General features: G+C 39.7%; 2 protein-coding genes across 2 annotated transcripts; both read right to left on the bottom strand.

Annotated features, from left to right (window-relative positions):
• Nucleotides 1–26,265: 26,265 nt before the first annotated feature.
• On the bottom strand, nucleotides 26,266–35,709 carry ankef1a (ankyrin repeat and EF-hand domain containing 1a). The gene is made up of 10 exons (XM_033990639.2): nucleotides 35,520–35,709; nucleotides 34,389–34,550; nucleotides 32,429–32,628; nucleotides 31,869–32,018; nucleotides 31,458–31,581; nucleotides 30,132–30,948; nucleotides 29,338–29,564; nucleotides 28,837–28,979; nucleotides 27,104–27,250; nucleotides 26,266–26,427 (listed from the first exon to the last, which is right to left on the bottom strand). Exons 1-10 carry the CDS (start codon nucleotides 35,707–35,709, stop codon nucleotides 26,275–26,277), a joined length of 2,313 nt encoding a protein of 770 aa, XP_033846530.2. The 3' UTR covers nucleotides 26,266–26,274.
• Nucleotides 35,710–37,376: 1,667 nt separating this feature from the next.
• emilin1a (elastin microfibril interfacer 1a) lies at nucleotides 37,377–86,253 on the bottom strand. Its single transcript, XM_055232277.1, has 12 exons — nucleotides 85,943–86,253; nucleotides 54,370–54,486; nucleotides 48,574–48,791; nucleotides 47,496–47,595; nucleotides 45,728–45,836; nucleotides 45,124–45,294; nucleotides 43,182–44,465; nucleotides 41,697–42,111; nucleotides 41,155–41,280; nucleotides 41,034–41,051; nucleotides 40,818–40,952; nucleotides 37,377–39,773 (listed from the first exon to the last, which is right to left on the bottom strand). Exons 1-12 carry the CDS (start codon nucleotides 86,059–86,061, stop codon nucleotides 39,454–39,456), a joined length of 3,132 nt encoding a protein of 1,043 aa, XP_055088252.1. The 5' UTR covers nucleotides 86,062–86,253; the 3' UTR covers nucleotides 37,377–39,453.
• Between the last annotated feature and the right edge of the window lie 27,644 nt (nucleotides 86,254–113,897).

The raw sequence follows: 113,897 nt of genomic DNA, 5'->3' as shown, positions 1-113,897 counted from the left end.
TTCCCTAAACACCTCATGTCCCCCGTGTCTCCAGACTAAGCTGTTCATTATCCCGCTGCCAAAGACTGGAAGAGACTCCAGTTAGTTATTTCCACTCCTGATGAGAATAAGGATTCATTTAGATGAATTAATAAGAATATGTTTAAGTCTGTCTATGTTTGATACATGTCGCGTTTTCTCATCTTTTCCTCGATCCAAGACTTTCTCCCTGGCACCATTACAAACATGTCTGAAGGGAATGTGTCTGCTAAATTAATGATCATAACTCTGCATGAAAAATCCATTTGAGAGAGGAGAGCCAGAGGAGAAGAGCGGAGACTGGAGGTGGGGAGGGTCTCTGCGGCTCGGATGCATGTGTGTCTGTGGGGCTGCTGTGGAGAAATGGGTATAATGAACATTCAGGTCCTCAGGTCATTCACTCAACTCTAAAACAAAATTACAGAGAGCACAACGAACTGCATTAGAAATGGAGGAAAACGGGCTGATTGTTTGAGAGTGTAAGAAAAAGCCTGCTCTACTCAGGATTGGATTTCCTACGGTGGCCCACAGGGATCACAACACCATGATTATTCATTCATTTGGGGTAATGTTTTAAATCAAAGTCGGCGCTGGATTGCTACTTCAAAACTAAATGGAAGTGAAGCAACAAACAAAACAAAAAAAAGCAGTAAAAATATACAAAAGAGTTGGAAAATGGGAGCTTGAAATATTTTGCACATTAGGGCAGGGCTATACGGCCTGAAGTCATACAATATAATGATATACAAGAGATCGTTTGTGATAACAATATAATTGATTGGTTCCTTATAACTGCGTTTTTTAAATACATTTTTGCTTACTTGTTTCAGGCTACAAGTTATGCTTTCACTCCTCCATTGCTGTTGGATTTGTGAAACTGTTTAGCACTAAAAAAGATGTGAAGAAACAATGATAAATGCAAGTGCTAATAAAAGGCTCAATTGACCTTAAAAATAGATTAGATAAAAAATATTGCATAAAAACTCCAGTGGAATGTGGTACATTCTACATTCTGGCAAAGAGGTGATAGATATTGGTATATAGGTATTCTGTGCATTTGACCCATCCTTCAACCTGTGCCACTGAGGAATCTCCTCAAGAACTGTGAGCTACAGTGCTAAGGGACCCATCTTATGATCTTGAGCTAGGCTTGGTCAGAACTTGGGTTTTCTTTTTTCCTATGATGCATGTTTTGGGTTGAGACCGAGGTGCCTGGAGTAAATCCACCCAGATACAGGGAGAAGCATCCTCACAGACAGGCCTGAGTGACCCGGGAATCAAATTCAAAACCTTCTTTCTGTGACGCATGAGGACTAACAACTGAGCCACCGCGCCACCTTAAGTATGGGAGGAGCACTAGAGAACACGGAGCTGAAGATGTTGAGGTTTGATTGTATGATTATGATTATAAATGTTAAAAATACTAACCGTTTACACTATCTATAAATACGAGTGAATCAGCGTGACTCAGAGCCTCCTCTGTGTGAGCTGGAGACATTGCTACAAAATGATCCTTTAAACAATTATCTCTGCACAGTGACAATAATGATTTCAAATGGTTGTTTTATTCACTCTTATGAACTGTCTTGTCCTTGCAGTTTCTTTCTTCTCTCTTTTCTATTGTTTAGTTCACACTTCATCCTCCACAGCTCTGATTCTCTTCTCTGACTGGCTTAAAATGTCTCTGATTCAAGCTGCATTACCAAATTTTCAAACTTGTCCCTGTAGCTCTCTAATTTCTGGACAAGTGTATGTGTTTAGAACTGATTTTTCATATGGCGAAGTGAAGCAGGTGCAGACCAAAGCGCAGTCAGTCCTTGTGTTGCTTACAGCTGTTCTGTGTTAGCCGTAGATAAAATGTATAACTTTGGTGAAAACACAAAATGCATGCATCATTTAAGAGAATAAAGTCTCCCTCAATTTAAAGCTAGTAGAATTTATTTGATTAATGAAATGAATTATCTGTACTCAAGCTGCATTACTTTACACAAAACCAAAATTTTTATGAAATCTTTTGCCAGTATACTGATATTTATTTATTAAAAAGTACCTATTCTCTCAGCATGTGGGATCATATGGGCATTCTAGACAGGTATTGTAATTCCTCCAGGTACTACAGACACAAGTAGTTTCCTCTACTGACGAATTTATTGACATCCATCTTGCACATGAATCCAAATAAATACACTCGTGAAAACTAAAGAAACACATAGTCAAAACAATAATTAACTTAATGAACAATAAAGACATTCGACAATTACCCTTTGAAAATAAAATACGGTAGACAAACTAACCTCGTTGGCTGTATACCGAGAGGGATTAACTGAGATATCTTCTTTCTTCTTAACTGTATCGTTAAACTGCAACCCAATCATCTGCTTTTAATCATGCCACTTTTCTCATTTAGCTGAGATCGCTTCTTCTACGCGACTAGCATTGCTTCACGTGTACACAGACTTTAAACTGCGCCCTCTAGTGACACTCCACAAAATTACACCTAAATAATATAAAACATATGAAAACTAAAAAGTGGCAGTTACAGGTATACTAATTCAAATTCTGCATAAGATAAATAAAACATGTTTAAATTGTAAGAAGACTCCATGACTATTTTGTTCCTTGCGAATATGGTTATACTGCATTGCATACTACATGATATACATCAGTGCAAAATAAGCTTGCTGCTAACTTTCCAGGCCAGTTGCTGTTTGAGGTCAGATGTGTGTGCTGTGATGTTGAGCTTTAGCATTAACGGTGCATCAAAGAGGAGCATAGAGGGAGAGGAGCAGATTAGCCCGACGCTCTGATCTCCCGTCCACTCCTCAGAACCAAAAACGATGTGTGTTTTAATTAAACTTCAGACAGACGGGAGGCCGATGGCGCAGAGGAGCAGAGGAGCTCAAGGCTGTGAACAAGTGACAAAGCACAAACACAAAAGAGGAGGGAAGGTGTGAGATCTGAGAGGAAATGATCCGGCAGAAAGCGTTGCCAGATTTTCAGAAACAAGCAACAAAAAGCAACCAGTAGAGCGTGGTTATTGTGGACCAAGCGCTTATGAGATGAGATTTTTGCGAAGTGAAACAAAACTTAAAATTGATTTTGACGTGAAATTGTCCAAAATTTGCAACCAGGTCCAAAATAAAGAAGCCTCAAATCTCTGAATAAATAACGTAACCTGGCAACTATGAAGGACAGAGGTAGAAGTGGATTAAGACATGATGTGCTGATAAGGGGAGGGAGAATCTGAAAATTATTACTCTTCTTAGTGGCAAATATGGATAGATATGCCGGATTCATCTGGTGGTACTCCAGTTCTACTCGTTGTAAATTACAGTTTTGCCTTAACTACTCTTGAATTAGGCTTTTCTTGTTTGAACCTTGATGCTGGTATTCTGAAAAAAGAAACCTGTAAAGCACAAGATATCGATTTGTCAAGAACGATTACCATATGCTATATTAGTGCCACCAATACTTCAGACTGCCAAAACGTCAGCGTCGGTAAGGAGACGGGTTTTACATTTCAACAACGCAGTTTGAAATTCATTAAGAGGCCATTATTTTCTTCTACGACCAGCAGCATATTACCAGAAAACAATGAGGAGAGAGAGAGAGGGGGAGTTACTGAGCCAGGTTTGGGATGCGGGTGCTGAGAGCCGAGCTGGATGAGAGATGAAGGCAGTGAAGCTGTGGACAGGAGGAAAGGGGGAGGGGAGAGAGGGAGAGAGGAAGAGAGGGAGAGAGGGAGGAGGTGATGGGGGTTGCGAGAGAGAGGTGGGGGTGGGGGGGTTCTGCAGCAGAGGCGATGTACAGTGACTCAGCACAAAACTCAAAATCACACTCTCTGCCTCCAAATCATAAGCTCTGCCAAACACAGCCTTTGTATACAATGGAATACTTATAACAGAGTAGACTATACCGACTTATATGTTTTGCCTTTTAAGTGGAGAGATAGATTTAGTCTCAAACTGTGCGATTCTTCAAAAGGAGGAGAATGCAGCTGTATTATTTTGCATGTTTACCTACTGGCATTTTCAGTAGCTTAAAAATTCAATCACAAAATATATATGAACCTCTAGTGTGCACTTTCTCTCCTCTTTCATAATGCCGTTTGAACAAAGAATCAACAAAAATCTCCTTTGTGCCCTCTCAACCGCAGCAGCAGAACCATCAACCTCCTCAGCTTCTTTTACACAAACTACGCAGAAAGGCCATATCTTGTCCGGGAATTGAACTTGGGATCTTCTTGCTGCTGGCGACAAGTGATCTAGTAATTATACAGTATCTTTCATTCCCTTCTGGTATAAGTGAGTGAAAACAGTGTTGATTCACAGTCTGATAACAACAGTATTGACAGAGCTGAGTGAGTAGAGATAGTACTAGGTCTATAAGGGTACTTTAAGTGCTGACGGTGAAGACTGGACAGCTGATAAATAGAAGCTCTACACCTCCACATGTTTACCTCCATTTGCTTGTAAGAAACAGCTTATTCAATTATTTTGGAAGTAATGATAAATCAAGAAAATATAGTTACATCCATGTAGTTTAATTAGGATTACAGTAGGATTACAGCGGGCAACAGCAGCTCAGTTGGTAGAGCGTTTGTCCGAAGGTTGGTGATTCGATTCCCGCTCTCGACATAAACGCGCTGGTTGATCGGTCAAATCCACGGGCCCACAGGTTGGCGGTGCAATTCCAGCTCCCACACATAAATGCTGCCATTGTTTACTTGGGCAAGACCCTTAACCCACCTCACAGTATCTCCCAGTATCTGCGTACACTGGGTAGTACCTTGATGTAAATCGCTTTGAGTGCCTTGAAAGTGGAAAAGCATTGGAGACAAATGGAGACAGCTTTTTAATTATTATTTTTTTGAACAATAAACTTAATATTCCAACTTTTCAACAATTTTTTTGTGATTTTTATTTTTATTTTTTATTTTTTTTCAGCATATCTTGCACCTCTACCCCATAAATAAAAATACTTAAATAATTACAAATGAGAACTGGAAACAGTGGGAAAGGAATCCAATATCTTGTCAACCTGCCATATATCTTTATCGATCGAGTTGATCCGTGGGGCAAGTTCATATGAGGTAAGACGATGTAACTGGCTATAGGGGGTGGGGGTTATGAGTGGGAGGGGCTAACCACGCCGTGTAACAGGCACGAGGGAGCAGACGAACAGAAGTTACAAGACGCACTGGCCCAGAATCCAACATGGCTCACGGCACGCAGCAGCATTCTCCAGTGACACGTGTCTGTGATGAGAAAATCTTGACAAGGGTTCAAATAGAAAAGAAAAAAAGAAAGAATGAATAATTTATAGATGAGTTATAGATGAAATAAAGTACTGACAACCATATTCCAGCTGAGACTACAGTGGCACTGATGATCTTAAATGAAACCATTGTCAAATACATGCCACTCTTTGCCTTAGTCTTTAACACAGTTTGAAACTAAACTGAAAACCCACCTCTTCTCCCTGGCATTTAATACTAGCAATGTGAATAAACTTGAATTCAATTGAACATGTATCAAACCTTTAACACACAATATTGTAAAAGCAGCAAGTTTTGAAAAAGAACAACAGCAACAGAAAGAGAGAATTGATAGTTTTTACTCACAGTTCAAGGTCCTAAGCCTTTAAATATTAGGCAAATATTTTTTAGCATGCTACTTTATGTTTTGCTTGGCTGATAATTAAGGTTATATAGGAGTTCGCCACAATCATGTAGGGCTGGTAAATTATAAGCAGTACTAAATGAAAACTAGAAAAAGGCTAGTTCATTACCAAGAAAGATCCAGTGAGGACTTTTTTATTTTATGTTAGTGGGATATCGATTTGGCCCAGAGCAGTTGTATAACGTATACTTTATTAATAGAGCGTATTAAAGTAAACATTAGTGTCACTGTTGCCTCACATAACCTCTTTTGTTTCTCTCTACTTTGAATGTTTTTTTATCAATCACTGGGGAAAGGCATGTTTCACTCCATAAATTTATTCTGCATCGTTGTTTAGACTGTGTGGTCAGAACGTGGGATGCTAGAAAACTAAAAATGGAAGGTAGCTCTGAAAATAGAGGTACTGACAGTGTTAAATAAAAAAACAGCGACACAGTTCACAAATACTGCTTTCTAGTTCACACGGATGGAGGTCTAAGATTTAGTAGCTACAGGAGACAGGTGCAGCAGAATAAGCAGTACGGAGAGAGGCCAAGCTAAAAGAGGTTTGCTCAAGTAAATACGACTCCTCCGCTGGGAACTGATGAGTTGAACAAATACAATTTAGACCTTAAGCTCAGAATGGACTCTTCAGTACTGCCCCATTTCTGTGTTTGAAGATAATAACTAAAATGGCTGGCAATGTAACTTTTTTAAAGGAGGGTCGTCGTACACTTGTCTCCATACTGCTCGTTTTGTCTTGAATGTTTCACAGTTTGGCATTAAGCTTCACTATCTCGGATACAAGAGACATCCCAGCAGCAGGCTATGTAGGTCTGATCTGCGGAGAGGCGACCTTTTTTTTTTACGTTTTTCAAAGTATGACCATGCTATTGAACAGTCCAAACCCATCAATAACATCTCCATGGAAACAGTACAGTAGACCCCTCACCTGAGAAGTTACACGGTGCACCTTTAATATTTATATAATGCAGTTGTCGTGTAATTTAATCTGTCAAGCGATTTTTATGGTAAGGTTATGGTACAAAAAGATGCATTATTCATTCTTCTGTCACAGTCTGGTAGTATAAGTTGAACAGGTCAGACAGCACTCGCACACAAAATCATGCATATATGTTTATCAATAAGACTGCACGGACTGGATGACCTCTTTGTTTTAGGCTGTTCTTAAAAGAGCCATACCACAGGGCACTAAAAGATTACAGTGACTTTTACAACCAAAGACATGTGACCCACTTAAAGTTAACAGCTTACTCATGCATGAAATCCAATTAGGTTATGTGTTTGTACTGTAACATCGTTGTTTAGGCCTTAAATCACTATTATCAAAACTACTACATAGGGTTTGGGGTTTTAATTCATTTTTTTCCCTTTTCATACTTTTGCTGTGTCCTTAGGCAAGACATTGGGCAGGTTATAGGGGGTTGATTGTGTATTTTTTTGATATTATAAGTAGAAACAGCTGCTAAAACAAACAGTAGCTAATAAGTAGCTTGAATGTGACTGAGAAGGAGTGTGTATAAAAAAAAGTATACAAAACCCATGTAACTTTGTAATAGTTATTAAACAATAATTTGTAAAATGTTTAATGGTAAATATGTTTGTACATTAATAGTCTACTACTGGTTCAGTTTTGGGTAAAGTTGTCATCCTATGTAATGCAAGAAGTTGTCTCAGAAAAAACAAAACAAAAACAAAAAAAACAAAACAGCTGTATAGTAAAACACCTTATAACTTACTGAATAAAGTACTAAAATGGTTCCTCTTGAAGTGCACATTTTTAATGTATGAATAACATAACCGTTTTGTGTTTTTATTTTATGGTGTAATTTTAAATGGTGATGGTGATGTTTGTTTTTTGTTCTTTTACTGTTTGGTTTTTGTTCTTTAACTGTTAAAGGCCCTATATATTACCCCAAATTGACTATTGTGAGCTTTAAGCCATGTTATAATGACGTTACCTCCTCAAAAAATACCTGGAGTTGTGTTTTGTTTCACTCACACATGTCTGAGCAACACTTTATTATTAGTCTGTCTCCATTTCCAAAGCTCAAAATGCTCTGTTCCACCTTATGATGTCATGAGCTGTAGTTTCCAACTTAGCAGCAACCTTTTACCTTTAGTTCAGTAAAGATTGGCAATTCCAGGGCTGAAATCATCCAAATGATTCTAGTGAAGGCCTATGAAGTTTAAAAACACAGTGGAGCACTTCCTGTATTATCACATGATGACATCACAAGGTGGAACAGAGTGTTTTCTGTTTGAGAGAAGAACTCAGCCTAATTATGCAGGGTTTGTGTGTTAAACATGTGTGAATGAAACAAAACACAACTCCAGGTGTGTTTGTGGTGAGGAAATAAAGTTATAACATAGATCCTCGAACAGCGTAATATGGGCACTTTAACTTTAACCCAGATAATTCTCCTAACCCTATCCTTAGCCTCCATTATACCTAAACTTTCGCAGACTAACCTTAATCATAAGCTATTTCCTAACCTTAATTATAACCCTATTTGTAATTTCTCACTTCGAATGACCAATCACACCAAACCGTCTCTCCGGAGCTTACCATCTAGCGTCAACCTTTTACAAAGCAGAGACGGATAGACCCGGATGATGAACGAGCTGCGACGCAAACCCACAGCCCTACACATGTGTCAACCCCAGACACAGACTGATAAACTGAGGAAAGGATTCATAAAGTCCAGATTTAACCTTTACTGTTCTGTAGGGAGCGCTGTGCCTGAGTCCCATCCATCATCCCAACAGCGGAGCGACCATCTCCAGACTCCTCTCCAAGTGCACTCAGCCACGAATCCATCTCACCATCTGATCTACTCTGCATGCCTCTGATTGGATGGGGAAACCAAGCACACAGTAAATGTAATGAGAAGAGAGACTGTACATATCTGCGTCATCCACCTGTAGTAACCATGTGCGATATTGTAACAGACTGTGAATCATCGTCGCTCCAGTACACTGAAGTCACTCTATCTGCTATTTATTCTGCCCATATCCATCATGTACATAACCATAGTCATAACCACTTATTGTACAGAACAGTTTTGTAGCATTATCGCTTTATGTAATCGCACAAGGCTGTTTTACACCTTTATTACCTTTACCGTTTACTTTTGTATCTTTGTAAAGTATGGACTAATATTCTAGTTACATGGTTAGATTTAAGTTTATTTCAATAGTTACTCATCTTCTGCATATTTTCTATTCTCCTGATGCTCTTGTACTTCACATTACAGCTGTGTTTCAAATAACTTATGAATCGAGACAGCTCATTGGCTGAATACACACTTCCTGATTTGGTTCTGTTTTGATCCTGATGTAGTTTTGATGCAGACCTGGTTTGGTCTTGTTCCAGTCCTGGACTATTCCTGGTCTAGTTTCAATCTAGTGTATGTGCAAGAGTGAACACTGCCATTATGAGCGATGCAAAGCCAAAACGTACAAACTAAAGGTGCACAATGTGACTTTTCTTGTGTGTTTGAGTCTGCATGAAGAACTTACTGATTTGCCTGAATTGCATTGAATGTCTATCTTGCGTTGTTTTTGTTTGTTTTTTTAATTGCAGCTGTTTATTATTACTAAAATCAGCATTCTCACTGTGAGTGGGCTCGCCTCTCCCCAGGTCTGCTTTAAAACTTGCTCTTAGATTAGATTAGAACTATTACACAATTTGTCCTACGCTTTCTATGTTTTCCTTTTGCTCTAATCTAGTACATTACAGTCACATTATATCGGCAGACAGCATTGACTGACCTCCTCCATTCTTCCAATTCAATAACCCACTTCCACCGTTCTCCTCCACTGTACACCCCCCTCCCCCTACTTCCATACCCCCACAACCCCACCCCCCACTGGGCCCAAACATCCTCTCCGTTCCTCCTCCCTATAATCTCTCTTTCACTGCTCTTTCAATGTATCTTCACGGCACCAGGCATTTCTTAACAGGGAGGTCGCTGAGGTCACGGATCGCCACAGCCAATCAAATCCCCACCTTTGAACCACATATTAGCCATCCATCGTTTCCTTTTAGTTTAGTTTCATTTTTTGTTTTCATGTCGGTGAATACTGTGCCACTACTTATGTCTTTGTTTAAGGTTATTCATAGTACTGCGTTCATGCAAATCCCTCACCTCAGCAAATGCGATGCGGGATGAAGCGCCAGTGTCTTGCACCTGCCTGTTGCTATGGAAACTGGGTATCCTCTCTGCGTCACCTGTGCCCATGTTTGGTTATGTTTCCTGCTCCTTCCCCTTTTCTCCCTCGCTCGTTCACCCCCTCTCTCTCTCTCTCTCTCTCTCTCCGTTGTGGTAATAATATGCCGGTGTCCCTCGCCCGTCCCTCGAAGCTGAAACACAAACAAACAGAAACATGACACAAACCACAAACTGAGGACCTGATATACAGGACGTTCAATAGTACCGTAGACTGACAACGATATAAGCAAACAATGACGTACTGATTGTGGTCATATATATTCCTAAAGATAAATATACTTTTTTTCCCATGGGGTATTTTATTCATTTTATTTTACATAATATTGACTTTCTATCAATTGAATCCTTTCTGTTGATTGCATTATGATCTAGAAGCACTGAGATATAGGCTACCAATAAATTACTGAAAGACTTCTTTGATTATATCTGAAGTGCAGTCCAGTTTAGCTATGATTCGATTGTAGGGAGTATTATATCTCTAATGCCGCAGGGCGAGATAACAAGTGTTGAGCTGGTAGTGAGTGCTCTTGACACAGCACAGAAATGTAAATATTAATTTTCTGTACATAAAGAATACAGACTTTTTAACCACTGGCGTTTAGCAGTAAAAATACACTCCACACGACATGTTTCTGACAGAGGATTGGCTGCAGATCTCTCAGTTACAAGGACCCAATCATATCACTGATGATTACAAATGACTGAATCGTGATTAAAGTTTAATTAATTACGCAGCGCTATTTCAGATGTGCTTGAATCTATATATAGGTTTACCTGCTCTACAGAAATACACCTAATTAACAATGTCCATGCTGATTCTCTGGGTAAAAGGTTACAGGCAAATAAGAGCTCATAACATAAGCATTTTGTAGTACATTGTAATTAGCATTCGATGTGGATTAAATTAGATTAACGTGGAGTTGTATTAAACTGTAAAATATCTGTATCCAACTGATTTGCACATGACTCAATAAGGTTTGTCTTAAGTCTAAATGGTGAATAATAACGATCAGAGATTAAAATTGTAAATAAAGTCACTACCTTAACTGCTGCAGCTAGAATAGGCTGAACTAAATATGATTTTTTTTTCTCACTTTAAGCGTAAGAAAATAACAAAATATACAAATACATATACAATAAACATAAATGCAAATATTCAGTTTTGTCGTTCATCATCAGAAGTGCACTGTCAAGGCTTAATTCTTACAGTAACTCTCTGATGGAGCTGTAGACGCTGATGCAGCTGATGGACAAACTTGGCAAACTTTAAAACAGTGGCACTCAGACTCAGAGACGAGGGACAGAGACAAATGAGCCAAACTCCACAGAGCCGGCACGGGGTTATAGACTGGTTCACTGCAGTGCCCCCCTGACCGGGCTCAACCATCTCCCCTTTCATTCTCTCTTTATTTTCTTTGCTACTCCTCTCTCTATCTCTTCTTCCCTCTTGTTTTCTCTCTCCTCGTGGCTCTCTACTCGTCTCTTGTCTCCTTGTTTCCTCTCCTCTTCCCTTTCTCCTTGTCCCCTTTTCTCCTCTTTCCTTTCTCTTTCTCTCTTTGTCCCTTTCTCCGTGTCTCCTATTCCCTTTCTCCTTGTCTCATCTTTCCTTTCTCCTTGCCTCCTTTTCTCCTCTCCTCTTTCCATTCTCCTTGCCTCCTTCTTTCCTTTCTCCTTGTCTCTTTCTCTCTTCTTTCCTTTTTCCTTGTCTCCTTCTCTCATCTTTCCTTTTTCCTTGTCTCCATCTTTCCTCTCCTTTTTCCTTTCTCTCTGCCTCCTTCTCCTCCTTCCCTTTCTCTTTGCCTCCTTATTTCCCCTCTTCTTTCCTTTCTCCTTGTCTCCTTCTTTTCTCTTTTCATTCTTCTTGCCTCCTTCTTTCTCCTCCTCTTTCCTTTGTCCTTGTCCCCTTCTCTCTTCTTTTCTTTTTCCTTGCTTCCTTCTTTTCCCTCCTCTTTCCTTTTTCCTTGTCTTCTCTCTTCTCTTTCCATTCTCCTTGCTTCCTTCTTTATCCTCCTCTTTCCTTGTCTCCTTCCCTCCTCTTCCCTTTTTCCTTGTCTCCTTCTCTCTTTCATTTCTCCTTGCCTCCTTTTTCCTCTCCTCTTTCCTTCCTCCTTTCTTCTTCCTTTCTTCTCTTCTCATTTCTTAACTCCTTCACTTCACTCGTCTTTCCTTTCTCCTTGTCTCCTTCTCTCCTCTCCTCTTTCCTTTTTCCTTGTCTCCTTCTCTCCTCTCCTCTTTCCTTTCTCCTTTCCTCCTTCTTTCCCCTCCACTTTCCTTCTCCTTTCTTCTTCCCTTTTCTCTTCTAATTTCTTTCCTCCTTCACTCCACTCCACTCCTCTTTCCTTTCTCGTCTCTTCCTCTTGTCCTGTTGTCTCCTTTATTCATCTGTTTTCTCTTTGTATCCTTCCTCCTTCTCTCCTTTTGTCTTGACCAACTTCTTTCCTTGTCTCCTCTGTCTTCCTCCCCTCTTTTCTTACTCCTTTTTCTAGTATTTGTGTCTTTCCTATTGTTATTCCTTATCTACACTCCTCTTTCCTTGTCTCCTCTACTTGTCTCTTTATGTCCTCCCTCCTCCTCCCCTTTCTCTTTTCCATCTCCTCCCTCGCTCTCACCTTCCTTCTTCCTTCAATCCTTCCCTTTAAAAATGAAATGCTAATAAATGTAATTGTAAAGTCATAGTCTATCCTCCCCCTCTTTTTGTCACCTACATTCTGTACTTCCATCCTCCCTCCTCTCTTTCACTCTCTCATCGTCTCCTCCCTCCTTCTCTCCTCCCCTTTTTCCTTTCTTTCCTCCTATCTCTCCTTCCCTCTTTCTTTGTCTTTCTACTTTCTCCCTGTCCTAGTCTCAGTCTTTCTATTCTTTCCTCCTTCTCTCCTCTTTCCTTTCTTTCATCCTTCTCTTCCTCTCTCCTCTCCTCCCTTCCCTCCTTCTTCTCCTTTCTTCTTCTCTTTCCTAGTCTCGCTTTCTGTCCTTTCTTTCCCTTCTCTCCTCATCTCCCCTCTTCCATCCTTCTCTTCCTCTTACATCTCCTCCCCTTTCTCCTTTCTTCTCTCCTCTCTTCCATCCTCCTTCTTTCCCCTTTCTCCACCCCCTTTTGACCTTTCTTCCCTCCTTTCTTCCCCCTCCCTTCTCTCCCTCCCTCTCTCCTTGTGTACTCTCCTCCCTCTCTCCCTCTTCTCCTTTCTTTCCTCCTTCTCTCCTCCCTCTCTTCCACCCTCTCTCTCCCCTTTCTCCACCCCTTCTCTCCTTTTTTTCTCCTTTCTCTCCTTGTGTCCCCCTCCCTTCTCTCCCTCCCTCTCTCCTTGTCTACTCCCCTCCCTCTCTCCCTCTTCTCTCCTCCCTTCTTCCACCCTCCCCCTCTCCCCTTTCTCCACCCCCTTCTCTCCTTTCTTCCCTCCTTTCTCTCCTTGTCTCCTCTCCTCCCTCCCTCTCTATCTCTTATCCTTTCTGTCCTCCTTCTCTCCTCCCTCTCCTCTCCCCTTCCCTCTCTCAGCTTTCTCCACCCCCTTCACTCCTTTCTTCCCCCTACCTTCTCTCCCTCCCTCTCCATGCCTACTTTCCTCCCTCTCTCCCTCTTCTCTTTCTGTCCTCCTTCTCTCCTCCCTCTCTTCCACCCTCTCCCTCTCTCCTTTCTCCACCCCCTTCACTCCTTTCTTCCCCCTGCCTTCTCTCCCTCCCTCTCCTTGCCTACTCTCCTCCCTCTCTCCCTCTTCTCTTTCTGTCCTCCTTCTCTCCTCCCTCTCTTCCACCCTCCCCCTCTCTCCTTTCTCCACCCCCTTCACTCCTTTCTTCCCTCTACCTTCTCTCCCTCCCTCTCTCCTTGTCTCCTCTCCCCCCTCCTTCTTTCCCCTCCCTCCTTCTTTCCATCCCTCTCTCCTTGTCTCCTCTCCACAGTCCCTGTCTCCCCTTTCTCCAACCCCTTCTCCCCCCCCCTTCTCCCTCCTTCTCTCCCTCTCTCCCCTCCCTCCCTCTCTCCCTCCTCCTCTCCCTCTCTCCCCTCCCTCCCTCTCTCCCTCCTCCTCTCCCTCCTCTCATCGATTGTGTGGCGCAGCAGCACTAAACTCACTGCAGTGCTCTTTCACTTCTTTGGGAAACACCCCTTTTGTTCGACAGGCACTTCCCAAAAATCAGCTCCATCTTCTGCCAACACGTCCATTATGTTTTGTTATGATTGTGCCTGTGTCCTAATGCCATCGCTGCACAATAACTTTACATTTGTACATGTTTTATTTACACTGAAAGAACGGCAGTTACCACACGACACACTCTGCCTACAGATTTGTATTTACTGTAGTGTGTTTGTTTTATATTAAATGTTTGTTTTGGGACATTTCTGGACTGGTTCATTCTTGTTTAAATAAAGGTTAAACAAAAACAAATGTAAACGCATGCACCACTGGCTAATTCTCGTGTTAGTAGTTCTGACCAAGCCGAGCTAAAGATCCAGCGATACGTCCCAGGTGCTGCAGTGCAGTCACCCACTGCTCCAGACGGGGTGCCCCGATGGTACTGAAGGATGAGTCGATGTGGAGTGTTCCCCTATGGAAGACAAGAGAGATAAGACAACACAAAGCACCAGGGGTTATTTTAAGGTCTTTGAAAGCGTGAACAAAGTGTGCTAAAGCGAGTTAAAGTGGAGGGTCTGCTACCTGCTTGGTCCATGACATTAATCACATTGTTACTGACGATACGTATAATTGTAGTTTCAGTAGAATTGTTCAATACAGTTGTTTTTGGTACAGAAATACCCCGAAAAACATCTATTCTTATTGTGAGCGGGGACGCATTTCCACAGACATGACCTCTAACTTTACTATTGGAGTCATCTGCGTCTTCACGGTGACAAATCCTTCACCAGAAAAGTGACAAAGTGCACCTTTAAGGCTAATTAAAGTGCAGTTTTGATAAAAAAATGTTCTCCCGGTCTGTCTGTGTGGCTTTACAGCGCATGAGATGAGGAGCAGAGCATGAATATTTAGTGTTGTTTCATTGTTTTCTCCTGGCACAAGCTGCAGTCTCATTATAATACAGTGAGCGTGCGTGAGGAGGGAGGAGGACAGGAGGACGAGGAGGACGAGGAGAAGAGGGGGATGATGGGAGAGATAATCACTGTTCAGGTTCTGCTCGGCTCACTTTGGATTTCTCACTGGTTATTACAGCAACAAAACTGACTCCGAATAACTACAGCGTCCCCGTTTTAATAGGCACTTGCTCTTTTGTACGATGTTGGAGATATTGACACTTAAGAGTCTGTTTTTTTTTTTTAATCTAATATCTAAGAAACACTGAGAGAACTGTAGGGCTGCAATTAACCAGTTTAGTCAACCCGTCAGCAACAACGCGACTACGCAAACAATTTTTTAAAGCAGTTTTTAAAGGTCCGATATTGACTCTTGTGCGCTTTAAGACGTGCTAGAATGTTGTTACTTCATCAAAAAACACACACTCACACATGTTTGAGTAATCCTTTATTATTTGTCTGTAACATCTCCAACGCACAAAATGCTCCGTTCCACCTTGTGATGTCATGAAGTGGTGTTTTTCCAAGTTAACAGCTGCAATTTTACCATTAGTTCAGTAGAGATTGGTAATTCCACGGCTGAAATTATCCAAATGATTCTAGTGAAGGGTTTAAAAGTACAGTAGAGCACTTCCTGTATTACCACATGATGACATCACGAGGTGGTACAGAGTGTTTTCTGTTTGAGAGAAGAACACAGCGTAAATATGCAGGGTTTGTGTGTTGATGAGGAAACAAAATAGATCGGGCACTTTAATCAAATAAAGATTGAAATATAGTGAGCGAAGGTTTTCTAGAGATATTTTTAAAAATTAAGTGTATTATGAATTAACATTTTATTTTATTTCATTTTATTTTTTGACAGTTTGATTTAATAATGCCACTGCCTTTCTTATAAAAGTCTGTGTAAGTTCTGCCATTGATAATAACATTGATTTGTTTTGGTAACTTCCAGATAAATCCAGTAAGTAAGTGATTCTTTTTGTTTAACATCACACATTTATACTTTAATGAACTATTTATAGCCAGTGTTAGATTTGTTTAGTTTTTTTTATGTCGTGTGATCAGTGGAGCAGAAGTGGTAAGTGGATTTCTGAAAGTTGCCCTGACTCGGTGGCTCTGGCCTTTTACATAACGTGCAGCTTGTATTATTTATGTTCTTATCAGAATGTAGCGTTCATTATTTATGAGCCTGAAGTTTGATTAAAATCTCCTGGTTGCATAAGAATCTGTGTAGAGCTGAGTGATGGGACGCTGAGGAGAACTTCATCAACACAAGACACTGAGGCAGACAGAAGAAGAGAGGGGGAGGAGAGGGGGAGGAGGGGGGAGAGAGGGGGAAGAAGAGAGGGGGAAGAGGGGGGGAAGAAGAGAGGGGGAAGAGAGGGGGGGGAGAGGGGGGGAGAGGGGGGGAAGAAGAGAGGGGGAGGAGAGGGGGAAGAGAGGGGGAGGAGAGGGGGAGAGAGGGGGGAGAGAGGGGAAGAGAGGGGGGAGAGAGGGGGAAGAGAGGGGGAAGGGGGGGAAGAAGAGAGGGGGAAGAGAGGGGGAAGAGAGGGGGAGGAGAGGGGGAAGAGAGAGGGAAGAGAGGGGGACGAGAGGGGTAAGAGGGGGAAGAGACGGGAAAGAGAGGGGGAAGAGACGGGAAAGAGAGGGGGAAGAAGAGAGGGGGAAGAGAGGGGGAAGAAGAGAAGGGGAAGAGAGGGGGAAGAGAGGGGGAGGAGAGGGGGAAGAGAGGGGGCAGAGAGGGGGAAGAAGAGAGGGGGAAGAGGGGGGAAGGGGGGGAAGAAGAGAGGGGGAAGAGAGGGGTGAGGGGGGGAGAGGGGGGAGAGGGGGAAGAGGGTGTCAAGAAGAGAGGGGGAAGAGAGGGGGAAGAGAGGGAGAAGAGAGGGGGAAGAGAGGGGGAAGAGGGGGGGAAGAGGGGGAAGAAGAGAGGGGGGAAGGAGAGAGGGGGAAGAGAGGGGGAAGAAAGGGGGAAGAAGAGGGGGGGAAGAAGAGAGGGGTAAGAGAGGGGAAAGAAGAGAGGGGGAAGAGGGGGAAGAAGAAGAAGAGAGGGGGGGAGAAGAGAGGGGGAAGAGGGGGAAGAAGAAGAAGAGAGGGGGAAGAGAGGGAAGAAGAAGAGGGGGGGAGAAGAAGAGAGGGGAAGAGAGGGAAGAAGAAGAGGGGGGGAGAAGAAGAGGGGGAAGAGAGGGAAGAAGAGGGGAAGAAGAAGAAGACGAAGAGAGAGGGAAGAGGGGGGGAAGAAGGGGAAGAAGAAAAAGAGAGGGGGAAGAGAGAGGGAAGAAGAAGAAGAGAGGGGGAAGGAGAAGAAGAGGGGGGAGAAGGAGAAGAGAGGGGGAAGAAGAAGAAGAGAGGGGGAAGAAGAAGAAGAGAGGGGGAAGAAGAAGAAAGGGGAAAGAAGAAGAGAGGGGGAAGAGAGAGGGAAGAGGGGGGAAGAAGAAGAGAGCAGGGAGGGGAGAGAGAGTGAGAAGGAGAGGGAGGATGGGAGGTGGAGAAAGAGAGGGGGAAAGAGAGAGATAGGAGAGAGAGAGAAAAGGGGAGGGGGAGAGGGGAAAGAGAAAGAGAGAGGGAGGAGCAAAGTAGAAGAGAGAAGGTGAAAGTGAAAAGGAGAGGGAGGATGGGAGAGGGAGAAAGAGACGGGTGAAGAGAGAGCGGGAGGAGCGAAGAAGAGGAGAGAGGGGGAAAGAGAAAAGGAGAGGAAAAATGGAAGATGGGGAAAGAGAGGGGGAAAGAGAGAGATGGGAGAGGGAGAGAAGGAGAAGAGGAGAGGGGGAAGAGAAAAGGAGAGACAGGATGGGAGATGGGGAAAGAGAAGGCGAAAGCGAGAAATGGGAGAGGAAGAAGAAGAAAAAGAGAGGGGAGAGGGGAAAGAGAGAGAAAGGGAGGAGTGGAGAAGAAGAGAGGGCAAAAGAAAAAAGGAGTGGGAGGATGGGAGAAGGAGAAAGACAGAGAGGGAGGAGCGGAGAAGAGGAGAGTGGGGTAAAGAGAAAAGGAGAGGGAGGATGGGAGAGGGAGAAAGAGAGGGGGAAGAGAGAGAGGGAGGAACAAAGAAGAGGAAAGAGAAAAGGAGAGGGAGAAAGAGAGGGGGAAAGAGAGAGATGGGAGAAGAAGAAGGGATAGGGAAAAGGGGAAAGAGAGAGATGGAGGAGCAAAGAAGAAGAGAGAAGGTGAAAGAGAAAAGGAGAAGGAGGATGGGAGAGGGAAAGAAAGATATGGGGAAAAGGAGCGGTGGGAGAGAGATCAATAAAAATAGAGAGAGGGAAGGAGGAGGAAAGAGTAAAATTGGGGGTAGATGAAGAGAGGGAGGGAGAAAGGGGAAAGGAGAGAAAGAGAGAAAGAGCAGGAGGGAGAGCAGAGGAATGAAAGTGAGAGGAAGCAGGAGGTAGAAAGTAAATGAAAGAGAAGGGATAAGTGACAGACACAAAAACAACAAGACAGAAAAGAAGAAAATGAGGAAAGGGAGGGAGGAGGGAAGTAAACAGAGGCAGCGAGAGACAGAAAGAGAGAGAGAGAGAGAGAGATGTTTAGGGGAGGGAGAGGTACTGCAGCAGAACACTCAGCCAAATCCACACAAACAAACTTTACTGGCACAGAGCACACTGCTGTCTCACTGTGCATCACGTCTTTTCTACAGTGTTTTAAGTCTGCATCACTTTTACATGAGTCACTCAAAGCATCTGTCAGTTTGAGAAAAATCAACCCAACGACGGATAATAAGATAATAAGAGATGAGATGTGGAGGGAAAAACAGAGGTTGTATTGCAAAGATAGTACACGAATAATAAAAAGTTTACTTGTGGATATATTGCAACGAGAATATCTTTATGTTCATTGACAACTGTGAGGGAAAGATGGTTTGAACAGCACTGTACTGTAAAATAATGAATGGATGTGCAAAATAACAACTTAACGAAAAAGTCCAACTGAAAAAAAGCGAAGGAAAGTTTTGATAAATATTGACACTACTAAATATAAAGTTACTACAGGATCAGGTCAGATGAGGAGACCAAATGACATATCTCGACATGCTAATTTTCTAACTGCTATTCAACTGGGAAAAAGCAAGCCGGTTTATATAAAAAAAAGTCTAAAAATGTCTGTCTAATTGTATTTAATGATGTCTTGAATTTAGACTCAAAGATGAAAAGGGCAGTAGCTGTTTTTGTTTTTGTTTTTTTTAAAGTAAATTCTCTTAACTTTAGACATTGCCAATAAAACGTAAAAATCTATCCAGTTTTGTGCTCCATGATGGCATAAGGGTTAGGTTGCATTGTGTAATTGATTTGCTAAATGTCTCCCCTCACTCTTCACCCCATTCCGCATTATTACTTTGTACAGAAACTCCAATTGATTCCGCAGTCGTCACTTTACTTAAATCTCCTCTCTTAATGAAGAAAGTTAATGTTGCAGCTGCAATGTGTCTGCAGTGATATTTCCTGCATCTGTTTTTGGTCCCATTCCCAGGATTCACTGTGTTTATTTGAGCCGAGCCGTGTCTTCTATTTACCACCAAGCGTTATTGGTCTCACTATGAAATTTAAATCAATATTCCCATCATAAAAGTCCCAGGCCCGCAGCAAATTGGAATCTATGGCTCGGAAAGCTGCAGAGATCTATGGCGGCACAGCGGCTTGGCTAATGAATGATGAATTACAGCGATAGTCAGAATGCTTCAGTGTAAAAGCTTCAGTCAAGAAATGAGGAGCTTGAGTTCGGGAGTAAATATTCTGTGTAGTAATAATTAAAGAACACATATTGTGCGTGTGTCTGCTGTATAGTTATAATCTACAACACCTGTGGATCCTTATGTTATAATTTGCACATTTAAAATCGCAATATTCATCTAAAATAGTACCCAATGGGAGCAGTAAACATCATCACAACAAAGAGCTATGAAGTTGTCGGCCGCTCCTATGGATAGCTGCAGATCACACTATCGAACAGAAGATTTTTTTTTTTATTTGTGCCAAAATGACAACACAGTCCTGCCGAATCCTAAGCCTATCATCAATTAAGAAAGTAAAATTAGAGAACGGAGTAAGTACAGAGTAGCAGGTGTACGTCGATGGAGGTGAAAACGGGGTTCATCGGCAAAATGGAGTCTTGAAAATAAGTGATTAAAAATTGCTCAAACATGCACGATTTACTCCTAAAATGGCTGCTGTCAAAAGGTCAGAAGTAAAATTAATGTAGCTACTTTTTAAACTTGCTAATTAACTGTTTCTGTATTTATTACTTATTCAAGTTACAAATATTGCATATGCTTTTGCAAAGTTGTAAAAATAGTCTGTGTAACTCTGTATCTCCTGATTAAACGGCATTTTAAGACCATCATACCTTTTAGTTCACCCTATCGAGGGCCACATAAAATTATGTGGAGGGCTATATTTGGCTCGCGGGCCTTGAGTTTGACACATGTGATGTAGATGTGTCGGAGCGGGTGTGTCTAGCGGACCAAGGGATGCAGACTCGGGGCAGAATTACAGTATTTATTGTAGACAAGGGACAAAGTATGAACAGAAGGTGATCCGGAGGTGAGCAGGTGAGCAGGAACACAGGAACACAGGAACCGACAGGAACCCACAGGAACGCAGGCATGACAGGAACGCAGGAACACAGGAACACAGGAATCAAGTGACACGACAGGGATGAAGTGAACATGACAGGAAAACAGGAACAGGCAGACCAGACGGGCGTAGGGCAGAGCGGGCAGGAGACATCCAGGGCCGGAGCACGACAGGAACAAGTGAGGATGACACAGGCAGGATGAGGACAAACAGACGATCTCGCATCGAGTGTCTTCCCCCATCTCCTCTTATCCATGGCAGGTGTGGTGATTAGCCAGATGGGGAGCAGGTGTGCGCGGGAGGAGCCGAGAGCTCCGCCCAGCTCCAGGTACAGGCAGGTGAGGGAGGGGGAAGAGCACACAGGGAGGAAAACCAGGAGCGGACAGTGCGGATCATGACAAGATGTTATTACTTTGTCTGGAATGTTCCGCAATATGGCATTAAACTCTACTCCACAGAGAGCCCATGCCAAATTACAGGTCCGCTCAGACGAATGCAAGTTTGATCAAACACCTGTAAATGCAAGATAGATACGTTTAATGCCATTCTGTGGAACATGCCAATCAAAGTAATACGATTTCCATAAAGACAAGATAGAAGTGGAGGTGGATACTGTGCAACTTTTTATTTTGGTCCATATACAGTTTTATTAGACAGAGCATTACATGTAAAATGGGGATGAAGAGTGGGCAAATTCAGGCTTATAAACACATTTTGAGTTATTTTTTATTTAATTCATATTTTATTACATCTCACTTGTGTTTTTCAAGATTGTTTTATTGCACTATTAACTTACACTGAATGAATGTCTTAGTCGTTCTTAATATAACTCTTTGACGCAGTAGCAGGTGGTTTTGACAGTATCTCACAATGCCACACATTATAAAGATATATTTAATAACAACCTGACTGCACAGTGACTGGAGCATTAGGCAAAGTGAATTCAATCTCTTGCCTAAGGACATGTCTATTTCAGTCTCGACAATGTTATTTACGTTTGCATTGCATTTACAATCCCCCTTTTGTCAACAAGACGGATACCACTGACACATGTCCTCTGCCCTGGCACCATGTCTGTCTGTCCCCACTGCTGTCACTGTCAGTAAAGATTTCTTTCTTCTTACTGTACGTGGCTCTGCGATAGCGCCGCCCTGCAGAGCTTAGCGTGAAACTGGATTCCCTCATCAATAATTCATGTAAACCAGAATCTACAACACTACTATTGTTTCTGAAGATGCAGCATTTCCATGTACCCTGAACGGACCCAACGCACAGACCGTCACGGGATCCATCTTATCTTGAAATTAGCGCTCATGGATTTTCTTTAAGCCTGATTTAGTGATTTCATTCTGACATTTTGGCTTCTTGCATAATCAATGGAGGTGATTGAGAGCCGGTGTGCAGGGCCGGCCTGTGATTGGCTGCAGACACAGATGTTTGCTGCGTATAGGCTGGTCTATAGGAGGAGGGCTCAGACAGAGAACACACTGTACCCTCTGAGTCACTGGGACACGGCGGCTCCTCAAAATAAAATAGAAAATCAACAACATTTTTTAATTAGCTGTAAACGCTTATTGTATATTGCTTTATGTTTGATTACCAAGACATGTGCTATAAATAAAATAAAATAAAAAAGCTGGTAGATGTTTGACTGTGTGAAAATGCAGTGTATGATCTGGTACAATAAGATACAGGTTTAGTTGCTGTTGTACATCTTTGTAAAGTATAAGTGTAGCAAGTAGAAAGACAAATAACCAGGCTTTTAACAGGAACCCCCAGAACGTCCCACATTACTCCGGTTCTATCATCCCTCCACTGGCTTCCAAATTCAGGACTGATTTTAAAATGTTTGCTGTTACTTTTGAAGCATGGACGTTCTCCCAGTGCATCCTAGACCTTTTAACTCCTTACGCTGTACTCTTACCTCTATTCCTCCAATCATAATCTGCTTGTGGTCCCAAAAAAACAGGTTTAAAACTGTGGGGGGACCTGTCCTTTCAGGCTTTGGCCCCAAAATGATGGAAAACCCTGCACCTTTCTCTCCGTGTGGCCGGCTCTGTGGATTCTTTTAAAAAGCAGCTCAAGACACTCCTGTTTAGAAAAGGTTTTGATGATTTTTTGAAGCTTTTTGAGTCCTATGACCCTGTTTGACTCATCGTTGTTTATTTGATGCAGCTGAACTTTGTGATTTTTACCTGTGAAAAGCGCTATATAAATAAAGTTTAAAGTTTACTTCCAGTGTATGTTGACAGAATAGCTATGTAAGTAGTAACATATATCTACATTTAGTACCACTACAAAAACTTTAACTTGAATCTCACAAATAGATCTTCATATAGTTTCTTTAGTTGTGACATGTTTCATTTCATTGTTTGCCTCAGTCACTAAATATCATCTTTATAATATGCAATCAGTTATTTCAGTAACATGGTTCCATTTACTGTAGGTGTTTATTTTAGTTTACTTTCGACTTATTCAACAAAAAAAATCCATCAGGTTTGAAACAGGTATTTGACTGATTACCCAAAATGACATGTCAGTGATGGGACTGTGAGTTTACATATTGAAAAGGGAAACACTATATATCACTCACACCTCGACTGTTGCTGCGTTCTGGACCAAAACACTTCACCACCGGTAACCACTCCAGTTAAATAAATACGGCTGCATTGCGTCAGGAAGGGCATCCAGGGTAAAAATCTGCCAAGTCACAATTCAACCTGCAACTTGACTAAAGCAGAACGATGGTTTAACAACAGCAGTGTAAGAAACACTTCTGGCTGTGCGCGCTTCTGTTTATAAGTCAAAAATGGACCAATTCGCATTATTAAACCAACAAATCAACAGATAATTAATTAACTATATTAGCTCTAAAATATGAAATAGATATACTCAAACCGGTATTGTGTGTAGTAGATAATATTAAGGAGTTTTCAAATGATACCTGAGCACTTTATTCCTAGTAGTAACCATTTTATTTGTATCTTCTATCCATCCATCTATATATCTGTCTATCTATTTATGTATGTATCTACAGCCCTCATTTTTCTCAGATAATCAAAATCTAAAAGATGGGAACTGTTGACAAAGCTGTTTACGTATAGACTAGAATACAGACAGTGAAGGATTTGTTTAAAATACAATGACAAAGGTTAAATGATGCCAGTATATACAGTCTGTCTAGTGTGAGTTGTTTTGAAAGTGAATCTGGAGAGTGCTGAGTAAGCGGTGCAGGAGGAGGAGGACTGGTAGACTGCAGTACTCAGCAGAAGGGGAGGGGGGGAAGAGAGGAACCAGCGTGTCCAAATATATATATATACGTATGTGCGTGTTTGCTATACATCCTCTGAAATTCTACCTTTCGATTATGTCCTTAAACGCACCGCAATCAGTATCCACTTACATAAACAACACAATAACAGTTCAAGTCCAGCTGCTTTCCATCAGACAGTACCGCCGGACCCTAACCCCTCCCCTCTCTATCCCGGCTTCGAGGCACTGCATGACCATATAAGATGCAGTCCACGCCCCTGAGTACCACACTGCGTCACGTCGGTGCTGTTTACTCCCTCTAACCTGTGTGCGCCAGGCTGCCTCTCCTCTCACGGTGCGAGAAAAGCCCCCCATAATCAGCACGCCCACTCCCCCCTCTGAGTCACTTTCCACTCCCATCACCCTAGTACCGACACACACCGCCCCCTGTCGTGTCCTCTAGCCTCGCCTGGGTGTCACTTCTACCCTTTTAGTGCATATTGTGAATGATGCTGCAAAGGTTGTTCCTACTCTATGTGCACCAAGCTGCTGCCCCACAGTCCCTCTGCCCCTGTATTTGATTACATAACCGTGTCCCCATAGACCTTGAGACTAATTTTATGTAAATACGGTGGTATGGATGCCTCTGGACTGTACGTCTATGCAATATTAAAACACTTAAATGTATGCATGATATTCACATACACTAGATGCTACTTATCCTTCGCCTAAGATGCATTTGACTCAATAAACCATGAAAGACGCTGATTAAATGATGTTAAAATACAATGAGATTAGGGACAATTGAATCAAACGGGTCACAGTGCTAATAATAAATCCACATGGCTGCCATTTTGAGCCCTTTGCTTGAAACACAAGAGCTCCCTCCAAGTTTTCTGTTCTATCACAGTAATAAATAGCAAAAGCGATGTTCTGTAAAATTGCTATACAGCGCCACATGCTGGTAAATAAGTGAAATTGCAACTGACTGAAGAAAACCTTGCTGGCTGATCATTGCCCTACTTTAGAGTACGCACTGAGGTATTATACTGTGGGTTTGCGTATTGCACAACTTTTGTTTAATACAGGAGTTATAAATACAGTTTGATTTAGATTGTAACCTGAAATTGTATATTCAAAGATGTTTTTTGTTAGGATCATTGCCATTGACTATCAAGATTATAGGCTATAAATAGAAAAGTATAAACCAAAATCTGAACTAGTGATGTATCAGTGCAAATTGAAGAGGGTTTACTGACCAGTCTCTGTATCAGGTTACCAGCTCTCACACAGGAGGACAGCAATGAACCAGGGCAAAAGTAGTACCTGCTTGGGACTTAAACACACATGAAGAAATCTGCATGTCACCAATGTTAACTGCCCCAGAATTTGAGAAACACTGTGTATGTATAAACACTTTGCAATTTAAAATACAACTATAGTCAGACAATCACGACCAGTCAGTCTAAACATAACAATTAAAAACCTTTGCAGGTCTTTCTGTATTCAGACAGCAGACCAGTCTCAACAACAGGAAACACAAAAACAGGAATTTTGTGAAATCTTTCCGTCTCCCTCCTTCTCTCTCTCTCTTTCTCTTTCCTTTGTGTGGACCGCTGCCAGCCTCTCAGTCTGTTACTGCGGTCCAGACTGCAGAATCAGGGCAGGCCTCATCTATCGCTGTCTAACTGCACCAAGCACTTACTCCAGTCTGCTGCTCTTACCATACGCTCTTGCCCCCCACAAACAACTCCTTCTGCTGGCATTATTATTTCATTGGAATGGGTGGAGTGATTTGTCTAAATTACCGTTTATGCCATCCAGAAGTTAAGCAATTACTTTAGAGGGGCCAAAAGATACCAGGAATTTAATAAGACAAAAGACCCAATGTAAAATAAAGACGAATAGAGAGAGATTATTAACCTACAGGCAATTTTCGGCGCCTGTTCATTAAGTAATTTGTTTTAGATTAGTCATTTCAGTTCTTAAACTACTTGGTTAACTTTGCAAAATGTATTTGTATTTAGTTAAAAAGTGCAAGCTAAACCCTCTTCCTCATCAACGTCTGGGTTTTGTAAATCTGTGATAAGAGCATTGATTAACGCTGTAACTGCCACCTTCTTGTCTCTGTGAAGATTTTTTTTTTAATTTTTCCTAGAATGTTCCAAAAAAACCCTCAGTATTCAATTCCAGGTGTTTTTTTTAATTGTTAACCAAACCACATGATCAATATATCCTCTATACCTGTGTCAGTATTTCTATGGAGCCTCAGAGATTAGTCAAGTCATAATTCAATCAGTTAAGTATAGCTCATCTTTGGCTTCTCTCTTTAATCCTACGTTGTAATATGCATTAGTATTAAAAGATCATCAATTAATGGTGAATACAAACTGGTGAAAACATATTTGACATAGATTATTGCAGTTTACACGTCATTGTTAGACCCACAGCCCTAATTTCAAATGTCTGTGTTCTTTTTTTCTCTGTTCTCTGACCTCTCTGCTCTAGTTAGTTGCTTTTGGCAGTTCCACAGTCCTCCTCTTTACGCTCTGGCTGAAGGGTAAATAGTCCTCAAAGTCCATCTCCACTGACAGGGGCTTTTTATGCTTCTCAATCTGTGACATCAGCTGACTGGTGCTGGGAGGCTCGCCCCAAACCTGACAAAAAGATGGAGAAGATCATTATTTATATTATATTTCATGAAATTTAATATTCTGCACTTTGTATTTTGGGTTTTAAAATGACAAAATGAAGCGAGAATGTTATTAACCGGTGCAAGAATACAGCAAATACAACAGCATGATTACACAAACATAATCAATGAGGCAAAACATGCAAACTAGCAGTGATTTTTCTTTAAAGTTATGTTTTTTTTGTACTTTTACACATAAACTACATAACTTTTCTAGTAGAGGGTCTGCCACCTGCTTGTCTCTATGACGAATGCTATGCCATAATTTACAGATGGAGACATGGACTTTATCTCCATGGAAACAAGCAGGTTAGCGTCTGTGGAGAGACAAGCCCACTCACTTAAAGAATGCATGTTTTTCAATGTTTTTCAAGCAATAAAACATCTGTAATAGAATAAATGCAAATGTAACATAGGCCTTGGAAAGCATGTGTGAGACTATCCACTAGAAAAGTTACATAGTACAGTGTAAACCGTGGCATGGGCCTTTATAAGTAATATAAGGAATACTGTATCTTTATTTAGCAAACTCAGGGTCCTTAATAAGTCATTAAGCACTGGATTTTTTTGCCATATATGACACAATAGAAAGCTATAATAATTACGTGAATAAACCATCCAGTAGCTGTGATTGGACGTACAGTTTTTGGCACAAAGGTGATGTCCACAGTGTTGGCCTTCCCGGTCGTGATCAGAGTGTTTTCGTGGACGGCGCTGTTCAGTTCTTTGGGAGGAGCGATGTTCTCAGCTGTGGCAGTGGAGGCACCGGCAACTTCCGAAGAAAACAACTGCAGCAAACAATGATAAAGTGAGAAAGAAAATAAGAGAAATATACAATAGCACTTAGTAATCAATAAGATCATTTAACAGTGAGCACAATTACATGGCCAGTATAAGTGTGATGCTAAAATAGATCAGATAACACAATATGATTTTGATTGTTGCTGTTTACAAGCCCAAGAGAAATCAGTATACTCACATCAGATGAAGCTGTTTACAATTCAATAATCTGATAATAAGAAATCAGATTATGATCACATTTTTGTTATGCATGTAAACAGAGCTATTCACAATAATAAACCTATTACAGATAAGACAAGATTCAAAAAGGGATGATTTGTTATGTTGTTTTGTATAGATCTGTAGTATATAAAGATAAATAAAGAAATATAAAGTTTGTGTGGATTATGCAGTGTGTTAACTGTCTCTTACTTCCCTCGCCTGCAGATATGCCTCCTAGGTTGTCTTTCTCTTCACTTTTGGTTCTGGGCTTTAACTCTCCTGGATCTAAACTTCAATCTGTCTGTCAAAACATCTACACTGCAGCACAGATTGACTGATCCATGCAATTTCAGGTTAAAAAGTTTATAAACACGTACTCCAGGGATGAAGCTATTGCGTTAGATAGCTTTCAGTAGCTTTCCAGTATATTTTTGATTATATATAGTCAGGATCACTTTGAGGAAACTGAAAGATAAAGGAATGAAATGAGAATTTTCAGTTTGATAGGTTCTCTTGGGATCCAATGCTACAACTTTTATGTGAGAACAAGTAGCGAAAAGCACATTTTAGTAGCAAAGGGGCTTAGAATATAAAATGTTTCTGCTTTGTCACTGCTAAAACGTAATTATCATCAAATATTTTACCAGTCTGCATAGAGTCATTTAAACTGCCATTTTGGCCCTGTGCCTCAAGCTAAATTATAAACTAGAAGTGTGTGGTTAGTTAATAAATAGCCTGTTAATTCACTGTTTGACCTTTTAATCGCTCAGATGAATGATTGAAGGTTTTTGGCACAGCAATGAGAAATGCTTGAAATCCTATTACCCAGTCAGATTTCACACACGCTCAGAGGGTCGGACACATGAGCCTCAAAGGCCGATTAGCTTCAGACAAATTTTGGTTTCAAATGAGAGGTCAATGAGAGGCCAGCAGATATACTGTCTATTACAAAGATGTCAGGAAACTTACCCAATTTTTCCATGTATTTGAGAAAAAATTGTCTTGCCACAGTGCAGATATATTATATAAACAGGTCTTAAGGTCAAAATATGTTGCCGTGTGCTGTCTACATCTAATTGTAAACAGTTTTATTGTCCGATAACCAGGAAGTGCGTGTTAGTATGCTGGTGGTTGTTGTAAAACTCTGCTCTGGTCTCTGAAAGTTGTGAAACGTGCTTATAAACTCATCACGGTGAATAATTAGGATGCTCTGAATGCATAAGGTAAGTGGAGAATAATTTTGGGCCACAAAAGTTATTCAGTAAAAATCAGGTGCAGCCCCTTTAATGTTGTGAGGATATTACACAGAAACAGCACAACGGAAAGGAGATGATAGATCACACCTTTATTATTTTGTATTGCTTTTTTTTACCTTTGCTTTGGCCTTTTGAGATTTGGCTTTTCCCTTGGGTTTTTTGCCATCCTTTGGTTTGGGAAGGGACTCCACCTTGGCATTGACCATGTCTATGACTCTGATGTCTGCAAAGGCTTTGGCAATATCAAGGCAGTCTTGTTCTGTAGAATAATACATATGTATATGAAACTCCTTACAACTAATCCTACATACTATTGTTGTATCCTTGACATGACAAGTTCATATTACTTCTACGACATGAAATTGAATTAGTGTTTTTGTAGTCGATTATTTTAAGTGCTTACATTGTTTTAATATGTTACCAACATATATAATTCTGGACACTGAGTGGCTAAAAGCAAGAAAGACATAAACCATGGCATGCTATCAAAGTAGTAACAGTAACTTTGGACAATGAAGTATGCCTTAACTTTAAGTATCAATTCTCTCAATAACCTACAAACCTGTCATGTTTTACATATTGAAATCAAAGTGTCTTTATCAGAGAATTATCTGCACCTTTCTTGTTCTCTGCCATGACGCTGGCTCCTGCTTTGATGAGGTACTCCACTGAGGCGGGTCTGGAGCTCTGGATGGCCCTCATGAGGGGGGTCCCTCCACTCAGCGCCCGGGCGTCTATGGAGGCTCCAGCGTTCAGCAGCAGCTCAATAATGTCCACGTGTCCTGCGTGGGCCGCATGGTGCAGAGGGGTCCAGAAGAACTGGTCACACGCATTCACATCAGCTCTGCCAGGAAAATTATTATTAGGTAAAACATAATGGGGCTTATGTTTAAAATCAATGATAGTATGATGTAGTGTGTGATTCTGCACTGTGTCTAACGCTAACACTGAATGGGATGTGTGCTGGTGTCATTTATATAATTCAATAGTAATCATTACATGAGCTTCATTTATAAATGTATAAAGAATAAAGCCTTTCAGTCTGCAAAATGTCAATGCATTTAAAATGCTTTGTTATTTACTCATCCATTGATTCCATTGTCCAGGGAGCAGGCAAGTGTGTACGTAGAGACTGCATTTGCAATATGCAATTTCACCATCAAATGTCACAAAAACCTTTTGTGTTGTATCATAAATCAAAATGTAATTTTTTTTTTTATTGTAAGGTGTGCTTTAGTGTCAACTTATTCCAAAAGGAATCTTTTTTTTTATTTTTAATAATAAAGTGAAGCATATTTAAAAGAATAAACTTTTAATTTTTCCCCCATTTCAGGTTACACTGTCCAGTCTAATAAACCTATGGGTCAAAAAAAAAAAGAAAAAGTAAAGTAAATGTCTATCATACACTGACCCTCGATTGAGCAGATACTGGACCATCTCGTAACTCCCGTTCTGGCAGGCGATCATCAGTGGAGTCTTGTAGAACTCGTCCTGAACGTTCACAGACACGCCCTGAGAGAAGGCCAGGTCCAGAGACTCCAAGTCTCCACTCTTCACACAGTAGCTCACATTTATAAAAACTTTATCAGGCTTTTCCAGGTACCATCCCGAGTCATTCACTATGGGGTGAATGGGCGGGTGGTCTTTGTCAAATCTGTTGATGTCAGAGCAGTCACGGTACGTTTCGATCATGAACTGTGGTGGTCCTCCGTCTGGTCTCCTTGGTTTGAGCTCCGGTGTGAGGGTACAAATGGGCATTGGGAGTACAAATTTAGCTTTCTTTTTACCTCCTTTCCCGCCTTTCTCTTTTTTCTTCTTGGGGAGGTATGTGGACAAAAGATATGGCTTCTTTATGTACTTAGATCCTTTGATAAAGTCGTTTATATTGATGAATCCAAGTTTGGCTTTATCGTGCATTGAGACAACTTTATGGAGTTGGATGATTTCAACAGGAGCACGGACTTCTTCTAAAACTGTAATGAACCTATCAAGAGGGAGAATGTCCTGAGATCCAAACGCCTGTCTCAGTTCAGTCTCGTAGATGTTGGACCAGTCGTGGAGGCTCAGAGCCCAGGGGTCCGACAGCAGTCCCACAGCGCTGGCTTTGTTGCCTTTTCCAAACAGTTTTTCAGCTTTCCGCAGTTCTTTCGCAGCGGCTTTGGCACCAAGGTCTTTGGCGATCTGGCGTGGAAGAAGACCCTCAAGGTTTTTCAACTTAGGGTTACAACCTATAAAGAAATGTTTCACAATTTAAGGTGAAATGAAAATGACAAATATGGTTGGTAGCCAATGTGTCTGTAATTCTACAAATTAACCATGTACTTTGATTTCACTTTTATGGGTCATAGGTCTAATCTATATAATTTAAAGGTGCACTAAGTAACTTTTCTAGAGGCTAGGGTTTTCCATCTTCATAGCTTTGCTTGGAATCTTGCACAGGACAGGATTAAAAGTCCATCTTCCATTTAGGTGTTTGAATAGCTAAAAATACCTCTAAAAAAAACGTGCATTCTTACTCAGAGCTGACACATATCTCCGCAAATTTCACCCGTAATGTGATCTGATGGCATCACCTGCTTGTCTCCATCGACAAATGCAATGCTATACTGTGGAACATTCTAGGCAAAGTAATAGCATCTCCATGGAGATGAGGAGGTGGTCTATGCTCCAACTAAAAAGTTACACAGTGCTCCATAGTGCACCTTTAATAACTATTTTGAAGATAGTATTTATTGACCTCGTTGTGCCAAAAACTTGCAGCAGTTGGCGTCCCCAGTGGCTGCTGCGAAATGTAGAGCAGTGCAGTCCTCCAGGCTAACCACTCCCATGTCAGCCTTATACGCAGAAAGTACTTTTATCACCTGTGAAATAACAATGGCTGTATAAGTATTGTGAGCGCGGTCAATAAAAGTCATACTCTAATGGCTGAGATTTGTGTTTTGGCTTATGAAAATAAAAAACTCAATTCAAAATAATCAAAATAATACAATCACACCCATTTATTGGGATTCAGAATCTTTTGTGTGAATTAGACAACAAGTAAGTAACAAAAAACTTTGAAATCTACATTAGTTATTGCAGGTCAGCCAATTTGAGTTAATATACAGCAACTGAGTATAACTGCTGGTATAGACAAATGAGTATACACCTCAAAGAAGCCCCCCATGGCAGCGTAATGGACAGCGGTATGGCGCTTTTTGTCGATGGCATTGGGGTTTCCTCCTCTCCTCAGAATAGACCGAACTAGTTGCAGGGAACCCACCTTGGCTGCTTCCATCAACGCGGTCGCACCAGTTTTCTACCAAAGAGAAGCTACACATAAACTACTACACATTTTCTGAAGATTGATATCAATACAAGAGTTCAGGATGTCAGACTTTCAACATAAAAGGTGAGTGTGTCTTGAAGTTGGAGTTGGTTAATGCTAGCTTGTAACTGAAACAGAGAAACAGAGCTTCAGACAGTTTAATAATTGTCCCATTGTTCAGTCACCACTTCATTTGTCCCATATACCCTCCCCATCCTCTCTTTTCACACTTGTTAATGTTAAAATATACAATGAAAGATGAAGGAAACAAGTAAGACATTAATTGCTTTTTTTTTTTTTTTTTTTTTTTTAAACCCTTGTGTTTTGTGGTGTATAATCCTATTTGAATCTTTATAATGCTGGTCACTGTCACATTATAATATTTTTTTTCCAGTCTGTACCTCGTTAGCTGCATTGGGGTCGGCTCCTCCCTCCAGCATCAACAGACACTTGGGGGTACACTCCAGGGCATTCTCACACATGAGCTGGAACACGTGGCTCCCGGAGGCCGAGACGTTGTTGGCATCAGCCTGGTGCTTCATGGCCGTCTGCAGACAGCGAGTGTGGGCCTTGGTGGGATAGATACAGTAGAACAGCACACCTGCAGGCCCACCAAAAAATATTAGCATGTTATAAGACACATTTTTGGTTGTAAGTGAGCTCTAGTTCAAACTTTTGAAAAGAAGAAGCCTAAGTTGACATTGTATGAAGATTAGGGCTGTGCAATATGCTCCCCCTTCAATAAAAATGTTTTTAATATGAATTTCATGGAGGAGACCTTTGGTTTAGTTTACTCAGTGGAATTTACCACAAAAAAAATCTAATTTATTCCACTAAAGTCTGAAGTCTGCTTCAACTTACAGAACTGGCTGTAGACTTTTCTTTATTGAAAGGCAGATCACAGACCATTTTAAACTATTTGGTATTTATTGAATTTTGAAACTAAAATTCAGGGTAATTGTTCAGCCCTATTTAATTATCATCTACAATGGACAGTACTGTATCGGCTCTTGATTCAATTATACACTTTATCTTGCTTACAAATTCTAAAAATAGCACCAAAAAAAATCTATCTGTATTTAATAAAGGTTTTGTACCAACTAACTACCATGTGTTACAAGCTGCTGTGTGTATGTATTTTTCAGGTATATTAATATAGTGCTAACTCAGAAAACAAAATTGTAATTACACATAGCTGACTCTTTATCGGGTCATGTAAAAGTATTAAGCGCTTATCCCACAAACAAAGGCTTCATGTAATGTAATGCAACCCTGGCCGGCCTCCAGTCTTTCAGACAATGGACTGGTTTAAAGTTACTGGTTCTGTTCTACACCACAGGATCGCCAGCAGCCCTGATCTGTAATTAGATGTAAGCGCAAGCACAAATAATATGCTGCAAGTAACTATGCCAAAACTATAATGGCTTTTACTATTATACCTACAAACTCAAGGCAAATCCCCCTCTAAGCTTTACTTTATACTTCCAGTTCTTGTAATAGTAGCTCCGGACATAAGGTAATTGGAGTAATTATGCTGATTAGATTAAAAACTGGCTTGAATAAGAAGATGGGGCCCCTCTAGGAGTCGTCTGGAATACCTCATCAATATCTAAAGAGAGAGGGCGCTGTGTGCATTTTGATGAGCTGTAAGACAAGGCAAGACGCTCCCCTGACATGTAACAGAAAACAACCCTGTGCCAATGACCTGACAGTGAAACAGACACTGGGAGTCAAACATGGGTTAGTGGAGGCTTGTCTTACTGACCTGAAAATGATAAACTTAACAAAAAATATTTTCTTCTATTGTTCTATTGACAATGAATTGCCATTAAACCATGTTTGATATTTTGCAAAAGAAACACTAGGCTCTTATTACTCTTTACTCTTATTATGTATTCATTCAAAATTCAAAACAGAAAATAAGAAGCTATACCCATCTATTTACTTTACCATAGGGCTGGGAAATATAACAAAAAAAAAATTCTTTCAGATTGATCGATCATGATTTTTTTAAAAATTCAGATTTATTACTTTTTACTAAATATATATAAAAAAGTTTCAATATTAATATCCTGAACATGAACCATACATGCTTATATCATTATTGTTGAACCCTTCCTTCAAAGTATGAACTTGAAACTCCATTGTTTTACAGAAGATTGATTAAAAAGACCCAAACTGATTGTTGACGATTAGAAATGATTGAATCTTGATCTTGGTCAAAACTGTATTCATTACCAATCCCTACTTTACGCAAATGTAATTTGTACTAGAATACAGCATCCATTTTGACCAAGAAACATCATATAGAAACTCAATAACTGACAATCCAATCAGGTTGACTTTTTGACTTTTCCTCACCTTTCCCTTCAGAATCCAGAAGCGTCATGTCTGCGTGGTGTTGAGCCAGCAGAGCCACTATGGCCTCATTCCCGAGCTCTGAGGCCATCATCACCGGTGTCATGCCCTTCTTGTTCTGGACATTTGGGACAGCTCCGTGGGAGAGGAGGAAGCTCACCAGTTCTATAACAGCACAGACATCAAGGCACTGTTGAAATGGGATGCTGCAAACTAGAAAGATGCTAACATTAAAATATGACTGTTAAATCAAGAGTTGGTATTTTAGGCAATTTGAAAGATAGATAAACTGGTGTGACAGGAGCTCAGGTGGCAGCTTGAGTGTTAGTCTGAAGGTTGACGGTTCAAATTCCGCTCTCGCCATAAACAGCATTGGTAGAGATCAGATCCATTGACCCAAAGGCTGGCAGTGCAATTCCAGCTCCCACAGATGAATGCTGTTGTTGTGTCCTTGGGCAAGACACTTAACCCACCTTGCCCCGAGTGTCTTCTTACACTGATGTGTGAATCTCTGTGTGACTGGGTGACTGGTCCCTTCATGTAAGGTAGAACAGCTCTATAAAAAATGTGACCATAAATAGACATCTATATCTATCATCTTAACTCTACTTTGTTAAAGAGAACATATTATGCAAAACTGATGAATGTTTGATTATCCTAAGCAGGTCTCAGGCACAGTGCACACTTAGTGTAGCCCAAAAGACCTAGCCGACATACAGAAACTGTAAACCATATCTGTTTACAGTTTCAGTGTAGCTGTCTCCTCCCTTCAGACAGATATAAGGCAGTGTCCTCCAGCAATCTGACCAGAACTGAAGAAGTGGCTTGGATGAGCAGCGAAACATCTTCACTCCTACAACTTTTTGTCCATTTGACAGATTTAACTTTGGCTTTTACTCTATGAAGAGGTGGAACTTCTCAGTTCTGCAGTTAGGAACGGGAAGTCAATTGACCTTTTTAAAGTTCTTTTAGATCAGTATTGCAGTTTATAATAAACTAAATGTAGATGATGATTTATGTATGTTATAGTTTAATACTAAACACCTGAAAAAGCATAATAAGTCTTCTATAAGGCTGACAAGCATGTAATTCAGTAATTCAGTGGAGTTAAACTAGGCTTAAGTTATCCATCACCCTGGTTGTTTGCTGCCACGGCCACATGCAGTACCCCGGTCCCGTCCTTGGGCTCAGTCAGGTTGATGAGGTCATTTGCTCCGTACTCCAGCAGGCTTTCAATCTGTTCCTTGTCGTTTTCGTGGATGCACTGAATCAACTTATAGATCTGCAGCAATTCCAGGCGACCCTCGGCCTCTCTGCTAGTCATGGTGAGGGCAATAAGCTCTGGGGAACAGAGAGAAGAGCAAAATACATAATATTAATAGTAGTTACTTTACAATTATTTATCTACAGGTCCAGAATGATGAGAAATTAGGACTGTTGCCATTGCGATTAGCAATTTAAAACTAAATATTATATCTTCTGATTGTAAACTATGTAAACTGTCATTATGCCCCAACTTCATATTCAGGGATTTCAGCTTCATGTTATGGGTGACATTTTGGGGACTCACCATTCAAAATACATAACAATTGTTACTTGATGTGGCAACAGTCGTATTTTTCATCATTCAGAAACACATATATAGCCTTTCGAATGTATGAATGTGTGAATTTACTAATTAACGTTAGCAAAATGTCAGCTAACACAGTTAAAGTTCATATTTTGGATGATAACTTTGGCTACGGTCACGTCGCGTAAAAATGATCTTGTTTTTCAGGTTATTTGTTAGGATAGGTGGATCAACACACAAAAAACATATGGATATAAAAAATATAACTTTGCAACGTAACTAAAGTTAAATTTAACATTCAAACTTTCCCCACGTACCTGTTTGCTCCGTAACTCCTCGCCCCTTGGTTACTCTCTGCTCTTCTGCGCTTTTTACGCGTAATGACATATCGAGAGTCAAACTTTCATTCACAAATTAATAGTAAAGTCACATCATTTCTTTTGCAGGACGTTTATGAGGCTTGTGCGGCACATTTTGCGGCTCCAGGAGAAAAGAAACAAACAGAGCTCCATGGCAACGGAACGCGCGTAAAATCCCGGAAAGAGAAAGACGCACGGGCTGGTACAGAGACGCTTTACTGAATATGTAGGACCTACTCAAATAAGAGCAGCCTACTTGAAAATAACATTACTTATAATACTTTACGGTGTTTACTCAAATAGATCGAAAGTGTACGGCTAGGTTATTATCAGTGGTTCCAAAAGTATGGTCCCGTGCGCCCTGTGGAACCTTAAAAGAACTGTTGTTGAAATACCATCTGGGAATATTGTTTACAACATCTCTAGTAGCTGAGGAAGCCTAGAATTACCCCTTCTTTCCCCTTGAGAAACAGAGCATAGAACAATTTACATGACTTTTAAGGAAGGCTTTTTGTTTGTTTGTTTGACTGACTGACTGAAATTGCCACTCTTTTAGCCTTTATTAAAGACATCAGACATCTCCATTGTGGATAAAGGAGTGACTGAAGTTTTTATTAGTTATTACAGGCCTGCTGAAAAGTTTATGTACAGCAGGTGGCAGTGGTGCGCACCAAAAGAGAGTCATATGTTGGAGTTAGTGTCCATAGCCTGCACATCCCATAGAGTAACACAAAGAAAAATTATATGGGTTAAATAGTTATAGAAAAGTGGTTGAAGATTAAAATATTAATAGTAAGGCCTAAGTTACTGCAGTTCACTTTAGTCTTGGTTTTATCATATTAGTATTATTATTTGTATATTAAACTCAAAAAAGGATACTTTGTAATATTGTACATGGAGAAAGATGATTTTAATGTCATGCTGTGGAACATTCCTAATGTGATAAACCCTTATATAATGCATTTTTAAGTAAAGAGCAAAAGTTAAACTGGTGTTCAGGAATTACTGTCTTAATCTCTACCAGGTAACATGTAAAAATAAGCACAAAGTCACTCTCCACTTGTGTGAATCTCTGTATTTCAGACACATGTGAAAAAACCATACAAAACACTGGCGGTACCTGTAATTGGTGAGAGAGTGGTAACACAAATATCTATAAAATATTTACATTCTTATCTTTCAAAGTTATATCTTGCATAGAAACTTACAAAATTACATCCCAGCTCATTATGTAGCTGTTTCTTGCATATAAATATACATTAAAACTGTCATATTCATTCATGTAAAAATAGAAAAAGTACTGGTGGTGACTCATAATAATAAAGCATATATTTCTGTCCATTTCGGAGTATCTACAACAAAATAATTCTCAGTATCTTGTTCATAACAGAGGTGGGATTTGTGGCGTAGAAACACGACTATAGGTTTAGCTTAGTATTTGTTTAGTTTTAATCAAAATTACACAGTACAAGGCAGCAGCTGAGTGACTTTATCTTTCTGGTTTTACATCGCCCCATATTAGGAGACATTGACAATCCACTTTCCCTCTGGCCAGAAATTCCCTCCTGCTAAGATTCTTCAAACTGCTGAAAATGGATCGTTGTTTTGCCCTTGTATAACTTTGCTATGTAATGAGAATTTATATAATGTGTGTTCATAACATTATAGTTATCTTCTATAAGTAAGCACAGGAGGGGGCACTGCTCAAGGTCATCTTACAGTAAATGGAGATAGCCCATGTTTTCCAATAAGAAGCAGTGCATTATCAAGTCCTTTGCTAACGTAATGTAAAAATAATAGTAGCGTTGATCAACTACTTGTTTTGTTATTGCTGTCACTTCTCATTTGTCTTCTACAGCTGTATGCAAAATCTACATAAACTTCCTTTCATGCATTAAAGTTTTCTCCCACTGTGTTTCTGAAAATAGCCTAAAAGCTCTTTGTTTTGCCCTTGTATGATTTATAATGTTGTGGTTTGTGACGGAGTAGGGAGTGACTTCATTTGTGCACATAAGAATGGTGGTTTGGCCCCGTGTCCCTCCCCCGGACGGTTGAATCACATTGCATTTTTCCAAGACAATTGGCATTGACCGTTATGTTTCTGGGAATTGAATTGTGGTCAAAGTGAAACTGTAAGTATAAAGAAAAAAAAGAAGTGAACTCAGGAAATGGGTGAATGAGACAGACTGTGGGGGGACTCGGCTCAAAAGACAAGAAACAATCCACAGTTTTATCACCTCCACCGGCCTTTCATCCTTCATCTGGAACAACTTTTATAGAACTGTTCTGTAGGAGTTTTATATAACACTGAAGTGGCTTTTTAGAAAATAAAAAAGAAATAAAAGTGCCTTCAGTAACAACGTAAAGCACAGGACAGCCAGAGACAGTACAGAGATTTTTTGGAAATGCAATTGCCTGTAGTGGTGGCAGAAGATCAGTTGTAGAGTGTATGCCACACACTAAACTAAATAAAAGAAACTATTAAATCACCTCGCCCAATCAAAGAAGTACAGGGTACATACATATATACATAGTATGTGCCAATAAATGCAAAAATCTCATTGTATTATCATTGAAATGTGGCAATGACAACAACAAACATGAGTCAAGACCAGTCCCATATTGGCCTAATACACTCTCTAAACTTCAGCTGGTGTGGTAAAATGCAGCATATGAATCAAACAGCTGTATATAAGCCTTTTGTCTTCTCCACAGTCCTACTGTTGCCCTTTTGTTTATTAAAATGTACGCACTCTGCTTTGCACTGCAAAAATTTGCTTAGAGCTTATGTCATTGATAAAAAGCGGAAAACCTTTCAGCTTAACTCTTTGAGTAAAATGCCATATTGTGCTGCCTTTGAGCACAAAATACAGTACAATATAATAAGTCACTTGTTCCATTCAGTCTTCACTCATTCTTCATTTGCTCAGTCTTAGACATGTAGAGTCTGTGGCTCTGAGAGTCTTTTGTCTCTGTTTCAGTTTTAATCCCTCCTCATGTCGTCTCCTCATCTTGTCTCCTCATTTACTGTGATACTGATATTTATCTATTTTGATGACTCTATTTCTTCTGGTTGGCTGCATGCCTGTAACAAAAAGAATCACAGCTCCCACTCACAGCGTCCCCTCACAGCGCCCTCTCACTGCGTCTCGTACAGTAACATCCCGCTGAAGACGGTGAAAGGTTCAGAGGAGTATCCCAGTCGTCCTGTCACCAGGTCAATGCACACTGTGTCCCCTGCCTGCAGGTCCAGGATGATGTTGAACACAGCTACAGCTCCAGGGATATGCTTGGCCTCTGCCATGGGCTTCTCTAGACCCTCAGGCTGGTACCCAGCCGAATCCACCCGCGCCACGCCCCTGTTGGATTTGGACAGGACCGCCTCAATCTTCATGTTCTTGTGACCAGTGAGAATGCCACTGAAGAAGTACTTTCCTCGAACTGGAGCTGTGAAGTAACCTGAAAAGATGAGAAAGAGTTAGGCTTCTATTGTGATTATATCCACACTTGTTGAGTAATGATGCATTCTTAATCACTTAGTTTCTTTGGCCTCTAAAGTTTCTGCGGTCAAGGTGCCCTTTATTGTCCTTATAAGGAAATGTTTCTGCATTTGACCCATCCTTCAATGTTGCTGGGGCAACCTTCAGGAGCAGTGGACACCACAGTGCAGTGATCAGGAACCCATTTTCAGATCTTGCCAGATCTTGAGCTAGACCTGGTCAGAACTACCTTAGCTGAAGGATTTTACTTATGATGCACACTGCACAGAAAGGCCCTGAACCTTTTTGCCATGACGAGTGAGTGCTTCTCCAAAAAGGACAATCTTTGCATATTTTTTATTCAAGCGGCAGTGGGAATTTCCCGTTTTGTTTTGAGAAATCTAACAGATGTCTGCCATCACTCAACAAAATATGAGGAAAAGTTAAACTGGCCTTTATGTTTTTAAAGTTTAAGACCTTTATTTATAACAGCCCTTTAGCTCCAAAAATAACCTTGTATCAGATTGATTTCACTGTTCCAGACCACGTTATTGGCTCTCATGATTCAAGCTGCTGGTGGCCGATGGTTGTTGAGGTTAAAGCCATGAAATAAGACAAGGGTCATTAGTTGTTTTATTTCTCACCACTCAGCTTTCTCTAATCGATCCTAGGACACAATATTTCTTTGCTGAACGTTTTGTTTTCCTTAGCTGAAACGGCTGAGAACAAGATTGAGTAAAAAGGAGCAGTTAAAAGTTGACGTTGTTAAAAACGAAAATGACAAGAGAGAAACAATAACTGTGTTAAAAGTAGTTAAACAGACACAGGCTGATTAATGGTAGAAAAATGCACTAGAAATATTCCAACTTCAAAATCAGTATTCATATTTACTAATCTATAGTGGTAGAATGTGAGAATACAACAGAGCCAGGTCTGCCAATCTAATTATGGATGGTAGCTTTAAGTGTACAAGGCCAGTTCTTTATGTGTTTTATTGTAATGTTATATGTGATTTGTGTCTCACCTGTTCTCGGGTTATAAACATTATTCTCATTGACAAAGACTTCATTGAAGGGGATAGTTCCAAATCCTCTCATTGGTTGAGTGAGAGCAGCAGAGAAGGAGAGACGGGGCACATGGGCATCAGTGCCTGGAAGACCTACAAGAACAAACAAATTATAAATAAGAATATACTGAAAGTCTATTAATTTTCAACTTCATTTATTACAAAGACACATACCTTGTTCCCCTCTGAGTCCTGGTAAAAAGAACAAAGGAAACACACTGTGAGTAAGCTATCCATTACTGTAAGTACACAATACCTGTTATTTTTGTCTGTATTTTTACATAAATGAAGATACCTGGAGGTCCAATTGGCCCCTGTTTGCCCTCTCGTCCTTGGGGTCCCACTCGGCCTTGGGGTCCGGCCACACCCTGTGGTCCACGGTCTCCCTTCTCTCCTCTAGGACCTGGCAAACCTGGAGGACCTGCAAAAGATAAAAAAACAAACATTTGCATAACTCTTGAGCTATAGTTTGATGCTACTATGATGCTGAACTACTCTTTTTGGGGTTGAGGCATATAAAGCAATACAATATCTATCTCAGAGTACATACTAACTTTAATAATTGAGTCCCCTTCCTTAAATACAAACATGATATCTCTGATCTCTAGGTATGGGACAAGGTCTAGTGTCACAAGATTTCAGTAGAGATGAAATTACAACAAGATCGTGCATAAATGTGGAAAATAAAATTGTGAGATTATTGTATTTACATTTCACTTGAACAAACAGAGGGTTAACGCTGGCTAGTTAGACGTCTTGAAAAGCTATAGTTCCAAAATAAAAATGTGCTATTCAGAAAAGTGCTACTGATCTAGAACCCTCTCCATTTAGACTTACCACTAAAGTCTTGTTCTACAAAGTTGTTGAACTCCGTGGCCAAGTTGAGCAGCGAGTTGTTGAGCTTGTTTATGTTCGATCGAACCTTCTCCAGCTGAACGTCCCTGATATCGTGGATCACCTCCCCGTGCCCAATCACTGTGGCGTTTAACCCATTCACACAGCTCCAGAGCCCGGTCACATGACGATTCAGACCCTCCTTGATCCTCTCCAAAGTGTCCGAAAAGGAGTCGAACCGCCCACATACGCCCTCCAGTTTGGACAGTCTGCGGTCCAAGCCATCACTAGAGCGCCGGCACTCTCCCACCTCTGACAGGTAATTGCGGTTCAGGATTTCGATCTCTTTTCCCAAGGTTCCGAACCGAATTTTGGAATCGTCAGTGTGAAAAGTCAGGTCTTTATCCAACTGATCCACCTTTTGGGAAGAAAAAAAAGCAACATTTTGAGGACTTTTTCCCATTTAATTTTATTTGGTTAAATTGTTCATCTTTATGGTAATGGTCCTAATTTATTATCATTCTGAAACTAAACATGTTAAATCACAAATAAACTTAATCCCTTATTTAGTCCCTAATAAATTCACACTAAAATACTAAAGAATAGATTCGATTGGTTGTAGTAGCACTATTCCGTGTCCACTTCAATACATTTTTTTGGCAGCGCTACTCCCTCAGGTTGCTGGTTCTATCAACACTATTCTTCTATAAATATACACTCCAGCTGTGCCTATGGTTTATTTTTGTACAAGATGTTACACACACAAAAATACGGGTGCATATTATCAAAGCCTTACCGGTCAAAACGAGTCAAATATTTGCCATATATTTTCATTACTGCCATAATATTGTGTGAAACAGCTGCGGTCAAGATTATCAGAGAGTTTGTTTGATTGACAGTGTGCTTTCACCACATGGGAAATTACTGTTTCTGTGGGCGCTACGTTAATGATTAGACCAATTAACAGTTATTATGCCAGTGGTAACAGGATACCCACTGCTATCATTTTGACCACATGAAAAAAGTTATTTGAATTGTATATGTGTGCATTTGTGAACAGGTAGGTTATATAGAAATGTCTTTAACAAAATAAAAACACATATTCGTACTGTAGATATAATCATTGCATCTTACAGAGGTACAATACGGTTAGCCAAAAAGTCTTGCTATAATGTACAATGTAGTTTCTGTGATTCTGGTAGAGGATCCCACGGTATGGCATTCAAGTTGATCAAAATCATTAAATTAAACTGTTTTTATTGCTTAAAAATACCTTGAATACATGCATTGGTACTGTGAGCAAGATCGCCTCTCCATAGATATGACCTTTAACTTGATCTGGTGGCGTGAGCTGCTTGTCTTTATGGAGATAGATACGTTTAATTCCTTATTAGACAAAGCATCTCTATGAAAACAAGCAAGTGGCAGACCCTCCACTCGAAAAGCTACACAGTACACCTTTAAATCAGAAAAACATACTCGTCTCACCTCTGTCAGTATGTTGCGGTTGCTGTTGCTCAGATCGGTCAGTGTGTTGCCGTGGCCCTTCACAGTTCTACCCAGACCCTTTAGCGTATCATTGAGAGAGATGAACGTGTTTCTGACCCTGTCCAGTTCTCCCTGTATGGACTTCAAATCTCCTCCCAGTTTCCCGCTATGAGCATTGTGTCCATCCAGTTGGTTTTTCAGATCATTGATGTTGACTTTACACTGTCCAGTACACTCCTCCACCTCCTCCCTCAGACGGCCTACTTCCTCTTGGAGATTGGAACACACTTGGGAGCACGTGGACTCTTCATTGTCCACTTTGCGTCTCAAATCGGTCAGTTCTGTTTGACATTTGTTCAGACTTGTTAATGTGGTGTTGCTAAATTTTCTCAAATCATCTTCTACTCGACTACAAACCGAGCAATCTTCAAGGTCTCGTCCTAAGGTTTCAACTTCTGTCACTATCTGATTGAAGCGTTCGCCATTGTCCCCTGTAATACCTTTGATTTTCTTCACGTCGTTCGTTAAAACTATCACTTTATCAACGAGCGAATCTCCGGAAATCGATAAATCGTTTAACCTCGTGTTGAATTTTCTTATTTCATCCTGGTTGGCGATGACTTTCCATTCTAAAGTCTTAACTGTGTCTTCAGCTTTGTGGGTGTCCTTCGTCTTCTTTGCACAAGTCTCGTTGCACAGTTTGGTGGTTTCTCTCAGCTTTTTGTCCAAGAATGATGTGATATTTTCGAGATGGTTCAAACGCCTGCTATGGTCCCTAACTGTATCTCCAAGAACTGCAACGTCTAGCTCAACCTTTCCAATTTTGAAGCTATTATCGTCCAAGCGTCCAAGCACTAAGTTACGCAATTGGGTCACATCTCTTTGTACGGTATCTTTTAAGTTGTTGCCAGTGTTTGTAAATCTTTGCTCCGTTTTCCTCATCGTATTGTTTAACTTTTTCTCCAACTCCCTCAGTCTACCGTTCAGCTTGTCTTCAGTAAGTCTTCCCTTCCCGCCACCGCCTGTACCCGCCAGCTCCTTGTCCAAGCGACCTTTGATGATGTCACACTTGTTGGACGTGGAGGTGACCCGCGCTTCGGTGTCGGTGAGCCTCTTCTCCAGCTCGATGAGGGAGTCGCAGCAGGTTTTCGAGCGCTCGGATTCGGCGCGGGTGATGTCGAGGCTCGTCCGAACGTGTTGGTCCAAAGAGCTGACCAGTTTCTCCAAAGCCCGAATACGCTCGCGGTCCTCCTGCTGCTGCCGCCTCAGGTCTTCCACTCCAGCCTGAGTATAAAGGAATAAAATAATAAAGTAATAATTTGTACTAAATAATGTTCTTATGTCTTAAAGTGCCGATAATACGCTATTTTCTGGTTTGGTATGTTATAAAGTGGTTGTTTTCTCATCACAAACAGACCTGGAGTTGTGTTTTGTTTCATTCACACATATTTAACACACAATCCCTAGATATTTAGGCTGAGTTCTTCTCTCAAACTGAAAACACTCTGTTCCACTTTGTGATGTCCTGTGGTAATATTACAATCACCTTTCAATATCTATTGCCACATTACCGATCTTAATCATTTGACAGTTTTGGCTTTATTTCAAATGGCAAAGTTTTTTGTTTTTTTTGACAAATCAGGCAATAATTTCATTGATCCATTCACCAAACTACATTAACTATAATAAATAATAATAATATTTTCTAAACCTTTAACCTCTTTCTGACTATTTGTGCCTATGAGGTAAGAATCTTGGCAATATGTTTTCTTTTTCCAAGCTAAATTGTCTTGTAACCAGTCAGATATGTCAAAAATGATTAATCAGAAAAGCAAATAAATCTGACGTGGTCCAACCAACTTAAATTAAGATTAATATTTAAATTGGTTGGAGTAATTATTAACTGAGGATCTAGAAAAACCAGTGGTGTATTCCGGTGTACCTGGCAAGCGGAGCAGGACAGAGTGACCCTCCTCTCGAGCTCTGTGAGGATCTGCTCCTTCATAGTGTTCAGTTGAGTCCCTGTGACTCCGCCCCCTCGGCCTCCGCCCTCCAGCTCGTTCCCTCCGTTCACCAGATGGTTGTTTATGTTCAGCAGCGTCTGGTCGTGAACCTGTAAAAAGACACACGTTTGAACTATGTATTCCGCAAGTTCCACTCCATAACTTTTACTTGTTTTTTATACCACAAATGAAACAATAATGCTTAAAAGATATTGTAATAAGCCTGAATAATTTACAATGTAGGAGCTTTAAAGATACACTATGTAACTTATTGGGTGACACGCTTTTCTCCACGGATATTATTATTATTTATTTGCCTGGAATGTTCTACAGTATGGCATTACACTTTCATTACTTGTGTTTTACTGCTCAAAAAATAAGCATTATTACTGTGAGCAGATCTGACATGTAAATTCACTATGTCACTTCACCTGCTTGTGTTCATCTCCAGTGGCCAGTGGCAGAAAAGTTACACAGAGCGGCTTTAAAATGTTATGACGTTGCTAGAACATTATCCGCTCACACACACATAGTAAACCGTACCTCCGTCCTGTTGTAGAGGTGGTCCAGTTTGTTTTGAATGTTGTTGATGGTTTCTTTCATGTGAGGCTGTGCCGAGTCAGACGGGATTATGCTCCCAGTCAAACCAGGACTGTCAGGAATAAATCAGATAAAAAGATGTGTGAAATATTGTCAGAAAAAGCATAGACAAGGTGTTGTGATGACAAATAAAGGAACTACGGACAAACATACAAAATAATGTGTTTGTAAAATGGTGGGTGTAGTGAAACATTATCGTTTAATCTAATACCACATATTTAATCTGTGTGTTTAAAGGTCCTTTATTACGCAAATCTGACCGTTGTGAGTTTTAAGTCATATTATAATGTTGTTACTTTCACAAAAACATACCTGGAGTTGTCATCTGTCTATATCTCTATATGCGTCTGTCTTTATCTCGAAAGCTCAAAATGCTCTGTTCCACCTTGTGATGTCATGAATCTTTTACCTTTGTTCAGTAGAGACGGGCAATTCCAGGTCTGAAATTATCAGAATGATTGTAGTGAAGGTGTATGGAGCTCTTCCTGTATTACCACATGACATCACAAGGCAGTTGAGAGAAGCCTAAATATGCAGGTTTGTGTGTTAAACATGTGTGAATGTAAAACACAACTCCAGGTCTGTTTGTGATGATGAAACAACATTATAACATAGATCAGAACACAGCGTAACATGGGCCCTTTAAATACTAGTTGAGACAAGACAAGACAACAACACACTGAGGCTATTGGGGACTTCTTTCTAAAGGCGAGCTTGTCCAGTCAGACCTATTCAATTTATTAGCAATTCTATTCAAATTTTATTGCAAGAATTATTGTATATTGTAAATAACTACTTTATAGAAGGTAACTAATTGTTTTTAAAGGTTAATTATGACTGGACGAGCTTTGCCAGAGCTTATTACCCAATAATCCCAAACAGCAGCCAACATTCTTGAACAGAACTGAAGTCTGCCGTTAGAATGAGAGCTGTTTAACATTTATGAGATGACGGTAAACTAGTGGCTATGAAGTGTTTGAAATAACATTTTCAATAATACTCACTCAGACGACCGAGTTCTTATTCGACACCTATAGTGATTGATACGATGATGAATGTTTAGTCTATTTCTATTAAACATAATTTACATATTTTTGGTCTACAAATTTACTACCTTGTTTCATTTTGTTAATTAAAAAGAGATATTAAGTTATTCAGACCAAAACCACAGTACATTCTTTATAAATACACTGTAGCCCCATGTATCAGTAAGACTTGTAATACTTTTAGTGTTGAAGTGTTGAGCATCTGAACTTTAACTGAACTTTAAAATAAAAAATAAACATCCACACTGTTCTCTATGTTGAGTAGACAAAGTATCGAGGTATGTGCGATGCTGTCAAAGATATTAACTCTGGAACAAACCACCAGTCTCTTCTCACATGGGAGATAGTGTGGGGACTACATATCACATTTACTAACATATCTATACGCCATCTTGTAAGTTCATCTAAATGAATGGAAACTTTATACATGGCTGCGTATTTGCAAGGCTGTTTACATGTGAAATTCTCATTAGGCTCTCACAAGTTTGTATCTTTCTATGACAAATACACACCGCTAAGCTCTATCTACACTGGCAAATAACAAGCGTGTATACAGAGAACACTACAAACTCATGTATTTTGAGAATCGTTGATAATAATAATAATAATAATCCAGTGAATCCATAACATAACTGTTCACTAAAATGTATTTGAATTTCCCGTACAGTTTTTGGTTGATGCCGTTGATGGTGGTCTGCATGTTGTGTAGGTCTTTGGTCAGGCCTCGAATGGTCTCCTCCAGCGCCCGGATTTTCTCATTGTCCCCTGCAAGACAAAAAAGAAATTAATTAAATAAAATTAACCTAAGATGGTAAGACTTGTATTTTGTTGTCAGGTAATCTCGGCCATAGACTCTAATATGCAAAATGCTTTCTCTAAAGTCCTTCATATTTATCTATCTGCTCCTCCTCCTATATCTACCACAGCAGAAGAACTAAGCCTCTTCATCCTCTCCATTCTCCTCTTTATCACCACTGCTTATCCATGGGTTTCAGAATAATGAAACATTATGAAACACAAGACTGTTGCCATAATGAATGAATAAACAGAGGCTCCATTAAACTCTTTAAGTCAAACTATTCAGAGCAGTACAAAATGTAATTCTTCACTGTACTATCGGTTGCTTCCAGCTCATTTGCTATTTGCCCCAGTCTCCTCTGAATAGTACGAGTAACTGGAGTATTGGTGAGTATTTTGTGTAATGATTAAACTAGGCTGACTTCATAAAGCGGTCTCAAAGTCAGTGGGCTGTGACCCTTCTCCTATGTCCCTCTAATGAGTAGAGCAGAGCACCAGGGTTACATAACGTCATATGGACATTAGTTGGTACTGCTTAAAGGAAAACAGCAGTTGCAATGCAGAACAGATATTATAACAGCATTTTGTCATTCTGTATAGTGCATTTTAGGTTTGGAGAAGGCATTCAAATCTTGGCAGTTTATTTGTTGTCAAGATTAATATCCTCTAAATGTATAGATTTGTCTAACCCTAACCCTAACTATTGTATAGCTAAGAATGTACATATCTTCGTCATAGGTCTATAGGTGTATAGATATTACATGGACTTCTTGCTTTGAAAATAGAAAGTGATTATGCTGTACAGTTTGGTAACAAAAATGTAATTAAGGAGCTCTTTGTTCCCATTTGACACCCAAAAATGTTGCATGAATAGTCCTATGTGTGTAATCCTAACCCTATAGTTTATTGTACCTATATTTTGACATTATGAATACTGATCAGTACCTGCTCCGCCACTTTGCCCCCCTGCTCCTCCTCCTCCTCCTCCTCCTCCAGGATTGTACCCCGTATGGGTGACTCTGGGCCGTCCCGTGTGCGTCGTCGTGGAGACCCTCGGCCCCTCGTGGCAGTCTTCTCCGGAGTAACCATGGCAACACTTCCACTCCATCTCTGTCACCATCTTATAGGCCACCTTATACCGCGGCCTCCTGTACGTGCGGTATCTGTGACAACAAAGGAAATTAGATCTATAAATGTAGGGACATATATAACACCAGCATTTAATAGTAGAGAAATGTGTAATATAACCAAGCTAAGGTATTACATTTCCCAAAGTAAGGGTCAGATGGAAGGCAGAGAGGGGTCTTTATAACTCCATGCACTCAACTGACAACAATCATAGTGTTTAGTTAGGGGTGCACATGGTTAGTTACAATATTGGCATCAGATTTCTGCACCAATACTGAAATATTGCTGGATTGGGTATCAGTTTCATTGTATTACTTAGGCTGATATTCTGGTTTGATGTTTAATTAGATGTAACAAGACTATTTACTGGCTGATTTCTATAAAGTATAACTGTGTTTTAAGGAAATAAGTGCCATTTCCTGTCCCTACACTGGTATCTGTAAATATCTGGTATTGGCAGATACTTCAAGTCATAGTATCGATATTGGTATAGGAACTGAAAAAGCTGGATTGGTGCAACCCTATTTTTAGAGTTGAATAATGGCGCTACTTTCTGAACATGAAGTAGGGCCTTGCAAGAGCTCACCTGGCTAATAGGTTTTGACATTAGATGTGTAAGAATATTGTGATGTCACGTAAACGCAACTACTGTATGATATATTTTACTGCATGCAGACTTTTCTCACTATTTGCACTTTATTCCTTGATGCTATAGCATGTGATTCTCTACTGTGCTATTAATAAAGCTCTAATATGACAGTGAGTTCAATATATCAGAGATAAATGCAAGATGGGGTCATTCTGGAAGAGTTATGTTTTTCTAATAAATAGAACCAACTGCATGACATGGACCTGCGTACTCAAACCCACAGCCTTTTTCATGTTAGCCAACAGCACAAACCATTCTGCCATTGGACATCACAGCGAGGGCAAAGTATAAGAGCAGAAATCCCACAGTGAGAGGTCTATAGTATATTTTAATGTGAAATGACTCATACGATGTTGGAAAATTCCTCTAAATCATGTGCTGCTGATGGATTGGATTAAAGGCGCTTTGTAAACTTAAAATGTTATTTGAGTCCTTTTTTTCCAGAAGCATTTGGCCTGTACTAAATCTTTGTAACGTCCCACAGCTATGTTTAATCTGGCAGCTTTCTGGCAACTTTATTTGCAGTTATAACACACATAGATTCTAATTCACTGCAATGAAAATAAGTGAGTTTTTGCAGACAGTTAACAAGTACATTGGATTAAGGTTGTTTTTTCAGTTTGCCAACCCGCAAGTATTTATACAGGTAAAGTCATCTGCATTTCAGAGCCATAGAAAAGACTGGAATCCTTCAGCTCTTTGGTCTGGGGGCGTGAGAATGTGGGGTCATACGTGGTCTCATAATGAAAATACAAACAGCAGATGGGAGGAGGGTAAAGGAGGAACGCTAATGAATAAAATATCCATTTAAGATGATTTTATAAGCTTTCATTACTACTTAAAGGTGCACTGCGTAACTTTTTGAGTGGAGGTCAGTCACCTGCTTGTCAGATCTGACCTGTAACCTCGCCTGATGCCGTCCCCTAATTGTTTCCACGTAAACATTTAAGGCAAAGCACAATATCTCCATAAAGACAAGCAGGTGATGGTCCCTCCACCAGAAAAGTTACATCAGCTTTAAGGTACTTTTGAAGTTCTTGAAAGTTATGTCTAATGTTTTTATACTTTAAAATGTAGTTTCTTGAGTTATTTTAGATATCATCTGATTATAGCAAAGTGAGTCAAATGTTAGGTCAGGTGAGTTTTATATTTGAGTAATCTTTTTAAAATTATTTTTGAGAAACATTAATTAAGACGAATTGTACAGCTCTTTCCACGTCTGAGAGCAAGAGCAATTATTCAACCTCGTTCTTGAAATACTCTGGGTTTAAAGTGAAGCTCTCAGAAGACAGGGATCTCGACTTGTCAGGGAGAAAGAGGAAATGTTGCCAGGGTGTCTGAATTTGAACGCTTTGTTCATTATTATTTATCTGTATTTTCACACAAAATAAGAACATTTTATAAATATGCTATTCTCTCAAGTACTTTGATTTTTCCACAATTTATAACGAGGGATTAAGCCCGCCTGAAGGGGAAAACAGGAGTACTAAATGGTACACTTGTGTAAAGTAGGGATGGGACGATATTAAATTTTAGACTCACGATTATCGTGGCCAAAATAATCGCGATTAACGATATTATCACAATAATTATTAACCTGTTAACGTTCCGACGGCCCGGGCCTACTTTACAACTTTACAGCAATGTACATACACTTCTGCGTCACCCACACAAACAATCTACACATCAAATGAAAGCTGTGGCGCTCGTCTTTCTGGATATGCAAATGGATATGCATTTTCACCTGCAATCACCACAGTGCTGACAGGAAAGACGTTTTTACAGAAAAGTCACAAAGTGTGAATCCGCACTTCACTTACCATTGAGCGCTCTGGTTCTGTCAAGCATCAACATATTCACACAAAGTTGGTCTCATTTGTTCCGTAAAGGTCCAGAGAATATATTCCAGTCAAGAAATTATGTCCACAAAATAAGATCCTCCATGTCCAATCTGCTGCAGGAAAGTACTCCAAATATGAAATCTGCTCCGTCACTTCTTTGCCTTTCTTTTGTTGATTTCAGGCATAATAAACTTCTGACAGCGCCAACTTTGTTCCCCAGTGCTAAACACACGCGTTATCTTGTGATTGACACCAGTGTTGGCCAATAAGGTGGGGGTTGTGGGTTACTGAGTGCAGACAGCGAATCAGTGCCGTGTTGTGAAACAAACCTCTGTCAAGGCCCACAAGAGCTGGAAAACTGTAGTACCACAACTGTAGGCTTGTGTAAGGTCTTGAAAATACTAAGATTAGGGTGAAAATATGTCCTCTGTGTTTGACCTATCCTGCCGTACCACTAGGACAGGCATGCCCAAACTGTGGCCTTGGGGCCAAACGTGGCACTGAGACCAATTTTACTGGCCCTCAGGCCTTCAGTTGAACTGGCCCAATTGATCATAATCAGTACTTTTTGTGACAAATTTGAGTAATCCTCCCAATATAACCTAAATAACATCACACTGCATTGCCATTCAGACCTATATATGACCTATATATATATACTTACAGACCTAATATGTTAATATTTCAAGCCTTATTTAAAGTATGAAGTCAAAACTATTTTAAATGCACCATCTGAATTATTGACTGTATTCACCACTGGTCTGTGACCCTCCATGTGGCACTCCTGCTTTATAAGATCTCAAAATCTTAAAACAGCTAAACACTTTTACTTTTTACTCTTTAAATACAGTTTTAAACAGGTACTTTAATACTTTTACTTTTACTTGTGTATTTTTTGTATTTTTACTTCAGGTTTCACCAATATCCTTCATAATAGTGACCAGTTGTACGGCTGCATGTAAGTCAGGTTTAGACAGTAAAACAATAAAACACGAATAATAAATATTTAAAATGTTTTTATTGAGTTTTATTTAGTCTTAATGCAGGGTTCAAGAGCAGATTTCGTCTTCTCCATTTTAGTGAAGCAGACGTCTTTCTCGCACAACTGCAGCGATTTCAGCTTTGAAGATGGCACGTTTCTGGGCAGCTTGTATTTTTCTGAATGTAGCATCTTCTTTGATGCTTGTGTTGATGTCCATTGTTGCCGTTATTTTGTCATCCGTCTGCTCATCGGCCCTGGTTTTGCCACTCGTGCTCTGGCCTGTCCCTTTCCAGCTGGAGGCCTCTGGATCAGGCCAGTCTTGTTGTTTCAGGGCAGCGATGGCAGTGTCCTGTTCTTTTACTCGACTGGCCATCGCTTCATTGTTTCTTTTGGCAAAGGCCAGTTCCTGCGTGAGCTGTGTTTTGTCTCTCAGTGTACTGTGAAACTGCTGCCTGATATTATTATGTACACTGGTGACATTATCCAGCTCTTTTTCTTTCTTATGGAGCTTGTTCTTGAAGTTATATACCTCCAGCTCCATTTTTGCTGTCAGGTTTCTGGTGTTGTGAAGCTCCTGTTTAAGCCTCATGTTTTCCTGTCCTGCATAGATGTACAGGTTTCTCAGCTGTTTGTGGGCGCTGACGTGGGAAACCATCTCTTGGAGCAAAGCACTGACTTTTTGAAACTCCAAGTCTGTGTTGGCTGTGGCTTTTTGAGCTTGTGCAGCTCCTTTTTCACCCCCATCATCTCCATCACTGACTTGAGATGCTTGATTCTTCTCTGCCGATGGTCCTCAGTCTCTTGCTGCAGTTCTTCCTCCTTCTTTTGGAGGGCATCAGTAAGATTTTGGATCTCCAGGTCTTTCTCCTGGTCGATCCTCTCCTGATTTTTGAGCCTCAGGTCCAGTGCTTGGCTCATTTGGACCTGATTTGTGAGCTCGGCCCTCGTTCGCTCCAACTCTTGGCGGAGTGCCCTGACCAGAGCGCTCTCGTCCGGGGGCACCTCATCCAAGGGTACCTCATCCAGGGGTACCTCGTCCAGGGATACCTCGTTCAGGGGTACCTCATCCAGGGGTACCTCTTTCAGGGGTACCTCGTCCAGGGTTACGTGGGCCGGACCTCTCTCCTCTGGGTGTGAGGAGTCCTGGGTGGTGGGAGACTCCAGGTGGCTCTTGATCGTCCTCTTTCAAATTGTAGAACCCGTTGTGACCCATGTGTCAAAACGTTTGCCCACCCCTGCCTTAAACAGTACTTTTTACTGTACATTTCTGAAAATCTACTTTAACAAGCCCATATCAAATATTTAACGTGTCCCATTGAGGGTGTGAGCATGAATAAAGGTCGACTGGTTCAGTCTAACTTGTAATAAACACACACAAGTATTCCCTGTATTGGTTATTAAAAAATGCCACGAACGATTAATTGCGGACCTTATTTATCGCGATTAACGTTATTATCGTATATCGTCCCATCCCTAGTGTAAAGTTGGTAATGTGAGAATAAAACCATTTCCCTCTCAAATAGATCCTTTTGAGGAATGATTAGCTTTGGTCTGGTCTGTTTTGGCACTTGCCCCGGTTCCTGGTTCTCCCCTGTTCCAGACGCTCTCCTCACCAGACGGGGAAAGTCCAAAAGACATGAAAGAGCTGAGCGGAGAGAGAAAGAAAGAGAAAGAAAGAAAGAAAGGTAGAGGAGGTAGGAGAGATAAAGAGAGACATAGAGGGAGAGTGGTGAGAAAGAAAGATACAGAGACAGAGACAGAAGAACTGAGGAAAGAGAAAGATGGGGAGAGAATGGAGGCGTAGAGGAGTAGAGAGAGAAGAACACATGGAGAAATAAAGCGTGAAAAGGAAAGAGAGAGAAGAAAGGAGATGAAGAGAAGAGGACAGAAGAAAGAGTAGGATATAGAGATTGAGAGGTGTAGAAAGACAGAGCGATGGAGGAAAAAGAGGAAATAAGAGGCAGAGAAGACAGAAAGAGTTAAAAGGAGAGAACACAAAGTACTAAAGCAAAGAGAGGGACAGAGAGGGGAGGATGAGAGGAGAGATACAAGACTTTGTAGAGAGCGGTACAGGAAGTCATGGTAGATTAGCGGAGATTACAGTGTGGGAATCAAAGGGCGTGTTTAAGTACAGGACTCACGCCACTCTGGGACACTGGCCCCACGTGCACCGCTGGTAATCAGGTTTGATGTACGTCTCCACGCCGTCCTCCATCACACAGCTCACAGTCCGCGTTACCACATATGCACACCAATTCCTGTCAACGCAAGAGAAATATTATTAGTTTATGACATTTAAATACTATTATATTACTCAAATGTTAATTGCGAGTCCATTTACTACTATAAACTATGACAACAAGTATGTAGTTGGGAAAAAATGTAATATTTTGCAATGATATACTTTGCAACTTAACTTTTGACAGCATATAAACATTTTCTCCTCACCAAATACTGTTTAAAATATGGCACTTATAACAGAGATGAGACTCGATTGGCAGTAAAATATCATATAGTTGTTTTGGTGGGTTTTAAAATGATATTGCTGTTAAGTTTTTGAAGATGTAACAAGGGTTAGCTTTGTGTGTGCCTCAGTTTCTAAACATGACCTCTAACAAGCAGGCTGTATACTTTTACCATCAAGCTGTTCATGGAATCTATTCTGGCACACAACATTTTCTCTTCTTTGTTTTATATGATCAATGTTTTACATCCAAAACTCACATACAAATGCATTATCTACAAAGCCACTTATAGACAAACACATGTATCCTATAAAATAGCTTCTTCAGTGTTTTGTTTTGAATACTGATGCGAATAAATCTGATCCGGGCTATATTTGCTGGGCTCCAACCCAATACAAAGACAGAGGAGACATTTAGACTGCTAATGAGGGTAAGGGGTTAGCCAAAAAACTTCAACTATTTAACTCTTTATCGTCCAAATTTCAAACAAAGCTACTGTAATGCTTTTGATATTACAATAAGTAATCTTAAAATAACGGTCTTGCTCTTGGCGTCCTCAGCGTCCTTAAATGTCTACGCTGGCTCGTCTGTCCTCATCTCCATGACCTCTCGTGACCTCTGCATTTCTGTCTTCTTAAGCAAAGTCCATTGAAGACCTTTTAGCCTCCTTCCTCAATCATCATTTTCATATTAACATCCCGAGCTCCTATTATGGTGAATTACTGTCACTCCAGCATTCATACATGTTTTATGGACGGACAACGAGTTACTTTAAGTCACTCAGCTGGAGATGTTGCAATATATAGGCAGTACTGCAAGGCCCACAGTGTTAGCATGGACTTTCACAATGTTTTGAATGGATTACTTCTAAGACAATGCTTTGTTTTGTAGCAGACGGATGGTAAAAAGAGAGAAAACTTAATAGACTAGTTTGTCACTACTCCATCCATCCATTTTCTTCCGCTTATCCGGGATAGCGTCGCGGGGGCAGCAGTCTAAACCGGGACTCTCAGACTTTCCTCACACCAGACGCTTCCTCCAGCTCCTCCGGTGGGACCCCAAGGCGTTTCCAGGCCAGACGAGAGACATACTGCCTCCAGCCTGTCACTACTGTACATTCAAACTATAGATTATAATACAAAAGAAAAGACTTGGTACTATAAATGTCGTTTTTGATGCTAAAAACACAAACCACAATGCATTTTTTAAACATATAAAATACATTTCTTATATATCACCATGTGGTCTTATGCGTACCAACAGCACTCTAATAAAACTGTATTCAGGAAAGGTTAAATTCCCTCTAATGTGTTCAGTATTGATTCTTAGCGCGAACAGTGAGTAGCCTATTAACATCTGCACATACATAGACCATGAGCCTTTGCACGTGCAGCCATCTTTCCTTTGTCACATGAAAAATCTTGCCGGTTATTACAAATCAGTGTAGCAATGCAATGTAATGATATAGTTTTGTGAAGCTAATATGATGATACCACCGTGAGATATAAATAGCTGTTAAGTTTCATCTTCTAACTAGTCTGACGCAATGTGAATACTTAACAGCCTGAGTCCCCCCTTGTGTCCCCCTCTCTGACACAGTTCTCCTGGGGTTCTGTGGAAGAGCTTGATTCACACTGACACAGGCTTTTTCTCACATTTACATCGCCCCCTCCTGACCCAAGCTACTCCAACGGCTTCTGTGACACAGGACTGGACTGGATACTAGTTGTTTGGTTATGGTCGATGTTGCAGATTGGCAGCTTTACTTCTGTCAGTATAGCCCAGAACAACTATAGCTACAGATGTTGCTTACACTATGGAGTACGGAGTGAATTAATAGGCTAATAGAGTTGTCAGATGTGTTGTTACACACAGATATGACTCTATAATAATAACTGTTATTGAAACTAGACACTAATTTGTCAATCTACAGCCTGGTATGGCAACAAGAATGAGCCATTACACCAGGATTACTGTACACTAGGAGAGGCATTTCACTCGAAAGAATCTCCAGTTTTGCATCAGGAAGAAAACGTATGTTGAGGGTTAACTAGTGTAATTTCATTTAATTCATGCTTTATCCGTGTTTGATGATGATGTTTTGATGAAAAATTCAGATACAATATTATATTCAACAAAATATTTCATAATCAGGAAGTCCTCTTGATAAGGAACAACCAGAGAAAGGATCAAAGTAAAACAGCAAAGTCATACTGGCAGCACAAAGTTGATGACCTTGGAGCTAGACTGAGCCAAGATCCTGCTTTAATACCTGTACCATGGTTACTAGGCTTGCTGACCTTTGTATGCATTCTATTGATATGTTTATAATGTTTTAGGCCACATGAGCAAATCTATGTAAAAATTAAATCTACAAGAGATCAAATATTGCTGTTTATTTTTTCAGTAGGCCTTTAGTATATTTAGTGGAGTTCAAACTGGGGTGTTAACATGACCGTATGTGGGTGAACTTGTACAGTGAGTGTTACATAAATCACATGTTGTGGCCAGGGCAAATCTTGATAAGCTGCGTGTGTGAACATAAATTCCTCCTTCACTTGGATTACATCCTGCTGCTCAAGTCTCCAGGGTCTCAGCTAAGAAAACAACCAGACCTGACTACACCAAAGGAGTGAAGGAGAAGTAAGGCTACTATCGCCGCTATTTTGTCCAAATAACCATCCGTCAAACCAACCAAGTGATCCTTTACATTTAGGGAGGCAGTCATTCCAACTAAAACTGGAATCGTGTAGTGTCTTTGTGTCTTTTGGCAAGACGCTCCAACGTATTTCTAGTATGATTGTTGGAGATGGTTTACAGAGAGCATTTGAATAGAAAGGCCAGCTCATTACTCTAAGTGCGCATCACCAATAATGAATAACTTGGGTTTAGGAATGATGAAAAATTAGGACAGTTGCCATAGCGATTAACAAACTTTCTTTCTGTTTTTGTTTGTTTTGTTTGCTGTGTATATGCCCAACAAAAGGGGGCTCAGGGACAATAGGTGGGAGGTGCGAGGTTTAAAAAGGGGGAAAATGTAATCAAACTGCAACGTGTAAAACTGCAAATGAAGCTACCAATACTTGAAAAAAAAATGTATCAGAAAATCGTATATTTTGGACACAGTGGATGAGCCTCTTGCCTCACAGGATGGATTTTTTTTCCCGCTATAAGGTGGGCTTTTTGTACAGATCCATCACGACTATATATATCTATCTTTTGCACATCCCAGACGCTTAATCTCTCCAAAACATCAGCTTGAGAAATGAATGAACAAAGAAAGAATGTAGGCTAGATAATACACAGTTTATAGATTCACACTCCCAAAAGACAATCTTCTAAATAAATCATTTTGCAACAAATTGTTATTTAAATGTGTCTGCAGAATTTGTGTATCACTGTGCAGGTGTTCCCCATTACAAAGAGGTCAGGCCCACCTACGGAGTCATTAGCTGGCGCAGGGTTTTACAAACATCTGAGTTTCCATAAATAACTGAGTGGACAGGGAGGAAGGAGAGACTTAATAACATAAACTGGGATAGACTGGTTTGAAATTGTCTTCATTTTCCATGTTGTTTTGTAACTGAGAAATAGAATAAACTAATTGAAATATGCAGAAATCCAAACTGTAGCCACAAGAGGTCAGTAAACATCTGATCTATATATACATTTTTTATTATAACTTGGTGTAGGTCATTGTCTGAATTAACTAACTTTACTATGCATTTTTGGAAATAATTGTATTCTTTCCAGCATTTGTTTCTTTATAGTCAAGCGCTGTCATTGAATAATGCCAATGGAAAAAATGGGAACATCGCCATATCAATTCACAATGTAATTTCTCTTTAAATGTTAATTTTATGATGATTATTTGTGATTATTTATGTTTTGATTTGTTACATTGTGTACGAACTGTGCTATACAAATAAACCTGCCTTGCCTTGCCTAAAATCCTCTCTTTTGAGTAGTACAAAATCTTCAAAATGTTGCATAAAATGCCAAGCTGAAACCCATGAATAGATTTCTTTTTTTTATTGTTTATTGCCAAACTAGATGCCTGTGATAACCACTTCTCTGTATTGGAACTACAATCCTGGAATATTGCATGGTCTTTGGACAGTAATCACTAAGACACAAGATGAACTTTAATTTAATACTGGTTAATTCACTGCAAGCAATCTTTTTGATACCATATCTGTGCAGAATCAGCAGAACCCTGAATAATGAGTGTATTAGTGATTTAAGATGAGTTCAAGAGCTCTGTGGGTTATTTCCATTCAAAACAGCCCAGCACAGCTAGACCTGATTATGCATGATTGTTGATTGTTGTTGCCAAATGAGACGTAATGCATTCTTGTGTGCAGTCAGTGGCTCTAATTCGGATGGCAGATGTACAGTAGACCTTGGCCAGACGCTTTTCAGCATCTCTGCTTGATTTTGGAGTTTTCACAGTGGATTAAATACATCGTGAATATTTGTGATTTGGTAAGCCTGCAGTCATTACCGGATTGGACAGAAGCGCATATCATTTTTTAGCTCAAGGTCCAGTGTACATTTCCATAACAACAACATTTAGGTGGTTAGTGATCATTTTTCGAATATTATTATCCCATTATTTGCATCCTCTTTTCGGCTTATAACCATGTTGATTTGATCGTGATTATTCATGTGTTTATATTTACAGCTCTATGGTAAAGTGGTTCCTCCGCACTTGTATTTATTTAAGTTACAGTATATTATAGTCACATTTTTCACTTCAGACCCAAGGCAGGAGCTGAACGAAGTGTCTGGGGTGAGGAAAGTCTAGGAGTCCCTGCTTAGATTGCTGCTCCCACGTCCCGCCCCCAAATAAACAGAAGAAAACTGATAGACGGATGGCACTTCTGTTGGATTAGTCCTTGTTTAGAACCTCTGTAACAATGGTGTACTGTTATTTTTGGCCTGGTTTAGACCGGATATGATCCTGCTATAAACTGGTTTCTGGCGTTTCAATCTGGTGACACTCATAAATGCAAATATTTTCTTCGTGGTCTAGTAGTCTGTCTATCTGTTCATGTCATGATGCTAATAGCCATGCTGCTTTCAATACGCTTAGTTCCTTAATGTTACCACCTGACCGCAAAAGACACATAATCCAACCATTCTGCACTTAGTCACTTGACCAGCGGCCCCAAATAATATGCTTTCCATTTAATTCAGTTATAAAACATGAAATATACGTGGTCAAACCGTATTTGAAAAAGCCTGAATACAAAAACGAAGAACCTTTAAGAAATCTTCCACAAGGAGCTTCCAAACACAGCCGTCTGTGATGATATTGCCAGAGAATTGTGGTTTTATGACGTTTTTTAGTGCACTATAACTCAAGACTTTTTGATGCCATGTTGAATAAAAAGTTACCACACAAAACCTCAAAGCACAATGGAAAGAAAAACATACAGAATTTTGTAATATTAAGACCAATTGCAAATGTGTACTAGCCTGCATTAGCTCCGGCTACAAACTACTTACAAAATGGTGCTTATATGAAACAAACAACATATGTAGGATTAGCCCGGCCATTGCAAAAAACACAGACCCTATGCTAAAAGGCAAAAGAAACAGAAGAGAGCTAGCACAAAGATGGTGGATATGACAAAATGTCTCTAAGCAACATGAAACTCCAGCTTTCAAACACACTGCCTCTTGTTTACCAATGCGGTCATTTTTAAATTAACTTTGACATCTTGCACTATGCCATGTGAACATTTGCTGGCATATTTCTGCTTTGTGGTTAGTTCTCTGCGTGTTGTAAGGGTTTAGGATTTATTAAAAACATACCATGATGATCAGGCTTGGATCAGCGGGGATAAAAAAACGTGTGAATGTTGACAGATGAAGTTGAACAGTTTCCTGGCCCGTAGACTACTGTTGTTAGTGTATAGCTCGTAGGGATTCTATAAAGTCTATATTCTGCCTCCATAGCGTTTCAGTCTTGTCAGATCAAATGTAAAGTTGGCAGTGTTCACCCCAGTCTGATGCAAAACAGACTTGGATGGGTTTAAAATAAACTCTTCTTTATGACGTGATCTATAGTATGTTTACAATAGGCTACAAGTTGTCAGTCAGTGTAAACCGAGCTATTACTGCATACATTACTTCATTCTTGCACAGATGCATCCTTGATTGCACTGTTTGTGATAGAGTTTGTATATTTTTAATAGTACCTGTCTCGTCAGAGGAACATAAAGTAAGGAAAACTTTCTTGTGGTATTGTCACGATACTAAAATTTCAAACTCGATACTCCAGACTATGCTTTTCGATAGTAACATGATATTTTCTTACACTAGTATCAATTCGAAAAATGTTTGTCGTAGTTTATAGTTTTAGTATTGATTAATATTAGATTTGCGCTACCTTTGACAACCCTATTTTCTAGTCCATGTAGGAAAACATTTGACTCTTCGATATCGCTGGGGTAGGACTACTGCTACTACAACTGAGCTTACTGCTTGTTTTAGGTGCAAAAAGACAGAAAACCTGATCACAAAATAACCTCCAAATCTCACATTTCTATTTTTGGAAACGCTAACCACGTCACTTTACCCATTTAACCTTATAACATGATTTGAAACATAGGCAAACATTCACAAACGTCTCCAAATGCTGCGCCCCAGTCCCACACTCAGGGCATCCTCTCCATACTGTTACATTTTCCACATGTCCTTCACTTTACACAAGAGCAGCCTTTATGACTGTACTCTGAATGAGTTTGTGTTTGCGACAGGGCGGGACTAGCATTCAACAGGAAACTCCAGTCAATTCACTTGGTTCACCAGTTCCCAGCCTGATCAAGTACTGGGTTGTGTAGCAGTATTTGGTGACTCGCCCATTTTGTCCTCCGCTGACAGCAATCCTGACGCCAATTCAGCCCTCTGGCATTTCCAAGATGAGATATTTAGGGAGGACCTTCGGGAAGAACTTCTCAGTGAGAACTCCCCGGAGGGACTACAGGAAGTGTCTGGGGAGGGGGATGTCAGTGTATTCCACCTTATATAGTTGAGTAGCTTCTGTGACATCGCTGAGTTGAGATGACCACTTCACAACCATTCATTCTGTTAAATAGCTTTAATTATGGAGGGTCTTCAATTGTGGTGAAAAATAGATTAGCATAGCATAGCAAAGACCACAAAGTCAACAGAAAAGCAGAAGGAACGAAGAGACAGTATTATAGTTAACAGTAAATGAAATCATGTGTGCAGTTTATATATCCAGTTTGGTTTAGACTAAAGTCTGATCCGTATCAAAAATATTGGGTGTCCAAGGAAACCAAACTATGCCTACAACATATTAATCAGAGCTTATATTAGAGGTGCATTATGTCCACCACCAGTTTATCTCTATGTAACTGTTACAGCTTCGCCTGGAATGTTTCACAGGTATTTTGACCAATAAAAAGTTCAATGTCATACTGTGGAACATTAGGGAAAGCAATAACATCTCCTTAGAGAAAAGCAGCAGTTAGTGCACCTTTGAAACTACTATTTAAATACAGCACTAGACATTAAAAGAACTGGTGTGCCTACGCGCTGTGCACCTTGTGTGTGTTAATTGGCTTCCATCCTATTTCTCAGTAAATTACATCTGAGTAATAATAAAGGCGGGCTGGCTTTCTTCAGTGACCCGTGCAAAACAACATCTGAACACACACAGGCCTATCGTCACTCTGCTGTTCTGAGCCAGCAGCCAGAAGTTAAACATTCCCAGCACTAATCCAATAAAGCCCCATTAATCCAGAGATTCAAGGAGACACAACCAGACGGAAGGCCACTAACAAGACAAGGCATCTCCTCACCAGCGTCAAATACTACACTAATACTTTAGCACACCTTTACAGGCACATTCATTCACTATGGAGTCACTAACAGTCAAGGATATTCCCAGAAGAGATTTCAAATAGATATGCTGAGAAGATGAGTCAAATGTGACGAATGATTCATTTTAAACAGAAGCTCATCTGATGTGTCTAAACCCAAGTTATAAAAGCATTATATTCAGGAAGTATAACCAAAGGAGTGGCAATGGGTCCATACTACAAGGACACACCTGGAACAATTTTGATGCTAGTTGATTCATGATCTTTGTGCTAATTTAAATAAAACATAAATACATGAAATAAGGTCTGCATGCTTTCTACATTTTGGTGCTTGGAGTTGGCACAGCAAGTCATCAACCACTCCATTACATTTTTATATGAGGCCAAATTGTACTCAAGAAAATTCAAACTAAACCTTTAGGTCTACTACAGGAAGAGACATGGCAAAAATCACAGTTCCAGATAGTTATTATAAGGCTAATGTGCTTATAATGTCCAGGAGTTGCCAAAACCCAGACCAAAACGTTCTTACATCGAAAGTTATTTAACACAAATGGGTATATATTGCCTTTCTGACTTGTTTAAAATAGCAGTAAAATCCAGTTTCACATTGATATTAGTGGTGGATTTACTAAAACCTGCTTGTTAATGTATAATTTGTACATTAACTGCTGCCCTTGAATAAAAATTGTTCACCTCTAACACAAGCACTAAACAATAGCCCCATTATCTGTTTGCATTCTTCTTGACCTCCCCCACCTCCTAAAGTATGTTGTAATAAATCATATTATCAATGGGTTTGTGAGTTTGGCTTGACACTCACTAAAACGCTTTCTCCTCAGCACATCTGGACTACGTTGGCTTGATGGACGAGTGCTTTCGTTTAAAAATAACACAGCACCGGTTTTAAATGTCGTTAAGTGTAAACATCATTTACTGTAAGCTGGAACAAGCTCCGTACTCAATATTCTATACTCCGCAAAGGGAAGCCATATTTGATTTAAGACCGACCAAAGCAGTATTAAAAGTGAAGTTAATATTGCAGCTAGTCATTTGGGGTTTTCACTCAAATGGTTGTACAAATTGGTGACAGTTCAAATGGACACCTGATGGAGTATAGGATCACAGTTAAAATAACAGACTTCAGGGGCTTTTCAGTCATCGAATATCAACAATATGTCAAACTTGGTACGCGTATTGTTGTATCTAACAGTTTTGAAGAATGACAGCCTCCTGCTTGTTTCCATGGAGGTGTTTGCTTTGATTCTTGCATTAATTCAGTTATAGATGTTTTCACTGCTCAAAAATATGCATTCTTACTTTGAGCAAGGGTCACCTATCCAGAGATCTGATCTGTAACTTGGCTTGGTGGCTTCCCCTTCTTGTCTTTATAGAGATAGATGAGTTTAAAGCTATACTGTGGAACACTCCAGCACTCCATCAAAAAAGTTACATAGTGCACCTTTAAAACACTGAAATATCCTCATACACTGGTAATTACTGTCAAATATGATTTTTTTTTTAAGATTTTAGTGTCTAAAATGTGATTCCTTATAACAGGGGTGTCCAAACTGTTCTAATTAAGGGCCATATATAAAAAACAGAGACAAAGTTAAGGCCGATTGAGGAACAGACTCGTTATCAATACAGTGTATACTTCAAATCTATATGCTTTTTACAAGTTAGACTGAACCACTTGACCTTTATTTATGCTTAAATCCTTAATGGGACACATTAAATATTTGATATGGGCTTGTTAAAGTAGATTTTCAGAAATGTACAGTCAAAAGTACTGTTTAAGGTAATATGGGCCAATTCACCTGGAAGCTCGAGGGCCAAGAAAAATTGGTCGGCGGGCCGCATTTGGCTCCTGGGCCACAGTTTGGACATGCCTGCCTTATAACACGGTAAATGTTTTTTAATATATCGCTTTTCCACCTTCAAAGCACTCAAAGGGCTTTACATCAAGGACACTGAGGACAAGGTGGGTTAAGTATCTTGCCCATGAACGCAACATCAGCATATATCTGTGAGAGCTGCAATCGTACAGCCAACCAATAATGTTATCGCCAAGAGCGGAATACGAACCGCCAACCTTCAGTGGATAAGTGGATAAACACTACCGACTGAGTTACCATCACTCCACAGCACGGCTTTCATGTCATTGCTACTCCTCAACCACACATATAAAGAAGGCACTGGTTGTTTCACATTCTGCCCGGGGGAGTAAAAGTGTCTAAATATCTCAGAAATGTACACAGAACATTTGCTGTGTTGACAACGTACTTCCTAACTGACCCTGTTTTTTTCTAAAATGATTACCGCTAACGACAGCTTGTTCGTATTAGCTCCATATGGTACAGTCTGAACCTTTGTCTGTCACTGGGGAGATCAGAGAAGATACAGCTGCATATGCGCGGTCTGATGGTGCAATGGTTTCAAGTATTGCGGTTGTGATTACATTTGCAATTTACGCTATAAGAGACCACAGTGCATTTTAAAAGGAGCTGAAGAATCCCATGTATTTCAGAATGGGATGTTGAGATCTAAATTACAGGGTTAGCAGGTTTTCCATGTATCTCTTTGTTTTTGCATTAGATTACCTTGGATTACATTACCTTAAATAATGGCAGCTGTTTGGAATTTCTCTAGCATTTCTATTTTAATTTGATTACAATTATTTTTGGTACTCTAGCCTACCGATGGGTTTAAGAATGATAAAAAATGAGGACCCCAGATGCAGCGATTAACAATTTAAAACAATACATGTCTTTTGAATGGGGAAAAAGTCTTAAAAATGTTGCACAGAATCAAGTTTTTGCCAGTCCTAGAGGCTGAAAGTAGGAGATTATCTGAGGAAGGGCATCTGACATAAAATCTAAACCCAAATGAATGAGATTAAGTTGGAATGAGCCACTGTGGATAATGCCTCGCAACTGGAAAGCAAGTTTAAGTAGTGGTATAAGGGAAAAATCTGATTTCTTTCTGATAAAACAGTTGTTGAATTTATTACATAATTTACTCACTCAAGCTTTCACTTTACTACCTTTTCTTGGCAAGTTTTTTCATTCTCGCTCTGCAAAATCCCTACTTATGCAATCCTCAAACCAGCAAACCCTTTTCAAAGTGGCAGGTAGGAAAATTAGCTTTAGCAATAGCTTTGACTTGGAATGTGTCAAAGTGGCCTCTTTCACCTCATTGTTTTCATTGCAAATCACCCAGTTAGATTGAATTTGGGTGTTTTAGTTAGAAACAGGTGTCTAAGCTCCTGAGGCAGAGGTGCGAGGAGTAAGCGGGACAGTGGGGGCGGTAAATTACAAGAAGACGTTGCTACGACTACAAATGGAATGGAAAGAATGAGTAATCCAGAGACATTAGGTGGATTCTGTGAGGTGCATCCCTCCCTGCTGTCTTTGTCTCGGCGGTCCGGTCTCACAAATGGAGCTGTTTAACTGGAGCACAAATCACAGCAATATCAACATTTCAGAGCAGAAAATAAAATAGAACTCACCTTTTATGGTAATGTGAAGATTGGACTTCACCAGAATAAACTGACTTGGTTTTTATTGTCTCAAAACCTAATCTTCATTTAGAGAAATCTTCATGCAACAAATGTAAAAAGTTGGTAAATAAGAGAGAAAATATATTGGTACAGATCGAATATTGAAGCAAATATCCATGGAGACCAGCAGGTGAAGTCTCACAGCTCACAATAAGAATGAAGGTTGAATTATGAACTTCTATGACTCATTATAGATCCAAACTAACTACTTAAGTGTTGCGTTCTGTCATCTACTTTCGCAGCTAATATTTGTTAACAATATTTGTACATTTAGAGTAGTTTTGGGGGGATATTTCTGCTTTATGGTTTGGTTTCAACATTATCATTTATCGTCTATATTTATGTCAATGATATATCGCACTTTGTTTGTAAATTTGTTATCGTGACAGGCCTAAGTTTAATGCCATACTGTGGATCTGTCTGACAACCAACTAACATGCTAACCACCAGCTGTTTACTGCATGAGAAAGCCCCATATACCCTCTTACCCTTAAGTGAATGGCTGGGGCTCCTCACCTCCTCGCTTGGGTAACTTCACACTTTCGAACAATGGTGTTTGACAGATCCAGCTCATAACCCTCCGCAGCCTGTATAACGTCGTCTCCTTTGTCTTTCACTGCTGCTCCGTGAGGCACATGACTAAATGCTTTATTGTGAGGGCGCCATGTTTGTTTTTATAAAGTCATAAATCAGCACGAGTGGATTCTTTACACCTGTCTCACACCTTTTTATCTCCCTGTAAACCTTCACCTTCATATAAAGTTGTTCAGTGTTTGTGAACAGAATAAAGGCAGACAGGCTATTTTATGATTAACAAAAGGAAAAACGAGAGCTTGTAATAACTTGGAACTAATATTATGTGCTCTATTTTCTCAGTTCAATGTTCTTTTACAACTGGTAAGTGGAGACATTTTTGTATAGCGCTAGCCATCTTCTAAGCACCATTCACACACACACTCATACACCAGTGTGCACAAACAGCAGAGGCAAGGTGGGTTAAGAGTCTTGTCCAAGGACGCAATGATAAAATTAATCTGTGGGAGCTGGAATCGCACCCCGTCAACCTATGTCAAGAGCAGAATTCGAACCACCAACGTCCATTTAAATCCTTCAACTATAGCACTAAAAAATGGACATCCCCCAACTTGAGTTCACACCTGACCTGGTTTTGGTTTGAGCCCCTTTTAGTCACAGTGTAGACTTTGTTTAGTCCTGTTCTAGTCCTGGTTTAGTCTAGTCCAGGTTAAGATCCACCGTGCACATTGTAAACAACTCCAGGAGCGTTGACATTTGACAAAAACTGGCATGAACTTATAAACAAATACTGGAATCTCATACATTTCAGAACACGTTTGTAGAACTAAACTATGAGATTTTTCTGTAAATATTTAGAGAACATTTGATTCTAAATAACTTAATTTGATAATTGCGCCAACTCGTTTTCCAATTTCGATTTGATTACAATAAATAGCTGCCCTGATTGAAACCCGTCTCGGGTGTCATCTTTGTCTCGCTCACCTCTGTGTACGTCCCATCACGCACCCGGTGGAGCGTGGAGTCTACCGCCTGTCTCTCTGTGTGTTTTAGCCTGCGGTGTCCCTTTACGGCGACAGGAACGGGGGCATGACCTTTGTCCCACAGTTCAAACGCATAGCTCCTCCTACTCCATGAAGCCCATTCAGGACACTGTCAAAGACTCCTCTCAGAGCTAAACGACAGATCCCTCAACAATAGATGCGGCTAAGTCATTTCTTTGTCTAAAGCATTAAAGCATACCTCTCCTTTCACTCTCTCATCTCTACTTCCTCCCACTCAAGCTAAGTACGAATATTCAGACCCTTCACTCCAGGAGAGACTTGACTTGTCAGACTTTGGCTTCCTGTTTGAAGACTCTTATGTAACTATTAAAGCAGCAACAGTTAGGTTGCCCGGCTAATCCAGAATTATCTCTCTGGATTTTTTATACAGATTTATATTAGTTTGGTCCCCAAGTCCAACTCCACTGCATTTCAAGCCCGGTCAAACGTGATCATGCAATCTGTTTGTGATACTTTTTTTTCAGTGACATATGTGAAACGAAGAGGCACATTTGAAAACGGAGAGGCACATTTGAAAACGGAGAGGCAGACTCACATCCTCGTAAAGCATTGAAGTGTGTATTCTGGATCCCAGGTAAACAGTTAGGTCAATCACAAATTTGGAAGTGTGATATATTGCTTAAGATAATATCGACGATAAATTAAACTAAATATTGAAACTAATTTACTTATACCACTATCACAATCACCTTTTCCCCCTTATAATATTCAAAATTTACAAAATAGTTAAAAACATAAGTTGCAATAAATAAATGTATGAGTTTTGAGATATCTATGAGTCATTGGAGTTATTTATTTAACCTCCCACAGCTTAAATGATCATAATACAGAAAATGGACAAAAAGTTCCCCACAAGCACAAAGAAAAAGTACCCACGCTAAACACTGACCCCCAAAATGACTTCTCCATCCATCATGCATTGAACACCTAGACGATGATTAGTGATCCTATTTATTTTGACTATTGGTAGCTGTCTAAAAGTATGACTCTAGTCGGTGTAATCCCTCATTCATACAGGAGTCATCCAAAGGTTTCAGAAGTAGTCATCTGGATAATGTTTTTGAGACTTAATTTCAAAAACATTATCCAGATGACTTCCTTTGAAGCCTTTCCTAGCAATAAGTTAAAATGTCAAAAGTGGTTGTTTGCAATAGTCATTAGTCTATTCGTCTTAGCCCTGGCAAAATTGGCATATTGGCATTGTTACTATGGAAACAACAACCTCTAAGTTAACTAAAGAGGGCAAATTGACTGAGGTAGTTAACAGCTTTGGCTATTGTTATGTGCATATTCTCTTACAACTAATTTACACTTTCATTGAGATGGAGGGCATGGTTGTACAGACAGATACGCAAGGAAGCTGTTACTTATTGTGTAGTCACAGCTGCCCTGGGGCTGATGAATGAGAAGATGGCTGCCAATCTGCACCAATGTCCTCCTCAATCATCATTTAAAGGTGCAACGTATAACTTTTCTGAAGGTTTGGACCAGCAATTGCTTTTTTTCCATGGATATTTTCACTTGGCTGGAGTTATATTTTGTATTATTGCTAAAATAATAATAATAATGCATTGTTACTCTTCTCTCCACAGATCTGACCTGTTCACGGCCTGGTGGCATGACCTGCGTATTCCCATGAAGCTATAAACTTTGCTGTTGTTTGGCTGTTGTATGGCATCTGGTGAGTTCACAAATATCCAAATCGTGACTGTGCCAGATATAATTGAACTTTAAAACATTTTATATTTCACAATGCCATCCAAAAGCATTTATCTCCAGACAGACAATACTGCTGCGGTTTGTGAAAAGTCTCATTCCTGTTCCAACATGGCAGCCCTCACTGTTCCCTGTGCCAATAAAGACTTCCACACCATCCAACTTTACAGAACTCTACACCAAACTGATGACATTTTCAGCCCTGACCTCTCATTGATGTCTCATATACTGCTGTTTATTCACTGTGCCTGCATCAATGGAGCTAGACACGGCTTGGCTAAGAGCTTATCAATCATTAGCCTATACCAAAGATAGCACACAACTTAAAAGGCAGTTGCTTACCAAAGAGTACACTGACCTCTTTCTAGTTTTGAATTCTTGGTGAGGTTTTTCCCACATGCTGTAATAGTCCTGGAGTTACACTGGAAAATGCGTCATTACTTCCTGGATTTTGATACAGTTTGCAGTACCTTTCTCTCATATTGGGTGGTCTTGAAAATTAGGAGTGAAGAAAGTTGTAATGTAAGGATTTATGTTTCTACACATTTATACCACAACTAATTTGCCTGAGTGTGGAAAAAAGGTAATATCCCAATTTGTGTCCATCATTAAGTGGATGCTATAAACCTGCAAGGGGAAATTCATGTCTTTCAGTTCAGTTTCAGTTTATAATGAGTTCCAATAACTTCAAAACAAAGTTACCATTACTATAAAGTGTATGCCATAATAGTATAATTACTGTTGCCCATGATCTACTCCAGTTTGGGAAGGTAATGAAGTATAAGTAGTAAATTACAGTACTTAGTAGAAATTTTAGGTATGTGTACTTTACTTAAGTATATTTTACAGTGGATAGTTTTTATTTTACTTCACTACATCTGAGAGCAGGTATCTGTACTTTCTACTCTACATACTACTACATTTTTAAACTGCAAAGTAAAAAGTACTTTTCATATGATTTGAAGAGTTATTTTTACCATGTTCGCAGTAATATCCTGACTAAAGGTTTCTAACAAAATAAATACACAAAATTCATAAGAAAAATGAAGAAATTGATTTGTATTGCTACTGTAGCCTCAAATAAGCATAATTTTTAATCAATATCACGACATTTAACAAATCCTTTTTTTAATGTGTACCTAAATATCACATCTTTTCATCTGATACTTCTGTTTTTCCTTAAGTAACTTTTTACTTTTGTAACTGTCTTTTACTTAAGTAACAAAACTGAGTACTTCATCCACCACTGATCTACTCTACAGTGATAAAATAATAAACAGAGTTGTACCCGGCAGTTGTCACGCCTCTGTCCCAAACATCCACTGCAGCTTCACAGCGGAAACAGGCCAACAAACAGGGCACACCCGGGCGTTCCCTTCCACCAGGCTCTGCACTGATAAATACTTCTACTGTACAAGTCACAGGTCACATGGTCCTGGGGGCTGTGTTATTGTCGAGAGCAAAGACATTTGACTACAGTGTACTCTAGTACCATGACTGAAGAAATGCAATCAAATGTGGACCATGCCAAACGATGTAAACAATACAGAGCTTTTATATTTTGTCATTTTATTAACACACACAAAATAACTCTAAATCTGATTTCCTACACTAAAGTTTTGATTTTAAAATCCAAACCTTATCATTGGCAACAAATGACATGCACATCCCTATCCTGGTGGAAAATAAAAACTTCAACTTCAAGCACGTTTAACAAATTAACAACACTTTTTACTGTAAAAGTATGTTTTAAACAGTACTTAAATACTTTTACTTAAGTAGATTTTTTCATGTGACACTTTTGCCTTTACTTGAGTAACTTTTTACCCCTGTATCAGTACTTTTACTTAACTGGATAATCCCTCAGTCGTCCAGGTCTGATCCATAGCAAAAGACGACGACTTGCTACTTTTACTTAAGTAACAACATTGAGTACTTCCTCCACCACTAGCTGATAGGACAACTACCTTCTACACTACACAACTACTTTGCATGTTTGTGTGTCTACCAGTGTCACTTCCTGTTCATTTCCCTCTTAAGGGCCAGAGTAGCAGCAGCAGCAGCCTTGAAGTCCATAATGTTACCACCAGTGATCTCCAACATATAGATTTCAGACTTTACAGAACAGACTTTATCAAAGGCTTTATTTACTCCTTCACATACTACGCAGCCACATCCAGCAGCACACTGTCCCATTCACACTGAAGCAGGCTTATCCTCTTGTTCACTTGGACCTTTCCCAACTCCACACCATCTCTCCTGTTTTGCGTATTTTGCTAATTCGGGTAGTAAACAAATCTCCTTAAATATGCTAATGTTAATGTGGGAAAAGAGCGCCACTCCACTCCCAGCCTTTGTACACTAATTGCCTTATACTTCCCAGAGTGCACTGCGTTGTAAAACCCTTCTTTAGATAAATTGTTTAGATAATTCAGCAGAATATTGTCTGTCAGCTCAAAATAGAACCACACTGGGGCCGCTGCAGCAATAAAGAAGAAACACATCAAGATTGTATTGTTTTGGGCTCGCTATTTAACTTTAACCCACTTATAAATCCGTACAGTTACGACCAGGACACTGATTTCCATAAAAGGTTGAAGCCGCAAAGCCCTTCAGAACAACTCAGAACAGAAAATTATTAGTTTAAGTCGTCCCTACGGTGCACTATGTCAATTTTCTGGTGCAGGGATGTTATTGGTTTGCCATGAAATGTTCCGCAATATGGCATTAAACTTATTTAACTCCACCAGGATAGGTTTCAGGTTAGATCTGTGCAAAGGTAACCCGCTCTCAGTAAGAATTTGTGTTTTTTGAGCAATAAAAACACATATAAATGAATAAGTGTCAGATAGTTATGTTTAATACTGTAGCCTACTGTGGAACATTCCAGGCCAGGCAATAACATCTCCAAGGAGAAAAGCAGATGATGTGTCCTCCACCAGTTACAAAGTGTGCCTTTAATGAAGACAGTCCTGGATTTTCTCCAATAAGAATAACAGAATAAGATATTGTATACTGTAGAGTTCTCGTGTAAGGAAATACGCCAAATCGCTTCTCGTTGGTTATTTTCTGAACACAAGGGCTACTGTAGGCCATAACCCGCGCCAAAACAAGAGCAAAACAACAGCAGTCGCAACTCAACAGAGCCAATCTCCAAAACAGACCTGACGAATCTTCACATCAACTTGTCAGCATAGCAACCAAGTGTCACATACAAAAGTAGTTACGTTCACATAAACACACATAAACAGTTACAAAAACAACAAAAAGGTGTCAACTCTGAACTAAACACAAAATATCAGATCATTACAATACATTTATGATATGGCGTTGTAACTTTTTGCCAATATTAAGATACAGTCATAGTCAATCCTTTTCACCAATGACAGTTAAGAGTGGACTCAGAGAAGGAGCAGATATTCCTTAGTTAAAACTGTAAATGAAAAAATGTGACCAAGGAAGTACGAATTTTGATTTTTTTGATAAGTTGTTTATTTTAATACATTATTTTTTCAGATAAAGGTTTAATTCGTTTTCAAACTTGACAATTTTGACTGCTCACTAGTGGTTAGAATCTATTAAGGTACAAGTTTCAATGTTCAAGGTTACTTTATTGGTGCCAACAGGTAAATTTAGTGGGGTTTAGTTTAGTGAGTCCGCTCATTTATTCACTCACACATATAAACATCTTCAAGTGACAATGGTGCATAGTGCAGGCTAAATGAACTAAAACTCCATTAGAAACAATACATTAAAAACAAAAGCACATGTGCAAAAGGGCATAAATAAGATAAATATAATAACATCACTTGTTCAAGGCACTTATGGCAGAAAAAAGTAAAAATGCAAACAAATCATCACTATTTTCTTACTGCCTTGGCTGCATTTTTAATTTACAGTTTTGTTTTGAAATTGTTTTTTGGAAGACCAGATGAACTTCATTGGACTAGTCATAAGTTGTCATAAGACCGTGCATGGCCAATTTCCCAATACGCAAGCAGAAATCAGCAGAAAAAAATCAGGATTTTTTTACTATCTTCCAATAATGTGTGAAAGAAACATGCCCCACTTTTAGGAATTTGAAAATCTGGTCTAGCATCATGGCTGTGGGGCTAAAGTAAATGCTAGTATCAGAGACATAGTAGGTTTATCTTTGTGAGCTGCCTAAACAATCAGCTGCAGTTTACATAGTGGTTTAACGCTGAAGGGGTCCGGGACAGAGACGTCAGGGAGTGTGTAAAAATGTGTTTAAAGACAGAAGAGACTGGAGGCGCCAATGCAACAATGACAAGCTCAGACAATATACTATGGGTCATATAGTTTATAAGAAAGACTATAAATTCAGGTGACTAGACCCTGGCCGCTAAAAGACCTCTAGAGTGACTTTATACAGAGCCACCATTTGACAGTCGCAGAATGAAATATGCATTCTCGCTTTTTATTGCGCAAATCTCATTCCCTACGATATGTCATTTCTCAAGTTTAAGTTATATTTGGGGAGGCGTCCAGCTATAACGAAAGAAATAACTTAATCAGGTAGTTAACAATGACTGGACTACTGTATCTCGGTTGGTTGATGGTTCAAAACCCGCTCTCAGCATAAACATCATTGGTAGAGGTTTGATTCAATTGCATTTTGTCTTCTAAAAAAACAAATTAAAAAGGTTTTCGATATTAATTTCCTGAACACAAACATTACAGCTTGTTAATCTTAGTCATTAAACACAAAAACAGGTCAAATTTATTCCTTCAAAGTCTGAACTCCGCTCCAAAGCACAGATTTTGCTAACAAAGGATTAGCTGTAAACCTTTAGATTAGGACGATGGATGATTAGAAATGACAGAAGCTCATTAATCAATTCAAATTTGATTAAGTGCACAGCTTTTACACTTAAGCACATCCCCAATAACCTCCAAATCTCTCAAACTGACACGCTAATGATAAAAAAAACTGCAGTTCCTTCAGTCTCATTAAGAAAGTCGATAAACCAGCCATCCAAATCTCCACTCCCCTTGACTGTCCAAGCCCAAAAGAGTCATAACAAACCCATATGCTTCAGTTTCCAAACATTTCACCTCTAATTCTCTATCCGTCCACAGCTGAGTGACCGGTCAGCCAGTGCACAGGGCAGACATTTTGGCAGGAGATGTGTCAAGCAGCTCTACATGAACGCCGTCTAAAGCCTCAAGTGCGTCCGACAGCCTTTACCACTTACGGAATACTTCACACATCTGTCCAAACAGATCAATGGGGTTCAAACACATGTCACAGGGGCACGGCACTGCTACGGGCCAAAGAATTCTCCCCCAAAATATTTAGGAAATGTGTGTCGGCTGAATTTCAGTTATTTAAAAGGCCCATCTTATTCTATTTTCTGATCTATGTTATTATATTCAATTTCAATTCATCTTTTTTTCAGACTCGTGGTTCATTTTTTTTTTTAAACAGACAGAGATAATGTTGTTTCCTCTTCAAAAACATACCTGGAGTTGCGTTTTCTTTCATTCACGCATGTTTAACGCACAAACCCTGCATATTTAGGTTCTTTGGTTCTCTCACACAGAAAAACTCTGTTCCACCTTTTGATGTAATCATGTGGTAACACAGGAAGTGCTCCACTTTGTTTATAAAAACTCCATACACCTTCACTAGAATCACTTGGATCATTTCAGCTCTGGAATTGCCAACCTCTACTAAAGAAAAGGTCAAAGGTAGCTTGAAAAAAAAAACTGTTAACCTGAAAACTACCACCTCATGACATCACAGGGTGGAACAGAGTATTTTGAGCTTTGGAGATATCACTTCACTTGAATAATTTGGATCATTACAGCCCTGGAATTGCTAGTCTGAACTAAAGGTAAAAGGAAGCTGTTAACTTGAAAACAATCACTTCATGACATCACAAGGTGGAACAGAGCATTTGGAGATGCAGACAAAATAAACCAGGACTACTCAAACTTGCCTGAATGAAACAAAACACCAATCCAGGTATGTTTTTGATGAGGTAACAACATTCTAACATGGCTTAAAGTTCACAGGAGTCAATTTTGATCAATATAGGACCTTAAAAATCCCTACTCAGGCTTGTCAGTCGATAAACATCTTGATTTTACTCATCTGTAAATCTGCTAGTTGTCAGCACACTTTTTTGGATGAGCAGACAAAAGCAGTGGAGACCAAAATATGCAGAGTCATAAATTGGAACATAAAGAAATGTGAGAAATTGGCAATACTATGGTTTGGGTTTTTCGGAGTGCTTCCATTCCTCACTTGAAATGTACAAAATTTGTGTTTGTATGCAAGAGGAGGTGAGGGAGGAGGGGACCATGTGGACTCCTTCACAGCCTACTGCTCTGAGCTGCCATGGCACGCAAAGATCGACACGTCGACTTAGTATGTTGTCGTTTAGAGGGATTAGAACCAGGTGTTATCTGTTTGTACAACATTATATATGGACCTTTAGACCAAGTGTCCAAAATATTAGCTTAAGAACACACAAAGGCGGTGGAAATCTTTATGGAAATCTTGTCCTAGCAAATTCCTATCAAATCACTCCCTAGCTAAATTAATTATTTAAAAGTGCACTACTTTTGGTGAAGAGTCCACTACCTTCTTGTGTCCATGATGTTTGTTGCTTTGCCTGGAATGTTCCGCGGTATGACAATAAACTGATCTAGCTTGCATTTATTCAACTAGGCATGTTTTTTTGCCCAAAAATATCTTGAAAAATATGTGTTCTGTAAGCGGGATTGCTTCTCCACAGATCAGACCTGTAACATTGCCTACTGCCGCCACCGGCTTGTCTCCATGGAGATAGATAATTTAATATCTATGCCATTCTGTGAGACATAGGCAAAACAATAACATTTCCATTAAGAAGTTATGAATCCATACATCCAAACATACTCATAATATCACTCATTTGTTTTCTTTACATTTTCTTTTACCTAATGTGGGGCAGCTGAATTTTTGTTATTTAAAATCCATTCTGTTCAGTTCAATTAATTGAGTTTATTGACCAGAGTGCTTCACATAAAAGTCACAATAAAACACCACTATATCCTGTCTAGCTTGTATTAAATGCCAGGGAGAAGAGGTGGGTTTTCAGTCTAGTCTTAAACTGCGTTAAAGGCTGAGAGGATCTTTTCAGTAGATAAAACTCTGTATTTTACTGGTCCCTACATCCTCTGTAGTAGCCAGCACACTTGTTTGGAGAAGCCGGCAGGAGCAGTGGAGACTAAACTATGCAGACTCGTAACATGGACCATAAAGAGCAGAAATTGATAATATTTTGGTCCAGGGTGAGGCTTTGTTGGGTGCTTTTTATTCCTGGCTCAATTGGGTAAGACATTTAAAAAGTACTTTCACTTTTCTGTCTGCTAAAGTGCTTTGTTTGTTTAGTCTGAATTTCATAGAGTGCGCTTTGTTTTTACAGTTTAATCCAAGTTATGAGTTAGATTATCCAAAAACTCTGAACACTGTGCTGCAGTTAGAAGATGGAAAAATATTAGGTAAGATTTCTTTTCTTATTTGTGATAAACTAAACTAAGCTAAACCCAAACTAAACTTAACTAAAACTTAACTAAACCTAAACTAGCATAAACTAAACAAATTAATTAAAAGCTAAACTAAGTTAAACCCAAACTACCCTAAACTAACCTAAACCAAATCTAAACTAAACCTAAACTAGCCTCAACTAAACTGAACTTAAAATAAACTAAACCAAACCTAAACTCACCTAAACCTTAACTAAATCTAAACTAGCCTTAACTAAACTAGCCTAAACTGAACCTAACCTAAAATAAAATAAACTAAACCTAACCTAAACTAAACTTGACCTAAACTATCTTAAACTAAACCTAAACTAACCTAAACCTTAACTAAATCTAAACTAGCCTTAACTAAACTAACCTAAACTGAACCTAACCTAAAATAAACTAAACTAAACGTAAACTAAATTAAACTTAACTAAACCTAAACCTAAACTAGCTTAAACTAAAATAACTTAAACCTAAACTGAAGCTAACCTAAAATCAACTAAACTAGACCTAAACTGTCCTAAACTAACTTAAACTAAACCTAAACAATAAACTAAACTTAAACGGAAGTTAAACTTAAACTAAACTTAACTAAACCTAAACTGTCATAAACTAAGTAAATTTAACTTAAATAAACCTGACCTAAACTAAACCTAAACTATTTTAAACTAAACTAAACAAAATTTAACTAAACCTGACCTAAACAAAACCTAAACTAACCTAAACAAAACCTCAACTAACCTAATCTCAAACTAAACCTAAACCTAAACTAAACTCCTAAAGTCAGTATTCAAATCTAATGTCAGTTGTGTCTCTTGTCTCTATCACTCTGCCTTTTTCTCTCACCATAACAAGAAGCTGTAGGTGAATTTAGATGAGGTTTACAAAACAGTGATCAAAATCAGTAGTGAAAGCTTCAACAGGAACCAGCTGAGGAGGGGCACGTTTTTTGGATACCTCATGAATGTCTTCTTTGGGACGTACGCCAAACATCGTCCATGGGAGGATTCTGTCAACTCAAAACTCAAGTCTGCAACTTCAACTACCAAGGAATGCAAGAAATGTGCACTCAGTATAGAGATTAGTTAAAGGTGCATTCATTTTTCTAGTGGCTTTTTCTAATGCGCTACCTAACTGTATCCATGAAGTTCCTGTGCCTGGAATGTTGCACGAACATGTCAAACTAGACTTTATTAAATTATAGGTGTTTTACTGCTCAAAAATACATTGAAAAACATGCATTCGTACTGTGAGTGGGATCACCTCTCCACAGAACTGGCCTGTAACTTGGCCTGGTGGTTTCAGTTGTTTGTCTTAATGGAGATTGTGAAGTTTAAAGGTTATATATTATACAAAATGGACTCTTGTGAGCTTTAAGACATGTTATAATGGCTTAAATATACTGTATATAATAGCTTAAATATATATAGCATAATATGGGCCCTTTAATGCCATACTGTGGAACAATAAACCCAATAAAACATCTCAGAAAAGCAGGTAGCTATAATTGCCTGACCCAAAACTTACACAGCACACCTTTAAGTAGTGCAGATTTTTTTTTTTTTTTTTTTTTTAATTGCACAAATATTTCCCTTGGGATTAATAAAGTGAAACCTTATCTCCATATTCCCAAGACAAAATTCCTCTTTGATATTAATTTCTTCTTCCATACTTGTAACTAATTGTGTTGAATGAATCCGTCCCCGCAGACCTTTCACTATCTAATCTAGCCTCGGCACTTCCAGCTCTGTCTGCTTCCACTCCCCATGTTTTCACTTCTGAATATCCTCCTGTCCATTCTTCATCCTCTCCTCCTCCGCACTCCGCCTCCCACTCCTCTGTCGGTTACTGTTTTACTGTCCTACTCCTCTTGCTTTATATCTATCTCTCTAGCACTACCCTCTTTCTCTCTCTATCAGTCATCTTTTACTCCACTCCGCTGTATCTATCTTTACTCTCCCTTTTTTCTCACTCCTCTTGCACTCTCTCTTCTCTCTATACCCTGTCTTTCTTATTCTCCCTCTCTGCTTGACGCCCCCACTCCTGTCATTCTCTCTTTCTCTCGTCTCTCTCTCATTCCTCTCCCTGCCCTCTTTTGTTCTCCCTGTCTTATTCTCTCAATCCCCTCTCTCTTCTCTTTCCCTTACTTAGCAACTCCCCTCTATCACTCACCCACTACTCTCTCTCATCTCTTTCATTTTCTCTCTCTTCTCTCTTACTCTTCTCTCTGTCACCCACTTCTCTCTCTCTCTCGCTCTCTGTCACTCACCCACTTCTCTCCCCTCTCTTTCTTTCTCTCTCTCCCACTTTCTCACTCTCTATCACTCACCACTTCTCTATCTTTCCTCTTTCTATCATTCCTTCTCTTTTTTCATTATCTCTCTCTCTTACTGCTGTCTTTCCTTCCTTTCTTTGTCTCTCTCTGTCACTCATCCACTTTTACTCTCTCTCTCCTCTTTCTTTGTCTCTCTCACTCTCTGCCTCTCTCTGTATCATTCACCCACTCTTCTCTCTCTCCCCTCTCTTTCGCTTTCTCTGCCTCTCCAACTCACCCACTTTCTCTTTCTCTCTCTTTCTCCCCTCTTTCTCCCTTGCTGGCTCTCTCCCCCTCTCCACCCCCTGTGATTCACTCCTCTCTTTCTTTCTCTCTCTATTTCTCTTTCTTTTTCTCTCTCTTTCTTTCTCTCTCTGTCTCTCCCACTCACCCACTTTCTCTTTCTCACTCTCTCTCCCCCTCTTCTCTCTTGCTCACTCTCTCCTCCCCTCCACCCTCTGTGATTCACCCACTTCCGTCTCCTCTCTTTCTTTTCATCTCTCTCCTCTCTTTCTCTTCTTTCTCTCTCTCTGTCCCCCTCTCTTTCTCTCTTGCTCGCTCTCTCCCCCTCTCCACCCCCTGAGATTCACTCCTCTCTTTCTTTCCCTCTCTCTCTCTATTTCTCTCTCTCTGTCTCTCCCACTCACCCACTTTCTCTTTCTCTCTCCCCCTCTTCTCTCTTGCTCACTCTCTCCTCCCCTCCACCCTCTGTGATTCACCCACTTCCGTCTCCTCTCTTTCTTTTCATCTCTCTCCTCTTTCTTTCTCTCTCTCTCCCCATCTCCTTTTCTCTTGCTCACTCTCTCCCCCCTCTCCACCCCCTGAGATTCATTCCTCTCTTTCTTTCCCTCCCTCTCTCTATTTCTCTCTCTCTTTCTCTCTCTGTCCCTCCCACTCACCCACTTTCTCTCTCTCTCCCCCTCTTCTCTCTTGCTCACTCTCTCCTCCCCTCCACTCTCTGTGATTCACCCACTTCCGTCTCCTCTTTTTCTTTTCATCTCTCTCCTCTTTCTTTCTCTTCTCTCTCTTTCTCTCTCTCTCCCCCCTCTCTTTTTCTCTTGCTCACTCTCCCCCCCCGCTCCACCCCCTGTGATTCACCCACTTCCGTCTCCTCTCTTTCTTTTCATCTCTCTCCTCTCTTTCTCTTCTTTCTCTCTCTCTGTCCCCCTCTCTTTCTCTCTTGCTCGCTCTCTCCCCCTCTCCACCCCCTGAGATTCACTCCTCTCTTTCTTTCCCTCTCTCTCTCTATTTCTCTCTCTCTTTCTCTCTCTCTGTCTCTCCCACTCACCCACTTTCTCTTTCTCTCTCCCCCTCTTCTCTCTTGCTCACTCTCTCCTCCCCTCCACCCTCTGTGATTCACCCACTTCCGTCTCCTCTCTTTCTTTTCATCTCTCTCCTCTTTCTTTCTCTCTCTCTCCCCATCTCCTTTTCTCTTGCTCACTCTCTCCCCCCTCTCCACCCCCTGAGATTCATTCCTCTCTTTCTTTCCCTCCCTCTCTCTATTTCTCTCTCTCTTTCTCTCTCTGTCCCTCCCACTCACCCACTTTCTCTCTCTCTCCCCCTCTTCTCTCTTGCTCACTCTCTCCTCCCCTCCACTCTCTGTGATTCACCCACTTCCGTCTCCTCTTTTTCTTTTCATCTCTCTCCTCTTTCTTTCTCTTCTCTCTCTTTCTCTCTCTCTCCCCCCTCTCTTTTTCTCTTGCTCACTCTCCCCCCCCTCTCCACCCCCTGTGATTCACCCACTTCCGTCTCCTCTCTTTCTTTTCATCTCTCTCCTCTCTTTCTCTTCTTTCTCTCTCTCTGTCCCCCTCTCTTTCTCTCTTGCTCGCTCTCTCCCCCTCTCCACCCCCTGAGATTCACTCCTCTCTTTCTTTCCCTCTCTCTCTCTATTTCTCTCTCTCTTTCTCTCTCTGTCTCTCCCACTCACCCACTTTCTCTTTCTCTCTCCCCCTCTTCTCTCTTGCTCACTCTCTCCTCCCCTCCACCCTCTGTGATTCACCCACTTCCGTCTCCTCTCTTTCTTTTCATCTCTCTCCTCTTTCTTTCTCTCTCTCTCCCCCATCTCCTTTTCTCTTGCTCACTCTCTCCCCCCTCTTCACCCCCTGAGTTTCACTCCTCTCTTTCTTTCCCTCTCTCTCTCTATTTCTCTCTCTCTTTCTCTCTCTGTCTCTCCCACTCACCCACTTTCTCTCTCTCTCCCCCTCTTCTCTCTTGCTCACTCTCTCCTCCTCTCCACCCCCTGTGATTCACCCACTTCCGTCTCCTCTCTTTCTTTTCATCTCTCTCCTCTCTTTCTCTTCTCTTTCTTTCTCTCTCTCTCCCCCCTCTCTTTTTCTCTTGCTCACTCCCCCCCCCCCTCTCCACCCCCTGTGATTCACCCACTTCCCTCTCCTCTCTTTCTCTCTCTCTCTCTTCCAGTAGCCAAGCGTCTGGCTCACATCAGAGGACTTAACCGTGCGTGTCCCATCTCTGTCCGGCAGCAGTAGCAGCAGACGATGTTGAGTGAATGATGATAGATGAGAATATTACAGTTTAACAGCTTTTCTCTAGTGTCCAGCAGCGTTGTCCACCTGAGGGTTACACTTTCATTATGGGCTAATAGTCCAAACCCATGGAGCCGTGTTCGCTCTCACATACCACACATGAGATAAGGAATAACACTAACTAGTACTTTTTACAGTTTGGATGAAAACAGCTGGGTTGCACATATGATGTTAGTGTGTTGCCTCGAATATTCCACAGTTTGGCATTAGACTATCTCCATGGAAACAAGCAAGTAATGTCACCAGGTCAAGTATACATGTCGTCAACCCCTGTTCTTACAATAAAATGTTTTTCTAAGGAATATTTGAGCAATAAAAACAGCTTAAATTGAATAAATGCAAGAAAGATACGTTTAAAGTCATACCATGGAATATTCCAGGCAAAGCATTAACATCTCCTTTAGACACAAGAAGTTACCATTTTCACTCTTCACTTGAAAATGTACTTTAAAAGGACTTATATAACTGAATTTAAAGTTGTGCAGAGTGGAGTTGAAGTATTTAAATATTCTTTGCTAATTTTTATAGATATAAATAAGTTAACTGGATATAACTGAAGGGACAGTTAAAGGACCGAGGGTGGTGGTTAGCTTGCTAGTTACTAATATTAGCCATATGTAGCTCAAATATTAACATAAAGGCACATCTAGGACTACAATCAGGGTTAAGTGAATATACTCAGAGCAGACCAGATGCTAAACGGTAAACTTTCTTTTTCATTTGGCGATGTGCTGTGTGTGTGTGTGTGTGTTGTGGGTGAGGCGGAGGTGGTGCGGGGTCATCCAAAGTGGTCCCTCAGGCTATGGCTCAATTACATGCTAATAACACAGTCAGGGGCAGCAGAGCCACAGTAAAAACATACATGTGCTAGCTTAAACACTATATTAGCTGCCGGATCCACCACTACGACGCTGATTTGATTCGCTATGAGCTTCAAATCAAGAGCTAATGCAAATGGCTTCCTGGCTTTTTCACGATCTTTAAAGTGACTGTTATACAATTGAGTGCATGTATTTCCTTCGGGTAGTTAATTACTAAATAAAATGCAATTAATTTAAATACGTCATATACGTCATATTTTAACCATCACGTTATTTTATGTTGATTCAAAGCAAGTTTAGAGGATCTGAATGTGACGTAAATGGTTATGTTCACTGATCGCTGGTTATTACGATGGAAAAATATAGGGGTTAAGGTAAGGTAGGGTCACATGTAGAAGCTCGGAGTAGAGTTGCTGCTCCTCCACGTCAACTCCTCAAAACAGCCATTGAAAACAAAAATATAGCAACTTCAACACCATTTTTGGATGCCAAGCTCAACCTTTCCTTGGAAATACCTCAGGTCCCTCAGGTATTGTGACACTCAACACACTTATTCCTTATGACATGTTTTCCAGCGCAGTGTTTAAATGATTCTAGTCGCTTAAAAGCAGATGGCAGAAGCAGCTTAAGAGTTCAGGTCCCACATAGTTCTTGGGTAAGGACCCTATAACAGTAAATATGTGTAATCCCTGAAAGCTTCTCTTGAACCGGGGCCCCTGAGTCATCCACCCTCACCACTCATTCATAAGGGCATATCATTTCCTGCGCTCACTCAACTTTTACTCAGACTTCTGTTGAACATTAGCTGCTATTGTCATCTGTTACCGCTACTACACTGTAAAATGAACTGTCACTGACTCACACCGTACAGGGAGTTCAAATACCCAAATTGCAAACTAAACCATTCATTCCAAATCAGGGTGATGACCTGGAAATGCAGGACTAAACCAAGACTATAAGGCAGAGGTAAAAATGGTCTAAACCAGTACTGAACTATGTCTAAACCATGCTTTAAAGATCTTGTTATAATATTGTTACCTCCTCAAAAATATACCTGGAGTCGTGTTTTGTTTCATTCACACATGTTTGAGCAACTTTTTATTATTAGTCTGTCTATATCTCCAAAGCTCAAAATGGTCAGTTCCACCTTGTGATGTCATGAAGTGGTAGTTTTGAAGTTACCTTTGACCTTTTTTTGACCTTTTTGACCTTTTTTTTAAGTAGAGACTGGCAATTCCAGGGCTGAAATCATCCAAATGATTCTAGTGATGGTGTAAGGAGTTTAAAAACACAGTGGAGCACTTCCTGTATTACCACATGACATCACAAGGTGGAACAGAGTGTTTTCAGTTTGAGAGAAGAACTCAGCCTAAATATGCAGGGTTTGTGTGTCAAGGTATGATTGGGAAGAGGAAACGACATTATAGCATAGATCAGAAAATAGCATAATATGTACCTTTTAACCAAAGTGCACTGTAATTTTTCTGGTAGAGAGTCCACCACTTGCTTGTTTCCATGGAGATGCTATTGCTCGCCTAGAATCTTCCACATTATGGCATTAAACCAATCTATCTCCATCACGACTAGATCAACATAGAGGTTAGATCTGTGGAGAGGCGATCAAGGTATTTCTTGATAATAAAAACATCTGTAACTGAATAAATGCAAGGTAGATACATTTAATGCCATACTGTGAAACATTCAAGCAAAGCAATAACATCTCATGGACACTCGCAGATGGTGGACCTGGAAAAGTTACATAGCGCAAGTTTAGTTTTGGACTGAAATGAGATGTGACACTAAAATTGTTCTAATTCAAGAACTTGAACTGCAGAGACTCCACCGTTTCCACCTAAAGAAGCTCCCGAGCTTTGAGACTTCTGAACAGGTAAGGCATTATGTGACTCGGACCATGAATGAATGAATGTAGAGATGCCTTGTTATTAGACCTCAGCGGAGGCTCAGTTAACTATATGCAGCTGGAGTCCATTTGTAAACTGACATGGGCTAGCACACATTAGCCACTGTAGAACAACACAGAGGCGAGCAGGAGTTAGCATAAACACAACCACATCCTTCTCCATGGAGATCAGTCAAGGGGCAGCAACCCAGAGCTCAGAATGGGACACTGGAAATGGACATGAATGTGTATATACTGTAAGTGAGTCATTCTTAACATCACACCAGTGTATCTGAAGAGGACCAAGTCTAAACCAGTTCTACATCATGGCTAAACTTGATCTAAACTAGGACTAAACAAGGTCTAAATAAAGGAACAAACCAGAGCTAACACAGGCCTAAACTATAATGAATGCGAGTGAAAAAAGTCAGGTCAACAGGACTCACTGCCTAAATTAGATGATTATTCACTCCAAATTGAAGATAACACTGTGCTATGGTCAACCCCTAACACAGATTGAAAAACACTCATGTCATTCATAAGACGAGGGAAGTGTCTATACTATGCAAATGAGAAATGATCAGCTCTGTTCATCCATGTTTTACAAATTAATTCATAGTTTATATAATCGACCTATTCCTACAGCTTATGTGCATGCCAGGAACTTAAATCATAATCTATCAAGCATTTTATGGTTAATACAGCAGCCACAGTAGTTCAGTATTTGTCCATTGATCCGAAAGTTGGTGGTCCAAATCCCTCTCTCGACATAAAACATCATTGTTTGAGTGGTCAGATCCACTGACCCACAGGTTGGCGGTGCGATTTTAGCTCTCACAGATGAATGTTGTTGTTGTGTCCTCGGGCAAGACACTGAACCCCCCCTAGTGTCTGTGTACACTGGTGTCTGAATGTGTGTGAATGAACATTTGTGCACAAAAAAAACCCTGACTGTCAAAAAACTGTAGGGCTATAGGTATGACTATGGCAAAGGCAATGGCAAAAATTGCAGTATTGTGTAGTATAAATTGTAGTTTTCTCAATTAATTATGTGAATGACAGCGGTACTGTATATTAGAGACCAATATTACCTCCAAATATTGATCTTGGATGAACTGTTTGAACCATTTCAGTGCGTGGCATTTCTCAATAATGACCCCATCAAAACCCACTATGACCCCTGTGAGTCTCCAGACCATCAGACCAGGTCAGTTGAGTAATGACCCACTTCATAAAAAACTCAAATGGTTCAAAACACATTTTTTTCCTAATAAAAACAGTCTAATTTACTTTCAAAGCGGCGCACGCCAAATACTGCAAACCTGCCCCTGTGCGTAAACACTCCACACGTGCGCTCTCCGTGTGTGCGTGCTGTCCTCGTAGCGCGCGTGTGTTGTTACCTGTGGCGACTCGCGGCACGCTGTCCGGTTTGGTAGCTTTGGACTCCGGTGTCGGTGTATCCCAGGCCCCAGCACACCCGGACGAACGTGAGGGCCAACAGGTAAAACAACGTCTCCATCCTCACGTGGACTCTCCGAGCTCTTCTCGAGTTAACTTTTCATGTGGTCCAAAACAAATGTATTCCAAAAACAGGTTTATAGTCCAGAAAAATCAGCAGCGAGGCAAAGGGAAATCCCGGTAGCGTTATGGCAAGTGCATGTCGTGCGTAAAAGCGCAGTGGAAGCGATGGGACGTGATGTGCGCGCTTCGAGGACTGTTACCAGAGTGAAGCAGGAGCTGGAAAGTTTTCTGTCAGAGTGAAAGAAGCCCATGCCCAAACAGGCCCCCTCGCGCGCGCGCCCCCTCCTCCTCCTCCTCCTCCTCCTCCTCCTCCTCCTCTGTGTGTGCGTAAACGTGCGTCTGTGTGTGTCGCTCTCAGCTAATTCAGCCCCATTCAAATGAAAGCTGGTTGGCACTGTAAGCTATTGTTGAGCTGCCAGAGTAATTTTAGCAAAAACACTGTCCAAAGTGCGTAAAACTTAAATGTCATTAAAAGTGGGGAGTTCCTTGTAAAAATATGTGAAACAAGAACAAAATGGAAAACAGGAAAAATATTGAAGGATTTGTTTTCATAATGATTAAGTTGAAAAATGAACAAAATGTAATGCTGCCTCCATTTTGACATGCACAGGATGTTTTGGAAGTCATAACCAAATATTAAGTCTGCCAAAACTGTGGATGCTATTTAGGAGGAAAGAGGATACAGGAAAATAAACCACAAGAGATAGAGAAGGAATGAATGTGAATGTAGACCCAAGTATGATACCTGAAACTGCTGCCCTCGGACATAACGACAGAAAAGTGTTCAGGTCCATCGTTAAAGGTGCATTATGTCATTTTTCTAGTGGAGGGCCCGCCACCTGCTCGTATTCGCAATATGGCATACATATCCAAACATATCCATCTTGCTTTTATTCAATTACAAAAAAAAAAAAAAAAAAAACAATACTGTGGATGGATCCAACATGGATCACCTCTCCCCAGATCTGACCTGTAGCTTGGCCTGGTAATGTCACTTGCTTGTCCCCATGGAGATAAATATGTTATTGCCTGTGACTCTAACAGTCACAGGCAAGGCAAGGAACGTTTATTTGTGTAGCACAATTTGTACACAAAGTAGTTCAAAGTGGTAGCAAGAACATTTCCATGGAGATAAGCAAACCCTGTGCCAGAAAAGTTACTCAATAGAAGTAAGTTCCATGTCATCTGTAAACCAGGTGTTGCGCTACATTAAAAGTCAAGACAAAACTACTTACAGCGCTCTTTACACAAGATTATGAAAAGTATTTGTTAATAATTTTAATTTATATAAACATTGAAAGTTCACAGCCACAATAGCAGAGAGACGTCGGTTACAGGAGAGGTTTAAAGGTTTAAAGTTTGGTTTTGTCAAATATGCACTCTTTTTTACAAGTATTTTGCTCACACGTGTTACTTTTACTGTACTTTCTCAGCGTGATTTCTCATATAATGTGCACTCTCTCTTATGTGGGCACATTACAGCACAACCTCTACGACTCCATCAAGTCACTGGCTCTAAATGCTCCCACCTGCTCAGCATTCAAGTTTTACCATAAAAATAAGGCTAGGATTTTTGATCATTTTGATGAGATTTGCCAAACTCTTTTATTTGCACATTTGCACATTGCACATTTCAAACACATACAGGAGCATGGGTGAGAACTATGAAATAGTTGGTGTTAAGCTGACCAGTTATAACCAGTTCAAATCAACAGATTTAGCTTCAACTGAAGTCTCTTGAATGGGAGGCCAAACATCATAATTTCTTCAAACTTAGAGGTGCGTTGCAGGTATGCCACCTGCTTTATATTTAATATTCCACATTATGCCATTATTGAGCAATTATTTCATGTGGTTATCTGGTTATTTATTTGAAGCATTGCACCTTTAGTTCAGTTGACAGATTTTTTGGTGATTTTGCTGTGGAGCACGACAAAATTGCTGAGGGATTACACGTACATTGAAATACAAAACATATTTTATATTTGTAACGTCAAATTTAAGCCTAAAACTTGTAATTGTAATTTTTATTCATTGTAAATTACTCATTCATCCTATTCAAAACCAAAGCAGTCCCATCACCTTCCTGTGCCCCATGTCTTGCACAAACATCCGCTGTGATAAGAACCAGGCATAATGACTATAATGGTTTAGAAATGGGGTCCCACCCGGATTCAGACGGAGAGCCAGGAACATGGTGTATTTATTTGCACATGTGATAGTGAAGGGACATTATCTCGGTGACGTAAACATGAGTGTGCCGATGCCGTTGAGGGTTCACATTATGGGGGTAAAATAGAAGTGCAATAATGGATGTTTATAAGGTTTCTTGGTTTGTGACACACTTCCAAAGAATTAACAACACTCCATCTGGGTTTCCCTGAAATTAAAGGTATACCACCTCATTATTTGGTTTTATAGTCTTCTACAATAACATTTTTATTAACTCCTTAAATACTGCACACATCTATATATCTTGGTTACATATTTTGGGGTTTGGGGAAAAATACCATTGGTCTTTGAAAGTGTTTGTTCAGCAAAAAAGCTCTATATTAAACTGATGCATTACATTGCATTAGTTGTATTGAACATTTTTGCACTTAAAGTAGTTTTACATTGCTTTAATTCACATGGTAAATTGCAAAAATAGACGCAGTTGCCCTGGGGCAGACTGATAAAGGAGTGACTGACAATTTGCAACCCCAGTTAATTAATGGTACACACTGTAACTTTCCTGGTGGTGGGTGCATCATTTCCTGGTCTCCATGGAGAAGTTATTGCTTTATGCTTCACTGCCATAATCCTAATCTGTCTTGCATTTATTTCATTACAGGCGATTTATTGTCCCTAAATACCTTGGAAAAACATGCATTCTACAGTGAACAGGTCACCTCTCCACAGATCTGACCTGTAACATGGCCAAGTGACAACACCTGCTTTTCTCCATGGAGAAAGATCAGTTTGATATAATGATACTTTCCAGAAAAGTTACATAGTGCACCTTTAACCATCACCAGTATCACCAATGACCCAGTGTCAGTAGCTGTGGTCTTCTTAGCACTGGAGCGTGTTATTACAGCTAATAATCAAAGAAGAAAGGCATTTGGTTGGAGAGAAAAAATAAAATGTATCCACTGAAAGAGTTACATTGTCCCACCCTGCGGGCGGGCTTGGTAGGGAGGCTCAGATCTGGTATTTCCTGGGCCTTCCTCAGGCACCTGTTGCTTCTCTGAGCCAGGAGGATCTTGTTGTTTTTTTAAATTTCCGGGATGACTGACCAGATTATTCGTCTTTTTTTGGACACCTCACACAGCTGATGCCATGTGAGTAAACTATTGCTTAGAACAAACCATGGAACATGTCTCTGGGCATTTATCAGTTTCCTGGTGCCTGATTTAAATTGTGAGTCTCCCTATGGCTCAAATGTTCTTCTCTATTATACACTTACATCAATGTCCAAATGTTAAAAACTGAAGTAATTACAAATATTGCCAGACAAAAGCTTTAAAGCAGACTTTTTAGAGCTTTTAACTGTTTAACTGTGTGTTAAAGTTGTTTTTCCTCACCATTTACTCATCTGAAGTTGTATTTGGAGTGACTCATTCATGTTTTAATATGAACATGATCTTTAATCTTTTATTTTCAAGATGCCATATTGCCGATCAACCCCTGTTTTCACTGCCACAAGCATACTCCCACTGCTCTGTACTTACTTCATTCTCCAAATTTTTTTTTTTTTTTAAATTGGTGATACATGCAGAATTCAGTAGTGAATCAAATGAAAAAACTCGCTAGCTTGATCTGCAGCAATCCATAGGAGGTCCCAACACTTTGTTGTGATGACGTTTACAGTTATTGAGCACTGTAGTTTTCTAAAGCAGAAGCCAGGAGACAGTTTCTTTTATTAAGCTGTTTCAGATGAATATTGTGATTTAAAATGAACAAATTATAACATAATGATCCACGGGTGTCAAAGACTATAGCTATACAGCAGACACAAGCACAATAGGTCTTCTTTAACACATTCTCAAGTTTTTTCATGCTAATCTGCACTCAAATGCAGGACAACACAAGATTACTCAAATGTGGATAAATCAATCACAATACAACTGTCAGTGACCTAATAATGGAGGAGAATCATTGGTTAAAAGGTCATGAAAGTCAAATTTGCATAATATGTCTTCTTTAAAATAATACAATCATAGTGTCAAAAGACATTATGATTCTATTTTTAACTTATTTTAGGCTACAGTTTTCCCTTAATCATAGAGACGTATTTTTTCCAACATAATTACAAAACAGAAAAAATTACTATTGCTTGCTCTGTTTTTATTTCTCCTGCCTCTCAAAGACACTGCACCGTTGAACCCATAACCAGGGCACAGAGCTTTTGCACTAGGGGCAGTCGCACAAACAGACTGCAGACAGATTAGGCTGAAGTGGCAGTAAAGAGCGGAGATACGTTTCAGAAGCTTGGCCCCTGCTGTGTTTGTAAAGTCTGGAAATTCATATGCTCGTTTAAGAGGAGAGTCTGGGTTTGCTTTAGACGGGCTGTATTTGCTGTACTTGGTGACACATGAATGAGGCCTGTCTACAACGGGACAGGTCGAGTAGTGTGCAGGAGCAGCAGAAGTAATATACAGTATATTGACTAAAGTTTATCATTTCAATACATATACATAGCTATAGAAGCAGTTTGTAGCATTTAAAGTGTGTATCACAGCTAGCAACTATTACTTTTGGTGAGATAGTACCTATTATAAGTATTTCAAGTTACAGTTTGTGAAGAATCATCGAAAAAAATGTTAAAAAATACAGGAAGTAGCGCTGAGTTCTAAAAAAGAAATCTCCCTGTGTCATCAATACATAACAAGGGGATTTTACACACAAAGAACTTTTCCCCAGAAAGTTGAAACAGTCATTTAACAAAGAAAAGGTGTATTTTATATGTCAAACTGAAGCCTAACGTTTGTGTAAATTAGACATATTTATGTTGCTAGGTAACAGTTATGGGATAATGTCCACTTACGTCACATCTGCCGCCCATGTCCAACCACAGAGTGAAATTGTGAGGTTCAACAACAAAAAAAAGACTTTTAGCAAGACTTAGGATGAAATATGTTAACTTTGTTCTAGCTTGAAACAAAACCATCATCATATAGGGCTGCCTTTACTCCTTTAACAACATTTATATTACTCACACCATATAGCAGTCCAACCAGAGCCTTGAATGAGAGTGACAGAATTACACTGTTTACCCTCCCCCCGAGAGCAGAGGGGTCTTTGAGCTTCACTGGAGCATGCTGCACTGACAGCCATTCTGACAGTCCCTCCACGGAGCCAAACAACAACTGGAGGTCTCCCGTAATAGTTAAACCAAACAACACACTGTGACCTGTACAAATGTGAAACACGGGCCAAACCTCCAAGAATGTCAACACTACAGCCAGAAAGCATCAGAAAGCACTCAAACACGGGAAGAGGCAGGTAATGTGGCTAAAATAGTACTCGAGTAAGAGTAAAATCACTTCAAAACAATATTATTCAAGTTCAAGAGTAACTTAAAGAGTAACTATCCAGACGTAACATTTGATTTATGATTTGACGTCAATGTAATTTGAAGGACAAAACATAAAATAATGAACAAAACATTGTATTTTTAAAGTATAGAACATTAAAAAAGTAAAAAAACATGTCTGAAGGAGCCGTGCAAGAAACACAAATGCTCAAATCATCTTGTCAACATAAAGCTTGTGTTACTTAGACTTACTCATAGTAGCAAGATTAACCACACTGTAAAATATATTACTCATATAGGTGTAAAAGTATGTTGTCTGAAAAGTACTCAGAGAAGTACAATTTTATGAAAAAGTCACGTAAATATAAGCGAGTACTACCCACCACCCAGGAGCACAAAGACATGAATGGGCCAGTGGAGTTAAAGAGTGCAGAGGAAGCAGAAAGGGGAGATGGGGTACATTTTGGACAATGGGGAAGGATACATTTTGGTTTCTGGGACCAAGACAAACAGTTGAGAAAGATGGTGTCCTGTTCTCTACATGTCACTGCAACAGAAAGCCTTGTTTGTTTAGTTGTGTACAAGCTAATCCTGCCTATTTATAATGGCAGAGATACAGCCCGGAGGAATGTTAATCTTTCAGGGCTTTGGTCAAGAGTCCAGTGGCCCCAGTCGACAAACGCTTCACACAAGAAAAGAGAGATTGACCCCGGAACCGCTCCAAACTCTAGTGCTTTAAAGAAGATGCAATTAATCCCAAACCACAGGGAAAAGGGAAAGAAAATGCTGTCCACTTGCATTTTTTCAAGACGACCTCATAGAGCAACCGCACAGACCGATGAAAGAGCCAGAGATTCTTGGGAAGTGAAGCGCACTGGGAGGAGAGAAAGAAGGGAGTTTTGACCTGAGGTGCGTAGGAGAAACTGTTAAAAGCCACAATATGTAACTTTTTAGCTGAAAATAGACTAAAAGCATGCGTTTTCATTTTTAGTTTGGTTGTATTGCACGGAAAAAGCATGCATCCTTACTGTGAGCCGGCTTGCATCTCCATAAACCCGACTTTATACTTGTTTTCATGGAGATGTTGTTCCTGTGGTTGATTTCATGTTGATTAATGAAGAAACAATTCCCGGATTTCCTTTGGACCTGTTGTGTTTTTAAAGGAACCAGCTAGTTTACTGTGCTCTTTAAGAACTAGTTTTTCAGGACATTTCCGTGACTTTTCAAACCATAGAGTCGTAATTAACAGCAGACAGTTTTAGGGCCCCATTTAGGAACATAATGTGTTGACCAGGGATCTGCTCTGTATGCTACTTATACTTTGGCAAAACATGCATTCCATAAAACATTTTGGGCACAATATCAAAATGTGTTTTAAAAAAGTCCGTGGCATGACTCCCCAGTTAAACCTCTTTTTCTCTGCAGTGTACACAATGTTACTTTTTACTTTTAGGTGGAGTCTGCTACCTGCTTGTGTCATAGAGTTGTTATTGTTTAGCCTTTTCTATCTTGTATTTATTCAGGGTGTTTTTAAACTTCAGATCTGACCTGTAACATGACGATGGATACGTTTATTACTGTGGAACATTCCTGGCAAATTTACATCCATCTCCATGACAAGAAGCAACCAGCTGTTGTAGTTTCTTGAACAGTTTAACTTTCTTTTGGATCCCATGCACTGACCAATGTAAACAACTCCTCCATCCTGTCCTATGGGTCAGCTTTGGGGCATCCTCCATGTGGGACCTACACAAAACATCACCCAAAGAAGACATTCAGGGAGGCATAAAAACACAAGTCTAAGCTACCACCCACCTACAACTGGGGTCAGCACAATTAGATGACCTGTCATTCGACCTCCTATGGTGTTAATGAAGCTGAAGCGTAAATTCAACTAAAGACGTAACCTGCTTTTTGTCACTTCTCTGTTGCTGTCAGACAATCACAGCCTGCTATTGGTACGTCTCAACCAATCACCTCTCTATCGATTAATAAAAAATACACTCTTTCTCTGCTTCACCTTTATGTCTAAGTTTCTCTCATCTCATTTTCACCACAGCAGCAGAACAGTTAACTACCTCAGCCTCTCCATCTCCTTCTATTGACCATCACCAGTGTCTGAGCTGTCAAACTAAACTATCAGTATCAGTATTATGATATAACCTCTTTTCCACTGGCATGGAGCAGGTCTGTTTGGAGCGGGTGTCACTGAGTTGTGTCTTAGTCCAGGGGCAGGGCTCTGCTACAGGAGACAGTAAAGTCACCTAAACATGACATTTTCTTAATAAATACAATTTTAAAAAGGCTGAAAAACATGGATTTCAGTGATAAATCAATAAAATTCAATAAAAAGATGTTTTTATTAATTCCAAGTTTGTGGTGCTGTGAGACGTAAACACAAAATTACTTCTGGTTTTTTGTCAGTTTTTCTGCATTTATTTCATGTCTCTGTGCCTCTACACAGCGAAAGATCAAGTCAACATTTGGTGAGAAAGTATTAGTTTATGTTTATATCTGCTTTTTGTCATCTTGAGTCTGCTCTCTCTAATGTCCACTCTCATTTCTTGTGTCGTCACACCTTAGCTAAAGTGATCTGTACCGCACTGGACCCCTCTGGGAGCTTGTACCCTCCAGTGTCAGACCCTCAAACGGGGCAGTAAGGTTCACTTTATACAGTGGAGACACTTGCAGCCCGTACCAATCCACTCTAAAGTGATCCTGTGGAAACGAAGCTTATGACACTTGAACCACTGAAAAACATCACTTTGTGCACCTTTAAATTATTGGCAATTCTCTGTTTTACTTTTCTGGTGGGGGTCCATCTGTCTCCAATTAAATGTTTTTTGCTTTCCTGGGAATGTTCCACAATATGGGATTACACCTATTTACATGGAGACAATTGAGCAGGTGACACCAAGCTATGTGTCAGATCTGTGGAGCGATGACCCTGCTGACGAAGAATGCATGTTTCTCGAGGTGGTTTTAAACAGCTGAATAAATGCAGGTTACATAACTTTAATGCCATAGTGTGGAACATTGCTACACCTGCAACTCATTCCTCACCAGCCTTACACTCTCACAGGCCTCTCTCACACAATAGCCCCTCTGTTTCTCACTTTGTTTATTTCCTCTTCACTTCTTCTGTTACCGTTGGACATCCAGGTCAAGCTCTGGGTGGTGAACCTTTTTTTTTTGTTGAGTTTTTCTGACGTCATGTAAACATTTTGAGGTATCCTGTCATCCGGTGCACGCAGCTCCTTCTCGGCTCCTTCTCTGTGGTATCTTCAACTTGAACATTATCATGGTTCAAGTCCAGAGGAAGGTTAAGTTGTGTGGGGTTTACAGGAACCGAGCGATGACAGAATTATTAATAGTTCAAATCATAAGAATGCGGTAAGGGTTTCTCGAAAATTGCGATACCATTCAGAGAATTATTTAAATAGAGTTTCTTTTCCTCATTTGTCAGAAGGAACAAAAAGAAAAAAAGTTTCTTCATTTTCATGCTAAAGGAACTATACCAAATATTTTTATGCGGTTGAATGAGATGATTTGCTCTGATTCCTCTTTTGGCCACTGAAAAGAAGACCTATTGTGCTTGTGTCTGCTGTATAGCTATAATCTATGACACCCGAATGTGTAATTATTTGCACATTTTAAATCATAATGTTCATCTAAAATGACCTTAAAAAAAAAAAAAAAAAAAAAAAAAAAAAAAAAGAAAGAAACATGTCCACTGACTCCGTTGCCCAATGGGATCTGATGGTTTCGTAAACATCATCGCAACAAAGAGTTGGCCCCTCCAGTGGATACCAGATCACGATAACAAGCAGTGGATTTGTTAAAAAAAAAATTACTAAAATGACTACAAAAAAACTGCCGAGTCCTGTGCCTATCACTGATTAAGAAAATAAAACTGGAAAACAAAGTAAGTACAGAGCAGTGGGCATATGATGGTAGCGGTGGAAATGGGGGCTGATCAGCAATATGGCGTTTTCAAAATAAGTGATTGCTCAAACATGCACGAATCACTCCAAATACATCTTCGGGTGAGTAAATGGTGAGGGGAAACTGCTATAACATAATTAAAAGCTCTAAAAGTCGATTTTGCAGAATAAGTCTCCTTTAAACTCTATCCCAGCCAAGTATCTGTATGTTATAAATAAGAAAAGTGTGGAATGAGTTTGAACAGCTTAAACTTAACTCTGTCAAAAATTTGAAAACTGTAAAAATGGATACAGTTTTTTAGAGTTAATAAATACTCCATTATAAAATCCAATTACTTCCACTTTCACTTTTTACTTTTCTCCTTCTGTATGTATTTTGAAGTGTTTTTTAATGAGCACAGCTGGTTTGATGTGTGAATGTCAAACCAGCTGTGCTCATTAAACATTATAACATAAAAAACATGTTATAATATCTGTGTAAAAAGTGAGTTTAACAATACTGATCCTTTACAGTAAAAATGAACACTGTTTAAAAGGTTTGGTTATGACTACTGTACAGTTTGAAATACAGATTACACTAGTTTTGTAATGGCATCGTGGCTGTTAAATCGTGTGCATAGAAGACTGAAGCTCCATTTCCCATGTAATTCTGCAACTGTTATGCATCCTTTTTGGCAACCACTGATTTCTGAAAAGGAAGTAATTTTGGGAGAGAATCTGGCCCAAAATGTGGCGGGTGTGACTGCGTCGATGTAAAACTGTCCAGATGAATTGCTTCCTTGAGATTTACCAAAAGGATGTGTGCCAAAGTACAAAAAAAATAAATCCTTTCTCACCACCTTTTTGCATTCTTTACTATAACCCCAGTTCATACTTTGGTGATAATTTTGTTTATATCACTATCTCACGGACCGCCAGGATGTCCATTTATTGTTCTATTGACTAATCTTTCAGACGTGGGGCCTGGACTATATCATAAACGTACAAGGTTACGATAGCCCCATTCAGACGTATAGCAAAACTGACAACATTTACAAAACACAGAGCGACTCAGTTCCTTAAATAGGGTCAATAGACACAGAAGAATGCACTACTATATTCTTAAACTTCTTTTGAGCCAAGCCAAAAAGTTCAAGGACTTAAAGTAAAGATGGAAAAGTTCCTTAAATAGTTAAAAAAAAGTGTTATCTGTAATTCTGCATGTAGCAATTTAAACGACAAATATTCATACGGAGAGGTGAGTGGAGGATCTTGCCCAAGGACACAACAAAAAACAGGACTATAGTTTACCAACTTCCAACAAAACTCCTACGACATTATAATAACAGATAAAAAAGTAATATGGGCTCATTAAATATGTCTCATGGGTTTGAGTGGGGTTTGAAGGCAACACAGAAATATCCTATTTTATTTTTGTTTGTTTGTCCTGTTCTAATAAAAGGCAAACTGTATGTAAATGTATTAGAGCCAAACGTAGGCTGGAGTGTTACAACTTTCTCTTGGTGAGATAAATCCAACAAGAAGCGTGCCGTTGCTCACATTAATTTCCTACCAGATTGTTTGGTTATTTCAGCTGTCAGCTTGCTCCCATTGAGGCCTAGTTACTGTATAACCCAAAGCTCATAAAGGCAGGACAAACATGCCATCCCCGAACAAATACCTCATAATGTGACCTCTAATAACTGCTGCTGGCACGGGCGCTTGATTTATGAGCTGGGCTGTCTCATTATGGAGTGCTGGGGGTCTGTTTAACGTCAGGTGTAGTGTCTCTGTCCTGGTTTGTCCTGGTGGGATGTGGAGGTGGTGGCTTGAAAAAATGATACAGCGATACATTTCTGCGGTATATATTGTGATTGACGACAATACTGAAGCCATGTAACAGTAGTAGCAGTAGTTTCACATAAAGTTTTTTTAAATGTACATAACATTTATGTTCACATAGTTTAGATAAAAATAGCACTACTTTTTTGTTGGACTGAAGCGTCTCTGAACTTAAACAAAAAGTAAAATGATTGTATTGTAATTATTATATGTGCACATTGTTCCATTGTAATGAGACTGCTCGGTGACTGAACCTGCAATAATGTCAAGTAAGTCAAATAAAGCTTTTACATCCCCTATATATTGAACAAAAAGTGGATATTAGTGATGTGCAATACTGTCTAAAGTAATTTTTTTATCTTTGTTTTGATGGGGTGGTGACAAAAGATCAAATTCTTTACAGTAAATGATCAAATTTTGTACAGTAAATGAGCTTCAGTGCATTTGAATACATTTATAATACATTCATTATCATAATACTTGTATTCATTGTATTACTTGGTATCTGATCAAAACCATCGCCCATCTCTAGTGGATATAGTAATTATTATGACAAGACTAATAGTGGGTGTGCAGGCCTCTCCATGGGGAGGAGCAGAGAGTCTGTGACAGGGCAGATCTCATTAGAAGCAGGCGGAGGGAGGACTGCTGAGCTGGGCATTCCACAGTGGCTCCACAGGAGAAGGACACGCACCAATTCTGTTCAGGAGGAATTAACCAGGGCAAGAAGAGGAGTAGAAGCCTCCCGTAGAGTTCGCACCATTACAAATCCTATTGCACCAGGGTTTTCAGGGCTAATCACAAATGATTTGAAACTGGTCATGTGCTCATTGCCAGACTTGAACCACTGAACCTGTAGTTTTTGGGTGCTTAGCAACTCCATCACTTTGAACCCTCCGAGTTTTCATTGGTAAAACTTGAATGCCCATAATATAAATATATGAATTTTTAACTACACAAAAACTAAACTAAAGTGTTTAAAGTCTCATTTGTCTCTTAAAAACATTTGACAGGGAAAATGTCTTCAGATACTGCTGTCACAAAACTAATAATGCAAACTTTATTACAGTAATAAACTTTTAGCACCAAGTAATGGCAGTTTATTTAATATTTTGTTGTCTTATAGCAATTCTGATATACAACTCAAAAACTATTCAGGCAAGATCTAGTTTAGTATCAATTATATTACTGGGTCTTGTTTTTATTTATTTTTTATTTTACTTTTTTGACAATCCTCCAGATGACTACCATTTTAAAAAGTTTGTTGTAATGGAAAACTCTTGAACGATGCCAAAATAGTTGCCTGGTAAATCCAGAATGATGTAAAAAATTATTTTTTTAAACGGATCAGTCTGGCGTGATCAGTTTATCAGATTTGTTTTTGTCAGTGACACAAAGAAGGAGCTCATTGGTCACCTATGAATTACAAGTAAAATCAAATTAACCTCATCTCACATTAACAGTTTAGTGCTTTATTGCTTCTCTCATTGATTCTAAGAAATCTACAATATATTTGGCTAATCCACCTGTCAATCACATCCATTTGAAAACAGAGAGATTAGCCGGTGACCAGACTCACATCTTTGTAAAGTACTGGAGAAGTGTGTATTCTGGATCCCAGGTAACAAAAACAGAATTATGTAAAATCAGATTTCAAATTCTGCTTATTTTCATAGAATTAATTGCCTTATAATTTTGAATTCAACTCCAAAACATTGTGTCGTTGCATCCATGTTTGAATAATCCTTTTTTCCAATCAATTTCTCAAGCCCTGGAACATTTTTCAACATGTAAACCCAGTCCAACGATAACAAACATTATAGGCAGCATTTAAGTACCTCTTCCAGCACACTTGTTTTATAGTCACAGTGCCTCGCCAAGCTCTATTTTTAAACCAAGGCCTGAATACTAAGTTTGGAAGCAGATAATGATGAAGAGCACTGAAAATCCTGTCTGGAATGAAACTTGGAGGAGAGATACACCCCCATCAATCTCACCTCTTATCCAGCTTGCTAACAGTAGCTACTTCACTGCATGTATAGGTGTGTTTTTGTATATTTTGGTCCCTAGATTCGCCCCTCTCTTTAAAGATTTTGATCTGGTGTGATTAAAACTGAAATGGGCCTGGTCTGGCTGAAGTTGTTTAGATTGGCTGTGATACTTGTATGAAAGCAGTTAGCATCACTACACACATACTCCCTATCTCCCTGTGGAGTTGTACATAATGTCTACTCTTAGATCATTGTCAAAGTTTGTTTATATTCGAATGTACCATTCACTTATTCCACCTATAGTCTATACACAATACCGCAGATTACAGAGGCCCGGTGCAAATCCCTCTTTGGCATTGTGCTCTAGTTTGTGGAATGAATTACAGGCTTAATATGGGGTAACCTTTGCTTAAAATCCCATTAATAATCCCAAACACAGCAGGGTTCTTGAATGCTATATGGAAAGTATGATGTGGGCTCTGATGTTTTTTAAAAGAAACTAAGGTTATTGCGAGGCCAGTGACTGGGGGCAAAATGTATACATTTTCTCACAAATAAATGTTGGATTTTTGTCTTGCATACTCAAGTTTTTTCTACTGTGAGATGTATTTATAGGTGTAATAATAAAACTGTTTGTCATTTTTTTATAAATATGACAGATGACCCCAAATTGCCCCTGCATAAATGTGTGTTTCAATGTTATTTCCATGTCTAGGTGTGTTGGGCTAGTAGTAGTAGTAATAGTAGTGCTGGGCATACATTTCAACATCTGGAGACAGACCCCAAGCTGCTGTGAATGGGTCAAATGCAGACGACAAACTTCCTCTACAGGGACAATAAAGTATACTGTTGTTTCTCAAATTGTGGTGCATGTACCACAGTCTCCTTGGTAGTGCACTAATCTCTCTGCAGTTAAAATATTTGCTGAATATAGTTGCTTTTTAGGTTATCCTTGCTTGGTAATAGTAGTTATAATGTAGTACCATTTCAGACCTGGTTTAGCCCTAATTTAGACCTAGAATAGTCCTGTTTCAGACCTAGTTTAGCTCTGGTTGTAATCTTTTGGTTGTAAAATTTTTGTATGTGCTCCTTAGTGTGAAAAATTTAACAACCACTGGGTTAGCATGTACAATACCATACCTCATTTCCGTATTGTATTACATGTAGTTGGATACCCCCTAAGGAGCTGATCCATAGCTTTTGTACCCTCTAGGTAACATGCAGTGAAGTTTCACAAGATCCTAAAATCATAATAATGACATTTCAAATGACTTTTGGTGTGTGACTTACCGCTGCAGTAGAAACATTTGACCTGCATTTATTAACACACTCCAATAAAGAGCCATTGTTCACAGTAATCGCTCTTTTTTCCACACAAATGTTTGACTGTAAAAGTGTCATCTGGAGTTAAGCCAAAATCTTGTTGTTGTTCTAAGTCCGGATCACTGTTTTCCCTGGAGTTTAAGAGGAGAGTTCAAACTGGCCGCCAAGGTTCAGAAAATGCACCTTGTTGATAAAAACCTACAAAGTCTGGAGGGTCTGGAGTTCCCATGGGAGCGCTCAGGGCACCGCGGGATACAGCAGCTCTGAGGACACATGGAACAGATTAGCAACAGTCTCATAAATGGCAACTGTGCTGTTTTCATTCACATACTGAAACGTTGGACTTCTAATGAGGGGAACTCACTGATTTTCAGGTGAAATGTGCATCTTCTGTACCTTAATGCGCTGCAATATTTATAATTCAGTTTTATTGCTGTGATGATCTACCACATTAACAACACATCCCCCAACAACAGCACATTTCTGGAACTACTGTATGTGTAAAATAAGTTAAAGCTGGAATATCCAACCTTTTTTGTGAATGAGAATTAAATGTTCATGTGTATATGTAAAAGCGCTTGAGAAAATGATACCGCAGTGTGTGTGAAGGTTTGGTTCGATCCCCGGGTCGCCCAGGCCTTTCTGTGTGGAGTTTTGCATGTTTCTCCCCGTGTCTGGATGGGTTTCCTCCATGTACTCCGGTTTCCCCCATCAACCAAAACATGAACACCCTTCGAGACAACTGTTGTTCTGATTTTGGGCGTTACAAAAATAAAATGAATTGAATTGAATTTATTTGTTTGTAGCTAAAATAACATATTTTTATCTCTCATCAACACAGAAGTAAGCCCCAAAAGCAGCACCCTGATTGGCTGCACTTGGGCGGTCCACAGTTACTCTTTGTCATCTGATAAAACCTGTTTTAAAGCCATGCGTAAATCATCAAACATAAATCAAATCCATAAAAATCCTGCATGTGAATATTAACAATGTGCTAAAGTGTTTGTGAGAGCTCAGGATGAGTTAGACAGATTTTAAAAACCTCGTCCTTCTGCTGTGTGAAAATCATGTATGCCAGATTTAAATATATAGAGTGAAAGCCTGTTTTTATATTTTTTTGCAACATACAACTTACTTTACTTATTGTTTTCAGGTTTTTACTTGATGTCAAAATATTTTATAGTCCAATGCATCACTAGTCAGGCACCACTGTATCTGCAAGACCTGATCACAATCTTCCAACCGCACCCTCAGATCTCCCCTCAGATCCCCCCCCCCCCCCCCCCCCGCCACACAGATTCTGGACTTTTTTAAAGCTAATCTGAAGACATTTTTATTTAGAAAAGCTTACTGTTGATGTTTTTAGCATTTAGCAGTTAGTATTGGTTTAAAGTTCTTGTTTTATTGTAGCACTTGTATAGATTCTATGGAATGAAGAGTGCATTATAAATAAATTGTATTATTATTGTTATTATTATTATTATTATTATTATTATTATTATTTTATTTTATTTGTATTTATTTTTTTATCATTATTAATTTTTTTTTTATTTATTTATTTTTTTTAAATCTGCATGTCAGTTTTAATGTGCAACTCACACGTATTATAAGAGGCTGAAAAACATTTTATTTACCTGTTAGGCATTACGTGAAATTAATGTGGAAGAGTCACATCTGTCATCAATCTATGGGTAGTTTATTTGAGAACAACTCTCATGGTAGCTGCAATAAAATGATTTACTTTAAAGGGTACAATTTTCACACTATTTTGATTACCCACATTGCATGTTTGGTTCAAGTTAAGGCATTACCAATCTAATATAGACTGTTTATCTCATTCTCACTACATCCATCTGGCTTTCAAAGTATCGTGTGAGAATCTGATTTTACAACTCTTTAAGACCTGTTAAGACCCCCTCGCGTGGTAAAAGCCCGCTTGGTGAAATTTAACTTGGAGCGTTCACTGGGTTTACAGATCTCGGTGAGGTCTACTCTTGCACGGGTTGGTAGCTGCTAAAACTGCTGTGGTTTCTAATTGATTTGGGCTCCGCATAAACATCCTGCTGCTACTCCCTCACCACCGCGCTGTTTATGGGCGAGCGAGCGTCTTCAAACAGGCCACACAAGAGGTATATGACGACAGCCAGCAGAACAAAATCATTCACACCAGGCAACATCCTCAGAATCAAATGAAGATTTTTTTAGTGCGGTTGTAAAATTAAAATCGGCCATTTTGAACAGAGGATTTTATTGCAGGAAGGGGATGACAATTTGGCAAAAACATAAAAGAATGCTATGAAAATGTATATCAGGGAAAGCAGACGAAATTAAAAAGAATGGAAAAAAGATTAAAAGAAAAAAAAATTAAGGAAACGAAGGAAACGCACTGCACCAGGCCAGGTTACAGCGAAATTGCTAGTTTACACACATTGATTTATACTGTCACTCTTGCAAAATATGAGTTTTTTTACCATTTGGAATCATCTGAATGTTGTAAAATGAGGTTAAGGGTGGGGCGAGACATTCAGAAAGCAGTATTTGGAGCCAGAGAATTAAACTTATAACCCAGTCTGACCTATTATATTATACTGGCTATTGTGCAGCACCAGGAAAAAAAGTCTTACGAATATTTCCTGTTTTTTGGTATTCTGATATCCATTTTACCGTAAATTTGCAGTTGTATCTACATCATCTGCATCGTACTTTGTCTGTTTTATTATTACTTCCTTTTGCAATATAGTCAACGGTTTATTGGCACATAATAACAATAAGAACCCAGTGGAGAAACAATGATTGTGCTTCCTGCAATTGTTTCAGCTGCTAATCAAAGGGAAACGTGTTGAAAGTGCCTATCTGCATCGATCGCTCTGATAGGAAGCGATAGGGTCAAAATCCTGTGGCCTCATGACATGCACTTTGAACAAACATATGACCGGCATTACATCTGTTCAGCAGAAGTATCTGATGACCTCTGTGTGACCCCGGGTTCAAAGGTGAAAAGGCCAGGACTGCAGTCGACGATACATATGACTTCACTGTTAGCATAAATAGATTTTATTTACATTAAAAAAATATAAATTAAAAAAATAAAAATCTCACTTAAAAGTATATATATAAATTAAAAAATGTCCAAATACAAAAATGTACCTAATAATTTTGTTACTAATTGGTTTTATTTTGTTTCTATTGGTTTTATACTGCACAGTTACATCAAATTCAAAATAAATAAATACAAAAATACAAATTTCTCTTCATAATTTTGACCTACTGCCCCATCTCTTTTTTCTGCTTGTCTCCATGGAGATGCTACTGCTCATCCTTGAATTTTCCAGCATAGCATTAAAGTTAAATCTTTGTTTGTTTGTCTTCTAAAAATACATTGAAAAAACTGTATTCTTACTGTGACCTGGGTCGACTCTCCTCAGATCTGACTTGTAACTTGGCCTGGAGGTGTTTATAGCTTGGGTCTAGAGAGGTAGATAAGTTTAATGCCATACTGCAGTAAATTCTTGGCAAAAGCATTGATGTTTACAAGGAGACAAGAAGGTATACCCTCCCCCACAAATGTTAATGCACCTTTAATCTATCTCATTTAAACTATACTATAAGCATTAACACAAAATATGGGCTATTGCACCTATGTAAAAACAATCAAGAAAAACTGTGCCCGCTATTTTTGTACCATTGTCTCCAGGGCCTGTAGCTAAGTCCAAATCCCACTGAAATTCATATGTTTTTAGGCTCCCTGCAGCAACAACACAGGGCTGCAGTGGATAATCAGAAGAGCATGGTGGGTCATAGGAGCTGTTATGGCTACTGAAAGAGCGGCAGTAAAAAGCAAAGACAAATAAATCACGAATAGAAACCTGAGATGAGTGGATTTAGCCTCTGCAGATAGAGCTCTGCCAGCTTCATAAACGTGAGCAAATACGAGCTGATGAAAAACATGTGAATGATAATTAGCTAATGGCCTACTGCAGCGATAATCAAATGTTTCACACCAAGTCTCCCGTCAGAAAATATTTGGATTGTAAAAATTGAAGTGAAAATAGGTCAAAGGTTCCATTTTATATAGCGCTTGTCTAGCTTTGAGGCGTCTTCAAAGCGTTTTACGTCAAGGAACCCCTCAGCCATTCACACATACGTTCACACATCAGTTAAGGTAGACACTGAGGGTGAGGTGGGTTAAGTGTCTTGCCCAAGGACACAATGAAAGCATCCATCTGTGGGAGCTGGAATCGCACTGTCAACCTGTGGGTCAATGGATCTGACCACTCAACCAATGATATTTATGTTGAGAACGGGACTGGAACCACCAACTTTCAGATCAGTGGAAAAAACTCTTCAAACTGAGCTACGGTCTAAACATTCATCCATCAGAGGTAAGGAAAACAATATTCTCGATGGATACTGTTGGCTTTTTGGGAATAAGTTGAAAGAGTCAAAGCAGTAAAACTGAACTCACTTCTGGTAGATTAGGCTTGATAGACCCAGCACCTGAACATACATCTTATAATAGTCATCACTCCTGACTCCATAACTTCGTCTGTTTTGGCTTCACAGATTCTTGGCTGCAAATGATGAACTTTTAATCTTCACTATAAACCCCATGTTTAATCCAAATACATGGGTCGGACCACCCTCTCTGTATTCACCCTCCATACAAGGCAATGTCCAGTTATGTCAAACCCAGAGCCTGTGAGGGTCTTTTGGGGACAAATGTTTAAAAAAAAAGCATGAAATAAATGTAATGAGTTAGTTTTTTACTTATTTGACCTGAATTAACATTTCAACAGTAGCTCAGTTGGTGTTTGTCCACTGATCCGAATGCCGCTCTCGACATAAACATCATTGGTTGAGCGGTCGGAAGCGGTCTGATTCCAGCTCCCACAGATGAATGCTGTTGTCGTGTCCTTGGGCAAAACACTTAACCCACCTCGCCCCTAGTGTCTGCGTACACTGGTGTATGAATGTGTGTGTGAATGGGTGAGCGGTTCCTTGATGTAAAACGCTTTGAGTGCCTTGAAGGCGGAAAAACGCAATATAAAAAAGTGACCATAACCATGTTACTCTAAAGTACTCTAAATGAATATAAAAGCTGTGATACCATTGTCCAATTACAAGGCTAAAGTATCACACAAGTATTCACAACTTTCTAAACGTTATATCCAATGTTCCCTGTAATTTTTCACAACTCTGAGCAAACACACAAACTCCCTGAGCGGTCCCATGGACCACTGTGAGCAACATCAGACGTGTGCACTGTGGTCATGCTGCATCACATCCATCCAAGTTAAATGGTTTATTAAAAGAATCAAATTACCGTATTTACATTTCTGTTATAAGACAAGTCAATAGCAGAATAATCCACGCTTACCGATCAGGAACAGCACCCAGTCCATCAGCACGTAAGGTCCCTCTACTCCTGAGTCCACCATGAGATCTTCACTCGGTTCCACGAACCGCTCCGGGTCCGAGATGCCTCTAGTTTAACTTGTACAAACATCCAGTGTCCTCGGTCGCGTACTTCCTTTGTTTTGTCCGTTTCGTCATGTTTAAAACGCAAAACTGCTACAAAACAGTGCGTAACAGTGCACCCGAGGGCGGGCCGTCGGAACGTTAAGGGGATAAACACTTAGCATCATTAGCATCATTAGCATCATTAGCATCATTAGCGAGTCTTCACTCCACATCGGCTAAAACTCTGGGAGCGGCCCATGAGGAGCCTGTCCATGACGTTGATAACAAATACGTATGTGAATCACATAATTGTCTGGAGCAGCTCGTCCCCGGTCACACTCACTGACTCACACTGGAAAATAGCGCAGAATGAATTTTGTGTGTTTATTTCATTTTCAATTCCGGTTCCGGTTTTTGTGCGCAGCACAGATTTTCTGTGCGTGGAGACTGTGTCAGCAGTGCGCAATTGCGCACGCGCGCAGCTTGGAGGGGACAGTGGTTATATCCCAACGCACTGTTCTGTCTTCCAGGTTTGCAATGAATAAAATGTTTTAGATGCAAACACAACTTAGCGATCCAGTTTCGTGTTGCTTTTACATTAAAATATTGTTGTTGTTTTTGAATTTACTAATTTAAAAGAATAAAGTTGGATACCCTAATGTCATTTTCTGAACGTCAGACACGTCACTATAAGAACTCATTTTGATATCGTTTCTTTCCTTGAGCACATTCATCCCTGGACCTCAGCACCGCCCTGGTCTCCTCCATAGCTGCTCTTTAATGAGAGTTTGGGCAAAGAAAGCAAAAGGCTCGGCCACAGAAAGCGCTTCTTTGTGGCGTGGTTGTTATTTCGTAGGAGTCGATCTTGCTCCGCCACAGCACCACCCGGAGTCTGGAGACGCAGGTAAAGGCTAAAGCTACAAAGTGGAAATCTCACCCAAAGAAAACACTGCACTAACTTTAATTCACTGCAACTTGGATTTTTGTAAAAGAGGTTCATTGTCTGGTTTGAAATCATCACGTCAGTTCTTCAGGGAGAGTGAAAACCCAATAAGGCATGTTTAGTTGAAAGAGATACAGTCGTTTAAATACATAGCTGATTGAAATATATATGGTGAGAGGTGAAGACAGAACTCCTTATTCCACAAGTCTTAACAGTGTGGTTTTGTGGTCAATGTGTTGATTGACAGACCCTGAGGTCAAGCTCCTACTTCTGGGTTAGTCCTGTGTTACAGTACCACATCTTTTCTAAGCAAGTGTGCTATTTTAAAGTGACATATAAACATTTTAATACATTTGTTAAAGGGATGGGACTAATTTTCCAGTTTAATATGGCTTACCACATACAGGCTGCTTCATTTTGTTCACCCCTCATTCTATTCTCTATTCTCTTATGATACACTAACCAGCTTTACGTGTTCTGTTGCTGCATCCATAGATCTTCATCTGCCTTTTTCTAAGCCTTCTGTGTGGCTGTCTAATCTACATGATGTGTATGATATTTACTGATACACTGACGCACTCATCACATTCATACTAGACCAGGGGAATGAAGTGTACTTGCATAAAAACACAATGACATCATTCCTTTAACCTTCAGGTTTGTGGACTAACTACTGAGCCACTTCTGTCCCACATGGCACCTGGTAATCCCAGTGGTCTCCCAGTCCAGTATTGACCAGGCCCAATCCTGCTTAGCTTCCGAAATCCAACAAAATCTGACATTTTCAAGATGGCGGGTGGTATGAACAGGTGTGTACCACTTGTTTAGAAAGTAGTTGCATTGTCTAGCAAGTATACACTGAAAGGAATGTATGGTGGAAGTATGCCTTAAACCTCTGCTAAGCTTTTAACCTGTCTGCAGGCTTTAATCCCTGCTCAATAAAACTCGGGGGTACAGTTTTTGCCCATTAACCTCAGGCTTGTTAGTTTGATCCTGCACCACCATAGCAGAAACGTAGCATAGTTATTTTTATCCCAGAGCTTTCATCAACTTCATATCTCCAACTTCCCACAACTTTTTCTCCTCCTCACGCTTCCTTCCTGCTACCTCTCCCCAAACTAGTGTCATTCCAGCTTGTATCTTTTTCATTTTGTGAAGAATGAGCTCATCCCAGGAGCTTAAAATGTTCCAAATTTAGCCTGGGTTGGAATTTCCCATTAAAGGTGTTTTGTGCTGCCTCCAGTGCCCCAGTCTTGAGGTGAGGCTTCTACTTTTCCCTTTTCTCGCCTCCTCCTAAACAGTGAGAGCAGAGGTGCGCTGCCCACACATCCCAGGACAAAGCAGGGCATTCATAAAGAGGAGCTCAGCTGTACGCCCACGGCCCTGACGGAGCACAGCAGCCAGAGAACCAAGCAGCATTTCATATGAAGAAGGAAAACATGAACAGCACTGAGTGAATGGTGCCCACAGGCTTAACACAGGGCTCTATGCTATATGCCAGGACAACTGTGGTTTATAGTTCTGTTACAGCGCATATGACTCAGGCTTAGGGCTGTGTTTGTACTGAAATGGAAAGTGAGGGAATAAAGCTTAACCTGTAGTTTGCATGTACAGTACAAGTCTGTTGATATTTTGCCATGTGCCTTCAGCCGCCAAAAATACGCACTTAGCTAATTCCCCGTAGAGGTAATGCCCAGAGACTAAAGGATGGGTCGCATGAGGACAAAGTCAGTCACGGTAAAAAGAAAAGGATCTAAAACGCCTTAATAATACAAACAGATCTATTGACTTCCTGTTAAAAATTGCATAACAATATAATAGTGGTGTTTCATAGCAAGTAGCGTATTTCTCATACACATGTTTTTATTGTTGGAAAAGTGGTATTGTTTAACCCGACATATATGCGCCAGAGTCTGATTTTTTTTTTTTAAATAATCGCAAGAAAATATAGCAGAAAGCAGTGGGTGGAGGTAGGTCAAAATTCAGATCACTATATGAGCAATGAAACCTCAAATGCAGGATGATAGAAGATTGCTCAAACATACACGAATCAGTCAAAATTAAAAGTTGAGTAAACTAATGATGAAGGAACAGTGTTATAAGGAAAGCTTGTAAATGTAATGAGACGGTGACTGAGAGGCTTGTATCTTTCTCTTCGTGTCTGTCCGGTTTCCGATGGGCACATTGGTTTACGCCATCAGCCCAAACATGCACAATAGGTCAAATCCTTCAGTGATGGTCATCCTGACCAAGCCTAGTAGCAAGACAACAGAAATGGGTCAAGATCCAGATTCAACATTCAAGGATTTATTGTCATTATCATAAGTAATAACGGAATTACATTTAGAGCATTAAACAGTAACTGTGACTATAAGACAGTATTAGTGCAGCTCATAAGGTGTCCAGATAAGTAGCATCAGTGGTATTGAAGGATGAGTCAAACGCAGAAGACAAATTTCCTTACAATAAAGTGTACCTTAACCTTAAAGGCCCCTTAGTATGCTATTTTCTGATCTATGTTATAATGTTTTTCCTCATCAAAAACAAACCTGGAGGTGTGTTTTATATCATTCACACATGTTTAACACACAAACCCTACATACTTAGGCTGAGTTCTTCTCTCAAAAAGAAAATGGTCTGTTACACTTTTTGATGTCATGTGGTAATACAGGAATCTACTGAGTGATGTCACACCTCAGCTCTGGTGATCAGGTTTGGAAAACTTTATTTAAAAAAAAAAAAAAAAAAAGAACAAGCCTGTCCTGGCATGTATCATATACCTGTTTGTTTTGTATTTTAAACGGGGCACCCATGAAAAAGAAAAGAGAAAAGTGCTCTAATCCCTATATATATAAATAAATAAACAACTAACTAACTAAATAAATAAATACATTTTTAAAAAAGCTTAGTCATGGGGCCTGGCAACCTGTCCTGCGAGCCCTGCGCCTCCTCCTGTGAGCCCTGCAGCGTTTGGGCATAGCAGGGTCAGTGAGGGCCATACATCTGCGAGCACGTGCTCCACTGTGTTTTTAAACCCCTTACACCTTCACTGTAAGCATTTCGATGATTTCAGCCCTGGAATTGCCAATCTCTTCTGAGCTAAAGCTAAAAGGTAGCTGTTGATTTGAAAATTACCCTTTCATGACATGACAAGGTGGAAAAGGCCATTTTAAGCTTTGAAGATGTAGACAGACTAATAATACAATATTACTCAAACATGTGTGAATAAAACAAAAGACTCCAGGTATGATTTTGAGGAGGTAGCAGCATTATAACACGGCTTAAAGCTCACAAGAATCCATTTTGTGTAATATAGGACCTTTAACCTTAAATTATTTCCCCTTTTAAACTATGGTTTTGTCAACGTTATCAGCACATGTAATCAGTAATTCTCACTCATGGCTAGAATGTGGTTTGTTTTGTCCGTAGGGCTTCTCTCTCTGCTCCATCTGTTCTGAAGGTTATGCATTAACAAACTGCTGCTTATAAAAAAACCTTTTCAAATAAACGCAAAGACAAGAGTTTGACAAATGCATATTTTTGCTTGAACCTGACTCAGAATTCCCGATGTGAATCTTTCTTGGAATTCCTCTTTGATTGTGCCAGCAGCTCTCCGTGTACTAGTGTGTGGGATGTCCAACCTTGACCAAAATGGGACCTTTAAGAAGCAGCCAAATGTTTATCTTCAAACACCACACCATTACATCACTACCTAACGCTTCATTGCTTCTAAACAAGTGTTTCTCAAACTGTGGTACGTCAGCTCCTTCAGGTGGTACTTGGACAGCTCCTCGGTATGTGAATTTGCTTAATTTTGAGTTAATTTCATTCATTTTTGGGTCTCCTTTAGATATTTTTTGTTTAGAACTACAGTAGAAATTATGTACTCCAATTTTAGCCCTGGTTTAACCCTTGATTAGACCTGGAATAGTCCTGATATATACTTTAGATCAGTTCGTACTCAAAAAGCCAAACTTTTCTTGGTGATTCTTGGTGTAAAAGCGACGTTGGTTTTTCTGATTCCATCTTTATGCATGACCAAGCTGCAGATATAGCTTAAGTCAGCACTTATAGTCGCTGTTATGGTAGAACATTCCTATGACATGACCTTAAGTGTTTTATAACTTCATTTACTTTGTGGGGACTCCCTTTTTCGCTAGCAGCAGTAGCTCTGGAGCCAGGGAGTGCATGAACCTCTGCCAAGACTATAGTAATGTATGTATGGAGTTTATGGTGTGTGCTTACTCTGGTCTTATATGGGCTTTAACTTCTGTTTGACTTGTAGGTATCCTGTATTGCAGCAGTTTACAAGCAGGTAGAGTGAACCAAATTGCATATAACTGCTATCATTCATCCTTTACTGTACCTACGTTCTGTGTTTTAACATAGTGGAGCTAAACTATTGCAGTATTTTGAAGTATTTTCTCAATGTTTAGCTATTTCACATGAGTTGCTTCACAAAATGCTGTTGGCTAATCTCCTGGTTAGGTCCCAAACAAGATCAAGATGAGAAAAATGCTTCTTCCTCCTGCTTCTTCCCCATATTATAGAGGATGCACCTGATTTTTTTCCATGTATTTTGGCAAAATTTGTCTTGTTCCAGTAGAGATGTGTTGAAAAAGCAGCTGTTGAAGTCAAATAGTACAGTATAAATAGGTACAATGCCAGAAAAAAATGCTATATTAAAGTGGATTGACATTTTCTTGTTTGCTCAAGATTGAAACTAAATTTGCTAAATGATCTGAAGGTCCAAGAGACAGACAAGTTTCTCTCAACCGCGATAGTACCAAATGAGGCGTCTTGCTAATCTATTGCTTTTGGTGTTTCTATGGCAACAGATGGTGAATGCTCCTTTATTGGGACAGGAAGAGAGTCAAATCACCTGTTTATCTGACCTCGCTCTCCGTAATGACTCGTGCATAACTTACAGCCACTATGTTTACACAGGAAGCCAATCTGAGAGCAGCCATTATTAAAGCTCTCCTCTTCTCACACGGTCACTTCAGACCTGCTGGAGTCAGGCGATAAGGACAGGGTCTTGTTGTCTGTCTGTTATCTGAAACCATACAGTGGAACATAAGAGGTGTCTGAGAAGGGGTCTACTGAAGTCCACAGACCAAAAACACTTCTCCGACTCAAGGACTGCTCCATGTAGCCTGTAGGTCGCTGGTGTCATTTCTCATTTCATCCAGGTTGAATTTGGTTTTGAAATCATCATTGTGGCCATTGTTTTAATTTTAACATCTGTATCTCTCTGTCATTGTGTCCTTGGGCATGACACTTAACTTGTATTATACCATGGTCAGCGCTATGTTATTTTTGTATACATGCGCAGGTAGTACAGAAAAGTGTGTTACACAGTTTTCAAGTTTCAAGTTCATGGAGGAACACTGCGTTGGTGCGTTAAATCTGCTCCTCGTCCAGTTCAGTTCAATTTTATTTATATAACACATTTAAAATGCAATTTAAGCTGCTGTTTAATTCAAAGTTTGTGCGTATATGTGTTGGAATTGTGGGTACAAACCAGGTATAAATGTGTCAACTTTGTTTTTCTAATCAGTTCTATCTTCAGAGGAGTAGCTTCAACTTGCAACCTGATTGAAAATGTTTTAAGATTAAAAAAATGAGCCACATTTTTTAGGTGAATGTCGAAATTGTCATCACTCCTGACAACAGAAAATAAAAAGTTAATTTTATTGATTTTTAATAATGGAAACTGTATTGTACTTCATTCTTTGGAAGCCATTCAACAATGTGCAAATACATTGATACAGAAAGATATATTTGCTCAGTCCTTTCAAATCTCTCAGGTATAAGTTGTTGGAAAAAACATTATAAAGTTCCTGACATCACAATCCATTGTTCCTTTCACTTCTATTGAGCTACCTCTTGCACATATATAGTCAGCAATGTCGTCTGTATAAACCTATTCATTAAAAGACATCTTTATGAGGTCCTAAATTCCCCTTCTTTCCTCTGACAGCATTGTATTCTTCCATTTTGTTTCATTAAATCACACATTCTTCCAGTAATGACCATAGCAACCCGATCACCACGTGGGACCTGTCTCTCTGTTATGTCTAGGTCTTGTCTTTATAACTGTGGTGTGTGGTGCTACAGCTGGACCTGATCTCACCCCAGAGTCCTCCTCCACACTCCGGAGGGACTCATAGACGCAGTGGAGCTGCTACTATCAGATTGTCATTACAAAAACGTCCCGCTCCATGTCAGAGAAGACTTTGGCTCTTTTGAAAATAATTTATGGTTGAGATTTATTAGTTTTTGCTTTTGTCCCTTTCTTTTATTTGTAAGCACGTTTGTCATTTTTTTTCTCAGCCTATTTAAACGTGAACTTTTATGGTGGTAGATACACCCCTTCCTGTCCCAATGGAAATGTTATTGCTTTGCCTGGAATGTTGCACAGTATAGCATTAAAGAAAACCTATTGCGCTAGTGTTTGCTCTATAGCTATAATCTACAGCACCCGTGGATCATTATGTTATCATTTTTCGCATTTTAACTCACAATATTCATCTAAAACGACTTAATAAAAGGAACAAGAGCACTGATTTATGATGGGAGTTAATATCACTATAAACGTCCTACGCGTATCACCGATTAAGAAAATAAAGTTGAAGAACGAAGTACAGAGCAGTGAGCATGTACAGATGGCAGAGAAAACGGGGGTTGATCAGTAATATAGCGTGACTAAAGATTACTCAACCATGCACGAATCAGTCCAAATACAATTTTGGGTGAGTAAATGTTGGGGGGAAATAACTATAACATGATTAAAAGCTCTAAAAGGTTGATTTTGCAGAGGTGAACCTGCTC

Source organism: Periophthalmus magnuspinnatus, chromosome 24 (assembly GCF_009829125.3).
Source record: "Periophthalmus magnuspinnatus isolate fPerMag1 chromosome 24, fPerMag1.2.pri, whole genome shotgun sequence".
NCBI lineage: Eukaryota > Metazoa > Chordata > Actinopteri > Gobiiformes > Gobiidae > Periophthalmus > Periophthalmus magnuspinnatus.
Note: the sequence above shows the minus strand (reverse complement) of the source record. Positions and strands in the feature narration are given on the sequence as shown.

Coding starts and splice junctions, on each gene's coding strand:
- ankef1a (XM_033990639.2), bottom strand. CDS start 35,709: ATGACTAGCAGAGAGGCCGAGGGTCGCCTGGAATTGCTGCAGATCTAT. Junction 31,582..31,868: donor CCATGGGGGGCTTCTTTGAG/GTGTATACTCAT, acceptor GTTATTTCACAG/GTGATAAAAGTACTTTCTGC. Junction 30,949..31,457: donor CAAGTTTTTGGCACAACGAG/GTCAATAAATAC, acceptor ATTTCTTTATAG/GTTGTAACCCTAAGTTGAAA.
- emilin1a (XM_055232277.1), bottom strand. CDS start 86,061: ATGGAGACGTTGTTTTACCTGTTGGCCCTCACGTTCGTCCGGGTGTGC. Junction 54,487..85,942: donor CGTGCCGCGAGTCGCCACAG/GTAACAACACAC, acceptor TTGCGTTGACAG/GAATTGGTGTGCATATGTGG. Junction 39,774..40,817: donor TGTTTATAACCCGAGAACAG/GTGAGACACAAA, acceptor TCATCTTTTCAG/GTTACTTCACAGCTCCAGTT.